A 132,798-nucleotide genomic window follows, 5' to 3' on the forward strand; every position below is an offset into this window, starting at 1 on the left:
CCTGTCTTATTCCGAAACTGGGGCTATGAGCAAAAGTGAGGTTTGGGCTCTAGACGCTTGTGCAATAAAGTTATGCTACCTACGGTACGCTAAGCAGCTCTGTAGCCATGCTGCTTTGCCAACCTGCCCTAAGCAGGCGTGCCAAAAACCCTAATAGAAATTTATGTATTATACGGGCAGGGCTTGCGCCCAGAACAAATACCTCTAATAGAAGATTTCTCATCTATTATTAGGGGATGTTGGCCAAGTCTGGTACTTGGAACGAATCTCAGTGGTAGTATGAGCCAATAAGGATCATGATATCATAACTCAATAAATGCAAAGAATATCAAAAAATATAATTAATGAAAAAGCTCAGTGCCCAAATGGCCTTAACAATATCATCTTCAAAGTCATTAACAGAGATACTCTAAATCTTATATTAACTCTTTGTCAAACTTGCTGGAAGCTCGGACATTTTTTCTAAATGAATGAAAATAGCAGACCTGGTGCTCTTTCTCAAAACCGTGCAAAGATTCATTCGACCCAGTATCTCACAGATCCGTTAATCTACACTCATGTCCATAAATTAAGGATAATGCAAAATCAGGCAAAGGAAAAGTTAGAAGCAAAACAACTTTGACTTATTTTTAAAGCTTATTTCTTAAACAAAAGGTAAAGATAAAAAAAAAAAAAGATGCTATATGTTTGATATTATTAAAAAAATTAGCAATATTTTCTCCATGGAGCAAATTACAAAAAAAAACCTATTTACAAAAAACCAATATTACATGGTTGGTATGAGTGTTAATACATTGTATGTCTCCCAGACGATGCAATACAGTCCGTAAAACTCCTAGGCACGCTGAGTATCAAATTATCGATCTGATCTTGGGGAATATTACACCACTCAAAAAGCAATGCTCTCCGAAGTTCCGGTAGACATGTAGGAGGAGGTTGACGGGCTTCAGTTCGTCGGCCAAGCATGTCCCACACGTGCTCTACTGGATTTAAGTCCGGTGAGAATGCTGTCCAGTCCATACGGGTCATATCCTCCGATTGAAGACATTCGCTTACGATGTTTGCACGATGAGGACGGGCGTTGTCATCCATAAACACAAATTGTGCGCCAATGGCGCCCCGAAACAAACGTACATGTTGTTCCAGGAAGACGTCCCGATAGATTTGGTTTGTCATGGTTCCAATTTGAACATGCAGGTCAGTTCTGGAACCCAGAATAATTCCACCCCAAACGAGCATTCCTGCACCACCGTAACGGTGTCGTTCAATGATGTTTTCTTGGTGGTAACGGGTACCTGGAGCTCTCCATATGAAAGTCCGGAGAGAATCAGACTGCATGCTAAACCTGGACTCGTCGGAAATCATCACACAAGCCCACTGTTGCAGTGTCCACAATGCATGCTCTCTACTCCAGGCTAACCGCAGGCGACAGTGAGTTCCAGTAAGTGAAACGCATCTGACAGGTCTACGAGCATACAGACCAATCTTCCCTAAGCGTCTGTACACGGTCTGCCTTGAAATTGTTGTACCAGTGGCTGAAGAGAGCTGACGAGACAGGTCTGAGGCTGTGCTCCGCCTGTTTCTTTTGGTAGTAACTGCCAAATACCGGTCCTCATTCGGCGTTGTAACTCTGGGGCGACCTGTGCTGTAACGTCTACTCACATTACCATCATCTTGGAATCGTTGCCAAAGCCTGGAGATGACACTCTGGGCAATTCCAAGTTCGTCTGATACTTCCAGTTGGGTACGCCCACATTCCAGACGGCCCATAATTCTACCACGTAAAAAATCATCCAAATGCGTCCTTTGTGTCATAACTATTCGGTTATTGCATTGAAATGCTTATAAAGCGCCTGCGAACAATTTTGCTTCTTTGCCTGTACTCCTTATATATCACTCTCTTACACTCTCGTCTCGACTTACCATCGGTGTCATCTGGTTACTTCCTGAAATTTGCATATGATTTTTGAAGATGTGTGTAGTGATTTTACAAGTGATATATTTATTTTAGAGTTCGATTTCCGCGTGACTCCGAATTATCCTCTCCGAATGAGTTTTGTGAGATCTTTTCAAAACTATCTGTGTGTGGTCATAAAATTTAAATTTCTAATAAACTGATCATACAAAATTATTCTTCGTAAAGATATTATAGTAATGTATCTTTAGTAATTAATCTTTAATATGGCATTCGTACTTTATGTGTTAGTACTTATTAAGTAAGCTTCCTTTTGGGGGACGATAGAAACTTTAATGCTAAAATTTATCTTAACTTTGATTAGCCACACCTCTTTTCTTACGAGTGTTTAGTTAACGTGCATTCGCAACAGTGTTTAAGTCATGGACCTTATAAGAAATAGACTAACCCAATTGCGTTTTCTCTTTTGTCTGGCGCGTTCCCGGCTGTCACCTTGATCACATCCGGAGGAGTAGGGACGACTTCCAGAAATTAGCAATGTTTGGCTATGGCAGCCTGTACAATTGTCACGAAAAAGCTGGTGGTAGTACCTCATTTCACAAGTAAGAATTTTTAAATATTTTTATTTTTGACACTGAGATTGCTTTTTAAATACTTAGCATGTTTTTCAAGCATAATTAACGTTCTAAATAATTATAAAGCTGTTGCATGCTTTCAGGCTTGTATATATTTTTAGCTTTTCCTATGACATAAGCGAATTTGTAACTTCTTCTTTTAGAAAATAATATTTTAAATCTGAACTAACAGAAAAATTCAACCAAGTAATTTTCTCTTACAATTACTAAAACTATAACTAATACTAAACTGTAACTAAATACTAAAATGCCTAAAAATGAATTTTTGAAAGATTTTCTTTAAAATTTATAATTTTTTGCTGCTTTTTTAAATTATAGGTAAATTTTAATTCCTAGCATTATAACTAATCAAAAATAAGAATATTTAAGAACGAAAAGTATACATCTTATATAGCTGGTTTTGTTGTTAAAAGCTTAGCTTATAAAGTAAAATGTAATATCTGTTTCTCAGCTTTAGTTTCAACAGAACCATATGATGGTTTGCCAGGTTTCAAATGTTATAAATCTGGATGTAAAGGTTTGACTTCTCCTTCCAGTGACGTCCGAATGATCTGCAAAAATGCAGAAATAATTTTTAGGCAGACTGAAAAAGAGTTTAAATTGAATAAAAAAAATATTATAAATTTCATGACTCTAAAAGTCTTAAAAAGCGTAGGAACACATATATTTCCTTCTCTTCAAGACCATATTTATGATGATGAGCCAGATAAAAACCACCTGATTAAATTAATTAAAGCAGTGATATTTCAATCTTTAAAATCAGAATGCATCATGCAGTTGCATGTTACAATGAATCTAAACAGAGAGAAAATATTCGAAGCAGATTTACTAAATTAATTTTATATAAGCATCAATAAACCATATTATCTGTTTCTCTTCCTCTCTCTCTCTAAATATATATATAGGTGTGTGTATTTACATTAATAGATAAATAGATATAATCTTGTTTTCACAAATATTTGAAATAAAAAGTGAAGTAAGCGAATTTTTCAATGCAACAAATATCCTAAATTGTTTACTTTCATACATATGTATTTATGGATGTATAGTCATTCTGCTTAAAGTATTTACAGGTATATAAAATTACAAGGTTACTTTAGGCGCATTAATAAAAATTTAAGATTGGACATGTAATATCTTGTATTTTATAGTAATTATTTTTTTATTTATTTCTAGTTCCGCATAAGATTTTTTTATTTACTGCGAATTTTTTTTTAAATTTTTCATTACACTCAGAAAAGTTTATGCTCCGAATTTTATGAGTTATTAATATTGTCATAAATGATCATCTTTTAATACCATAATAATTTTGAAAACAGAAAAAGTAAATAAAACAATCCTTGGTTTCTATAAACATTTGAAATGATAAATATTTGCTACTACTGCCTGAAAATGTTCATAAAATTTAAAAAAAAAAAAAAAAAATTACCAAATCTTGTTTAATTTTACCTTATTTGTTTCATAGCATCATGTACTATCAATCTTACTTAATTTTACTTTATTTGTAGGCAAAAGTAAATTCATAAATTTTTTGTTTAGAGTTTTTACCGTTTTATCAAAGTAATGATGTTTAGACAAGAATTACGCTTATGCTCAAAATGCAGTAAAAAAAAAAAAAAACTAAAAATGCACTAAAAAGTGGTTTCATGAGATATATAAAGCAAAAACTGTGATTTTTATTATCTCATCATTTATACAACGTATCACATTTAATAATTAAAAAGAGTTCTGTGATACAAACGCCATATGTTTCAATGTTACAATAAACTAAATCGTCCCTACTCTCTCTTCCCAACATGTGTGTGACGCACGCCCCGCCCACTGGGTTAATCTATTTCTTATAAGGTCCATGGTTTAAGTTTAGTGAGCAATATGTGAAAACCATCATTCTTTCGGACCTGCAATGCTATAAATAAAACTTCTTTTTTTGTTGCAAAAAGCATTTATATCTTGTTATTGTATATGAAACAGACGAAATCACTAGTGTTTATCTTTCTAACACAAACTCCCACATTATTTTTGACTTCACAATCTCCCACACTGAAAAGGATAATTCCGAGTTTTCTCAAGTTTTCACCATCTAGCGATAAGCAGTGATTTCGGAGTGCTATACAAGAATATAACTCTCAGTGTTAAACTATATCATGATGTGAAATATTTTACACAGATAGATATAAATACTTACATAATCTAAAAACTATTCCTTCTAATCAGGGTAGCAACGAAGTACAGAGATTTTTATACGTTCAAACCACATTTAACTATTTTCTTTGTTACTTTTTCCCCATTCTATTAATTACAAAGCAGTTCCATTATTTGAATAAGATATATGTAACAAGCCTTTTAAAATTGCACAGTTTTACTAAAATGCGTTTTGCCTTCTGGGAAATAACTTAATTTTCACTTTGTAAACCATGACTGAGATTGCTAAGCTTTTTAGTGATATCCCACATAAAGGTTTGAAGACACTACCATCCATTACTTTTAAGTTTAATGTATACTTTACTGCTTTCACCCCAAAAAATGAAATGATTTCTTGGTGTGAAGAAGAACACCAATCCAGATCTTTTCTTATACTTAACCATCGCACCGAGGTATGCAAAAGAATGCAGCTATAATTATTGTTAATTTCTTCAATAAGATTTATAATTTTCTGTGTTCAGTTCTCATGAACACTGTAAAGTCATTAAGTTATTTTGAAGCAGGAGACTTGAAAAACGTACAATGTCCTTGCCGGGATTCGAACCCTGGACCTCTCGAATATGCGCCGAGTATTTTTTTAATTACACCACGAGGGAATGCAGAAAGAAGGGAGAAAATACCTTCTAACATATAAAATTCAATATATTTATTATAGTGCGAGGTTTATTTATGTTAACTAACCAGTTATTTTATGTCCTCAGCCTGTACTGTCACTTTTCTCTTTCCGTTTTCCTGGCGGAATGCAAATTAGCTCTCACGTATTTAAATGAAGGTTTGAGATTGTTTAGACAGACCACATACGCATCTTCATAATCCGTATCCTGTTTAGACCAGCGTGTCCTGCGTGCTGAAAACCAGGTTACTAGTTCGTTATTCTAAGATAAGGTTTCTTGTCTTTGGCATTGCTTTATTCTTGCCAACAGTACATCCACGCCGGTGTAAGCTTAGGAGCCAACTTTCGAGGTTAAATTAGTCTGCGTGGGCCTTGGTTATTTGATACATAGATTCAGTTTTAATTTAAAATTCTGCTTTGAATTCTCGCCATAGTTGCCGGCTGATTTGTAAGAACCAGATGTGTCTTCTTTTCATCTTACTTATTTTTAAATAAAAGGGTCTCTTACATTCTTCTTACCTTATTTTTTCATCTTTAGACATACCGATAAGTCGCTTACAGTGTTATTGAGGATATTTTACAAGTTACATTCAGTAAAAGGCAAATTCCTTACAATAGTTTTCATAACAGTAACTACATCATACATAGAGACATCAGCTGTCAAATATTTTGGTACATGCTATAGAGAGATGGGAAAAAATTTGTTTAATTATATAACTGCTTTAATAAGGAAATAAATTCTGTTTTCAGATATTGTCAGTGACTGATATCCATCTATGCGTACACAAACTAATTTCTTTATATCAATATAATTCTCCAAAAATGTACTAATAATATTGAGATCATCTTTACTTCCAGTTTGACTCTTTACGGGAAAAAATTTAAAAAAAAATATCACAAATCAAATTTTGTTCACAGCAGTATCCAACGAAAACGAAACATATTCTAATGTTACTAAAATGTCGACGCTAGAATGAAGCATTCCTTCACAATTCCTGCTTCTATAAATCATGCTTGCTATGTATGTAATAAATTTTATATGCTTTTGTCACCGCTGTATCGTATGAAATATCCACAGACATTATATTTTGTTTTTGATGAAAAGGTGTTTTGAAAAAGGTTGTTTTTCACTTAATATTAAATATTTATGAGGTAAACTGTTAAAAATTGTGTTTTGTAATAGAATGCCAATTAATGTAATGTTTTTAATATCTTACTTTCACGACAAAGTTAAATGAGTTGTTAAACTATGTTCATTTTGCAAACAAAATTTTCTTTTTTTCATTTGTCTTGAAATAATCTATTTTCGTGAATTCCTTTGTTTGTTATAGATGTCCTTGCCATTACAAATAGTAAAATTCTACGCATTTACAGTTGAAAGTAAAATAATAAAAAAATCAAAACTACCACCCATCATCATAACTATGCAATAAACAGTTTGCTTAGGCGCAGCGCAAGATTAATTTACCTCGTGCATATATGATCGTGTATCCGTTATTGTTACTGGGTAGCGATAGGTATTTTAATAGTTGTACCAGTGATGTCAGAAAATTAAAGCTTTACAAGATATACCACACTTGAATTTTAACATGCGTTTTAGAAATTTAAAATTTTACTACAACGTAGCTGACATTGAATCTTTCTCTCCAAGAACTGTGGACAGTTTCATTTCGGACCACATGTATAAGCTAATTTTGCCACATGCGGCCAGCTGGCCGCTGGTTCAGTGTGGATGTGCTATACTTTTGTCGACTTCAGATAATATCTGTGTGAATATACTGAGACAAGGTGTTTTGAAAATGCAAATAAGTGCTCTAACTGTTTTGCACAGATTTGTAAATCGTCACAACATAAGCTGAAAATTACATAGCTTACAGTGTCTGGCGCCCGCTCGTCTGCATAAAGGTATTTTGGAAGTCTAGACGCGATACAGTATCATATCATGAATTTAACAAACCTTATCAGCTTTTTTATCCACTTCTGTGACTTGCCATTTTTTGTAGATGATATTAATAAGAGATTGGATTAGTGAATATTTTTATCACTTAGTCACCTGCATAGTACAATATTATGAATTACAAACAATCACGAAGCACCCCTCTTTGTCTCCATTTTTTTAAACTGTCTTCTTAAGCTAAAATATTTTTGTTATTAATTATTACTCTTCTGAGCAATATACTTTTATATTTATCATTTGAATTTGTTTTGGTAAGGTACTAGAAATCTCGTACCTCTGACATGAAGCCTTCTCATAATCTCTAGTTTATAAGGATGTATGCATTCTTCAAGAAATTTAATGTAGCAGACTTATAAATATTCTAGTCACATGCTTGTTAATGCAAAACAAAGTAGTCATAATAATAAGCATAGTATTTTAACGATGCACCGCTAAAATCGAATAAAAGAGTCTCATAAAAGTGACATAAAGGTAATCACATAAAAGAAATGCGTCATAGATAGTGTAGAACTAATTTTACTGAAATGAAACATTATGCTATTAAAACTCATGAAGATGTTTTAATTTGCAAGTATTCTCATTGAATTACATGTTCTGTAACGAATGAACAAATGTTACAGTGCATGAGATTTTTTTTAATTATATACTTCATTTATTCGATGATAAGTTGACGCTGATTGTAAGCTGGCTGCAGGAGGTCGAAACGAAAGTTAAAATTTAATTCTACCGTTACCGGCCGTAAGCCAAGGAACATCTTTTGAACCATGCAAAGAGTTAAAAAAATAGCCTTAGCTTATAATCAAATAATCTTCAATATCAGCAAATAATCTTAAAAATATTAAATCATCTGGATAGTCAAAATTACTTCACTTTTCGAATAGACAAAGTGAAAACAGGATTTATCTCTGTCGTTTTTAATTTTTATTAGTCGAAAGGGGCAATTCACACAGAAGAACTATTAATTTCGTTTTGGCATTTTGCGTTAGTTCCCTATAAATGTCGGTTCTTTTTCCAAATTGTTGCTACCAAATATTATCGCCCTGTATTATATTTAAAGAAATTAAATAATGAAGAATCTGCATAAATGTATGTATGTTTCTCGTATCGTGATAAAACAACTGTACCTAGAGACATCAAATTTTGAATAACGTATGTTTCTACTCGAATATGGGCATCTGGGAGCCCAAATTTGGAATTTGGAATTTGTTTTATTATATATTTTATATTTTGTAAAACCTTAACGAGTGTTTGATTAACAAACTCAACGATTTCAAAGCGAGCAATAGCAACACTGTACGGGAGAGAAAAAAATCTCCAGCGCGCGAGACTGTGTATCGGAAATTCTAAAGATATGCTCATTTTAAAATTATTTTGCCATATTGCTATTGAAATGTATTTTATGATTTAAGTGCGAAGAACATGATATTTAATAAATAAAGGTAACAAACACACGAAACGTTAAAAAATCGGCCCTTTGGGCGTAATGTAAGATCTGAGAGCTTGCAGATTTTTTTTTTATTTACTATTATCTGTAATATTACGCGGTAAGGAAGTATGCTCTCGATCATCTGTAAAGCTCTGCGTTGCCATTCCACTAAGCGTATGATATTTATATTTTAAAGTATAATAATAATAAAAAAAAAAAAAAAAAACTAGGCGATATAAAAGAAGAGTGTTGCCCACTCGCAAAACATTTTAATCGAATTTAATAAACAAACTCAGATATTTGAAACAAATGTGTTGCTACTGCTCGAATTAAAATATTTTGATCTTTCATCTGGCCATGTTTCGCCGTTCAGCAAAGCATAAGATTTTCTTTTTCAAATTTTATGTTATTAGTCAACAAATTAAGCGATTTAAAAGCAATATGCGCAGATTCATTTCAGTTACTAATGATTAGTAACTGGATCTGTGAAATTACACTAGCATGATTCATTAAAATCATTTATGTACACTGGCTTCCAAAAGTTAAACGCGCGATATTAAAATCAACAAAAATGCAAAAGTAAAACTTTGATCAATGTCTAACTGCACATGAAGGTAGCAAATGTGTTTACGGGCATTAAAAAAAAACAAGCAATATGGATAAAGATGAAAAAAAAAATGTTTATATTTCTTAAATTATATGATGACGTTACATTTGGGTCTTGTTTAAAAATTGGTGTTTAAATCAAAAGAATAAATAAATAAATGAAATAAAACTTATATTAATAAAATATCTAACCACACCAGACCTTCATACAAATCCCTTGCAGCGACTGCTCATGCTTTCAATGAGGGGATCAACCACCGCAGATGCCCATTCCTCCATTAGGGCAGTATCCAGTTGAAACTGGATGGAGGAGGTAAAAATGCAGAGATAGCACTAGCGAGAGCAACCCAAACACGTGTTCAATGGGATTAAGATCGGTAGAATATGGCGGTCATTCCATACGAGAAATGTCCTGATTCTCCAGGTACTTATTAATGTTGTTGGCGCGAAATGGGGACCTGCATTTTCTTCCATAAGAAAGAAACCTAGAAAAAATGCTGCAGCGTATTTTCTCATAATGGGAAGTAAGACTTCATCTCGATGCCACGCAACTCTCACAGAAACGTTTTTAAAGATACGACATCCCATTGAAATTCGAGCTTACAACATGATGCTGTCATCCCTGAGTGTTCGATGGTGTTTCTGAGCCTGATGTTTCGTTTCCTTCCAGACCCTTACACCTTTATACTCTGCTTCCAGGGCAAATCTAGATTGTTCCGTAAACAGGATATTTGAGACAGTCCAATTAAGGACAACCTGAGACAGTCCATTTGAGATGCTGACAACAACAATATTGCCCCATTGGATTGGGCGGTCAATGGAACACAAAAACTTGGTACTGACAGTTACAGTCCCTTCATGTGAAGACTTCGGCTTTCAGTACTGTCAGATAGTGTCTTCTAAATGACGTTGTAGCCATGGATGTAACACTTGTGGAGGCCGCTCTTCAATTTGGCTTGGCTACTACTGTAACCGACCGATCTTCGCAGTGGTAGTAACACTTGGTCGATGGCGTATAGGTCTTCGGACAACTGTTTGTTTAGTTTGGAATTGTTTCTATATTCGAGAAATAACCGAATAATTAACTCCAAAGAAAAGAGCGTCATATTTGATAGACTGTCCTATTTTAACGCGTCCAATAGCACGCTAGCAGTCTGTACTTTGAGTAAGTTTGTCTGAAAAAAGTGGTTTTTAAACTCAAGAGGAACTCTTGTGAAGAGCATAGTCATAGTTCCTACTTGGTCTGTTCTTTGGAGGCTTGGAAGAAGATCGGACGTTGCTGGTGGGAGTTGAACATTCAGGATTATTCTGCTTTGCGGTAGTCTGTTCTGGCTCTGAATTTGTCTAGCTATGGCAAGTAAGACAGTCCGGTGCGTATGCTGCGACTGAAGTTCATATTGTTACATCTATTATTGAGTTTAAAATTGATGCATCGAGGATATTTGCATTACAGTTTTTTATGCTATGGTTTCCTCCACAGAATGGTCAATATTTCCTGTCTCTGAATTCTGTAGGAGTATGATCAAAGTCTTGACAAATAAAGTAGCGTTTTCCTCTTAGAAACTCCGTAATTTTGTGGCGTCTCCATCCGTTCACCAGACATCTTTTATCCATTAGGATTTTAAAAGCACACGGCAAGCATTCGATAGTCCATTTGAGAACGTGGTTCATCTTGTCATTCACTTTAAATTATGCGGTTATTTTGGATCTATCGATATTGAAGGTTGTTACTTATCATTGAGAGCTTCTTTCTGAGACGTTTCCAAAGGAAAATTATGACTGGTGCTCTTAAGGGTACTGGAAAGGAATTTTGTATTTATTTTCGGTTAATACTATCGTACACTGATATTGTTTTGTCAAGTCTTTCAATAACATCTTTGTTGTTTGATTTTATAGAAAGTCCTTTTTTGCAACTTTGTGATATTGTTACTATTAGTCCACGACCTGGGGATTGGTGCAAATTTTTCGAGAACTTTTTGAAGCTTGTCGCTGTGTGAATTTTCTTTCTGGAGAATTTAGAGTATTGCGAGCTTTCCTTTTTTTTTTTTTTTTTTCTGAAGAAGCATTTTCACTTTCTCTGTTGTTGACTCTGTGTTGGAGATGGTAAAATCCAACCAAGAGCACTGCTGGAAGATAGCTAATGCCCTTGACATTGAGTCCTGTAATTGATGGGATTGTTTTGCTGTTTCATATACGAACGCTTTCAGCTTGAGTGGTCATGTTTGTTTTGAGAGACTTGACGGACTAGGGCTTTGTCTCGTTACAGGACGATTTAAATCTAAATTTCATCAGCAAGATGTTTCGAACAGGCATTTTGTTGTTCCTCACATCATTAAAATTTCGATTCTGAAATGTAACTCATTTATTCGAAGTTTGTCTGTGGTGTTAATATCTTGCTGAAAAACATCCTGCGTTGGGTGCATAATCTTCTTGAGGAGGAAGAACAGGCAATTCAAGGGGAGACTTTTGTGAGTTGATTGATAATACACTTAGGGATCTTCATTTGGGGGAATTTATGGTCTTGTGAATGTTCAGGGTGGAACAGAAAAAAAAACAGGTTCAACTATTTTATGAGAGTTATTGTCAAGGATGAAATAGTTAGAATGCAATTAGAATGAAGTCACGATTTTGAATTATACTCAGCACTGGTTAATGATATTACAGCGAACTTAATTAATACACACACTAATCAGTCACTAGTTAAAATGATATGGTCCAAAATTACTTAGTTCCTTGATGAGTTCTAATAACAAGGAATCATAAAAATGTTATTGTTGAGCCTACTTCTGTGTTTAATGATACTAACTTAACATTGGGATGTTGCATTCCTTGCAGAGAGACTAGCGCTGCTGGGTAATCGATATACGGGTTAAAAACATTTTGAAATATGTGAAGGGGAGCTACACAATTACATTAAGTGAAAATTAAGATGGTATCTTTCTGGAAATGAGGGCAAAGGGGGAAGTTCAGTTAATAAGTACTAATAAAATTCATTTCTGTGGACAAAAATGGCGTGTTGCATTAATTAGAAATGAACCAAGAAGTGGCCAAACTGGAAGACTACAGAGTAAAAACACAGTGATTCACTACATTAACAACATGAAATAGTAAAAGTATTCAATCAGATAAATAGGTTTTACAGTAACCAATCACTTATTAATGAAAATACTATTAGCTAGGAATAAGGTATTAATAAATTTATGCAGGCTATTAAAAATCTGTTAATACATAATAATGCAGACTTGATTCTGCAATGAATGGCTAACCAAGAAGCTTGTTTCCTTCCAGTGGCGTAGCTAAGACAGCATCGGGCAAAATAATAAACTGAAAAATACAAAGTCACAACCTAAAGAACAGAAAAAAAAAAAAAAAAAAAAGAAAATTCAAAGCGTAATAATTTTGGCAGTGTGTCCAGAAACTTTTCCTTACTTTACCTGACATGGTGGGATGGCTGTAGGAAGAATGTAATCTTAGATATGAATTATTAATAAATTTCATTGAATTTAACGTATTGAAAGTAACACAAAAATCACTAACACTAATGACGTCGATCTCGCGGTTCACGCAGACGATGTTACCATTGAGGGTGCGGTTGAAAAATGAACTAATACCTGCAACATACGATATCTGCATACTGGCCATCAGCATTCGCAGCGATTTTCAACCGCTCAAATTTAACTGCGCTTTCAAAAATTGCTAATTTACATTGCTTGCTTAACTTTTGAAAGTCAGTGTATATAAAGAAGAACGTCTGTTTGTTTGTGAACATGAAATTTATTAAAAATCAATGGTTTTATTTCGATCCTGTTTAAATTTTGCATTCTTTACCTTCAAAACAAAAGGAAAATCACTTTCTGCATCAGATTTCGAAAAAGCGTCCCATGGGGTCCTCACTCATAAAGTTTATATTAGAACATTATGCTGATATCAGCCATCTTAGGGTGACATCACCCTTATTGCGTTCCAGCTATTAATGGAAGTCAGACATGTTAAGCAAGGAATTTATGATTCCTTATTTACAAAAAATAAATAATAACTAGCGGGCTGCGATCAAAGCAAAATTTATGAGTTTTGTTACATTAAAAATTTTACTGTATCTCTGCTTTGAAAAGACTGATGGTAATTTTAAAATTCCACTTCGTATGCGCTTCAACTCAGCACGCCAAACAGCAATGAAGTTCAGCGGAAGAAACGCAACTTGCAAGGTGCGAAATTTAGCGTTTTCAGAGCTTAAATTAATATCTTGACTGGTTAAAGTTTACGAAGATCGAAATGGCTTCCACGAATTTTTGGAATCCTCAGATACCTCAACTCGACTTGTAAGGTCCCTCATTTGAAATTCTAAGTTAATGTTGGAAGTGAGGAACCTAGGAACTGATAAGCGAATAATCGCTAGAGTTCGAAGACAGGAAACAACGAGAGAGAAGGGTAAATAACCCTTTATTATTTCTATAAGATTTAACAAGACTCCCTGGGAGTGAACAAATAAAGTCCGCACTTTGGACTTGAACTTAAAAGACTAAGAATTAAACTAAAACTAAGATTAACTAACTAAGTATAGCCAAAGCTATCAAGGTACAATGAGAGTTGGCCCCTTAACCTATTTTACTAAGAAGATTAGCAAGGGCCTGAGTACGGCCGAGCGTATAACAGCTTTGAGAGAGAGAGAGCGGCCAAAAAGGCAGACGCGCGTAGTTCAGAAACTCTGTTTCTCTCTCTGTCGCGGTAAATAACTTCGTGGTTTAAATACCGCTTCTTCTCATTAAATATTCAGCAAATTCCAAAACTACGTTCTGGCCGGAAGTAGTAAGTTAAGAATTTGACAGGAAAGGAACTTTAACTTAAAATTTAACTGTTAATAAAGTTAACATAATCCTTACATACTCTCCGCCGTTTTGGAAGAGATGATATTACAAACAAACAGAAAGATGCGCTCAGATTTTCTAACATTAATATTAATATTTCCAGTTTCAATTTGAGATTACGTCATTCATCTTGGGTTCACGTTGCCGATGTTGCTTTCCCGTTTTCAATTCTTACTAAAAGCATTTAGTTGCCTCAGTGCTCGTTTACTCTTCAGAACACTGTAGAAGCTTTCAAAAAGAATCTCTATCAGTTTTTCGCGAATGTTTCGAAAACGGTGAAGAAATTGATCAAAGTGCAGGATGACTTTTCGAAAGCTCGTTTCCGAAACATGACATAACCGATAACAAAGCAAATACCAATTCTAACTGAAATTGTTACATGGCGTAGTGTTAGTTCTACACTGTTCTATAGTTTTATTCGAGTTTTGTAAAATTTTGCGCAATTAACCTTGAACCAAAATAAATATCTGTCTACCAGAGATTTTGGAAAAACTCTCACTCTGAGTAAACTCTGAGCAATGCCGGTTATTTCAGCCACCGTGGCGTATTATAATATAACTCTGAGCACTTAATGCGTACTTAATGTGTTCCTAACCGACCAGATCGGTTTTATGACTTCACCAGGGCGTACACATATGTACTATCGTATAGGGCTTTCTAGGGATGGACAGTGAGAGCGAAGAGTGATTGAGAGGGAAAAGGTGGTGGTGAGGCGCATTTGATGAGGGCAACGGGAAACGCCAGGTTGCCCCGTCACTTCCTGTGTTTAGTTTGTGTCTTTAGCGTTAAGTATAAGTCTTTGAGTCTTTAAAAAAAGGGTTCGGCATTCGTGCTGGGGTACTTCAGATAGTTATTATTATTAATATTATTTTAATGTGCATTGTGCAGTTGCATTAAAGAGACCCTGATTATCGTACAGAAGTACAGTTCGAGGACTAAAGCCCTATGTTTTAATGATCCTGAAATTTCTATGATACTCATTATTATTGAAACTTATAAATGCGTAATTGCTGATAATTGATCGATTTGTTCTATTTAAAAGTATGTGTGTTAGTTCAAAATTTCTTTTTTTTTTTTATATGTGTAAAAGTAATACCGAATATTATCAGAAGAATTTGAGATCCATTTAAGAAAAACTTGTTTTTTTTTTTTTTTATATAAATTTTATTTTATTAAAGGGTTTTCGAATTGTTCATAGTATAAGAGTAATAAGAAGGAGAGAGAAAATTGGGAAACGTTTTATTTAATATTAAAGGCAAAATTTCAAATCTAAGTTTAATTTAATAAATATTCAGAATACAGTTTTTAAAAATGCAGTTATATTTATTAAGAAGCTAGAGATGAAATACATAATTAAATTTCTAAATTTCAGAAATGTCGACATTCATTTTCGCAATATATTCGACAAACGGTTTTTTTTTATTGTTATTATTTCTTTTAGAATTAAAATTTAAATCAGAAGAAGAAGATTATTTCAAGAATTCACACAGAGATAAACAGTAAATATTGAACGTTAAATTCTCTGTTGAAAATTTTAAAAAAGTATCACTGGAGGGCTGATATTAATGATTCAGTTCCACTGCAATTTTAAAAATCACGTTTTTTTTTTTTTTTTTTTTTTTTTTTTTTAATTAAGTCTTCTATTGAAAGTCAAATAAAATTCAAGTTTTCGAATACCGAATCTTTTACAAGATTATCTCATGCCGAATACTCAAATCGTTAATTTTAAAACTAACTAAGCGTATAGATACATTTTCATCACGTAGAAACTTGGTTTGGGAATAAAAGCGTAGGGCTTTAAATTAAACATGTTGTACCTTATTTTTGAGTACATTGTTATGATTTTGAGGATTTAAAATGTAACATGATAATCGAATATGCTAAATGCTGATTTATAACGAAATTCGTCAGTGCGCAACTTCGGACTTAACTTCGAACGATTGGCTTCAAGGATACTGAAGATCAAGGACATGTATATGTAAATTGAATACTACTACGGATGTTAACAAGCAGGATGTTTCTGACCTTGAATATTAATGACGCCTGCTTAGTTGAGATGCAGATTTAGGAAAACTAGATTCATATGCCAGTGGCTACGAAACGCCTTTTTTGTTACATTTTCTTGTAGTCATTCGTAGGATGACCGGAATTTTTGGGCACTGACCTGATCACATTTGAGTAAATAACTTACAATTTTAAAATTTAGATCAAGGGCACCCTTTACACATTTGGTGCCCTGGGCAAGATATTTTTCCATGCTTCTTTAGAAATCAAAAACAACGAGATCATAACAAATATTTTTCTGCAATAATTTTGCTCGCGTAAAAAAATTTTTCTTCGCAAAAGAAGTGTTAGTCTCATAATTAAATTATAGCTATTTTTATCACTGTGTGTCGGTCTATTTTCAGAGTTTGAAACCTAGTTTGCAAATAAAGTACATTTATTTATTGAATAAAAGACTTTTCTTTTTATTTGCAATCAAAAAAATTTTGTCTATGAAAGCGATTTTAAATCAATAATTGAAAGTTATTTTTGCCAGCGTTTTGTTCCGCAAAATATCTTTCTAGGAAAAAGAGGAAAAACCAATGTTATCAACATTTCTCTCAACTCACAAACTCGTTAAGTTAGGTATTTAAGTTTTTATTGATTTAAATTTAGAGAATGCTTTCAATTCTTGCTTCGTATAGTTAGTAGTTCTATTACACTCACTCCTACTACCGTTTTTTTTTTTTTTTTTTTTTTTTTTTTTTTTTTTTTTAAGCTTTTTTTTTCTTCGCTCTTACGCCATATACAATTCAACAACAAAATTAGAAAAATTTTGAAAGCAGCATAGCAGTTTACGTTTAACATTCTCTATGCAGTGTTAAGTGCTGGCATACATTTTTCTTTTTTTTTTTTTTTTACAGTATTTTCTCAGTTAACCTTATCAATGATCAGTTTTCTTACTAAAGATGGCTTTAAAAAATTTTGTTTTTGTCTTTTCATTATTAACATTTTGTGTATGTACTATACTTATCACGTTCTTTGCGCTTACGCTACATTGCATTCTATTCAACATCAAAATCACAAAATATTTAAAAACACCATATCTGTAGAATTTCCGAAAGACAGTCTCGCACGCTGGAGACAATTTCTTTTCGTACAGTGTTGCCACTGCTCGCTTTGAAATCATTAAGTTTGTTAACCAAAAAATTCGTTGAAGTTTTATAATATATAACAAAAATAATAAAGCAAATTCGAAATTCAAAATTAGAGCTTCCAGGTACCCATGTTGGGGTGGAGGACTACGCGATTCAAAATTTGATGTCTCTGGTTACCGTTGTTTTTTCACAATGCGAGAAACATGCATACATTCATCCAGATTGCTTAATATTTAATTTCTTTAAATGATACAGGGCGGTAATAATTGGTGGCAACAATTTGAAAAGAGAACCGCGTTTATATAGGGATTAGGCAGAATATGCCGTTTTGACTAATATCCCTTTTGGACGGAAAAAAAAAAAAAAAAAAGAAGAAGATAGCAATGTCAGGAATCCCGTATTTGCACGCATATTTCTACCTCTCGTGTATTTGATCTCCAGAAATTTTTCAAGATATAATTTGGAAAATTTAATTTGTAGCAGTAAGTGAATAATATCAGTAAAAATATTAGAATTAAAAGTGATAACTGTAATAAATATAAAATTAATGCAGTGTCAATACATCTAGAGTTCGCCTTTTAATCCTACACTCAAAAATAGCATACACTGTATAATATTGCCCTTTTTACTTTGAAGAAGTAGACTTAGCGAAAACAGCTTGGGTAATTGCGAGTAAATGCGGTATTACTTTATATTCTGCTCTATAGTAAAATTAAAATTTAATTTAATCTTTTTCAACTACAAAAGGAAAAGCATATTTTAAAATGCGTGGATAAAAATAAAACAGTTTCGTAAAAAGAAGGAAGAGACACTAAAAGTATTTACGTTTCTCCTACATACAATCAGTGAAAGGAAACAAAATGATTTTAATTTAAAATTTTGTTTGAATTTATTAACATTTCAGAGAAAAATACTAACATTTTCATTATGGAAATTTCGTGTCCCGGAAAAAGAAAAACTGTTGTCATTTCGCTTATTGGAAATATTCATTGCAAGATTCTTGTTCAAGTGATCTTGTGAGAAATAACTATTAACTAAATCTTAAATAATAAATCTTTTCATTATTAAATAATCGCAAAAGCCTGCACCTGGCGTTAGCTTATGGTAAAATCAGGGCTAAAATTGCGCCGGAACCGGTCTCACGTTTTTGTTTGAGATAAACCTTAATTCCAGCCGGAGAGCACCCTCTTATTTAAGGGCTCCGGCACTTCTTTTATGTAACTGAAGCGCAATGTCAGCAGAAAATTCTTTGGATCTTGAAAATTTTATTTCAAAGATGAAGCTAATTACAGAGATACCTTCAGTTAAGCCGATTTTAACTGAATGTATCTCTGTCTTTCTCTGGGAAACAAGTACTTTGAGGGTCAAGTTAAGAGAATAGGAAATCTCCGACACACATGTCAAAGGCATTTTTCTATAAGAAGTGCAATGAATTTATGAAAGCACGTTTTTAGCTCCCGAAATGCTATAAGTGGAACTTTTGGAAGAATACAATTATATACGAAGGAAGAAAATTTTCACTTGCACAGAACCTTGCTTTTATCTCAGTTTGCAACTTCGAAGGACAATTCGCTGAAATTTTTTTATCCCTGTCATATTCTATTTTATACCTAGAATTATATCAGTAGGGGTCGTGATTATAAAGTGTCGCACTTTCTTTTCACATCTGCACATGTGCGTTAAAATTTCTCATGCTATTTCTCCACAAAATTCCTTCCCCAATCGCCGGTAACCCATTGTGGGTCCCCCATCAACCTCCATCTCATGATTCTCTCTCTCTCTCTCCACTGCATCTACACTGTTTTCTTACAACTTCTTTGTATAAAATATTCTACATAGTAATACAGTGTAAATAACAGTACTCCATATCGTATTAATATGATTACGACTGAACTCTATAAACATGTGAAATATTTTAAAATTTTATTTTATTTGATAACTACCTGCCTATATAAAGCACTTTTATGACTTTACGAAATAAATACGATTACACAATGTTTGTTTAACTCATTTATTAGCAACTAGCTGTTACCCTGCATGCGTTACAGTGTTACTTAAAGGAAGGAATATGTTTGTGTTTTAAATTAGCTAAATAAATTTGAGGGCTGTGCAATACGTGAGTAATTTATTCAGCTTTCCAACGATCAGACTTGAACGAAGACTATAATCATAATTAGCATCGTAATGGAGTGCACCAACTTTTAAATCAGCGTGCAGTATTCGTCCGGATGCAACGGTACGTACTCAAACATTTTCTAGTCTTGGTTTGCGTGCTCTTCTGTTTCAGGTGAAGGGGCTTAAGCAGTACGTACTCGAACGTCTTCCAGTCTTGCTTTCCATTGCTCGTTTGTTTCTGAAGCTCGTGATGCCTTTTTCTTTCTTGCTTGAGGTGTAGATCAAGCAAACAATTTTTGTTTTGGTAGTATTATTGATTTCACAGCGAAAGTAATCCTTTGTGACGACTATTACAAATTCACTTTCAAAAAGCAAAGAAAATGCGTGTGATGCAATAACACGCATGTTAATGCCTGAAATCTATATATCTAAAGAAGAACGTCTGTTTGTTCGCTAATAACTCAGTCACTACTATACCTATTGTCACGAAATTTCTACATTTCTTTTATGGAAAAGGTCGAGGTCCATTTTTTTCAAAAAAAAAAAAAAAAAAAAAAAAAAAAAAATAGCTAAAATCACAGACATTAATTAAAAACTCGGAAAAACGATAAATTTCGCCCTCATTTTTCCGAGTGGCAACAGTCTCGCAAGCTGGAGATGAAAATCTTTATTTCGAAAGTTCTTGCCACTGCTCGCTTTCAAATCCCAGAGTTTGCTAATGAAAAATTTCCAAATTTTATGATGAAATTAAAATAGTATTACCAAACATTAAATACATTATTTCCGATTAGTAAAGGAAAAGGACAGTTCTGAGCCAGGGAGCACAGGGAGCGGGAGTTGAGGGAGCTCCCGAGAAGGAAAGGTCAGCCGTGGAAGGGAGGCTCATCTGAAAATGGGGACAGGGAGCCTTCTCGAGCTACTACGTCACAGAAAAAAGCCATGTGCTTAGGTTTTATTAATTTGGTGATTTAGGCATTTAGTAGTTATATGATAATGTGTTAACTTTCTTATTTATAGTGAATTCTTAAAAACATATATCAAGTACGTGTTTTAAGCGACTGATACATTTAATTTCCGTAAACAGATGTATAATAAAATGTTTCCTTCACAGTATAACTTCTTTGGAAAATAATTATTTTCTTACTTGCATTTACCCGAAGATTGAATGTCTATAATACTGCTACATATAATGGGTTTCATACAAACATTCTAAACCAAATCATAAGTTTATTAAAATACAAATCATATTGAGTGCTATGTTTTAATTTGGTGATTTAGACATTGAGTAGTTATATGATAATGTGTATAATGTCTCTTACTCTTTGGTTCCTTCTGTAAATATAGATATATTGGTAATGGCATATGTTGCGTAAAGGTATGACAGTACTTCACAAGATTTAATTCATAAGAAAATATAGTGGTAAATAAATTAATGCAAACTGACATTTGCGAAAAGAACATTCTAGTCTAAGAAATTAAAAAATAGTCTATGTATGAAATTGTCTAGTGAATTAAGTTGGAACTGAACTAAGTTAAATAAATGTGTTAACATTATGCGTTAGAAATAAATGCATATCAATAAAACAAACTTTCAAGAGATGAGATTGTAAACAATGGGTAAAATCGATTGTCTTTCATCTCTTAATCAATACTGGAAATGCTTATCTTAGAAATTTCTTTTGTACATGTAACGTCAAATTTTGTCAATTTCACACGAAAGCCGTTCATGAAGGCAGAAATATCCGTACTTAGTGTGTAAGGATCTTAAGTTTTACTAACGTTTATTTTATTTTAAATCTTTACCATCACTTCTTATTTTCTACTTCCGGCCTGAATTAAAAGCTTATTTATGCAAATTTGTTGGCGAACGCCAAGTACTTAAGTTGTGGCTTTTTGCCAAGCAAAGGAGAGGAAGGAGTTAGTAGAAGCAGGCCGCTTGCCTTAGAAGTTTTTACTCGGTTGCTGGTTGCCTTCCAGGCCAGAGATTTAATCCTCTTGATAATTTTAAACGTATTGTAGTGTTAACAGTTCTCTGTACTACATACGGCTTCCTGTTAATATACGGCCAATCTCCTCGGAGGCCCTTGTTTGTTACTCCAAAGTTAAGTTAGAGTTTAGTTAATATTTTTATATTCTTACGTTCAGACCACAAGTGGTTGGTCTCTGTATTCCGAAGTCCGGAAATCATTGTAAAGAGTGAAAAATAAAGGGTTCGTATACCCTTCCTGTGTATCTTGTCTACTTCCCACATTTATTAAACATAGCTTTAGTAAGCTCCCTGTTCCGAGTCAGGTTCTTGAATGTTCCCAAAGCAAGTAAGGCGGAACATTGAACCTGATAAGTGGAGGAAAAGGCAATAAAGTGGAATTTACATAGTCGAGACGTTTAAAGTGATGTAGAATGCATTCAATTAGTACAAATTACTGAATTAAAAGGTACTGAGCGTTCAAACTAGTAAGAAAGAATTTTGTATGAGTACATGAAAGAATGAATAGGGATCTAAAATTATGAATGAAAGTTGAGATTTCATTCTAAAAATTCGTAATCTATCAAACTAGCTTAATGAGAATCGAGATTCAAAACTGAACATCTGTAGCACTGAAGTGTTCAAAAACATATATTCAGATATAAAGGGTATTAGAATTAAAAGGAAATACCAGAATATGCAGGAAATGTTAAAGTTTGAAAATGCGAATGAAGTTAATAATGAAATAAAATAGTAAAATCAGTCATGGTAAACGTACTACAGAATAATAAATTGTATAATTGGTAAATTAAAATAGTACTATAAAATATGGACTAAGTAGGGGCTATTTAACGAATGGGATATGAATAACTGTTAAAGGTTGTAAAATAAAATGCTTAATTGAAATCCATCTCTATGTTTAAGAAATTTAAGCATGTTAATTCAGCTGAAATAGTAAAATCAAAAGAGTAATTACAATCCAAAATTATAAAACAGAGTTAAACTTTAGAGTATGTTGGAAACTAAAAAACATAAAATGTAATAAACAAGTTCAAATTTAGAGTACTTTAAAAATTACGAAAGTATAAAATGTACAAAACAAGTTAAAAATAACAAAAAATTAAATAAAGCTTATATACATGGTAAGAAAATAGAGGAATTAAACTAAAATTAAAAGTATATTTGAAATTATGAAGGTTAAAATGCATGAGAGGAATTACATGAAAGTCATGTACATAGTGTGAAAATATAGCAAATTAGTTAAAAATTCAGCGTATGTTGGAAACTAAAAACGTTAAAATATAGAAAAGAAGTTAAAATTTACACCTAAAATTAAATAAAGTCGGGTATATGATGTGAAAATATAGGAATTATGGTAAAATTAGGACTATATTGGAAATTATGAAGACTAAAAGGTATGAGGGAAATCAAGTAAAAGTCATGTATATAGTGTGAAAATATAAATTGGTTAAAAATTATAGTATATTAAATAGTGTGAAGGTTAAAAATGTACAAAACAAGGTAGAAATGTTACATCTAAAATTAAATACAAGTCAAGTATATGATCAGAAAATATATGAAATAAGATAAAATGCAGAATATTCTGAAGATCATTTATGTTAAAAAGAACGAAAAAGTTAAAAATTACATGTAAAGTTAAATAATATAACACACAAAAACGCGTGTTTTAGTTAACACACAAAACGCGTGTTTATAACAAATAAGTTAAAAATATGGCTAACAAGTATGAAAAAACTCTGGGTAAAATGAATTTAATAATAAAAATGAGTAATATAATTAAGATTACGGAAAGTATATCTGATATTATGAACAGAAGATTGAAAAACTAAGTTAAAATTCTGAGTGAATAGGATCACTCAATCATTAAATTCGAAAATAATTGTCGTTAAGGGTACCTAGGAAATAACAATCATATACGTATTAAAACAGTTGGAATACGAAAAAAAACACAAAGGCTAAAAATTTATTAACGAAGGAAATCACCTCCAGTAAATCAGGAAAGGATAATTGTGATGACATGTAGCAGTTTTGCAGATATTCAGTCATAGCATAAATACAAGTAAGAAAATAATTATCTTCTAAAGAGGTATAAGGAAACATTTTATTGTATAGTAATTTCTGTTTCAAGAAAATAATTGTATCAGTCACTTAATGCATCTGCTTGATATATGTTTTTAAGAACTTAATATAAGTAAGTTCACACATTATCATATAACTACTAAACGTCTAAGTTAAAACTTAGACTCAATATGATTTGTATTTTAATAAACTTCTGATTTGGTCTAAAATGTCTGTATGAAACCCATTATAGGTAGCAGTATTATAGACATTTAACTTTCGGTTAAATACAAGTAACAAAATAATTATTTTCCAAAGACTGTGAAGTAAACATTTTATTTTATATCTGTTTCCAGAAATGAACTGTATCAGTCACTTAACACATGTACTTGATATACGTTTCTAAGAACTCAATATAAATAAGAAAATTTACATATTATCATATAACTACTCAATGTCTAAATCACCAAATTAAAACATAGCACTCAATATGATTTGTATTTTAATAAACTTATGATTTGGTTTAGAATGTCTGTATGAAACTCATTATATGTAGCAATATTATAGACATTCAATCTTCGGGTAAATGCAAGTAAGAAAATAATTATTTTCCAAAGAAGTTATACTGTGAAGGAAACATTTCATTTTATATCTGTTTAAGGAAATGAACTTAATATAAATAAGAAAGTTTACACATTATCATATAACTACGCAATGCCTAAATCACCAAATTAATAAAACCTCAGCACACGTCCTTGTTCTGTAACATAGCAGCTCGATAAGGCTGCCTGTCCCCTTTTTCAGATAGACCTCCCTTCCACGGCTAACCCTTCCTTCTCGGGAGCTCCCTCAACTCCCGATCCAGAACTGTCCTTTTCCTCTACTCCGATTCCAAAAATTCGTGGGTAGTCATTTTGACTATTCCCATCTTCATACGATTTTAATCAGCCGAAATATTAATTACAAACGCTGAAAGCGCTAATTTTCGCATTCATTTTTCCGAGTGGCAACAGTATCGCGCGTTGGAGACAAAAAGGTTTTATTTCGAAAAGTGCTACTACTGCTCGCTTTCAAACCGTAGGGTTTATTAATAAAAAATTCTGTAAGTTTTACAATTACAACACAATACAAAAATCTGTACATATAAAGAAAAATGTCTGTTTGCGTGTTTGTTTGTTTATTCGCGTTATTGATTTCTGATCAATTATGATACATTTTTTGCCACATTTAATCGACTGAAATTGAATATGGGTCAAATATTGGATAAAACTTGAGCTTTTACGACCATTTGATTAAAAAGAGCGATCCATTGCTGTTGATATAATGAGAGAGAATTAGGTTATTTTTCTATCGAAAATTTTTATGTGGGTTCGATATCGCATCAGACTGCAAAATGTATGACTATGAATCGTATTTTTTGCATCGTTATCAGAGAAGGATTACACCGGTATCGTTCTCTCTGTTGTTAGATGCATTACTCTCAATCTAACTTAACTGGCATCGGGTACTTCCGCTAGTATTAAATATTTTGCGCTTTGCTGAATGATAACATACTTTAAAATATTTGAATTTGGGCAGTGGCAACACATTTCTCTTAAATAGCCGAGTTTGTTAGTTAAATTCGAGACAAATTAATATAATTGTGTTTTCGCGAGTGACAACACAATTTTTTATATCGCCGAGTTACACTTCGCAGAATGGTAACGCAAATCTTTTAGATAAGCCGAGTTTGTTAGTTAAATTCGAGACAAATTAATATAATTGTGTTTTCGCGAGTGACAACACAATTTTTTATATCGCCGAGTTACACTTCGCAGAATGGTAACGCAAATCTTTTAGATAGCTGAGCTTTTAATCAAGTAGACAGTGACCTTCCTCTTGTTTGAGGGTCGAGTATGGCAAGTTTCACAAGGATGGGAATTAAATTGTAGATTTGTATACAAGACACACAAACAAACATTCATTTATATATATATGGATTTACGCATTGTATTCATAATGATGAATGCTTTGAAAATGTCGAAAATGAAACTTCCTTCTGAGGTTGAATTTCTCTTTCTGTTGAGTTTTCTATGAAACAATCGTTTTCCAATTCAGTTCCGGATAATTCCGGATACAAAGAAATAGTTTCAATTTTAATCAGCTTTATTGCTAAAATGTTATTCAACACGCGTCTCGCGAGTTGTGATTTGAATTTATTATATTTATTTTTAATGTTGGTTTAATAGAAAAGTATTTTTACGTCGAGCTACCAGGAACGCTGCGGTGACTTATACTAGGTAGCTCACGATCAAAGTTTTGGCGACCGTTGTTCTATATACTATTATTTAACATATCCCAAACAGAAAAGTTTTATTTTACATGTTAACTTCCTTTTGTAGTTAAATTAATCAATCATAAAATGGTTGTAAAAGACAAACATTTATTTAAAGATAAATCTTAATAACCTACAAGTAACATATTCGTAAACGTACATAACATAACAAACGTACTTACTGCATCGTACCATTAAACATTTCAAGCGTATATCATCTGAATATCTTTTTTAAATTATAAATAGAACGACATCCAGAAATTAGCTGTTGCCATTTTCTCAATAGATATTTTGTCTAATAATAATTAAATAATTTACAATCGTGCTTACATTCGACCATCCTGACTTTTCAATTGTCCTCAATTGAACCAAATCTTGTCATACATTAAAACGACAAATAAACAACAACAAAAATATAATAATAGGTAGGAAAAAAATGAAATATAATTTAAAATAAGTCCTATACAAAGTCTCTATAACGCAATGGTTTGCGCACTGTTCGCTTGGGCCTTTTAAGTTCATAATCGTCTTCGTCATTATCGTCATCGTCGCCATTGTCATCATCATCATTTGCTTCTGCATTTTTCCAAGATTTTAGTTGACTTACATGAGCAGTTGATGCATAAAAGCGACCATCGCAGGCTTCTTCTAGTTGTGATATTCTATAAGTGTCGCCCCGAAGTACTTCTGTCACAACCATTGGACCACGATACTTAGCTTGAGTTTTGGTTGGTTCTCCTGGTGTAGATTTTGAATTTCTTTTAACTACTACTATTTCTCCTTGCTCAAATGATAGAGATCCCGATTTCTTCTTGTCATAATAAGTTTTCATTTTTCCTTGTTCTCTAACAATCTTTTCTCTAGCTTCTTTTTGTAGTTTTCCGGTCCCTTCCAAACTTCCGCTTCTTCATCAGCAAGTAATCTCAAAACTCCATCTTGAAATCGTGGTACATATCCATGAAGTATTTCAAATGGTGTTTTCCCAATAGTTTTATTGATTGTGTTATTCAAGTTTCTCTCAACTTCTTTAATTTTGTCTCGATTTTTTTTTATCTTTACTTTTCATTGATGATACAATCGTTGATAAAATTGTTCTGTTTGGTCTCTCGACCATACCATTCCCTTGTGGGTGGGAGGTTGAATTTAATGTATGAAGAATTCCCTTTTCCTTGCAAAAATTTTGAAATTCCTTTGAAGTAAAACAAGAACCTCGATCTGATATTATACGATCTGGTAATCCAAATTCTTCTATGAAACTCATCAATGATTTCAGTACGTTCTTCGAAGATGTGTTTTTCACAGCATACAGTCAAACGAATCTCGTCATATTATCAATGACGACTAACAATTCCTTGTTTCTTTTAGAACTTGTGATGAAAGGTCCAAGATGATCAATGTGTATTGTTGCAAAAGGTCTGCGGCCTGGGGGTATAGGATGCAGAAGACCCTGTCTTTTTCCACCGGGAACTTTGTTGATGAGGCATTCGAAACACATTGATATATGTCGACGAATATATCTCTTCATAGAAAGAAACAAGTACAATTCTTTGATTTTTGAGACAGTCCTATCAACAGCAAAATGTCCCATAAGGTCATGAAACTTCACAGCTATGCTTTTAGGTACGACGTATAACAATTTCTTCTTTTCTCCAACCTCCACAATACGGAGCAGTCTATTCCTTTTCAAAATATAATTCTCCACATTTTGATTTTTTTCTTTGGTTCTTTCACTTGGGTCTTTCTTCAAAATTGTTATTAATTCTCTTAACTTTTCATCTGCATGCTGTATCATAAGAATTTGTTCGGCTAAATTTAAGGTCAGACAAACTTCTAAATTATCTTCTATCAAAGAATGCATGGTGTCTGATGAATTAATAAGAGGAACTCTACTGATTGCATCGATATGAGACATTTTAATTCCTGGTTTGTGGCGTATTTCAAAATTATATTCTTGAATAAGGATACTCCAACGAGCAATTTGGGGATTGCTAGATTTCTTTGCATTCATGTAAACTAATGCTTGACAATCGGTAACTGCTCTAAATTCAATTCCGAGTAAGAATTGTCGAAGTCTATCTAGAGTCCAGACAATTGCCATTAGCTCAAGTTTACTCGAGTGATAATTCTTTTCAGCTTCCGTTGTCTTTTTGCTCATGCAGTAGACAAGATGCCATTTGCCGTCACTTCCGAGTTGAAGTAACATGCCAGCAATACCCTCTGAGCATGCATCGGTATGGACTTCTGTTTGAGCTTTAGGGTTGTACAAAGCTAAAATTGGTTGATTCGTCAATTCATTTTTCAGCATTGTAAAAGAATTCCGCTGACTTTCTACCCATCTGAATGTTTGATTTTTCTTAGTTAGTTGAGTCAATCAATTAATGGCATAATTTGAATAAACCTTCTAAAAAAACTTGTTAAACCAAGAAATCATCGAACTTCATGAAGGTTTTTAGGTTCTGGGAATTTTGATATTACTTCAACTTTTCTTGATCCCGGCTTTATTCCGTTTTTATTGAATATAAAGCCTAAATATTCTATTTCTTGTTTGGCAAATTCACATTTCGGTAACTTAAGGGTTAGTTTAGCTGCACGTAGTGCTTCGAATACTTTAATTAATTTCTGAATCATTTCTTCCCAAGTCCTTGCTGGAACAAGTATATCGTCAAGGTAGCACAACACTTCTTTATTACATAATGAGGATAATGCATGATACATCAATCGTTGAAATTCCGCAGGAGCGTTAGTCAAGCCAAAAATCATTCTTTCAAATTGTCCACTTTCATCCGGGGTTACGAAAGCAGTTTTCAGTTTTGCACTTTCAGTTAATGGAATCTGTAAATATCCGTGTGCTAAATCTAGCGTTGTAAACAGACTACACTCATGCAATTGTTCTAATAAATCATCTATTTTAGGCAGGGGAAATTTATCCTTTATAGTTTGACTATTGAGACGTCTGTAATCAACAACTAATCTTTTTCTTTACCAGTATGACAGGACTAGCATATGGGGATCGCGTTTCTGTTACAATTCCATTTTCTTTCCATTCTTGAACTATTTCTTTGATCGCAGCTCTTTCAGAGGCATTTGTTCTATAAGGCTTCATACATACTGGCTTTGAACCTTCGATTTCTTTAATGTCAATTTTTATTAGATCTGTGCTCCCTAGTTCTGAAATATTTAGTGCAAAGCAATCTCTGTATTCATTCAGAAGACACAATAACTCTTGTTGGTGATCAACGTCCAGATCCGAGCCAATTTTAACTTGGCTTAAACTTATAGGAACTTTTATGTTGTTAATATTTTCCGTTTTTGCTAAGTTCGAGCTCAATTCAGAAATTTCAGAATTTAAACGTAGTTCAACTTCTTCTGCTCTCCCAACGCATTCATCTTTTTGGAGCCTAACACTTCTATCGCCAACGTTAATCACTGGTATACAAGTTTCGCCATTTTTAATTTCTAATAAACAGTTAATACCTTCGGAAGGATTTTCTATCATAATTATCTACAGAATCTGTTTGAGAACTGACAAGATTGATTGTATTTTTCTCTAATTCATTTGCCTCAAGAGTTTTAAGGCAGACTCGACTTATTTTTTCATCAATTTGGAGGTTACTAAATATTTCATCTTCTCTATACCCGAAGTGAAAACTTTTTCCTATTCTGACATAAGCGATGTGAGGGAGATCAAGCCATGTCCGTCCGATGATTAGATCAACTGGCTGTGCATTATCAGGTACAAGGTATATATTTATGCCTTGGCATTTTACATTATCAACTTCAATATTGTGGGGAAAGGCAACGACCATAGTTGATAACACACATTTATTACTATTTAGAAATATAGATTACATTAGGATTACAATTAATGAAAATGGTATACGAGCGATCGAGCGACGTCTGCTCCGCTCGCCAGCTAATCCTCGTCTTCTTCCGAAGGTGGGAAACACATGCTGACGCAATGCATACGTCATACAGTAGGGATTAGGGAATATCATGACATAACGTTTCCCACATTCGGCCATCATGACCGGACAGGCGACCTCGCCTGAAGCAACATAGTATATCATCAAATTAAAAAAAAATTATTATAATATAGTAACATAGGTATGGAAAAAATAATCTGTAGATACAAAGCTGAGGATACTTACACAAATGGAGCAAAAAAATAGTTTAAACACACCACAGCAGTTAACTAAAAATAAAAAGAACATTAGTATGACAAAATGAATTAAAAAGTTGATATGAGGAAAAAAATTATTAGAAAGTTCTCAGGTGTCATCTGTTCAAACACAGGAGGACCTATAATGCTGACAGTTTAATAAAAATTAAGTGATACGTTCAATATTGTTGGACCAGGGTTTCATGTATTCAGCACAAGTAGATGTTTTGGATGGTCCGTCGAAAAATGCACACTTTTCCACATCATATGTGTCATTTTGTTTGAGCCTGGTGACTTTATAAGGTCCGAGAAATTTCTGTTTGAGTTTTAGACCAGGGCCAAACTGAGTTCGTTTGATAGCCACGAGGTCATGAAGTTGAAATTTTTGTGCCTGTTTTCGTCGCAAATTATAAGTACGGCGATTTTCGTCTTGCACTTTAGAGATTTGCTGTTTTGCGTCCTTACGGAGATCGTCACGTTGCTGAATGAATGCAGATTTGATCTCCTCGTCGATTAGAGCAGCGATGTTTATGTCATTTTGCGATTTCATTTTAGTCCCAAAGAGAAGTTCAAAGGGAGTAGAATTGATGCTACGTTGAAAAGTTGAATTAATAATTTGTTGCACGGCGGGAACATGGCGGTACCATTGCTCAGAGTTGGTTATGGAGAGTTTAGAAAGGACAGCAATAATAATGGAGTTCAAACGCTCAACTTGACCGTTCGATCGTGGGAGGCCAGCTGTAATAAGAACGTGCTTTATTCTCTGTGTGTCACAATAGTTTGCAAATGCAGTGGATTTGAATGCAGGGCCTCGATCAGAGATAATCCGTGAAGGATTTCCGAAGACTGATCTTTGAGATTCCAGCCGACTGATAACTTCATCTGCGTCTGTAGACTTTGTCGGATAAAGCCACACGAATTTAGTAAACGAGTTTATAACTGCCAAAATATGTTTGTATTTCTTTGATGTGGTAGCAAGGGGACCTAAGTGGTCGATATGGTACGTGTGCAAGGGTGCGTCGTCTTTGTCAATGGGGTGCAGAAGTCCGTCTTGTTTGCCACGCTTTCGATTATTGAGGATGCATGGGATGCAGTTATGGATACACCGCTCAATTTTTTCTTTCAAATTTGGGATAAAATATTCGTTGTTTAAAAGTTCTTGAGTGCGGATTACGGCGAAGTGGCCTCGTTCGTGAGCTGTTTTAATGACATTTGCCTGCATATTCTCAGGCACCACAAGTAAGTCAATGCCATTGACGTTTTTGTACAGGAGATTGTTCTTAACGAGAAAGTTATCATACGAAGGCGTTCTTTGAAGGAGTGCTTTAATAGCCGTAATATGCTCGTCGGTTTCTTGTGCTTTGCGAAATTGGAGAACGACACTGTCTTGGATAGTCATGCAAGATAGACTGCGACTGAGGGCATCCACGTGAGCCATCTTTGAGCCGGTATGGTGCTCAATTTCGTAGTCAAAATCTTGGAGATATAAAACCCATCGGGCTATTCTCGAATTGAGTTCCTTTTTATTTAAAGTTTGTACAAAAGAGTTGCAGTCAGTGATAATTTTAAAATGTGAACCAAGGACGTAAATACGGAACTTTTTTAAAGCTTCAACAATTGCAAGGACTTCGAGTTCATAACTGGTGTATTTACGCTCGTTGTCCGATGTTTTCTTTGACATGTAGTAGACAGGGTGAAAGCTGTTATCGTTCATAGATTTTTGTAGTAGGACTGCCCCCAAGCCATCAATGGATGCGTCGGTATGAATTTCGATAGGACTCTTTTGATTAAAAATACTTAAAACTGGTTGTTGAGAAAGCAAATATTTTAATCTGTGAAATGCGGCTTTCTGATCAGCATGAAATTGAAAGGGGGTGTCCTTACGAAGGAGATCACTAAGGGGTTTTGCAATGCTAGAATATGAGGGGATGAATTTCCTAAAATATCCCGTGAGACCGAGAAAGCGTTGGACGTCTTTCGTACTCTTAGGTTCGGGGTAGTTAATTACAGATTTTGTTTTCGAAGGGGAAGGAAAAAGTTTACCACCTTCAACGATATGTCCAAGAAATTCGATTTTTTTGTGAAGAAATTGACATTTACGAAAATTAACTTCTAGACCATATTCACTAGCAACTTTGAGTACTTGGTTGAGACGATGAATGGCCTCATTTTCATTTTTGGCGGGAATAACTACATCGTCCATGTAGGGTAAAACATAACCTTTGACAATTAAATCACGAAAAACATAATTTATAAAGCGCTGGAATACTGAAGGGCAATTTGAAAGACCAAATGGCATTCGAAGAACCTGGAATTGTCCGTTGTGAGTTACAAAAGCTGTATATGGTTTACTTTCGTCCGCTACTGGCACATGAAAAAAGCCGTTACGTAGGTCAAGAGTACTAAAAATTTGGGCGTCTTGCAGTTTATTCAAAATGTCATCAATAAGAGGAAGAGGAAAATGATCCTTAATTAAAAGTCGATTAAGTTTCCTATAATCGATGCAAACACGGGGTGTACCATCTTTTTTACGCACCACGAGAACTTGACTGGCATATGGAGATGAACAAGGTTCAATAATTTTAAGTTTCAACCATTCATTTATTTGTTTGTCAACAATTTCCCGTTCAACAAAAGGAAGGCGTCTAGGAGGGTGAAAAATCGGTTTATCATCGGATAGAGTGATATTAAGTTTAATATCTGTTGTCTTTGTTTTATTTGGGACATACGAATTCAGCAAACGTTCTGCCGCAGCACGAGTTTCTTTGGAAACGTTTGAACCAATATCAAAAGCTGGAACATCGTCATTTATTGCAAAAATGAAAGATTCAGGAGCAGTTTCAAAGCATTGCTCGGAAGGTTTTGAAAAATATATACCGTCTGGTGTAATAGTTAATTTAGCATTTGTAATTACGTCACATCCTACAATAAGAGAAAATTGCATAGAATGATTTGGAACAACTCTAATATTAGCCGGAAAGTCCTGATTATCAATGTTGATAATGGTTTGAAAATAGCCAATAATAGGAATTTTCGAGAATCCGAAACCAGTTAACACTCCAGAATTATTTGAAAGTGGTGGGGAACCAAGTTGAATCCATGTGTTTTCGTTCAGTAATGTGACCTCACTTCCAGTGTCAATTAATCCAGAAACTGTGCTATTGAGTATAACGACAGTTTTACACATATTACCGTGAGAGGTTTGTACTGTATTTACTTCGGCAGGTGGAGTGGAAGTCTCATTTGATGTAGTGGGGCGGCAATCCATAGATTTATGTCCAAAACGACAACAAGTTAGACACTTTGGGCCAAGAGAACGATTAGGACAGGACCGTGAGAGGTGTCCGACCTCATCGCAGTTAAAACAAGTTTGTGGTTTAATTTTAGATGGACCAGTAATATAAAATTTCGTCTCGTGTTGTTGGTCTGAATTTTTTCGTCCAGTACCACGTCTGGGGCCATTATTCGTATTTTTAAAATTTGATGGATGAGAGATATTTGTATGTCTAGTCGTAACTACAGATTCATAAGTGCGTAGCTTTTCCTTGAATTCAGAATATGATTTTGCACCGTAGAGAATAATTTTATCGGATGGGGTACCTAGTATTCCTTGAATGGTATACTGAATGACAGAAGCCTCGTCGATAACACCGTCACCACGATTCGCAATTTCGCGCATTGCGATAAAATATTGCAAAGAGCTTTCATTCGACCGCATTTTTCTTCTTTCGAGTTGTTTATGAATTTCAATAGACGTAATTTTATCGGAGAACTCATTAAGTAATAATGTTTTAAACATGTCGTATGAATTGAGATTCCGTTGTGAAAACAAAAATGTTTTAGCAGTACCCACAACAAGTCGTTTCGCAAAAACTAATTTTTGCTGGTCGGTAAGATTTGGGAATAATTGGAAATTATCCTCTATATCGTTGAAAAAAGCACGGACTGAATAAGAATCATTGCCTGAAAAGTTTCTGCAAGTGTTTGAAAGATCTCTCAAAATAAACCATAAATCATGACTCATCTCACGAATCTCGGTGTTCGCCATCATATAAACACCGGAGCTACTCGAATTCAAATTTATTACTTCCGCGTCAGAAGAAACAACGCGATTTGGGCTTGGCGCCGTGGAGGGAGGGGAAGGGGGAACAGAAGAACTTAGACCTACAGGCGTCGGTGCACTGTCGGTGTTTGAAATTGAATGATCGTCATCGGATAAAAAACTAACATCTAGGGAATTGTAAAAATCCGTCAGATTAGTGAGCGCATGAAAAATTTTTTCACATAAAACATCTTTATTAGTGGAAGCTTCCAAATGTAATAAATTCGCCACTGAAATAAAATCTAATAAAGAAAAGTCTTTTAATAGAAGTTCTTTATGTTTTGCCAAATCGAAACTGTCCGGGAACGCGGCAAAATTTCGCATTCTCTTTCGCGAAGAATGATCAAAATCGGAATATCCGAGCACGGTATTAAATAATTTAATAACTCGTGTTGTGCCATATTTAAGAGAATTCGCTATCAATGGGATATCACCTAATTTTAGGGCCATAGTTCTTTAAACAGTAAAATAGGACAATATGAATATGAAATAGGGTATGTATGAATGAGAATTAAACAGTATAAACACAGCTTAAAATCGTAATACTAATAAATTATGAACGAATTATGGAAAAATGGGCCTACCTAACTTCGGGGCAGTCCTTATAATCCAATATATATTTTGGCCAATCCAATGTAATCCAAAATCGAATTTCGATTTAACGTCCAAAATCAAAAGAACGGACAAGTAGCATGTAACATCATTCACATATGTCGTCCAACTTGAAGAATATTAAATCGTCATATAGGCACGTCTTCATTCACATACGTTGTCTAGCTTGAAGAAGAATATTAAATCGTCATAAAGGCACGTCTTGCCTTTGTTAGCTTTCTGAACGTCTTTAGTGATTGCTGGTGTCTAGGGTTCGATTATAACGCATGCACAAAAGGTACGGTCGAGCCCCCAAAATGTGGGGAAAGGCAACGACCATAGTTGATAACACACATTTATTACTATTTACAAATATAGATTACATTAGGATTACAATTAATGAAAATGGTATACGAGCGATCGAGCGACGTCTGCTCCGCTCGCCAGCTAATCCTAGTCTTCTTCCGAAGGCGGGAAACACATGCTGACGCAATGCATACGTCATACAGTAGGGATTAAGGGAATATCATGACATAACGTTTCCCACAATATCGGCTTTAATCATTCCTATAGAGGTCACTGCAGGCACCCTTTGATTTCCAAAACCGTACAATTCATTCATAGCTGGTTCTGGTTTCACTTTAAGTTTCTGAGCAACTGAAGTCCTTGAGAGACAACAAGAACTCCCCGTATCATTTAAAGCCTGTACTTCTTCAAAATTATTCCGTTTTACTTTCTTCAAATATGAATTGCTCTCTTCTAAATTTTCGCCAACTTGCTCAACAGAATAATTTTTATCATTTGAATGATTATTTTCAGCTTTAGTAACACAATTTTTAGCTTTATGACCTGTTTTATTACATTTTCGGCATGTTACTACTGGTTTGGGCAGCGGACAGTCCCTTGAGATGAGTCCAAAATTATTACAGCTGAAGCATTTTGGTTCACCTTTTTCATTATGTGTGATACCGTAGAGTTTTTTCTTTTCGTTGATTGTACCAACTGGACCATCTTTAAAGGAGTTTCGTTTGTCGTAAGACCCTTCTTTACGCGGTTGTTTATTGTTGAAAGTTGACTTCAAGGTATCATAATCATCTAGTTTTTCAACTAAATCAATTGGTGAAATCAACTCAAACCATATGTGAATAAAATGATCTTCTTCTTCTGGAGACACTTTACGTTTTATCTGATCCGCTGCAATAAGGTCGCTAAGTTTCTCAAAAGTATCTACTTTAATTCCGCTTATCCATTCATTAAAAAAATTTCTTAACTCATACGCAAAATTCTTCCATGTATGTATTTCCTACACTCTTATCGTGGGTAAAAAATTTTTGGCGAAATTTTTCAGGTGTCATCTTGTACCGTTTTAATAAGATCATTTTAACTTCTTTATAATCGTTTGCAATCTCATCGGTTTCTCTGGCGATTAATTGAGCAATGTCATACGGCAATAAGCCAAACAAATGAGTAACCCATGTATTTTCTGGTATTTCAACTTGTTTAGCCAAACGTTCAAACATGATTAAATATAAACTGATATCATTCTCGACAGGTTTAAATTTTTGCATCAAACGATGAAGCTCAAACTTTATATTAATGTGCGTACCACTAGCATTTTCATTGGGGCCAGAATTTGTAGATCTACTTTCTGCTTCAATACGTAGTTTTTGCAGTTCAAATTCCATTTCATACTTTCGTTTTCGTTCCTCATATTCTTCTTTTCGCCTACGCTCTTCATCTTGACGTTTTCGTTCTTCAATTTCTTTTTCTTTTCTTTCATTTATTATAATGTTTAACCATTCCTTGGCACATTCTTCATCGTACTCTTTGTTAGCCAAAATTATCCTTTTCAAATCGCTCATTTTATGACTCTCATTTACATCTTCTCCCAATTCTTCAGCTAATATTCTTAAATCGCATTTCTTTGCCTTACCGAAAATAGACATTTTCGTACTCATTAAAATGCAAATTATATATATATATGCTATTATTATTAACTTCCAATTAGACAACAGTTATTGGTATTTTATAAGTTTGTTTGACGTTCTAAATATACTTCAAAATTTAAAGAAATGAAAAAATAAATAAATAAATAAATAAACTCTCTTTCCAAAATGATAAAAAAAATAACAAAATTAAATTCTATAATAAATATGTTACATCAATTAATGCACATAACTTGAAATTCAAATTCTTTTCAATTTATTTACGTATAGCAAATTCTTGTAGCTTTAGGCTTAGGTTTCAGAATAATCCCGCTTCTGATTTACTATGTTAACTTCCTTTTGTAGTTAAATTAATCAATCATAAAATGGTTGTAAAAGACAAACATTTATTTAAAGATAAATTTTAATAACCTACACGTAACGTATTCGTAAACGTACATAACATAACAAACGCACTTACTGCATCATACCATTAAACATTTCAAGCGTACATCATCTGAATATCTTTTTTAAATTATAAATAGAACGACATCCAGAAATTAGCTGTTGCCATTTTCTCAATAGTTATTTTGTCTTAATAACAATTAAATAATTTACAATCGTGCTTACATACATAAATCAAGGATAAAGAAATAATTTGATAATAATTGGGATTGGATTTTGGATTGGATTATTTAATTATGGCAAAGCACACGAAGGGAGGGATGCCTTCGTGGAGGACTTTCTAAAGGAAACTGTCTCGTATGCACGTTACACATGGGAAAACCACGAAAACGCCCATGCAGCCAGCCCGTTCGCGGGATTCGAACCTCGGACCGAACTACCAGTGTTCAGCGTCTTTACCGCTCGGCCGTGGTGGGCTCTAATAATTGGGAAGACGAATGCGAAACTGATTCGATATTTAATATACAATTGAATTTTATTGACGTTGCCTTATTTTTGATTGGGCTCGGTTTTGATTAATTGCAGCGCACATGAAACTTATAAGCCTAGGAGGGTTTTCTTCACAGAATTTTCTTAATTAGAAAATGACTCGCGCATGGAAAATTTCGAGTACAGAGTCTTTCGTTTAAGATGAGGTTACTTTGCATGAAAATATGTTAATTTTTAAAAAGCAAGGATTTAAAAAATATTACTGCTTTAAAGAAAAGAAATTCTTAGCGTCCTAAATCATTTTTAAGAGCTTTTAACAAAATCATAGTATTTGTTTAGCTAAAAATATTTTTTTTTTCACTTTGCGGGATTGAACTAAATTAAAAAAATGTTACATTGCACTAGTCAAATAGTTTATTCTCCCTTCTTAGTAAGTATCTAGAATAACCATTCTCGAAATGTTACTCTGCAAGTAATTGTGTTTGACATTAAAAAGAGAAAAAACGCGAATGAAAAATAAAAAGTATCTTGTTATTTATTACAAGCATTACTTTGGAAGCTTAATTTATGAAAATGATGATGTCCTTACATTTAACTGTTATAAGAAGTAGACGTTTTTGTTATTATTGTTTCTGATTTAAAATTGCCTATAATAAATAAATAAATAAATTCCTATTAAAAAGTACGTTAAAAAGATAAGCTAAGAAAAAAATTTAATAATCATGTATCAAAATTCATATAAAAGTGATTCACTAATAACTGTAGATATCAATAGAAATCAGTGATGTGAAAATTGAGGTAGAAATTAAGAGATTAAAGAGATTAAAAGGTCAAAGAGAGATAGAGTAAAACTCTCATCTCCCTCTCCCCAGATAGCGTGAGCACGCGAGCGGAAATTTCTCTAAACACTGGTAGCTGCCACAAACTACCTGGGTTCGATTCCAGGAGAATGGACTGGTTGCATGGGCATCTTGGTGGTTTTCTCTATATGTAATGTGGTTAACGAGCCAGAGCCCCTAGAATGCCCTTCACGAAGGCACCCCTCCCCTTAAATCCGCCCTAGTTTGCTTTTCCATAATGAAATAATCGATTAAATTATATTAACGTCTCCTGCAACTAAGGCGACCATAACAGACGGTGGGACCAGTCGATGTTACAGAAAAAGCATCAAAAGATAGATAATACAAATTCACTTGCTACACTGAGGAGGCCTCAGTTTCGCAAAGCAGACTTTTAAGAAGAAATCTGTCTGATTCTCCAAGGGGCGGGGGGGGGTAGTTATATTCCCTTGAAGTTGGGAAGGATTGGGTTACCAGAACCGACCATTTTGTGGGCAGGAGATCCGGGGTTCGATCTGGACCTTTTGAGAGTAGATGCAGCTGCCGGGACAGTGACGCGCACCACATAGCCTCTCCGACATAGGACACCTGGTGGCCCACCTGGTAACCAGGCTCGCCTAGGCTGATTATGTTGGATAGCATCCCTGGGGGTCGACTGGGTTCGAATTTCCGGAACCAACCATAATATGGGAGGAGACCCGGGGTTCTGTCCAGTAAACTGGCTAGACCAATGTCTAGACAGCCTCGATTTCTGGGGTAAATAATCAGTCTTCACAGGACTAGAACCGTTGTTTATTCGGTGGTAGGTTCAAGTTTCGCAGGGACCGTTCTGGTACTGTTTTGTCTTCCCCTTGGTTGTGGGGACGTTACATTGTCAGATATCGCAGGTTGTCCGAGGGGAACGGGATCCCCTTGGTCAATACTTGGGGACAAATGGTGCCTGACACTGTGCGTGCGTTGACTTTGCTTCAAAGCGTTTATTTATTAACCCAGAGAATGAGATATTTGAAGTCCCTCTGGCTTGACACACGAAGGTGAAAATAAACTTCCTACCTGGGTTGACCGAGGGGAGTGGCGCCCTCCCGGATAGTTTCTGGAGGTTAAGGCGTTTCTAACCGTGTAAGCGGCCTCGAACCTCCGATTCACTGTCTCCCAAGGTTGAACCGGGCCACCGGTTACTCATCCATCACCTCGGGTCTCGGAGACCACCAGAGAGAGAAGCAAACTATAGACACCGTGTTTCTGCCATAGCGATAGCCCACTTGGATGGCCAAGTCGCAACCTTCCGTTACAGCATGGGCTGTCCTTTCTGGCCATAGGAAACGGTCCGGTCTCAGAGCCGCTACTGTCATAGTAAAATTTTAAGCCATATACGCAATACCAGGAGGCCTAATCAAATAAATCAAACTCATCTCGCTTCCTCATCTGGCTCGTGAACAGGAGGAAAACGGTGAAACGGTATTCCTTCGCAAGTGACAAGGCGAGGGGAGGAAAATTAGGCGAAATATAATTTTGGATAAAAGGTCGAAGCAGCTGTTCTTCCTTCATTACTTTGTTACTGTCTAAAGCATTCTTTCTATTCGCATAGCGGCGCTTTAACCGTTTTACTTTTTTTCATTGCTGCGCTAGAAAATGAATGGTCCTTTTCTCTATCATCCTTACCATATACTTTATCCAGGGCTTAAATTTAATCGGAGACCAGCTAAGCTATTTCTTAGTTTTTCTTATGAAATTGCATTCCAATCGCAGGCCCAAATAAGATGAGATGGTATTTTATTTCGTTTTTAACTATTCATCATAAATTTTATAACTTATTAAACTTTTATATATTTTGTTTCATTTTATCGATTTTTAATTACTTATTATTTTAGTTATTAATTTTACTTCTTTATTTTTATTAGCTCAGATGAGCGTTAGCCCAGAAGGGCTATTAGTCTCAAAATGACATTTTGCATCGGTTCAATATAAACGGCGTATAACTTTTTAAATTGTTGCCACCAAATATTATCGCCCTGTATTATATTTAAAGAAATTAAATAATGAAGAATCTAAATGAATGGTATCGGTTTATTTGATTGCGGCAAAGCAACTGAGGGCTTTCTCTCTTGAGGGAGGAATGCCTTCGTGGAGTATTTTCTAAGGGAACTGGCTCGTATACACGTTACACAAGGAGGAGAGCCACGAAAACGCCCATGCAGCCAGCCCATTCGCCGGGATTCGAACCGCGGACCGAACTACCAGTGTTCAGTGATTTTACCACTTGGCCACTTATGGGCCCCTGAATAAATTCCTCGCATTGCGAAAAAAGCAACGGTATCTAGCGATATTAAATTTTGAACAACTTAGTCTTTCACCTCACCAGAATATGGGCTTCTGGAAGCCGTAATATGGAATTTCAAATTTGTTTTATTACCTGCTTCATATTTTGTAAAACTTTAACAAACTTTTGATTAAAAAACTCAACGATTTTAAGGCGAGTAGTGACAACACTGTACGGAACAAAATAGAGCGCACGAGACTGTTTATCGAAATTTCTAAAAATATGCTGTTTTTAAATATTTTTTGGCCAAAAGGGGGTTAGCCCAAATGCTCTCGAAATGTATGTGTCTGTAAATGAAAATAACTCTGGTTTGGGCGTAGTATAAAATCTGAAATATTTCAGATCTATTTTTTTTTCATATTTTTTTTAATTATTTAATTTATTTTTATTCATTTATTTATCGTTTTCATTGTAGGCTTTGGATGAAATATTACCGTAGCAAGCTTTCTTTGGTTACCGTTTAACCTTGTTATTTTGCTTCATTATTGTGTATGCCGCCATCAACTCGGCTTGGCAAGTGTTGCCAGTGGGCAAGATGTGTAACACATTTAATTTAACCTCCACTCGGCTTTACTCAGTGCTACAAAATAAAAAGAAATTTATAATGTATCCAACGGATAACATTTATGAAATTTAGACACATAGCTGTATTAATGAAAGGGCGTTTCTTACGTATCTAGGTATAGAGTAATTTTGAATTTTTTAAGAAGTTTAAAATTAAACTCTTCTTTGATGTATTAGAACTCTGTGTTTTTCAGATTGCAAATTTTTTAAAATTTCCATTTTGTATTATTTTATATATTTTTTGCATCATTATTTTTGATTGGCTTTTCTGACAACTTTCCTGCACGCTTTATTTAAAAAATAACGCCATGCATAAAATTTGAGAAATGAAAAATTGCTTGATAAAATAGTTACTGGATAGCGTGGATTAAAGTCATTTCCTTACAGAGGAGAGTATAGTTGTCTCTTACCAGAGCGTCTGCGTTGAACGTCCCATAGGCTTTCTCAGATAGGGGGAATTTCATTAAGAGCAATGCTTTTGGCCTTTAATTTTGTTGTTAAATACACTCGTTTGAGAAAAAAAAAAATCGAAGCACCAAGAAGGACTTTTGCGATCGTGACGAAAATTGGTATGCAAAAACAACTTGATGGAGCATGCAAATGATCAAAGTTTCAAGGCAAATGAACAGGAATTGCAATCATAGCGCGCATTTCTAGTGTCCAATTTGCAAAAGAGCAGTAACAGAGGCGGAAAATTTATCTCTTTTTTTCTGCCATTCTAATTTCGTAAAGAAGCAACTAAAGATGCCATTACGACGACATCGAAGAAATTACAGACAACTAAATGACTTCGAACGTCGTCGCATTGTAGGGTTGCGTGAAACTGGGTAATCATACCGAGCAATAGGCCGCCACCTGCAGCGTGCAAACACTGTTGTGCAAAGATGTTGGCAACAGTGGTTGCTACAAGGAAATTGCCGACGAAATGAAGGAAGGCTCTGGAAGGCCAAGGAGCGCATATGCGAGGCAAGATAGGATGATTATTCGTCAGGCCCGAACCGCCCCACGGTATCATTGTCGACTATTCAACGCACTACAGCCATGCCTATACCTCCCTTGGTACCGTCCACCATCTCACGGCGCCTGTCTCAGGAGGGGTTACGCTCACAGTTTGCCTTTGACCCCACAAAATCAACGTAGTCGTCTGGAGTGGTGTCGCAATCGATCATCATGGTTGCCATCAGACTGGCATCGTATAGTGTTCAGCGATGAATCTCTCTTCACTCTTGAAGCAGATGACCACCGTATTCGTATCTGGAGAGGGCGGGGCTAGCGGTCCCAATCAGCCTTTGTTTTACAAAGGCATACAGCCATAATCCCTGGTGTGGTGGTGTGGGGTGCAGCAGGCCATCTTTAGTCATCCTTCGTACATCTTTAACAACTCAACGATATGTTGATATCATCCTGCGGTCGGTTGCATTGCCTTTCATGGCACGTCATCTCGGGGCCATTTTCCAACAAGATAATGCCAAGCCACATACCGCTCGCAAATATCTGGACTGCCTCCGTGCGGTTGATACTCTTTCTTGGCCAGCAAGGTCCCCAGACCTTTCAACAATCAAGCATGTCTTCGACATAGTAGTCCGCCAGATTCGGGCACCACAAAATATCGCAGATCTGGAGCGACAACTGATGAATGCCTGGCAGAATGTGTCTCAGGATGACATTAGGAACCTCTCTCATTCCTTGCCTGAACGAATTCAAGCATGCATTGCCGCCAGGGGCGTTGCGACCAGCTACTAATTTGAACACTCAATGGGTGACTATGAGCCGTGAATAGGTACTATGAACTTGATTTTTTAATTATTTTATTATCTGTGTATGAGCTATATACATATTCAATTTCATCAAAAATAACTACTTCCTTCATGGTGCTTCGATTTTTTGCAAAAGAGTGTATCTAGTTTTAGTTCATGAACATAAAAAAATCACTTTTAATAAGTAATTTATTACTTTTAATAATGCTAAGTAAATGTATGTGTATGTTTCGAGTTTTAGAAAGCAGTGGGGGTGGAAAATGATCTTCTAGGCATGGTGGGATAAAATTGGTTGAGAACCGATGACATATAAAATAGAACGACATGTATTAATATTTAATATATATACAGCCCCTTAAAGAGTATTTGCAACTGCATGAATCGGTTGCGTGACGAATGAAGAGCCGGTTTGGTTATCGCCGATTCTTGCCATGTGCTGAGATGATTCGTTATCGCAATTTCATTTTGATATTATCTTATCGTAGTTCTGCGTTTACTACTTAAGTAACCCGCGAAAAGATGACTTGCGCTTTCATTCAGTTGATCCTCGTCTGTGGTATCGGTAAGTTATGTTCCATTTGTATATATTGTTTTTCTGCTGCAAATTAAATTTTACGAAAACATCTACTTAATCGTAAATGTAAACTGCATTATTGTAATTCTTATTCACATTTATAAAATAAATATATAAATTTACAATTCATAAAATAGATGTCTTAAGTACTTGTATTTTCATACGTGTAGTAAGAAACGAATACATTAAATGGAAATTCGATTTAACAGTATGAAATAATTCTAAATAGTGAATTATTACCAATATCATATCAACCTCATTTATAAGTCTTTCCCGTATTTCATATTCCAGAAATGCAAATAATTCTCTTATTATGTTACCCATATGCTTGTCCTTTATTAGGATTACCATATTTTTAGCAGAGTTAATCCAGAATACTTTATGAAAAAATAATTTATGTGTTAAGAAAGTCCCGAGGTTTTTAAGTGAATGCAACAAACGAAAAGTTGATATGAAGAAATAAAAGTAAATGCAAATGCAAAGCATTCAATGGATAGATTCTCAGAATAATGAAATGTAGATTGCATATACTTCAAATGATATGTTGTGAAGATATATGATGAGAAGGTGTATTAATGAAATTATCAACTAAGATTTCGATTTTATCCTGAAATATGTACATCCTGATAAAAATATTATCAAAATTTTGCATTTTTTCACCCCTTCTAGAAATTGATAATTTTTTCAACTTTCATAACTAATACTTTAAAAATTCTAGAATTTTTCTATCTGGGATACAGCTTCAAACACAATTAGGAATTCAGCTTTCTTCAGGCCAGTCTCGGACGTCTAATAACTGTACCTTTGGGCAATTAGATATAAATTTTGACTGTTTATTTTTTTCCTTTTATAAAATTTCTTGCGTGTTATAAAACGTTTTTGGTACTCTTCTGTTATCGGGACCGAATTCAGAAATGCATGTAAATATGGATGTATGTGTACATGCATGCATATATATATATATATATATATGTGTGTGTGTGTACATATATTATTTCCATACATACATACATTTCTAAATCCAATCTTGATAACAGAGGAGTACCTTTTTTTTTTACTATAATTCAGGATTTCTTAAACTTTCTTCAGTTGTGACCCCTTTTTATCACTGATATTTTTTCGTGACCCCCAGAACTCCATAATATTGAAAAAAAATTTGTGTGACCCCATAAGTATTGCTCAAATCCAACACACGCATGAGTGAAACTGTCAATTTTTTCTCTTGTACCGTAATATACTATTGCAGTTTTAGGTCATTAAATGGAATTTCTAATTTTAAGACATAGAACAATGTGAAAATTTTAAATAAGTAACAGACGAAATGACAGCATCACGTGCAAAGCAAAGAAAATGAACGTTTATATTATAAAAAGAATGCGTTGAAGCGTTTTCGTTTTTTTCTTTGTCTGTATTGCCATATCTTTATCTATTTTCAGATACATTGTGAAAAAATATTTGGTCACTATAAAATTATTATAATAAATTAGAGAAATATCAAAACTGCTAAAATTTTTACGACCCCCTGCTGCAAGTCACGACCCACAGTTTAAGAAACCCTGCTATAATTTATGAACAAAATCATACCTACAAGCCAGAATATTAAAATCCATAATGATAGCCAAATAAATGTTTTGCTAAATCACAAAATCGGCAATTATTCATGGGGTAGCAGGTAATCAGGAAGTACAGTAATTTATTGTAGTATACCTGTTATAGTATACATCAAGAACTCAGAAGTGCTGTCAATATTTTCATGATTAAATATGTCACATGTAGGTAATAAAGACAAGCAGGAAATGAAGTTGCTGACTGAACTGAAAGCATAATTTATTGAAATACACTATATATAATATGTGTCAAGTATTCAAAAGTGCTGTTGATATCTTCATGTCATTAAATATGTCGCATATAGGTAATAAAGTCGGTGACTGTTAGCTTATAAAATTTTTACATTTAAATATTTTTTAAGTATTTTTTAACCCTGTAATGTGAAAGGTTTTCCAAGCTATGCACAGTTGACTCTATCCATCAGCAATATAAGCAGTTTAATTATTTACTTTTGCATGATTTTTTTGAACTTTAGTTACAAAATAAAAATTACCAAGAAATCTGGGAGAAATTTGTAGCTTTTGAAGAACTGTAGTAACTCTTTCAGAAATAATTCCCAAAAGAATTTGAAAAATAAATTTGTATATTTAAAAAAAATTTTTTGACAAACATATAACCACATTATAATTTTAAAACCATTATATGTATGATAACGGAACCTTTTTTCAATACTTGCAGTTTCTGTAACAATTGGCAATTTTTTAAATGATTGATTGATGTTTATCATAAAGTAAAATGACATTAATCCAATGGTGCGATTGCATTGGTTGCTTTAATATAGGTTCTGATTATCATAAATTTGAATTACCTTAGCATATGGTCCTACTCCCTCTAGTAAGACTACGTATTAGCAATATACGTATTAGCTGACCATAGCATATGGTCCTACTCTCTCTAGTAAGACTATGTATTAGCAATGGTTCTGCATGAATTTGTTGATATCACTAAAAATCTGGGGTGTTTTTACATGGTTACTAATTTGAGGTGATCGAGCATCCGGGATTATGCTGCATTCCAATTCCGTGACCAACTTCAGGATGTCTTGGAAGATATCCCATATTCAGAAAATATTCCTGCATTAACAAAGCTTATATAAATTTTATTATTTCAAATGGGTGGGAACATGTTTCTGTGCAATAGTCAGTCATTCTTTCTAGGTATAAATTTGCACTAGATCTATAAAAAGACTGGTTATAGGAAAAAATTTTTGGATTTATAGTCGAGCAGGTGGTTGTATGTGGTTAAATCATTGGAAAAATTTTAATGGGATAACCAGTGAATGCTTACAGATTTTCCCATCAGTCTTGAAAGGTGGTAAAAATCATGACAAATGCACAACAAAATTGTCATCATCCGTGAAAGTGGGCCACATAAATTCACTTAAATGCGAATTTAAGTATAGATGAACGGTTCTGTGTTTTTTAATTAATTAATTAATTAATTAATTTTTACATGATTTTGCCAAATTCTATAGTCTAAGCATTTTCAGCACATGCACGAGTGTGTATTGTGATGCTATACATGTCCGTTATCAGCAATAAATCATATCTGGCAACAGATTTTATTTGTCAAAACTTTTTGATAGAAAATACATAAATACTGGGTCACCTATAAGGTATTCCCTCCCTCCTTTCTGTATTCCTTCACGGTGTAACGGTAGCACACTCAGTGGATATTTGAGAAGTCCAGGTTTGAGTCCCAGCAAGGGCATTGCACATTTTTACATCTCTACCACCAGGATTTGGCAACTGGGTCCCCTAATCCCCAGTAATCCTTTAAAAGGTGGACTCTATAAGGTATTTTCTCCCTTCTTTCTACATGCCTTCATGGTATAACGGTAGCACACTCGGCGTGTATTCGAGAGGTCCAAGTTTGAGTCCCAGCAAGGGCATTGCACATTTTTTTCATCTGCTTCAAAATAACCTAATGTCTGAACAACGTTATGGTGGATTATCTTTTGAAAATATTTTAGAATGCTAATGCATGAAGGGAAGTGTAACATCTGGAAGAATATGGTTTGTAATTATATGATAACAGTGTTTCAAGAAGTATTGCATTTAGAAAGGTATGGAATGCTGAAAAAATAAAACTGCTATCCGTATAAAACTGGAATTTAGAGAAATGGACTAGCTTTTTCCTATAATCAGCATAATCATATTTCTTGCTGTGTCCGCCGATAACATCGCGGCAAAAACATCGCAGACGAAAACGTCGCGGAGAAAACAACGCAAGGAGAAAACTTCGTGCTACAAAACATCGTGGGAGAAAACATCGCAAAGAGAAAACATCGCAGTTCTAAAACATCGTGGTACAAAACATCGTCGTCGAAAATAAAGCGGTTCAAAAACTTCTCAGTTTAAAAACATCGTCGTCGAAAATATCGTGGTAAAAAACTAAGTATCTACAAATCATCGCATGACGATAACATCGCAGACATTTTTTTTTTCAGGTTTTAATAATTGGAAATGGATATTCCCATAATGATTTGTGAGCGCAAGATGTAAAGAAGGATAATTTTTACTTTCACAATTTTTTAAATAACTAATAAATTTTTGCTGAAAAAGTAAGAAGGAAACTTAAGCATAGATAATTAAATGCAACTTATAGCTTATACTTTTCATGAAAAATTACCAGTAAAAGCATTACAAAAATTATTTATTAATGGCCTTTGTTAGTTAACTATGTCGGTTTAAAATTCCATTAAGTGCTATAAGTTGCATTAATTTTCTATGCTTAAGTTTCCTTCTTATTTTCTCAGCAAAAATTTATTAGTTAATAAAAAATATGAAAGTAAAAATTATCCTTCTTTCCATCTTGCGCTCACAAACATTATGGGAATATAAATTTACAGTTATTAAAGAATGTCTGCGAAAAGCATGTCTGAAAAAAGCATATCTGCGATGTTATCGTCATGCGACGATTTGTAGATACTTTATTTTTTACCACGACATTTTCGACGACGATGTTTTTAAACTGCGAAGTTTTTGAACCGCTTTATTTTCGACGACGATGTTTTGTACCACGTTGTTTTTTACTGCGATGTTTTCTCCTTGCGATGTTTTCTCCCACGATGTTTTGTAGCATGACGTTTTCTCCTTGCGTTGTTTTCTCCGCGACGTTTTCGTCCGCGATGTTTTTGCCGCGATGTTTTCGACTGTAACCATTTCTTGCAAATCTAATGTGATTGAAATTTCTTATTGGGAACAGTTGCAACAACATAGCAAATATTTTAATAATAAATGCAATCATGGCTGTTTTAACACAATCATAAGTCTCGGGCTGTTGTGGGCCTGTGAATTATCTCTAAGAACTGTTAAATTAAAACTGCAGAGTCCTTTTAGGGTTTTCATTGTTAATTGTAGCATATGTGAACAATAAAAAAAATGCCATATTAGTTTAGAGAGAAGAGAAACACACAAACAAGAGAAAAAAAAACAACAAATAAAACATGCAGTTAGGCAAAGCAACAACCTTGTATTTGATATAGATTTTAAGCAAGGTTATCATTTTGGGGAGCGAACAGGTACTACAGCTCACTAGCGGCTCAAAACAGGTATGGCTGTGAGCGGCTCCTTACGGAAGGCCTGTTATGCGCATGCTCACGGACATAGTGAAATGTATTTATTTTCAAATGATCATTGGGCTACTACATTTGACTATTATGCGCCACTTGGCGTTGTTTCTATCAATTATCGGAAAATTCGAATGTGAGAGTGGTTCCTTTTTCACTTTATCTATAAATAATATTTTTCACATATATGATAACTGTTTTAAATGCTGAAAATGAAAGATCTTCTATTTAGACAGAGTTCTTTGCGAACAATGAAAACTGAACAGTTAAATATTAAAATTCTTTCCGTGAAAACATTCACGTTCAGCTTCCGAGCCATCACTAGGCAGAAGAGACATTTTTCGAATATTATGATAGTGCTTCTGAGAACAAAATAAGAAAAATTCCTGTCATAAAAATAAATATTTTGGGTGCTAGTTTTCCTAAGAAAGGTCCTCCATGGAAGCATCCCTTCCCTTAGGCAGATAGTCCATATGAAGTTAACCTAACCTGAAAGTAATAATTTTATTATGGATTGATTTGAAGACATCTTTAACAAACTAAAAAAAAAAAAAAAAAAACCCTACAAATTTCAGAATTTTTTCTCTAATAACCATATTTATTTAGTTTTGGAATAATTATTTGAGTATTTTCCATTCATATATAACTTTAATGCTCATGTAGATTACAAAAAAATATTTTCCTAAATTTTAAAATGTTCTATGGGAATCAAAGCTATTACATTTAAAGAGGTTTGCTAGTTTAATTGAGAATGATGAAATGTGTGCTAGCTACCTAACAGAAGGAATATCTTCACTGAGAACTAACAGATTAGGATTATTTGGATTATGTAAAAGTATTTTACAGATATCTGCCTTAAGGAGGAATGCCTCATGACCAACAATAGAAACTTCCACAGAAGCCCTAGGGTTATATCAGAATCTCCTTCTAAACAAACCTTCCAACTTCATGATTGAAATTCATCGTTGCATAATATAGTAAAATTAACTTTCTTACATCAGATTTCAACCGCTTTATATACCTATTATGCAGTCATTTTATGTCTATCGTTATATTATTTATGCCCCATTTTTAGAGAATTTTAAAAATGCAAATTAAAAAAAAAATAATAATGAAATAGTGGCAATACATGTTTACTGACTTTCGTAAATGTTTCTCTTATGTAGTGTGATTAATTGAGTATGACGTACTTCTTCATTTATGCTTTCATCACCTATAAATTTAGATTTTAGAAATATTAAATGTTTAAACATTATTTGTAATAAGATGTTCTTAAACGAGTTTTGTAGTTCTTAAACAAGTTTTGTGATTTCATAAAGTAAGAAAATTGCACAAATAAAAAATAAATTTTTATTTTACTAAAAAATCATATAGTATATCATATAGTAATCATCTATAAAAATTTCATATAGTATTTTAACACTTGAAAAATAAGGAAATGTAAGAACTCAATAACAAGTTTTAAAGTACATAATAAATTACAAAAAGGGAAAAAAGAAAATTATCTTGCAGTTTCAGATACAAAAATTTTATCATAAAATGTTTTTACTTGATTTTCAGCTACACCGCATACTAATAATAGTAGCAAGTAATAAATTTCTTCAGTTTCATTTTCAAATAAACTGACTTAAATCAAACATCTGAATGTTAGACACATAATTTGAAAAGATTCTCTCTCTCTCTTTTTTTTTTTTTTTTTTTTTTTTGCATATAACCATAACTTGATTTTTAATGCTGAGAACAAGCATAAAAGATCTAAATTATATATCCTAACTTGTTATACGATTACACTTAGATAAAGCAAACTTTGTAATACTAAAGACATAGTTTTTAAGGTTTGAAATAATTTTCAAAGCAAAAACTTCAAACATCCAACTTCTAACACAAATGCGAAACACTTTATATTAGCTCTACATACAAGAGTAATAAATAATTACCTAGGTTTGAAATATTTTTTCATGAATATAAATAAACAGGTATTTAATGTTCTGATGTCATTTTCAGGAACAACATGCATGAATAGATTCACATAAACTCTACATTAAATAATAGCTACATTATTTGAAAGAGTATTAATGCTATTAGTCAATATCCAAAACACTTTCTTCAAAATTAGAAAAACTCCATATATTAGAATCAAACTTGTGATTAAATTCACATCAATTATGCATTTGGACATGGTAGATACAATCTGAAAAGGGCCTAATTGATTTAAGTGAATAACCGCAGCCTTGTGTCAAATGATATAAAAACGCTTTACATTGAAATTTTGTCAGAATCATACAACATTTTTTATAATAATTCTATTTACATCAGAGTTCCATTATTACCTACATTTGAAATTACCAACATATTTATAAATAAGGAGGATAACGGTTCATATACGCCAAATCTTGAACACACTAATTTAAAGAACCTTAATGCCATTAACTAATTTCCAAAAAATTTTCTTCAATACAGCAAAAAATCATGAAACACTCAGATCAAAGCAGAATCAAATTTGTGATTGAATTCACATAAATCATGCATTTGAACATGGCACATACAATTTGAAAAGAAACGACATTGTTTCGACTGCTATAAAGGCCCTTATATCCAGATTTTACTCGAATCATGAAACATTTTTCATAAGTTATTATTACTTGTATTAGAAATATACCTTCATGAATATAAATAAGCAAGCAATCATTTTTTTTTTTTTTTTTTTTTTTACTTCACTCTAAGAAACATCATGTAAATAAATAAATTTTTATTAACAAACATTTTAAACTATAAATATACTACTTTGAGGGATTTTTAATTCTATAAAGTTATAACAAAAACACTCTTTTTCAGTAGCGAAAAGCATTTTAAACACCACGATTTTACAATAATTATATATATGATTAAGTTGACATTAACTAATTATTTTAAATTAGACATAAACTTTTGAAAAGGGCCTTATGACTTAAGTAAATAATTGCAGTATGTATTTTTATAGATACAAAGGACTTAAATAACTAGATTTTCATTTAAAAATACGGTACAATTCCGTTATAGGGACCGCAAAAAATCACCAAAACTATTGTTGATGCCAAAATAATTATGGTAACCTTAACTCAAGAAAAGCATAATAATAAAAAATAACTATCTAAGATTATTATTTTAATTTAGATGGAAGTTTACTTTCATATAATACACTTTATTATTATAATTTAATATAAACAAACCGCTAATTGTAACTGTAAGAAAGCATTATTGTAACTATCTAAGATTATTAATTTAAGTTGATGGAAGGTTAACTTCATATATTACACTTTTTTGTTAATTTAATTTATTAAAAAAAAGGGTTAAAAATAAGTGAAATTAAACGGGAGGCATAAAATTTTTAAGATCCTGCAACATCGCAGAAAAAATTTCAGTTTTTTTTTTTTTTGTTTTTTGTGCAAATGTCTATACATAAACTCGGACAAATAAGAATTGAAATTATTATGCCATTTAGCACTGCCCGACAGTCGCTGTATTGTTTGCGTATGGTCCCCGTTTCGGGGTCCACAAAATTCTAGTTGTGGTTCACAGTAAAATGTTCAATGCTGACATATCGCAGTTCATCCAACTTACATGATTTCTAGCAGTCAGTATACATAATGCTTCCTTCTGTGACATTTTCCTTTATGATGTTCGAACATCAGTGGCCGAGCGATAAAGTCGCTGAACACTGGTAGTTCGGTCTGAGGTTTGAATCCCGCAAACGGGCTGGCTGTATAGACAATTTAATGGTTTTCTCTATGTGTAATGTGTATACAAGCCAGTTTCCCTTAGAAAGTCCTCCACGTAGGCCTCTCTTCCCTTAGGGAGATAGCCCTCGAGGCTTTGCTCTAATCACATAAACCAAACCAAACCTTTATGATGTTCCATAAGGTTTTCACCGATCGATCTGGAATAGCGATTAAAACATTCTTTTGATTCTCTGCACAATCCACCGAAAACCCATTGTGGCAGAAGAAGACGTCCAATGTTATTCTTGCTTCTACTGAAAAGGCTTTTGTCTGCTTCATAATTTTTTCCACATCCGCCGAATTTCAACTTAGGCTGAGAAATTAAAGCTATGGCACACACCTCACGCATATCTTCCAGTCTACAGTTGTATTGTGGTTCATCTTCAGTTGGAGTTCACAAAATTAGATAAAAAAAAATAGATGTCATCTCCTGATACCAAAAATAGGTGAGCCTGCCTATCAGTTATAAGGAAGGGGATTTTCGTTCCTTCGATCCAATATCTGACTTCTTAATCCTTTCTTCAGAATACAGGTTCATTCCTGCACCTCCATTTCGCTATTGAGTTACCACTAAAGCATAATTTCATCTCGTGATTTTTCGATCATAATATTCTATAATGAATGATGTCTTTTCTTTGTAAAAATTATATTGCAGACATTTTGTCATTGGGCAATTCCCAAATTGTTAGATCCATATCATTATCAAAAAAGAATAAAAAAAATAAACCAGTATTCCAATGGCGACTTACAAATATCCCCCCCCCAACGGCGGGCCTTCGGCTTGGCCACAACTAAGGCCAGGTGGTGGTCACTTTATTATGGAGGCACCTAATAAACCAATAGGGGTGTGCGGAAAAATCTATGAAGGAACCAGCAGTTATAACCATGCCTTCTCCGGAATTCGAGCCTAGGCCTTGTCGTATCGCAGTCAGCTTCCCTAATAAATATATCGTGTGGGCGATGACTTACAAATATAGAACTATTTAAATTTACGTGGTGTGAAATCAACGCTTTCGTTAGATTTTGCACATATATTTTTGCTGCAATTTGCTACGGCCCCTATAATGGAATTATACCACAAAATAGTACTTTTATTTGAATCGTGATGTTTTATACGATAAATAACACCAAGATTGAAAAATTCTTAAGCATACAAGTCTTGCACAATGAAAATATTTAAATTACCTTTGCAAACCTAACTTAACATACTATGTCACTTTATGTTTCTCTTTATATAAGTAATGTACAATTTTCATTATTTATAATATAATAAATTATGTTGATTTAGGGCCACTTTAACCCTGCAAGAAGTATAAATGTATACTTAAAACAAACAGTTTAAGAAATTGTGATTTTAAACATAGCATTAAGAAAATATCATCCAAATATAAAAAAAGTTGCTTTTTACTGATTCTTGAATTTTTTCAGTTTCGTTTCCTCATTTCTTTCAAGTGAATTTGAAGGAATGTTTTGTACATAATTGTTCAAACATATATTTAGAAATCCTAACGACACTCATGTTTATTATCTTGTACAGCAAATTACATTCACAGCATCTTTTATTAATACGTACATACTATATTACAAAAATAACTGAGATGAGCCTCAGTTATTTTTGTAAGAAGCTGATGGTGTAGATGAAATGCTTTTCGTACTTTTCAGATATAATAGTCTGGAAAAGTAAATATGCAACTGATATCAATGCCACCATATTTTCTGCTGGGTCTTTGAAACCTCCCAAATTTTACAGTATCAATATATACATAATTTGTTTCCACTAATGTTCCATTTTTTCCGCCAAGATGCAGAAATCTATGCAAGCACTTTAGTTAGTTTCAATATTACTTGCACAATAAACAGCAATTGTATGTGAAAACTTCTGCAACAGTGTCTGAAACTGCAACCAATTTCACCGACCATTGGAAATAATTTCATTGATTAATACTTTTATGAACTTCTTTTACATCTGAAACTTCTGTAATAAACTGTTTTAGAGAGATGTATCGATAGGAATTAGAATGAAGCTGAAGAATAGACTTCAATTAAATTTTTTTTCTTTTATATTCCAGGATTTGCTGTACTGAAATATAGTAACTGCCTTCAGACATCTGATGAAAATCTGTATTCAAATTTGTGAGTTTGAAATTTACACGTTAAAATTAATTTTGACCTAATTACTAAAAGTTCTTAATTCTATCGATGATAGCATATATAGTGTGAAAAAGAGCAAAAAATATTTCCTTGGGTAAACATTTGAAATGACTTTTTATATTATCGTTGTTATTAATCTGAATGATAACACCTATGCTAATTCAAATGAAACGCGAAACGCTGGCGAGAAATTACAATATGTTTACCATCATTTGTTGGCGATAAAAAGAAACGGCGCATGCGCAGTTCGTTCAAAAGATTTTCTCATAGGGAGCCGTTCACAGCCATCCCTGTTTTGAGCCGCTAGTCTACAGCTCCCTCTTTATTGGGAGCATTGAAATTCTGCTGAGAATGCAGGAGCCACAGTTGTATTTCTATGGACAGACGACATATTTATTTCTGTGGACAGATGGCGCTATGTTATCATTTGCTTTACTTTGCTTTTGGTATAAATACAACTGTGCCCTCTCCCTTCAATGGGTTTGAGTGCTGTCTTATTAATTTGTTCGTATCGTGAGGCCTTCTTGGGATTTAAATTTTTTAATAATTTTGTAACCTCCTTTGGAGTAGTAAAAGTGAAATTTGGAGATTCAAACCACTGATCATTTGTAGTGATTTGTTCTTCAAAGGTATCAGCAATTTCATTTGCCATCTGTGAGGTTATATAATTTGCATTTGTTGTGGGTGATAGAGCCTAAGGAACTTTGATTATTATTTTTAAAAATTTGGATCGAATTTGGACTCATTGATCGATATGTGAGAGATTACTGACATAATTATTGCAGTTTTCATGTTTGGAATCTCTGCTTACTTTTTATTTCATGTTTGATAAGGTTATAATTTCTTTTGTCTCTGAAATCTTGCATCAGAATAAATTTTTAATATATTTTAATAAGCTACTTTTTTTTTTCTCTAATTTTCAGTAAAATGCGTTTTGGAGATTTAAATTTTTCTCAGTGATGATGAATTTGGCATTATTAATAGCTGTCTGAATTTTAGAATTAAGGTTCTTAGTGCCATTATTAATATTTTTGGAGATAGTGAGAATAGCAGACACATTAATATAATTATTTTATATTATCTGTACAGAATTGCTAAAATTTTTATAATAATCCATGTGCTGAATTTTGTCACAAAAGTGAGCAGGTATGAATATATTCAAAGTGTGGCTTTTTGCTCTGAAAAGCCATGATCACATTATTTGTGTGTATTTATTGTAACCATGTTATGTCATTGTAAGGGTGAAGTGCAGAATCGCTCACTTATTTGGCGCTTTTTACAAGAGTTAGAAGAATTGGATTTTTGTCAATTTCCTTTGACTTTTTAATGAAAATACATCGCTGTGTATATGGACAAAGTCAAGGGAGTGTGCAATGCCGAATTTGTGCAATTCTCTGATTTTTTTTAATTGAAAATAGGTCAATGTGTACATAGATACCGAGTTTGTGCAATTCATAAAAACGTGCCAAGCAGTGGGCAATTCTGTACTTTCCCCATATTCATGTGCTGAATTTTGTCATAAAAATAGGCAGCTATATGAGAATATACTCAAAGTATAATCATTATGGCTTTTTGCTCTGAAAAGCCATAATCTCATTACAGTCAAAAGTCTTTAACCCGGACTCCTCGGGACTTCGACGATTCCGGATTAATGGTTTTTCCGGATTATAGATCATCAGTTTAAATCTGGTAAGATGGCATGCAGAAAAAAAAATTAAATTTATTTGTTTACTTTATTAAACATTTCTTTCAACGCGCGCATGCGCAAAGCACACGTTGCGCATAGTCGAAATTAGAAAATTGCAACAAGAAAACTATTTGATATGTATTCGTGATATTTATAATGATGAGGAATTTGATTTAAATCATATCAGAGTACATCGAGATGAAATACTACATTTAGTAAGGAATTATAAGCCGAATAAAATAAAAACATCTACCTCTGCCCTGAAGACAAGGATAGTGCTGACAGATCAACTTCCAGTTCATTGCGCGCCACGTCGTCCCCCCCCCGCAGTGTGAAATTGATAAACATATTTCGGAATGATTAGAGAATCAAAGGATATGCCTTTATCCATTTTTTGCAGCAATTCCACTTTTTGTTTGATGGACATCGGAACATGCTTTCGCTTTATAGATCCTTTGGTAGCTCCAGAATCGGAAATTCTTTTTGACATAATCGAAAGTTCAAGCTTACTTTTATAAAATTGCTCTAACAGTCTGCAAAAAATAATAAGCCGGATTTAATTAGAAGATTAAGGAACAATGCAATTTGCAACATTAACTGAAATAGATAATTAGATAATTTTAGCTTAGCTTATACCGTCCGTTATAACATTAAACGCGCATGCGTAAACGTATTATGCGCATGCGTAGATGCATATGCGCTTGCGTTAACGCATTAAGCATTGATGCATGCGCAGAAAGTTTGTAGCTTTGAGGTTCGGATTATATACGTCCGGATTAAAGACTTTTGACTGTATTTGTATGTATTTATTGCAACCATATTATGCCATTGTATTTATTACGCTTTCACAATAGTTGGTTGTAGACATATATTTTTCAGTTACCAAAATGCTTTAAATGACAGAAATACTTATGTTCGGACATTTTAAAATTGAAAATATTAATTTTTTAAAAATGACAAATCTTTTTATACTGTCTTTTGGTCCCTTTAGTTAGCACCGAGTAAATGTGTATATTCATTATTAAAAAATAGTTTGACTCCCATATGACAAAAATCGACTAAGCTATTTCATTTCAAAATTAGGGATTTTTGACATTCTTTTTGACTTGACTTCAAGCTCGACTTTTTCCCCTTTAAGGATTATTCAGTGATGTTTTGTAACATTCTTTAATTTATAATTTTGTATATTCACTATGCTAAAAATACATTATTAATGTTCTTGGAATTCATTCAAATAATATTATGAATGAGTTATATACCAATGAAAAACTACCCCCTTTTTTTTTTTTTTCCTAAAACATCAATTATTGAAAATCCTGGGAAGAAGTTCTCCTTTTGGAAAGAAATGTATTCTTTTCATCATTACATGCATGACATTGCTTGCACTTAATCTTTTAACACCAGAAACCTGTTTCTATACTTGAACCTTCTGACTGGCCATGCCGTATATACAGGGGTTGGACAAAAATATGGAAACACCTTTAAAAAAACATGTTTCTTTGCTTAATATGGTGTAGGAAACCCGTTGGCATCCAAAACAGCTTGCAGTCTTCTCGGAATGAATAAATACAGTTCCTGTATGTTTGCCAAGGGAATATTATACCATTCTTCCTGCAAAACGGTGGCAAGTTCAGATAACGATGTTGGCGGTGGATAACGAGAACGCACTTTCCGTTCCAATGTAGACCACAATAGTTCGATAATATTCAGGTCTGGTGGCTGTGGTGACCAGGGGAGATGGGACAACTCATCCTCGTGCTCAGAAAACCAGTCTTGGACAATGTGAGCTGTGTGAACAGGGGCTTTGTCGTCTTGGAAGACACCATCACCATGGAGGAACAAAGTTTGTACCATGGGATGAACTTGATCGGCCAAAATGTTCACATAAGTCTTGGCAATCATATGCCCTGTCACAGTTATCATGGGGCTAGCAGAGAACCACGATATGGTTGCCCAAACCATAACAGAACCCCCGCCATGTTTCACTCTTGGCAACAAACAGTCTGTATTATAGGCTTGAGATGGCGTTCTCCAGACGTAAACTCGGCCAGAAGTGGGAAACAATGTGAAAGAAGACTCGTCAGACCATATTACTCGCTTCCACTGCTTTATAGTCCAGACTTTATGACTTAAACACCACCTTTTCCTGTTACGGGCATTAGCATCACTGATGAGTGGCTTCTCAATTGCAGCACGGCCAGCAATTCCCTGTTTATGAAGCACCCTTCTAATTGTTTTGGTACTCACAGGGTTCGGTAACACAACATTCATTTTAGAAGTAACTTTTGCAGCTGTGGTCTTATTTTTCGTCACAATTGCCCTTAATGATCGTCTGTCACGATCACTCAGGACGCACTTTCGTCCGCGCTGTGATTTAGCAGATGATGTTTTTCCGCTTTTCAAATATGCGGAATAAATCTTCGATACAGTACCTCTTGAAACACTAAACACCTCGGCTACCTTGCTTACGGAAGCACCTACCATACGTGCTCCAACAATTTGCCCACGTTCGAAGTCTGTTAACTTGTTGTTGTCATAATGCAATGACAACCTCACATAACAATACTCCGACAAGAACTGAACTGTTTAGCATATTTACGAAGTTGTATACGTGGCGTCAGTAGTCAAAAACGCCAGCGCCACCTACATATTTCATTAAAATCAATCTTTCTTTTCAAACATGCATTTCACAAAGTGTTTCCATATTTTTGTCCATCCACTGTATGTATAGCTTATAATACATTTAGTGACATCTTTAGAAAAGCATGTATATGTTAGAAAAATAAAGAATATGTAAAAGATTAAATTAGCTGCGTAAATTAATTTCCTTTTTGTATTCTAAAAATAGTAACTTCTCTCTACAGTGCATCATTTCGAGAAAAATCTATGTCATATAACTCTCACATAATTCTGTTGTAAATGGAACTAAAACTCAAGCAGCCAATAGTAATTTTATAGCAATATTAACTATCCAATCAAAATGCATTGAGAACCGAAACTAACTCAGTCTCATTAAGATTTCACCCTGAACATAACGCACTTGCTTTCTACGCTTTGACCTGGCTAGACGGTTATGTGTCTGTCCCTTATTTCTTACTGCAAATTTATCTAAAATGTAAAAATTCTCGGTATAGGCAACTTGATTATAGCCGCAACATGTTTGCTGAAATAAAAAATGCTCCCTTCGCCTCAATTTTTCCTATTCATTATGGATCAACACTTCTATGCCATACAAATTTCCGCTAATCATTGCTTCCGAGTTTTAATCTATTACACATATATGTATGCGTTTTGAAATATGTCCGAGATATTAAGGCAATATATTAAAAGGACATAAATTTAGATATTATGTATCTGGGGTATTTTGGCATTAAAATTATGACAATACCTCTAGAAAGATTCCATGATGTGAATAAATTTCTCAACGGTTGCAAAAATAAAGGCCACATGAAGGCACAGGGTGTATGTGCCCAGGTAAGTCATCAAAAATAAAAAGATTATAAAATCATATAACTGAAAAATTATTACACTTACTATAATGATTCAGATGTTAAAAGATATTTGAAACCTTTGTGTAACCATAATAGGTTTGACTATTTGATGATGATTTAGTATGCAATTTACTGCATTTAGTTAATTACTTCTTTCTTAGATGATACCACTGAAACATGATTTTTAAATTCGAATGTTCAATGAAATGACAGGAAAAAGAAATGATAAAATCAACAAAGTTTTGTCCTGCCATCTGAAAAGTAAATAACTAAATGCAGTAGATTGCATACTACAACATTACTGAGTATTTGCTTCATTCGGCACTCATATTTCATTTTTGTTTTTCATATTTTACAAAGATATTGGAGCTATTTAGTTTTGTTTGAAGTCTGCTGAATAATGGAATTACACTTTGTCGTACATAATTTTCTTGACATATTTCTTAAAAATAAGCCGTCAACAAAATCTATAAAAAGTCCTTTTGAAAATTGGAATTTTGTGCCGTAGAAAGATTAAATTGATCCATCTGTCTTGATACAGGTATTGTGGAAATTTCTCACTCATGTAAAAATGAACTCAACTTTCACCAAACCTTTTGTTAAACATTGTAAAAAGCAGTCTTGATTATTACTACAGTCAAAAGTCTTTAATCCGGATTTAAATTTTGATACCCTTTAGATCATAATTGCTCTTTATTTCATAAATTTCGGTTTCATATTTTTAATTTTATAATTTCTGTATGCCATCTTACCAGATTTAAACTGATGATCTATAATCCGGAAAAACCGTTAATCCGGAATCGCCGAAGTCCCGACGAGTCCGGATTAAAGACTTTTGACTGTATAAACAAGTTGCTTGGTTATTACTAAAATTTTGCAGGTGACCCCTCTGCTTCCGTTAGCTGGAATCTAAGTGAATGGTTAGATCAGTCCATCTTTTTTAAGTGTTTTATAGAGTTGCTTCACCCAGTGTAGCTATACTTTTGAGAATTGGCTTTAAGATGTATGCAACATTAAAAGGAAGGTCTGTATTAGAATATGATTTCATGGTGATTTAAGGGCTTCTTTAATTTTAAGGCTACTTTTGTGTTGGGGCTTGATGATTATTTTAGTTTTGCTCCATTCAGTCTCCATGTTTGAATGTTCTAAGAATTATATTATGAAGGATATGTTAATTAAATTTTTCTTTTAATTGACAGAGAGTTTATAAACATCTTTTATATGCCTAGCATTTCTCATTGATAATTTTCTTGGCGTCAAACCAATCCTTATTACTTTTATTACTCTTATCACTGCATTGGTGGTTGCGAGAAGCGTAGAGCAGATTTTATCTGGTCTTCAACTTGGTGAATGTTGAATTTCATTGAATTTAAAATTTGATTGGGGAAGCTTCCTCTTTTTTGAAAACAATATTTAATATCTTTGAAAAATTTCTGAGAACTTCTGAATGTTTATAAGGAAAACTTTTGAGTGAATATAAATTGGTGGCAGAATTTAATTAACAAAAATTTAACAAACAAAACTTACAAGCAATTTCTTTGGGATAATGTTAGCGTTCCAAAATTTTTTAGGATTATCTTTTGGACCACTTAGTTTCTCGGGGTGACCAGATGGACTGGTTCTTTTCAGATTTGGCTACAGACTGATTGAGTTTATTGCAGTGGGCAGATAGTGGACAACAGATTTTTTAGTATACATTGAAAAAGTTGTCATTTCATCTTTCTACAAAAAGATGCTTTCAAAAATAATCATAATGCTCTAGTGAATTTGAATTAATTGGAATGTGATTCAAGATAATTTATAATTTTCGTATACAAAAATAGCATACAAAAGCTATGTTAGCATACAAAAATTCCTGGAAATTTCATGATGCAACACATTTGTTCATATATATTGCCTACCAGAAACTTTTATTGCAAATAAAAGAATGTGTTTATTATTATGTAATGATGTTTTGAATAGTTTATAATGTAATTTTTTTAATGTATTGCCATTTGGGGCATGTAGAGGGATAATGTCAAGAAGAGCTTTTGTTTATTGTATGAATGTTTACAGCCGTAAATTTCAATACCGTTTGGAAAATTGGAGCCATCTCGACATTTAACATAATATTGTTTGTTATTTTAAATGATGACTGTTACAATAGCTTGAATTCACACATTTCTTCTGGAGTCAAAGCTTTTCAAATTTAGGGGTGTTCTTTCTGTTAACAGGTTAAATGAGCAAGTAAAGTTTTCTGCAATTTATTTCTTTTTTATAAGATAGCTCATCTTAGAAAGTCTGTAATTGTCTTAAGGATCTTTTTTTTTTTTTTTTTTTTTTTTTTTTGTGTGTGTGTGTGTGTGTGTGTGTGTGTGTAACATTTATCACTTTGCTCACTCATCTAACCTCTGAACATTTCTTTTATGAGTGTTAAGGATGGATTCATACAGTGGATTTTAATGCCTCAGTGTCATAAGTTCTAAGCGTCATAGGAGTGTTCGAAGAGGTTTAAGCCACATTCAATGTCAGGAGGTTATCCTAAATGTACACTGCGGAAAAAAGGGGATAGTTCCATATCTCACGTTCTACTGGTCCGATTGACGAAATTCAAATTGCGTTTTTCATGTCTCGAAAGCGCAACTTAGGAAATGTATTTAATTTATATATAATATTGTTCTAATATAGGTATTTTGACACAAAAACAGACTCTTTCTGAAATGACATGCCAATTTTTTTCCATATTTCGATTCTACGACTCAAATTATGCCCAACTGCCAAGTTTTGTAAAAATCCCACGAGTAGTTTTTAAAAAATTAGCTCTAAAAATTTTAGCTCATATTTATTAATATCTATTTTTTTATTAAACTTACTTGATTCCTTCTTCCAGAATTCAAAATTTAGGCTTAATCCAAATATAATTCGCACATTTTTTATGATTTATTTTTTAATTTGTATTTTTAAATATTTTTATAAGTGTTTCGAAAAAAAATTTGTACTATAACGTATAACATTTTTAACATCATCTTAAAGTAGATGTATTTCTAGGCGCACCTGTAAAAATTAGTTTTTTATTAAAAATTTCTAAGACATTCATAATTTTACATATTGGAGTGTTTTAAAATTTATCTCTTATTTTGAACGATAATACGCACTTTGTTAAAACTGAAAAAAATGCGCCAAGATAAATTTTTGAATTTCTCCATAAATTTCGCACCAAATTAAAAAAAATTAATATTAAAGCATAATTTGAGCCGTAGAATCAAAATTAAAAAAAAACAGAGAACGTCTGACTTTTTGTCAAAATACTTATGTTAGAAAAATACTGTATAATATATATCTAATGTATATCCTAAGTCACGCTTTCGAGACGTGAAAAACGCAAATTGAATTTCCTCAATTGGCCAAGTAGAACGGGAGATATAGAACTCTCTCTCTCACTTTTTTTGTTTTGTTTTGTTTTTGTTGTTATTGTTGTTGTTCCTCGGGCGTAGTATTTAGGGAGTGTCAAATTGATATAACGAAATGTTAGGGTGAGATGTTTTCAAATTCTGGCAAATAGGAGGGGCTGCGAAATCTTCAGCTGTCCCAGGCTCTGATATGGATGGTGTATATCACATATACGTAACACCAGCAGGAAGCCATTTTTATGCATCACAGTGCTTCAAAATCCGTCTATCAGTCTTTTTTTTATTTCGTCCACTGTTATTCTTTGAAGGCAACATTTTACGGTCTTTCGTGTACGTTGTCATAACGGGTGATGTCGGGCTACTTGCTCACCCAGATTGTTTTGCTGTTTCCATAACCGAGGGTGCAGCTAAATGCGCTCCAATAATCATGCTTTACTGGAAGGTCGGACATTTTGAAAAATATATCGGAAAATGCGACAGGCGCATGCAGCAGGTATGACAATTCTTAAAAGATTGATGCCTTTCTCGCCCACTGCATGGCAGGCGGCCATGCAGTGGGCATGGCTTCTGTGGCAGGCGGCGCGATTGTACTGCAAGTGGGAAAAGCAGCATAGGCGTTTGCAGGTGTTCGTATTATTTTATACCTCATGTGTATATGTTCCCAAAAACCTAGTATCACGAGAGGCTGAATATTGTTGCGAGCTGCAACTGCATGGATATCTCTTTAAATGATCACTCAAGATGAGCAGGAAAACACTGACAATTTATTGTAGCTGATAATAAAACACAATAAAATAAATGTAAGTAATTGAAGGAGAATGCAGATGCAGTGGAACCTCGCTTAACGGGCATAATTTGTTCCCGAATTTTACTTGTAATGCAAAATATTCGTTAAAGCAAGAGTTTTTTCCCCCCCATAGGAATTTATGTAAAATAAGATAATGCGTTCCATGCTGAAATAAATACTCAAACAAATTTATAATAATGTAATTTATTATTTATAATACCTCCTTTTTCGCAAGGAAGGTGTCTAAAGTTGCTTGCTTTCGCCTACTTGTCAAAATTCGGCGTAAATGAGATACAACATTATCTTTAAATAAATTTATAGTGTGCAAAGCTACTACCTTATTAGGATGATGCTTCTCGATGTACGATTCAACAGTTTTCCTTTTTTTTTTTTTTTTTTTTTTCAGTACTTCCCTTATTGCACTGGAAGGTTGTTGCTTTGCTAAGACTGTTGTCTCCTCTTCCCTCTGGAAATCTCCTGCGTAGCTTTTTTCTGTTGTACAGTAGCTAATTTCTGTAGTACAGTAGCTAACTGTGGTACAGAATGTACCACAGTTAGCTCTTCAGTAGTCAGCTCCAGGTTGTGCTCTTCCACTAGCTGATCGATATCGCTGCTGTCCACTTCTAGCCGCATAATCTTGTCAGAGACGTGTTCTCATCGATTACAGGCTCCACAGGCACTTGCTCAAACCTCTCGGAGTAGCATTCGACCACGCTGTCCGGCCAAAGCTTCTTCCATGCAGAAATAAGGGTTTTGTTGGTGACCTGCTCCCACGCCTTGTCGATATCGTTTTGAGGTAGGCGATGGGCGACAATGTGAAAGTGGTCTTTCCAAAACTCTTTGAGAGTGAGAGCTGTTCTTTCAAATACTTCAAAACAACGTTCGAAGAGCGAATTTCAAATGACCTGCCAGTCTATTTGCTGCAGCAAATAATAGGCATAGTATTGGGTGGCAGGAACTGAATCTTGATGAATTTGTAGCCTTCAAGATCATCGTTTAGGCCTGGAGGATATGCAGGAGCGTTATCCAAGCAGGGAGGGGCAAATTCATCTCTAGCAGATATTTTTTAAATGCTGGCCAAACACTTCATTGATCCAATCTGTAAGAAGGCAACCTGTCACTCAAGTCTTGTTTGTTAGACGTCCACATGACATTTAACCTGCTCTTCTGGACTTTATACCTTTCGGAGGCTCTTGATTTTTCTCTTAGTAAACGACACCGGTTTAATTTCCGAATCGGCGTATGCATTTGGAAAAGTAACAGCGTGAGATGGCCTTTGATACACTTATGGCCCGGCAGGATCTTCTCCTCTGCTAATGTAAGTTCGCTTCAGCATCTGTTTCCAAAAAAGACCCGTCTCATCACAATTAAAAACCTGCTGCATCAGATAATCTTCAGAATACATAAACTTCTTGAATATATGCCAATGACGTTCTTGGCTTGCTGCTTCCCAGTGCGTCGCAACCCTGTGGATGCCAGTTCTTCTGTTAAACTCTTTGAACCACCCTGACGTGAATGCTTCTTCTTTTCCGGTAATGATTCTAGCGTCTTATTTTAATGAGGTCGGCAAGAACTAATTTCGCCATCTCACAAATTATGTTTTCGTTATAATGTTGCTATGTATTTCCTTCTCGTTGATCCACATGAGAAGCAATCTTTCAACATGATCGAGAATACTTGGCCGTTACGCAGAAATTCTTATGATATTCTTTGAAACTTCAATCTCCTTAATCTTATCCTTGCTTTTGAAAAGGTGAGAATCATTGCTCTAGAACAATTTTATGCGTGTGCTAGGTAGACAATGTCGTACATCATTCTCGCTTCTCAGTGATATAGCTTTTGATTTCTACAGTGTTTTTTCTTCTTTTCCGCTTGTCTTCTTGTGACATTTTGTTCAGGGACAAACATATAAGCAAGCTTAAATTTTTGCACTAAAATAAATAAATACATAATAATGTTAATTCAGAAGTCAAACAACAAAAATCAGCGTTCTATTTTCAAAATTTTCACAGGACTAGTTTCGATGGTTTTACCGAACCAAGCTGCAAAACCGCAAATGAACAAAATAGGAAATAATGATTAGATAAGCTAAGAAAGCCTGGACAAGAATAAGCAAGTGGCGCCATCTGTTGGTGAAACCAGAACTAAAACATAATTTCTTTAAAGGCCGAAGGCAAAGATGGATTGGAATTAGGATCGTTAACTAGAACAGAAAGATTTTTTGAATGTGAAATGCCTCTAGAAAATCCAGTGTTCCAATGGAAGATGTATTTTGAATAATTTTGGCAGCAGAAAAATTGAAAGTGTGATTTTCGGACCAACAAGGTTGAGCAACAGAAGACTTCTGTGTTTCCTTTTTTCTAACATATGCCTCATGTTGAGAATAGATTAGGTTGTGAAATTAAAAGGTTTAGTGTATCATTAAATTAGCATGCCCAAGCATTTATTTACATAGAAATTAAAATTGTTCCAGAACTGAGTGATTTTACATAGTGTTATCTATGTAAAATCACTCAGTTCTTATCTATACCTTATCAACAGAGCTGTTTTAGAGAATTAATTTTAAAAAGTACTTCGAATTGACTGAAGATTCTGAGGGGGAATTCACAGATAGATTTTTCGAACTTAACTGTGTGGTAAAAATGAAATTGGTTTCAGATCCATTTGAAACCGGTGTTACTGATGCTCCTCATATATTGCAAATGAAAGTAATTGAAGTTCAAAATAATAGAGATGAAATGATTTGCCAAGATTTGTAAATAAAATATCTTCTTATACTGATACCTCAAAAGACTCATTTCGATTTATTCCTTTATGTATTGGCGACACTATTTTAAAAATTGGAAATCTGAAAAACAAAATCAATGTCTCTTCTGATAGATGAACTTATGAAACTCTTCGCTTTGTTGAGCAAGTGTACGGATAGATATTAACGATTTTCGTAAATAGAAACAGTGTTGGGCTTTGCGATGGGAAGTAAATTACTATAAAATAGTAATAAATATACTATAGTAAAAGTAAACCTGTAATATATTTGTATTAGTATATAAATTTACAGTCAATTTCTAGTATTTTTACTTTTATAACGCTATTTTAATGAATCTAAGAAAAGGCCTGTTAGTTTTACTTATTACATTAGTGTTCCCCTTCCTTTGTCTTTACATCAAACAAATGGCAAAAAAATGTATTTAAAAAATATTTTGTTTCTTGAATTTGAATGAATAAAGATGTAAGAATTGAAACTTTTCACGTGTCTAAAAATATTAACGATCAGTACTTTATATTTATATTTATTTGTATTGGAAAAACTTTTATCATCTGATATACATTTTTATAAGATTAGGACTGAAAAACCCAAAATTCAAACTGCGTGCAGGTTATGTTACGCAACCGCATATAAATCGATAAAAATGTAACACCATAGGAATATCATAAAAAATTGTCATTAAATTATGTTTGAAAATAGAAATATACACCGTATATATAAAAAAATGCCATTTTCAGGTAACAGAAATGGAACACATGGGGGGATTAAAAATTGTCCTTATTTCTGCTTTTAAAATATTGCCTATTCTGAAAAAGAGAAGAATCTCATTTTTAAAATAAAATCCCAAAACTTCAACTATTTTACATTTTGTGCTGTCGAAGCAGTGTAAGACGTGACTCCCCCCCTCTTATTTTAAGAGAATACGAGACTCTTTGATCTCGTGTGTATTTTCTGTTTTAGCCAAGGAGGTTAGAATAAAATAATAATGAACAAAATAATGTTTGTATTTGCATATTTTATAGTTTTTATACATGATTTTTTCTTATGGAACTCTACATGTTAAATGAACTTTTTTTTTTTTTTTTTTTGAATAAAATAAAAATGCTTATGATTAGTTTTTTATTTTTGAACAAATCAGCACCAGTCAATCTTTAACAGTGAAATCTTAATGTAAAAGTAGGCAAAGTGCTATTAAAATTCCTAATACATATGTGAAATAAATATCATTTGACTTATATATGTATGAAATAAATGTAAAAACTAGACTGAACTTCCTAGCAAAAATTGAAAGATAAAATGAACTAATCATAGTTTACAAATTGAATTACTCTGAAATGCAGAGGAAAAATATATGTACAAAGGGACTGATTCCCTTAAAATGAGTTAAATGAGAAATGCGTTGTGTAATTACATGCTGTCATTAATGAATGCTAGCAATAAAGGTATTAAAAAGGAGGAAAATAAATAAATAAATACTCAAACCATTAATTGATTATATTTTAGTTATTCTAAATATATACAAGTATAATTCTCAATTTTCCATGTTAGAAATACTACTTACGTTTTGAAAAATATTAAATTGCATGAACAATGATAAAAAATAATATTTAAATTCTGCATTGTTATTTTTAAAACTCCCACAAATTTCACCCCAAATTAAATCATGTTATTAAATATTTACTTGAACAGAAAATAAAATTAAATACATAAAATATGACTTGTAATATAATATGATCACACCTTTAAAATAACGCGTTTTCTTTTCCACGATGAGCTGACCACTCCTCCTTCCCTTGTTTACTTACCGTTTTGCTTTTACAACTCAGTTAATTACGAGTATAATACTCAAACCATTAATTGAAGAAAAATCTGAGAATTATAGATGTTTCTTCGCGCACGTCACACCGAGAAAATACTCAAACTCTTTGCTGACGGCTTTTCAAACGCACATTTCAATTATTCTACTTATTTATGCATGTTAAAAAAACATTCTTTTATATGGAAATGAAATCCGAAATGTAGACATTATTTCAATGTAACCATTCAGTACCTTATAACCCTCTCACGTCTTCACATAAGAAATCAGAAAACACACTCAAAACTTCAAGCAAGCTGACGTTTAACCTCACTTCACATAGTAAGGGAAGCGTTTTCTTGCCCTCACGAGGCGTGGCTTGATTTGCTTCCCCCGGCTTCACTCTCCTCGTATTGCGACAGCAGAGACGCCATCTCCATGTATTCTACCTCTTTGGTTTTAGCAGACGATAAGAAAATTTCAACAGCTGGTGTATACGTTACATCCTTTACGTTGGCAAAAAATTTCGCGCAAGGTGGCGCAAAAGCCCCGCTAGTGAGGTAATTCCATTCGGGACAGTATTTTAGCATCAAAAGTATTCTACAAATTAATTTTTTTAATTAGTCCCAAAAATTAAGATCAGTAACAGAAATTAATTTTATTCTCTTTGGATAATAATGGTATTTCTTTGGATAAGATATAGAATTCTGTGTTTAAATGGTCAAAATTTCAGTTTTTTGAAGTGCTTTATAAATTAAAGATACCAAAGATTTTATTGTATACTGCTCCAAACTGATAAAATTTATTAAATCCGTTGCTAAAACCGGGAGAGTTTTTTAAATGCATGTTCCAGATTGCTGTATTTTGTAATATATTCTTATATAAATTACTGCATTTTCCAACTGCATAATTATTCTTTTGTTTTAGATTGCTACATTTCTTAAATTTATTAAGCTGAAGAGGATTTCAAAGCCATTTCGCTAAATCTCGCATCTTATTTATATATTTATTGATGTAGATTATTACATTTTGTGCTGTTTTTATACACAATGGAAGCTAGGTGATAAAATTGCAAAAGTTTTACTATATTAGGCAAGAAATATTTTAATCTTTGATACTTTGACATACTATTTAATAGTATGCTACTCATTTTCCATAAGGAAATGCCTAGAAACTATAAAATCTGTATATATCGTTCATTAATAGATAATAGTTGGGCTATAATGAAAGTTCTGACCATGAACTAAATTTTAGTTTCAATATTCAGTATGAAAACAGAGCATTGCTGAAATTTAAATAACTTATGCATTTATAGCAGAATAACATATATTATACACTTAACATAAATGCATAAGTATGTAATTAAGTGTAAATTTTTACTTATTTATTTCTTATTTTCATTTTCAGAAAGCTGAAAAAACATGGTTCCTTCTCCCAGCAGAACCAGATCCAGAGGGCCATCCTCTAGTATAGAGTTTGTACGCCCTGATCTTCCCAGTAAATGCAAATGGCATTTGGATGTGAAGGAAGGAAGTTCTGTACATCATCATGAAACTTTGTATGCTAGTTTCATTATTTTTACTTTGCTTTATTCACTTTATAATTCAATTATTGATGACCCTTAGTATGCTAACTTTATTATTATTATTAAAGTGCTTTACTAATTTTGTAATTTAATTATTGAATGTGTACTAATTTAATTAGTATTTGTTGGTTAAAAATGCATTACACTTTTGGCTTATTGATGAGTATAGATATACTAGTACATTATCTTGGGTTATTAATATCTAAAAATCAAAGTATAATTTGTTTATTTCATGATAGTTTAAAGTTGTTAAAACATGATTTTATTCAATACCTTCTGATTATCTGAACTTGTGATTTCAATGAAGATGGAACTGCTATATTTTTGTTGTGTTTAAAGTATATGTGCAGTTATACCCATGTGCATACTATACGCGTAATTGAGTACACATAGATTTACATGTTTTATAAAAACTAAAACATCAGTGGCATAACGGCCCTAATGGGCCAAGGCCTGCAGTGCCTGAAATCTGCTTTCTTGACCGTTGGCCCGAGGTGTGTAAGCATATACCCTGAATAAGTGGCCAGCTTGTTGCAGGACCCTCAGAGTTTAGTTCCCAAGCAAACTTAGTACTCATTTTATCGACCCAAGTGATGGAAATCAAGGGATGAAAGGCTGAGTGGACCTTGTCCAGCCAGAACAACGAACCCTGTACCTGCGGTACAGCTGTGTGATGCGCTAGTCACTGCACCATCCGGCCTCCTTAGATGTTTTATATTTAACCATTATTTCACTGAACAGTACCAGCTGTAAAAATGTCTCATAAAATTTCTCATTTCTTATGAAAGGCTTTATTTTATCATTTATGAATAGAACTAACTGCACCTGTGAGCCATAAAGATAGGAGAGCAGAAGGTTTCACCAATTCACAAAGTTGACAATAAGTTAGTGATATTTCAGAAAGGATGGAATTTTGGCCAAATATCTAGGACAGATAGAATAAAAATTTAGCCTTTTCTTTCCCCTGTTGAAGCAAGAGACCTTAATAATGTAGTTATTCGATAGACTGCTTTTAGCTTGTTTCTTTGATGGCATTACTGAAATATTGTTTTGAAATACAGTCAAATACCGAAAATCCACCAACCTGAAATTTGCCAACTCCTGAAATCCGTGTTGCCTCTCAAAATATATAAACATTCAGTTTATAGGTTCTGGAAACTGCAACATTGAGTATGAAATATCAAAGAAAAAATACTTATCGAATAATAATGAGTCATAACGGAAATACCAAATTATTGATATCGTGATAAAAATTTTTTCCACCTCTAATCTGCATCGAGGCAAAAAAGCAGACGATTCACTCAACTCTTCTTTCAAGTTCACGATTCACATTGCTGTATTTTCTGAGCTTTGTTATTTTACGAGATTATTTGGTGCTGCCTTCTTTTTTTATCCAGATATTTTGTGGATAAATTAAGAATATTTTAAATTTCACCACTTTTTAATACAATTACTGATAAGGAACGCACTCATGATTTTACTGCTTGCAACGTGGAAAAACGTAAACTCGTTGCATTGACGGTAATGCAAAAAGTGCAAATTCTGCAAAAGATGGAAGGGTTAATCTTTGGATTCTGGTAACTCGGCGATCTTTTGGCGAAAATTTGGCGACCAACCCTGCTACAGCAACCTGCTAGTTTACGTTTGGACGCCATTTTGTTTTCACGAAGTAAAGGCATGTTTTTTTTTTCCCCCCTTCAACATTTTTTTCCAACAATCTGCTAACCGAATTATGCTTATGCTAGAACTTTTATGGAACAAAAGTGCTTAATCACGACGAAGATTAGGTGCGAAATTGGGAGAAAGTGCAGAATCGCAAACTGCTTGCCGCGTTTTTAAGAATTGCACATACATGGTATCCATGTACACGTTGACCTATTTTCACTTAAAAAAAAATCCCAGAATTGCACAAAAATGGCATTGCGCACACTCTTGACTTTATCCATGTACACTGCTAAAGTCCTAGCTAGTAACCTTTATCGCCTTACCAAAATGTCGCCAAACTACCTGTTACCTACCATATTCCAAAGATTAGTCGATGAAAGCAGGTGCTATTCCTCGTTTTATAGCAGAATCGTATGGAATTGCGACGCAATTGTGTATGATAGACAGAAAAATAAGGAAAAGCTGTTGAAATTTTACAGCAACAGTGATTCTAACACCGGAATCCGAAACCGGAAATCTTTGAATGAGGCGAAATCGGCAAACTTCGATGCTGTGTACGTATAATAATACAATGAATAATATAATCAATCTGTATATGTAATAATAATTTAACGCATATATTAATTTATTGCAATAATGTATATAATCATTTAATTAAATGCATCTAATATGCCTTATTTATTTTGCACTTTTAGTCTGAATATTATGAATTATCTTTTCCGTCCTGAAATCCGCAAAATCCTAAAGTCCATGCAACCTCTGGTTCCAAGCTCTGCAGATTTCTGGACTTCTACTGTATTAAAATAAATATAAATAACAAGATTACACAAATGAAAATTATTCCATTAATTAATTTAATAACCCATTAAATTTTAATTTCAGCAACTTGGTAATTCAGTAATGATAGCTTCATAAAATAAAAATACAGTAATGTTCATATTTGAATGTGCAATAAAATAATGGGGAAAAGAAATTATTAAAACAGTGGTTGTTAACTTGTTTTGCTCCTTGCATCGCTTTCACCATTGCTGGATTATCTCTCCTTTCTAAAACTCGAAAAGTACATATACCTTTATTTAGATTTAAATCATTTTAAATATTTTAAATGAAACAATAAAGAATAAAGGAAATGTTGATAAGTATCAAAACTTGAGTAAAAATATTTTTTGTAGTAGTTTTCTAAATACGTAACAGCTAAATAAAAGACTGACTGCATTTCCTACCCCTAAAACTGTGAAATCCCCCCATTCCTCCCCTCTTGTTAAGAACCCCTTGATTAAAATAACAACCAATTTTAGTGGCAATTTATTTAATTAAAAAAAATATCTAAAAGCAGTAGATCACATACTGCATCATTGCTGACTTGTGTATGCTTGTCCTTGAAATCAGCTGAGTTTTAATTGAAACCTACACCAAACTTAGGCTGCCTTTTTGTCTAATATTAGTTTCTTTTGCTATTCAGGATTTTCTCAGCATTAAAGTGTAAAAAAATTACAAAAGGAAATTAACCAAAGAACATAAAATTTTAAATATCTAATTTAAATATTAATATATTTTATATCAAAAGCATGCCATGAGTAGGTCAGTAATCTGATTTGTACATTATAAAAGAAATTTAAGTCAACTTGGATGTTTTTTTTTAATTGCATTGCAATGCAGCCTGAAAACTTCCCATAAACTTCTGGTATGTGATGTTTAGATGTTGTGACAGCTATGGTCCATGTTTTTTTTTTTTTTAATTTGTAACTGAACAAAGAAACGAGAGAGGAAAAGAAAGGGAAAAAAAAACAAAAATTTCTGTCTTGAATGCTCCATTCAGATTAAGGGTATAAATGTCATGACTGGTTTAAGCCAAATTTCGTTGCTAGGTAACCAGATCTTGCTACATCACCAAAACTGGTTTAGGGACTTGGCATAAAATTCAAAGTTTCCAACTTTATGACGAGTTGGTCTAAGAGTCGACCAATCGGAGCGAATGCGTGAAACTCGAACGGAAAAACAGAGCGAGCAAACTGTAGACACATCCACGCATGCAAAAATTTAGCTTCTCTAAAGCTGTGTTCGGACGACGGCATAAAGAGCATAGAGGCATAGTCATAAGGCATAAAATACGGGAGTTCCATTCACACCTGCGAGAAGGGGGTGTAAGCTGCGGCCAATGAGAGAAGCTAAATTTGCGCATGCGTGGATGTGCCTATAATTTTCTCACCCTGTTTTCCAGCTCGATTGATTTCCCACGCTCACTCTGCTTGTTTTCATTATTTTGTGTCATGGCTTTTTCAGCTCACCATGAAGTTTTACTGGTTCAACAGAATGCTCTTTTATCTGCCCTTCTTATAAGCCAAGAGGCAATGGAAGAAGGTAAAAAAAGAAAAAGAACGAATGGTCTAGAGGTATTTTTTTGGAAAGACCAATACTTAGTTGGTCTAGAGATATTTTTTTGGAAATACCCTGAATTTTACATGAACGAAATGGCAAATATTTCTGTGCAAACAGTATGAAATATTTCTGCATTGTACTGTAGTACTTTCTATACTATAAACATGCACATGCATATTTATATGTATAAAACCTTCTTCAATTTTTAACGATACTCTAAATATGCCTAATTAAAAAAAAATCTTGAGGATAAATGACAGATAGCCTGTATATACCGTATTTGATGGCATATAAGACACACTGGTATATAAGATGCACCCTTATTTAGACGGCCACCTCACGTTTCGTAAAAGCTAAATAAACAATTATTGAATGTAATTACCTTCACGTATAAGACGCAGGTAACTTTTTTGAGACCAAATTTAAGAAAAAAAGTGCATCTTATATGCCGTCAAATACGGTAATATTTTTCCATTTTGCAGGTGTGAATGCAGTTAAGTGGCAAACAGTACTTACTATGCATTATTTTTTTTTTTTTTTGTTAAATTTTCAATCAAAAGGAACATGTTTTTGTGCTTAGCACTCCTTATTCACTGTCACTGTCGATAACTACAGTAGTTGGCTGCACTACCAGTATCAATTATCACTAGTACTAGTATCTCACAACTGGTCACCATGACCAGCAACCAAATCACAACTAGTACAGTACTATGAAACGTTCACCCAACAACAATGTATTTTATGCTCAATCATTAAATACATTTTGCTGAGTTGCCAGTTTGTTTGTATACATCTATTTCTAATAATTTGCATGTATAAGCCACACTCCTGAATTTTACATGCTTTTTCTGAAAGAAAAAGGGGGTTACACTCGAGAGACTACAGTACATAGTAAACATTAACTTCCAGGAATTTTTGTGGATAATTCTGCAAACTGGTATGTTTACATCATATAATTCAAATTAAACTCTGTTGTGAGATGTCATAGATATAAGTTTCATCCATGTCTGTTGTCAGAAGTAATTACTTTTAATGATTTTTCCTTTGTGGACAGATTAAGACAATTCTTCACTAACTGGCATACATGAATATTAAAGCACCAAAAAGAGTTTAATTTCAACATATGCTGTCATTTCTATTTACAACCAATATCTCAGAAGTACTTTCACATTGACAAATTTAGATACCCGAGTCTTCAAATGTAACAAAATTATAAACATTCATACCTTATCCAGGAATTTCTACCAGAGAAATAGCGTGAATTTAATGATCAAAATTCCATTCAAATGATAGTAATAAAAAGTGGATAATAATAACAAATACTATTCATTAAATTATAGTCCATGTTATGAATTATGTGTGCTATTCAGTTTCATTAAAAGTAAATTCTTTTCCTGAAGAATGTTAATTAAAAAAAACAACAGAACATCAACAGGAGACAAAACTGTCTAGACTGTTGTTTTAAGGATATTTCACTACATTTTTTCCTTCTTGGAATTCATAAGAGCATTTTCTCAAAAGATTAATTTTTTATTACTTAGACAAAGCTTACACCATTGAATTGACTAAGTAAGTGAAAATAATTTTTTCTTTTTTTTTTTAAAGTAATATTTTTACTATAAAAAAAAAAAACAGCAGATTCTTGATATTGATTTGAAGTTTTAGTAAAATTAATTCATGATGTTTGTTTGGAAAGAAGATCAGCATTTGAAGCAAATAGCAGTACAATATTTCCATCTTTTTCAATAAATTTATTCTTAAATACAAAAATAATTAAACAGGAAGAAAATGATAGTAATAATTTATACAAATAGTAATAATATATACTCAGAGATTGTAGTAGTGTAGTAGAGTATTTTAAAGAACAGAATATGGTGTAGCTAATTTAACAGTATGGTGAAAAGAACAGAGCAAAGCTTGTAGCATGGTTCCGTGATGCAAGGATTTTATTTCATATGTACTAGAACTTCTTATTAAGTAATGTTATCAACGTTCATTTAAATGAGATGTGTGACCTTCTGAAATTGTATCATCACTGTGCTGCAGTAGCTTTCATTATTTTTACTTTGGATACAGTATGCTATATTGCAGTGTGTTGCACAGTTAGGCTGAGAAATCTCTTATTATTAAATATCAAAGTATGTATATACCTTGCATTGTGGAAAAGCGGGAATGCCTAGAACATCCAGATTTTGAATATACGGTCCTCCACCCAAACATGTGCATCTTGTAGCCATAATTTTGGGTTTCATGTTTGTTTTATTTATTTATTTCAGATTTTGTGCAAATCTAATGAGTTCTTGATTAACAAACCTCGGAATTAAAAAGCAGTATGTTGCCACTCTGCAAATTTTAATATAATCCTGTTTCAAATTTAATTAGAAAACTTGCCAGTTTAAAAGAAATGAGTTGCCACTCAGCAGCAATATTTGTCATTCAAATTTAATAAAGGTAGCAATTTTATTAAATTTATGTTTAGTAATTTTAAAGAAATGTGTTATCCTGCTCAAAATGAAGTATTTTTATCTTCCACGTGCCATGTTTTTCAAAGTATAAGATATTTAAATCTTATTATTGATTAACAAAAACAGTAAAAGTAGTTCTTTTATCTTTCCTGTGATGAATTTCTGCAGTAGTTGGTCTTATTAAATGCATAACATATTTTTCTTATTCATAGTAACTATTTTAGATAGCTGGTTGCACAGGCAGCTAGTGTTGTAAAAAAATTTTATTAAGTATTAATAAGCCTAAATGTATTCTCCACTGAGAAATTCTGGATTAAATACTTACATTTTTCAGAGTAATACTTCATCAGTTTTGTGTTTTATTAAAAATATTAAATTGTACTTGACAGTTACATGTTATGTTTTGAAACTACTGGATCCATCAAACTAGCTGTGAAGCGTTGTTTTTATATGTATTATATTTCAAGGTAAACATGTTTTGAAAATAGCAAATTTATCAAATTACTTGCAAAGCATTATTTTCCCACATGTTTTATGCTTTTTTTAATAATGTTTTGATGTATCATTTATATTTGGCATTGTTTTCAGGTCAGAAAAACCAAAAATATATCCCAGTGTGTTGTCTGCTATTGGTAACACTCCTTTAATACGCCTTAATAAAATTCCAGCAGAATTTGATCTGAAATGTGAATTGTGTAAGTACTTTTATTTCAATATATGCTGCCATATTTTTTTATCCAAGATGATTTTCAGAGTGATTCATTGGGAAAATATTCTTGTCCAGTGACCAAGGGTTGCTGAAAGTGTGGTAGTTATGGGCTTACTTCATTGTGATCGCAAATGAATATATATATATATATACACACACACACCATATCTTAAATTAATTTTAATCTATACGTTTGACGTAACCTAAAGAATTCCCCTTTTAATTTAAACAGGAATACTTTTCATAATTTATTCTTTGCCAGTGATAAAGTTTTTGCAACTTTCTTAGTTTAAACGCTGAAAATTTGCCGTTTGACTTCCCCCCCCCCTCACTGTGACAGTTATTCATTGGATATGGCTGATGCAGTGGCACAAGTATCATTTAAATACCTCTCATGTTCACAGCTAGATGGTAAAATAATTGTGTTATACTGTATTTCTTAAATGTTATTCCATAAAATCTCTTAGTTTCTGTGAAATGAAAGTAAAAGTGAAAACTTTAAAATTATTACAGATATCTGCAGTAAAAATTTTGGCAAATAAAACTATATTTGGATTAGGTTGTTTTTACTACCCACTTGTGTGCTAAATTAAATTGCTTTTGTAAGTATTATCTGAATTTTGCCTGTTTATACCATGCATACATACCAAAACACATATGTAAATTTTGCAAAACTGCATGCAGGTGACCAGTGTTTGAACTAGACTTTTTGCTGCCTAGTGTGATCTTTGTGCTTTCTTAATTTTGAAACTCATTGCCTCCAAAATTCTAAAATTGTACCATCTCTGAATTCTGTCACCTGGTTTAGCAGCAGGGATTGCACTGGTTTTAGTCTGATTTTGTAGGTGACTGATTTATTAGAGCTTTATAAGATGAAAATACTATGAGCAATGACACATCTGCAACAGCCTTTTATGAAAAGAGGGAAATAGAAGAGGGGATACTGACTTTGGATTCACTTCCTCAATAATTGATTTGTGAACATGAAAACTTAAAACTGAGTTGTTAATAGTTTAATTAGCTAGGAAGGAGGAAGGTAAACCAAAAATTTTTATATCAAATAATGATTTTTAATATTAGTATTAAAATCTAGTAATAAAAGTTATAGCAGAAATACATTTGAAAGATTGCATTTTTAAATATAACTTAGCTTATTTTATTTATATTACCGCTCTATTTTCCAGTAATGTAAGTGGATGGTATTCTATGATATAGCCATCCACTTTTCTTATGCACATTCTGGCAAATTATCAATTCTAACAGCTGCTTTCATTGCACACCATGTAAAATTATTTATTTATCTTTAAATTTTATCAGTACTATCCATTATGTGTATATGTAATAAATGTTAATAATACACATACTTCTGTTAATCATACACATTGCTGACATTTATGTTATTAGTGGAATTCCTGAAATACCTAGTTTGTATAAGTTCACCAGCAGCCAAATGCTAAAATAGCTGCTCACTGCATTGAAATCTGGGCAAAATGAGATTACATGGGAGATTTTGTGGTTTTTCCAAATATGTAAAGTGAATACAAGCTAGTTTCCTCTAACAAGTATTCCACAAAGGCATTTTTCCCTATATGTTCATAAATAAATTGGTCCTTCTAACATGTACGTATGTTATGCATACTAATTTTTTGTGTGAGTAAATAAATTACACAATACCTATATCATAAATCCATGAAATCTTCAAAATATTTAGCATATTCCAATGGTTGTGCATTTTATTATTAAAAAAATTCAATTTCACCATTTTTATAGATCTTTTGCTTTTTTAAAAGTTTGTTTGCAAAATAGATATATTGCAATTATTAAGAAAATGTTAAAATAATTATTTGTAATTTTTTATCACTGTGTATTATTAGGAGATATTTTCTGTATACCTTAATCTGAATCTAAACTTTTGTTCACAGAAGCTAAACTTTCTATTAATCAAAACTTCAATTCAGATTCTGTGAATAAAAACTGCAGTTATACAGTGCATTAATTTTTTGAATTAAGAATGTTTCTAAAAGAAAAAGATAGATATATGTAAGCAATTCAGACATGTATTAAGTTTTTTAAAATATCCTTTTTTACATATTAGTTTTTAATAAATTGTATTTTCAAAATTGAAACTTTTTGATTTTGCTGAATCAATTTAATTTTTAGCTCTGATGAATTAAAGAGCTTTCTTATTAAAATGGAACTTAATTATTGCTGCTTGTTATAGTTCTCAAAATAATTATTAATAAGAAAAAATATGGTCAAATGCTTGCAATAATTGTATGAAAATATAACCAGATGTCACATATTAAATTAATAAAAAAGAAAGATTAATTGTAACTCAGTAATTCTTGAACATAGTGTTACTTTTTTTCCAGAGCAGCGACGAAATTGGTCTTTGGTTTCCTTTTTCAACCCTTAAAGTGTAATGAATTAGTATCACTAAAAAATAATAAAATGTTACAAACATATAAAATCATAAAATTTGAAATGCCTTTTTCTTTCTCTTAACATGGAACTTCTGAATATTTTTATTTACCTTAAAGTTCTCTTAAAATATATTATGTTAATCTGGAAACACCTTAAGGGTTGAAAGGTGCAATATCCCTTTATCTCTTCTCTGCAGGCATTCCCTTGAGATGAAGGTAATTTTTTAAGTTTTCTGAATGCAAAGACATAATTTCTTCTAACTAATTAATGTTTTGACTGTTATTTGAATGTTTAATGCATTTTTGAATGCTTAATGAAATTTAAATGTTTAGACATTTTCTATTTGATATTAAATATACTAATATTAATTGGATATTTTTAATATTTGTCACAAATTTGCTTTTTTGTATCTTAAGAAAAATTTACATTAAATAGCTGTTATTTTTGATAGTTTATTAATGCTTTTTGCATGTTTTGTACATGTACTCAAATATATGTGTATTCATTGGAAAAAATTTATATTTACTTAACCCATACATATTTTACTTATCATACCTGTTGGATAATGTAAACTCAAAATAAAGTACATTACACATAATGTAAACTCAAAATAGAATATTTAACATAGTTTTATTCAAGAATAAAATAGTCCCCCCTTTTTTTAAAGTCATTCAAGTAATTTGAGTGTGTTACTTTTGAGATTAGTACAGACTAGAACCATATTAAAAGTTGCAGCTGTTGGAGCTTTTGTATTTAGATTACTGGCAGCATGAATTTTATGATAACTGTGTATTTCATGTGAAAGCATTGTACAGATTTAAAGCTACAGTTGTTCTATTTCTATAATTGGATTAGTGAATATAATTGATTTGTACTTCAAAAATTCATGAGGCATTATTTATCAAATTGTATGTTTCCCCCCCCCATTGTTGAATATGAAAACTGAGGTATTATTAGTGTATCTTGGGATTTACTTTGATTATTTATTGAAATCACAGCAATAAAGTGCTACTATTTCAAACTAATACTAATGCAAATCTTATACCCCCACCCCAAAAAATATTTAAAGTATTCCACTAGCAAAATTTTTTAAGAGTTTCATTATTGAAATGTAAGTTTACTTACAAGCAGGTGTGAGGTATATTATTTTTGTTGCATGTCTATTTGTCTAACAAATAGATTACAAATATACTTTCTTGTTGCAGTGTAGGTTTAATATAAAGAGAAAGTGGAAGAAAATAATCAACTAGTTGCTTTCAGGAAACTCAAATTGGGTACTTTTCCGTTTTGCCAGCGCAAGCGATAAAGTCGCCAATAATGGTACAACCGATGCCAAACGGAATATTCTCGCTGGTAACCTTTTACGCCTCATTTTCAAAACAAGTCGCAGCTTTTTCTTATCAGATTGATTGTTTCTTTCAATACTGGTATATAATTACACAGAATTTTTATCAGATAGTTCAGTTTTATGTCTAAGGCCATTTTCGGTAATTAAGTCAATTAGAATACAATCACAGCGCTTACCCGAAGCCGAAAATATAGAAAAGGTAAAGTCAAGGGTTAAATTCATCCATTCTAATGAGAATGCATTAGCGAAGTAAAGCACTGCAGTTTTACATAATTTCTGAGTAAGCTATTCGTACGAATTGAAATATTTCTTGCATTTAAACTTGTGTTCCACATTAAGATTTAACTTGAAATTAATGTAGATGATTACTGAGAGCATTAGATTTTTGTAGAGTAGTTTACGTGAGATGAGATCGCTTGGGGTCATGTGATATGAACCAGCGAATCAGGATGTTGAACCATGTAACATAGTAAATTCTTAAATTAATGTCTTTTTACAAATTTATTGCCTTTATTTATTGGCCTTTTTATAAAATTTTAAGCGATATTAAAATGTTTATGCCTTCAAAAAAAGAATTCTTAGAACTGACATTTTTAAAATATTTTTTATGTGTATACTGTATGTTGTCCCAATAAAGTCTGCTTGGCGAGATTTGCGCCGGCGAAACGGAAAAGTACCTCAAATTGTTATAGAAATGCTGAACTGCTATGTTTAGGTTTTCTGTTGCAACACCTGTAAATAAAAAAAATTAAATGCCAGTTGAGGTCTTCTTTTTGCGTGTATTTGAATGGATTCACTTTTTAGTAGATTTCCACTCAAAGGAAAATACAGGGTGCATCTAACGAAACATCATCTAAGTTTAAAAATTAATCAAAAAAGGAAAAGGCATAGTAAATGACCTTAAAAATGTAGTACATAAGTATACAGTTTGTTTTCGTTGGTTTTAGGTAAATAGTCATTCAAATGGTACTGGTTTAGATAAGTGTTACTCATATGGTAGCTATCATTTGAGATACAAATTTGTAATTAATTTCTGAAGTTTCCCGTCACCCAGAGAAAGATTTTTGATTTTATTGCTGAAATTTCTTTGCTTCTTCTGACATCATATGCCTTGCCATTTTCATTTGCTTGGCTTATACTGGGTTGCCATGTAATTCCATTATATTGGATGGTCATATATTCATCTGATTCTCTTTTGTGACATTTTTAGGGAAGTTGGAAGGGTGAAGGCATTCAGAAGGTAAAGCTTGCAAGTTACTTTTGGTTACCAAGAACATTAATGAACCTAAGGTTGCTACAGTTAAAAATATTGTAGTGATAACTTTGAAAATCTATGGTATATCAAATACCAGTGTGCTCTGAAAAGAGATTACCATCTGAGCAATGTTAGCTTTAAAAATATGTAAAAACAAGCTATATTCCATGCACTTTCAGATTATGAAATTAAATTTTGAATAGCATTTCACAAGCTTTTTTTAGTTTAAGCTTGAGTGATCAGTTTTAATCTTGTATTAATAAAAAATGACCTAGCTTGTATTGCATGTACGTAATGTATTGATTTGTTGTGTCTATGCTGTATATCTTAGGATAGTTCTTAAATATGTATATTGAAAATATAATATATGCAGATTATTGAAAGCATAAGTTAAAATCGTTTTGAATTCTTTTTCAAGTGGCAAAATGTGAATTTTTTAATGCTGGAGGAAGTGTTAAAGACCGAATTGGATTACGAATGGTAGAAGAAGCAGAAAGGCAAGGTATAATCAAACCTGGCTACACTTTAATTGAGCCTACTTCTGGCAATACTGGTATGTATTATTTTGTTTTGTTTATTGTGTTTTAGTTGATTGTGAAAAGTTTAACAGTCTTGAAATACAAAGCTTGCAATTTAAGAAAATATTTTTAAATGTTTTTTCTAGGTATTGGCTTAGCCTTAGCAGCTGCAGTAAAAGGCTATAAGTGTACTATAGTAATGCCTGAAAAAATGAGCACAGAAAAGGTCAATATCCTTCGTGCACTTGGTGCAGAGATAGTACGAACTCCTACAAATGCTCGCTTTGATGCTCCAGAATCTCATATAAGCGTTGCACAGAAAGTTAATTGTCAGATACCAAATAGTGTCATTCTTGATCAGGTATATTAAATATTTTCAGTAGCTAATACTAGTTCATATCCTGCTTAGCTAAACTTTGTGTAGTCAAAAACCTGACTCAAATATAAACATGTAGCTGTACCACCAGACAGAAATCTAAAGCTGTGAACAGACGGAAAATTTTATGCTTAAGGACTGCTTCCATTAATATTTTTTTTTTTATTCTGTGCAATTTAAGCAGGAAATTCTTTATATTTCAGACATTATTGGGATTATTTTTAATTTATGCTTACATTTTTTTAATAAATGTGATTTGGAAGTATAACATAAGATTGTATATGTATTATTTAACTAGTTTAGTTTTAATTTTAATTATATTTTTTTGCTTAATAGAGTGTCATTATTTATTTCTATCTTGGGCCTTTGAAAATAGCTTCCATAGATTAAATGAAATAGCCCTCTAGTTCGTCTGTAGCATAGCTGCTTTAAAGGGAATTTGAGAATTTTTTTTCATTTCTTGGAATTAAATAACTAATTCAGCTAAGCTGCATTTTAGAGTCGTTTTTTATTTAACTATCTTTTACTGTTTCTGAATCCTATAAAATAAGTATTTGAAATCTTGTATTTTGTTTTTTTAAATTGTGATTATTTGAAATGTTAAAAAAATTATATTCATTGGAGAGAAAGGATGATCACATTGGTTTTGTGGACATTCTGCATGAATTTCATAATGAATTGATATGTAAATTGGTGAGGAGGATTGATAGTCACTAATTAACCAATTGAACTTTTTAATGTTTTAAAGGCAGCTGCTGCAAGCTACATGCTTCTGCTCTTCTTTTTAGCATTTCAGCAGTAATAGCTGTGCGAGTTTTGTGGTAATGTAGCTTTGTGGAACCATTTACACATCTTAAAACAGGAACACATCTTAAAAATAAATCCAAAGGGAGAAATCTAATAATATATGATATACTGATATAAGAGGCTAGTTGTGAAAATTGGATCAAAAGATACACAGCAATAACTTTACTTAAATGCTTAAGAAGAAATGATAATCATTTAACCATTTTTATTATATACTGAAACTGAGATCTCCTTTCTCATATAATGTATGGGCATAAAGAGGGCCGTAAACTCTGAAACAAAATTAGAAATGATGTATGGGCATGATATTGTAAATAATATATTATGCTCTTATAAAATCAGATCAGACATTTTTAGCCTAAAGGAGCATTAGCCCAGAAGAGCTATTAATCTTGAAACGGCATTTTGCATTGATTCGCTATAAATGGTGTATCACTTTTTAAATTGTAGCCACCAAATATTATCGCCCTGTATTATATTTAAAGAAATTAAATAATGAAGAATCTGTATGAATGTATGTATGTTTCTCACACTGTAAAAAAATAGTGGTACCTAGAGCCCTCAAATTTTGAATAACCTGAATTTGAATTAGTTTTATTATCTACTTCGTATTTTGTAAAACTTTAACAAATTTCTTATTAACAAACCCAATGATTTCAAAGTGAGCAATGGCAACACTCTATGGGAATAAAAACATTTTTATCTCCAGCGTGTGAGACTTTGTATCAGAAATTCTCAAGTTATGCTGTTTTTAAATATTTTTTTATATTGCTGTTGAATTGAAATTTATGCAGTTTAGTGTACAGAACATGATATTTAATAAATAAAGCTAACACACAAAATGTTTAAAAAGAAAAAAACTTTTGGCTGTAATATAAAATAAGAAATCTTTCAGATTTTTTTTTTATTTCATTTTATTTGAAATTTTAATCCTTAACCATGAGATCACGTGATCCATTAGACTGAAATAAATAGCAATTTACTGAATTTATCTTTTGAAATCTTTTCTATACTAATTATTTTAAACTGTAAATCCTTTTATTAATTATCATTGTAGAAATAATTTTAAAATTTGTAAATTTTACCTGTTGCTTGAATGTGTGTTATGTTATTACAGTATCGCAATCCTGGAAATCCTCTAGCTCATTATGATACAACTGCTGAGGAAATTCTTACTCAGTGCGACAATAAAATTGATATGATTGTTATGGGTGCAGGAACTGGTGGAACTATAACTGGTGTTGGCCGTAAGATTAAAGAAAGATGCCCGAACTGCAAGGTAAATATGGATAATGTTTTCCTTATAACAAACAGTAAGAGAAACCCTTTTTACAGTACCTCATTTTATTGCAGATTCAATGTTGAATTAAATTCTCAGATTTGTATTCCTTTCTTATAGTGTAAATCCAAAAATATTATTAAACAATGTAATTTCTCATTAATGCTGTGTAAATCATGTTTAAGGCTATGAGCATACTTAGTTCTTTCTTTAAAATATTCAGAATTTTTTTTTTTGATAGGTTGTTGGTGTTGATCCTTATGGTTCTATATTAGCAGAACCTGAAATTTTGAATAAAACTGATAAAACTTCTTATGAAGTGGAAGGAATAGGATATGATTTTGTACCAACAGTTCTTGACCGCTCAGTTAGTAATGTTTAAAATTATTATTTTGTTTCATTTCTAATTTTGCATTTTTATGAGACTTTTGTTGTATTAGTTATATTATGATGTTAAATTTTATTTCAGATGTTATGGATATGGTAATTACTATTTTTAAATTTTAATTTACTGAAATTAATTACATTAATGATGTTAAATTTTATTTCAGATGTTATAGATATGATAATTACTGTTGTTAAATTTTAATTTACTGAAATAAATTTTTATATTAAACATGAACTTTTAAGTTTTCCTTCTAATTATTCTGCAGTAAAATAATATTTTTTTAATAACCAGATTGTTGACAGATGGATAAAAACAGATGACAAAGAGTCTTTTCAAATGGCTCGGATGTTAATTAAAAAGGAAGGACTGCTATGTGGTATGTTGTTTTAAAATAATTTTGCAGGTTGCAATTCAGGCATATTATAATGTGAGATTGTGTATCTAGTGATCAAATGTTATATATCTTTCCTCTTTGTATTTGTGTCACTTATTGCCGAGTATCTTTAGAGATTCAGTATAACATCGTTAACGTCTTTGACCCAAGATCAGTTTTGTTAAGTCTAAAGTATGTTTAGTAACACATTTTTTCATATATCCTTTTTTTGGCTTCACTTTGATGTTAAAATATATTAAAAAAATTTATATTTAAAGATAGAATTCTTATTTATTAAAAATTTTTATGATGTGAATTTCCTCATAGTAAAATAGTAGTATGTTAATTTGAAAAAGAATGATTCTTAAAGATGATTCTTATGTTCTATATCCTTTTTCAATATTTTCTAAAAGATGATTCTTATATCCTTTTACAAAAGATATTCTTATTGATATTTTATTAATCTGCAGGATTTATGAGTATATTTTGTTAAAAAAATTTAGCTTTTTAAAAATATTTTTTCTGTTTTGGATTGGCTGCTTTTGCAACTATTTAATATTAGTTACCTGAGTTAGCTCTGTTGTGAAAATATGAAAGATGAAGCTAATTGAAACAGATAAGTGCATATGATTTAACAAAGTATAAATTTACTATCAAAAATTGGAAGTATATTATGTTTAGTTATCTTCCCTTCGCATCTTGTTTTTAAAGTTTATTGTAACTAGAACATTATTTTTAAACATGCTAATTTTATGAGTAGCATGCAATTTAAAACGATCATTTTTATAACTCTGCAGGAGGTAGCAGTGGAAGTGCATTAAGTGCAGCCTTAAAAGTAGCTAAAGAATTAAAAGAAGGTCAAAGATGTGTTGTTATACTTCCTGATGGTGTGCGCAATTATATGACAAAGTTCCTCACCGATAGTTGGTTATCTGAAAGAGATTTTATTGACATTCATTCTGAGATGAGTGCTAAACACTGGTAAGTTCTTTTAATTTTTGAGTAATTACAGTAAAACCTCTCGTGATGACTACCATCCTTCAAAGTTAAACACTTCTGAAAGTAATTAATATTTCAAAGAATATTATTTTAAAATAAATGAATTTAACATCACCAATAATAGAGTTTTCTGAAGAGACTAACTATGTAGAAGACTAAATATGTTTCAAACTATGAGTGGGAATAGTCTTAGAGGGGTTCTACTATATGTGAATCAAAATTAAAATTTTTAAAACTGATTTTTTTAAAATTTACTGATTTTCTGAATTTTTCTTTTTCTTTTCCTTAAGCAATGCAGGTTTATTCTTCTGTTATATATGATTCCAAGATTTTTACTGTGTTTCATTCTTTGATTATTTGCTTTCATCTGGTTTCTTTCAAACAATTAGTTTTTTTGCTGCCATTTAACATTCATAATTTTTCATGTGTTGTAACTTTGCTTGACTAGATTTATAACAGATAAAAATAAAATGGCTGGGTAAAGAGTTGGTATATGCAGTTTGCATCAATTTTATCTTTCTCATGATGACAGCAATCATGTCCCATTTATCCTTGCTCACTAGTGAATGAAAGAGCTCTATAATATCTGCATTCTAATGATAAATTACCAGTACAACATTGGACACTTACTATTTCATGCATTAAGGTACTCATGCTTATTCCATGTGCATGCACAGTTTGTTGACTCTGTAAGACGAACAATGTTGATGACTGATCAGCTGATAATCATCTTGATAAAATATAAATTAACTGGATTTAGAATTTAGAACCTATAATTTTGCCTATGATAGTCTCTTCTCTTACAATTAAAATAATCCATTTTAGATATTATTGATTTAATTAGTTGTTCAGATCCAGTTTTAAAAAAAGAGGAAAAATGAAAGACAAAGCTTTTTAATCAGCAAGCAGATTTAATGTCAGAATCGTGCGGTATAGATAAACACAAAAGGCTCCAGATTGAAAAATTAGGGTCCTGACTGCAGTTATTTTTTTTTTAATATCATATGAAACGATTTTATAAATGTGAATATGGTGTAACTTGTAGGTGAGTCTGTTTGGAGAAAATATTATTTTTCTTTTGAGGAAAAGTTAAATCATGCATTTGATAGCAATGATTTTAACTGCTTCCATTCAAGTATTTTTGAAAAAAATTCCAAAAAATCATCACTTTTTAAAATTTTATTATTAAATAAAAGGAAACGAAACGAAACAAAATATGTAAGTTTTAAGTTACCGTATTTGACGGCATTTAAGACGCATCCTTATTTAGACGGCCACACACAAGGGAAAAAAGTTTCAATAGCGTGGTTTCTTTTAGTTCTCATGTTTCGTAAAAGCCAAATAAACAATTATTGAATGCAATTACCTTCACGTATAAGACTGTGTCCTTCACGTATAAGACGCAGGTAACTTTTTTGAGACCAAATTTAGGAAAAAAAATGCGTCTTATATGCCGTTAAATACAGTAATTTTTAATTTTTTACAAGTGTAAAAGAATTTAGTTTTAATATTAGTTTACTATCCTGAGTTATCTTAGGCAAATGGAGAAAAGTTAAATATTAGTCTTTGTATGATAGTTTTTGAAACAAGGGACAACACGAAGTGATACCTGACATTCTGTACATTGGTATCTGGTCTCTTTTTCTCACTGTATTAATTACTTCTGGAATCTCTTTTACGGAAACATAGAGAACACTGTCTCATTGGATTTGATTTTTTTTTTTCAGTAGCAGGAATAACATCTGGAAAATGTGCACCTCATTCACAATCTGAAAAATCACCGCTTTCGCTATCTTGCATCATATCCATTACTTTAATTTTTTTCAACACAACTATCCTTTTTTTTTATACATTACTAATCCACAAGCTGACGGATACTATACAATAGGGAAAATACGTGACCAGTTCCGCCAAAAGAATCGCGAAACCGATGAAACTTGGCAAACTGCCAATCAAAGCTGAATATTTCCTCCAGGCAGAGTAAAACCATGATAAAACAAATCATACTGACAAATTCTGCTGCACCCGAGTTTTCTAGGGATAATAATTAACTGCAATATATACGAGCGCAAGATAACTTAGGATAATCAGGCAAGCGGTTAAACAGCACGAATTTGGCATTTTTATTTCCAGCCAAAAAAAAAAAAAAAAAAAAAAAAAAAAGCTTGAATAATGTCATGTGAACTAAATTCAGGAGTGCTTTTCTGATTGTACACCAAATAGAGTTTTCTGTAGGAGAAAAGAGAAAAAAGAATACATTTTCTGAAAATTTAATGTTTTTTTTTTTAGATATATTTTTCAGTAAAATTTTTAAAATAAGGTCTGCAACATAATTAACAAAATTTCTGATGTATATTATGTGATATAATTCATTTTTTCCGTATATATATATATATATGTGTGTGTGTGTGTGTGTGTGTGTATAATTTTCAATGAAAATATTTCATGAAGCCTTCTATTTTGTGTCGTAAAGGTATGCTTTCTTATTGTTGATAAAAGAGAAAAAAATAGTGTATTCAGTAATGTTGATGTTTGTTAAGTTAACTGAAAACTGTATTTAATCTTTTGAAGGTAAGTATAATAATTTGAAAAGATGGAATTTTAATATGCTATTGTTCCCAGAATTCCATTAGAAAATAATAAACTGAGAACATTATGTAACTGACAATTTCAATTGAGCACATGGTTTAGAACATTGTAAAGGTTGAGGGCATGATTACAGTGGTAAGGCAACACATCATTCATTGAAGGTGCTATAGGAGAGCGCAATACAAATTATTGGTTGTGGTGCTTCTACCAAGGCAGTTTTGAACTTTTTTAAGATGAACTGTTCAAGATATGTTGGCAGAATATTGAAGCAGATCCATTAATCATTATCACAGATTTTACATGATTATCAGGCTTTAGCGAGCATTCTATTCTATTGTATTAAATATGCAAATACTTCTTCTTTTATGCTGCTTTACTACCATCCTGATACTTTGTTCAATTATATCTTGTTGAGATGCTACATCAGTGTTAAAGCCAAGTGAGCTTGGATGAAAAAGAGAGAGCTACCTGCAGAAATAAGGATTTACCTGCATAGCATGCCTTTTTCAAGAGTTTTAGATAGAGTAAAATGCTTGAAGCTGTTCTCACCAGTCTATAATCACCAAATTGTATTGTTAGCAAATACTGTCTCGCCAATATTATTTTAAAACATCCTTGAAATATACAACTATCTTCCTGACCTTTCTACGAACTCTGTTTGTACGAATCCTGCTGCACAGTGCAAAACTACATTGTACTAGCTACCTTCTTAAAATTAGTCGAACAAGGCTGGAAAGTTTTACTTCATCGTGTATAGAATCTTGGTCAGATCTTGAACAAACATACCGTCACTACAAACATACATTTTCCAGTTACTAATTTATGACTTTCACACTGATTGCAGCTGGATGGAATGCTAACAGATGTCTTTGCTTTAAAGACAGTTCACTTTTGTTATTATCTTAAAATAACATGAAGTACTAACTCTCAAACAATTGCAGAACTATTGAAACATGGCCATTACAGGTAGAAGACTGCACAGCAAGTTCTCTAGTGTGGATCAGAACTTAATTAGTGGCTCTTTGCAATTTACCTAATACCTAACAGCGCAGAGTGCATATATTTCCTACTTGAATCATTTTAGCCTAAAAAATAATGGCATCTGCATTTGTGGTAATGTCGTTGCTGCTGATCACTATTTGTTCGACTGCATATATATACTAAAAACTACCATTTGAAAAGAATCCATGATCCACAGGACATGATCCATTTATTTATTTATTTTTCTCTCTATATGGAATATTACCTATGTTTTATATCTCTATATTACTTACTGATTATAATTTTAAGATTTGTGATCTTACTCAATAATGTGTGTATGCTTTTTGCTTTGCTATATTATTTATTATTTAATGCAAATAATGTAATGCACAGAATTGAATTGTCTAAACGTTTTGCCTGTTCTCCTTCCCTGCTAAACCTGTTACCATTAATTCTCTGAAAAATGTTCTTCTTTGGATGCACATGTTTGGTTTGCATCCCTGGGACAAACTGGCCCACCAGCGGCCGAGCAGTAAAGTAACTGAACACTGGTAGTTCGGTCTGAGGTTTGAATCCCGCGAATGGGCTGGCTGCATGAGCGTTTTCGGAGTTTTCCCAATGAGTAACGTGTATACAAGCCAGTTTCCCTTAGAAAATCCTCCACGAAGGCATTTCTCCTCTTAGGCAGATAGCCCTTGAGGCTTTGCCATAATCACACACACACACTTCCCAGGGACAGACCTGGCAGTATGGCACAAGTTCTTAAACATTTCTGATAACGGGGCTTTTAGTCAAAAAGTTAACTAAAACAAGTGGATGGCTGCACCATTATTGGTGGAGGAAATAGTTGAATTTTGTAGGAACAGAATTTAAAAATCTTTGTAAGACATGTCAGTAGGTCATTGGTATACAATTAGTTTGAAATAAGTAGGTATTGGGTAGTATGGAAGTCAGTAGGTATTGGGTAGATGTAAATGATGCCCATCTTTGGAAATCGCAGCTTTTTGGTTTCATACAAATTAAATATTTAGAATATGCTGCTAAGGTAGCCAAGCTTTCTCAGCAACTTAGTATTCATTGTTTGCTGTATTTCATCCCTTACCAAATGCATCATGAATATTCAACAAATTGAAATAAAATTGCTTTCCTTTTTTAAAGTTTTAATTTGAGAAATTTTTTATAGGTGGTGGGATTTAAAAGTCAGTAGTCTGAATCTATTGGCACCTCTAACAATATTACCTCACATGTCGTGTCAAGATGCAATTGATATCATGAACAGGGAAGGTTATGATCAGCTTCCTGTTGTTGATGATTCAGGGTAAGTTTAGAAATGTTAATAATAGTCTTTATTGAATTTTCTAATTTGAAATAAATTTGATAAATTACATGTTAGCCTTTTTATTGTTAGGGAAATAAAGGGTATGATTACACTTGGTAATATTATGGCAAAAATCATGGCTGGTAATTTGATGACCACTTCATTGGTGTCTGACATTTTGTATACAAAGTTTCATAAGGTGAGAAAGAAAGCTTATATTTTCCTTTTTATTGTGTGCATTAGAATTTATATGCTTATGGGAGAGAAACTTTCATACAGATTTTGGCATATGTATGTGTGTAATTTTGATTATTATATTTTTAAATTATTACAATGTTTAAAGAAGAAATTCAACTTTTTAAATTTCATGTTATAATAATATTTATATATGTTTTAATAATAGAGAGATTCCTGTAGCTGTAAAATAATTTTATAGAAACAATCTTAGTTATGCAACTCCATAAAAACAAATAAATTCTTCATAAAATAAAATATTTGTGTAACATACATAGATACAGTAATGTTTAACAAATAAATACAATCAAAAGTCGTTAATTCGGACACCCATAATCCGGACCTCAAAGCAACAAACCCTCTGTGCATGCGTCGCGTTGACGCATGCGCAGAGAGGATTGAGGTCAGGACTGTTTCCTGGCCATGACAACAATTTAATGCTCTTTCTACAAAACCACTCTTTCAATATTTTGGCCATTTGGCAAGGAGCAGAATCCTGCTGAAAAATAAACGAAGCATTATTGGGAAAGATCTCTGATGGAAGGTAGAAATTTTGGTTCTAGAATAGTGTCAATGTATTTTCTGGCATTCAGTGTCCCATCAATGACATGAAGGCAACCAATACCATCTGCTGACATGCATGATCAAATCATAATACTAACTGGGTTCTTCACAGTTGCTTGAATGCACTCAGGATGTAGCTCTTCTCCTATTCTACATCTTACATATTTTCGCCCATCACTACCGAATAATGATATCTTAGTTTCATCACTCCATATAACTTGTGACCACTGATCATCTGTCCAATTAACATGTTCCTTTGCCCACTGTAGTCTTTTTTTTTTTTTTTTCGTTGCTGAAAATTAAGATAAAGCTTTTTTCGTGGAATTCTACCTCTCAGTCCAACATCTGTTAATCATCTCCTGATTGTTCTTGAAGGCTCAGGTGCTGGGCACTTCATCAGGCTCCTAGGCTGGGACAGCCATATCCTGTGCATAATTCATTTTGGATAAGCATGTCTTTCCTGGCATAACATGTTGGAGAGGATAATAGAGGAAGAATATTCCTCAAGAGAGTTCAGTGATTGTTGAGTCATGGCATAAGTAAGTGATAAGCAATTGACGGTATTAAATTTTGAGCCTTGCGTATTCACAACTCGTAGGGTCAGAACGTCCGTCAGGAGAGATAGGCATAGCAGTCACAGCTTCGACGTCCGGCGCTCAAATGAGTGAGAAACGGGTAGCAGGGCATGTCCATGGTAGAGTGGGAGGAGCTACTGGTCATGCGATCCAATGGGAGTCCTGGAAAGAGAGTGCATTTCCTTGCTCGACAGGCATTGGTGGGGAAAATTTTTAAAGTTAAAAACTTCGTTTAAATCCTGGGTACGTTAATATGATGAAATAAAAAAGAGAGTTGTCTAGATACTATACAATAACATTAAGTAACGGGATTCTGGACTGAAATAAGTTGGCCTAATTTTAATGAGTTCTGAACTAAGTATAAAAATAGGATAAATTGGACATATCAAGTGATGGTGTGATGCATTATTGGTTCCTATTCTGTATGACAGATGGCGACACATGCGCGTGTGCTTTTGAGAATTGCATGTATGGTGAGGGAATGCAAACATAACATAGCTATTGAAATGCAAAATTTAGTAATTAAAGCAGTAGATAGATTAAATTAAGTGCCGGAGAACTGCTCCGGGTCTTTTTTTATTAGCTTCGCTATTGTAATCATAATTTAGTCTTGGGATGGAACTGTTGTTAATCTTTTCTATGTTGTTGAAGAATTTCCGTGCTATTTTTGCTATGTGTATGCTAATACTTTCAATATTTAATTCATTCTGGATCGCCTCGTTTCTGAAGAACCAGGGACTGTTGGATATAATCCTCAGCACGACATTTTGACTTTGCTGAATTTTAAGCATGTGGGTTTTGCACACATAACCCCAGACTGGGCAGGCATAGGTGATAATGGGTCGCAACATGGATCTATATACATGAAGTTTATTTTGTATAGATAAAACGGAGTTTCGGGCAATTAGGGGGTTGAGTAAGGCTTTAGTACCTCGAAACTTGTTCAAAACAAATGTTATGTGTGGGGCCCAAGTGAGTTTTTGGTCTAAAATGACTCCGAGATATTTGGCTTGCTTGGCCCAGGGAATACTGATGTCATACATTTTGAGGGTGATACTTAAGTCGAAGATCCTTTTCTTCGTGAAATAGACAGCTTCCGACTTTTCAACATTGATCTTGATTTTCCACTTAATCATCCAGGACTCTAGTGCATGGATGTGTTCTTGTAGTGCCTGTACGACTGCGGCCATAGACGCAGCTTGATATAGGATCGCGGTGTCGTCTGCATAGAGTGCTAGTGTTGTGAGAGGGTTGTGAGGGATGTCGTTCGTATAAATAGAAAATAGTGTGGGCGAAAGCAAACTTCCTTGCGGTAAGCCCGCAAGGGTTACTTTCCGTGTAGAGTGAGTGTTGTTATAACGAACGACAAAGTATCTATCATATAGATAGGAATTAATGATGTTTATGATGTAATCTGGGAAACCCAGAGTGATTAGTTTGTATGTGAGGCCCTGTAACCATACACAATCAAAGGCTTTCGAGATATCGAGAAAGAGTGCTCCAGTGATGTGTCTTTTTTGGAATCCTTCAGCAATCATTTCTGTGACTCTGTACAATTGATGAGTTGTAGAGTGTTTGCTCCGGAATCCGTACTGCTGTGGGATGAGGATTTGGTTTTCTTCAAGGAATTCTTGGATTCTATTTAAGATGACCGCTTCAGCGACTTTGCTTAAGGTCGACAGTAAACTGATTGGCCTGTAGGAGGAAGCCAGCGTTGGGTCTTTTCCGGGTTTCAGAATCGGTGCTATGATTGCAGTTTTCCAATTGGTTGGAAAGTGATGTAGGCGGAGCATAGCGTTCAATAATTTGGAGAATTTACATAACATTTTTGCTCCCATTTCCTTGATCATCTTGTTACTGATTTTGTCTATACCAGGGCTTTTTCGATTCTTTCTCTTCTCGATATATCTAATAACCTCTGAAGGCATGACTAAGGGTGTGTTGTTTGTGTGTGTTTTTGTTTGGAATTGTGTGATGAGTGTCGAAACCAAGTGTTCTGTTTGAGGGTTAGAAATGTTGTGAGTGCGAAATTGAGATGCATAGTGATCTGCAATGGACTCAGCTTTCTCAAAATCGGTGTATGCGATCCCGTGGGGGCCATTAATGGGCGGAATATTAGTGTTGTGTCTCTTAAATTTAGCAACAGCACTCCACAGTGAGTTATCATCTGTGGATAATGCTTCTAAGTGTCTGGCCCAGTCAAGTTGTGCATGTTTTTTTAGTAGAGTCCTGACTTGTTGGTTTAATTGATTAAGTAGAATTTTATCCGTAGGACATCTGAAACGCTGCCATTGCTTCCGTGTGCGGTTTCTGTTCCGGATCAGCTCCCGGATTGCACTGTTCTTGTATCTTCTGTCAGCTCTCATTGCTTTGCTGTTTTTGAGTAAGGCATCTTGAAGCTCATCAGTGAATTCTTCAGTATAAGCGTCTAACGCATCCCTGGAATGTATCGTGGTGGTAGGGTACTGAGTGTTGTTTAGAGCTTTGGCATAACCTGCCCAGTTTGTAAAAAGGGCTCTTTTGTGTGGTGTACTGTAGGAGTCGGTAGATATTTCCATCATCACCGGATTATGGTCAGAAGACAATTCTGTCAGACTTTCGACATAACTCAGGGGGTTGATGTTTTTTAATATAAAAAAATCCATAATTGATGGTCTACTTATCCCACAGTGTGTTGGTTTATCTGGTACTGCTAGGTGAATATTGGCCGCTAGGGCAATGTCGTGTATGACTCGTCCGTGTTGATTGATATCCCAGCAGTTCCACTCGCGGTGGTGTGCGTTGAAATCTCCACCTATGATGACTCGATTGTTAGTATTTAAAAGTGTTTGCAAATCTGTCCGAACAGAATTTGTAGGTGAGTGTATAGGAAAATAGGTGGAGATAATAGTGAGTGGTCGTGATGTGTTTGGCGTGAGTGTCATAGCTAGGGCTTCAACCGCTAAAAGCTGTGGAAGTGGAGTGACATGATGAGGGATGGAGCGCTTAACTAAAATTAGCAGACCTCCTCGTGCATTTCCTCTAGGTGCAAATCTACCTTCGGTAGGCCTGTTCCATCGATGCGTTATATAATTGGAAGCTCTGAAATAATTTTGGGTACCAAGCATGTGTTCTTGTAGGAGTAAAATATCGGGGGAAACTTCATGTAGAAACTCCTTAAGCTCATAGGCTTTTTGGAGCAATCCATTTGCGTTCCACATGACAAGAGTGAGAGGCATATTAGGGTTGTTCTGATACATGATTATTGATTTCACTAACAATTTCGTAGAACATAAATAGCTTATCTATAGGGTCAGACAAGGTTTTCAATTTAAGTAAATAATTTTTAAATACGTTATTCATCAATCTAATATTATTGATACCTAAAATGTTGTTAAATTCGGCGATATTTTTCATAAAATTAAGGAATTCAGAGCCTTGTGGCTTCTCCTGGCTATCCATAACATTTTCATTTCTTTTACTATTAGAGTTATCACTATTGGTCATATTTAGATTTTTCAAAGCATTGCTTAAATCACTGAGCTTAATATTATCATTTTTCATTGAGTGCAAATTTTGTGCAGCAGAAGCCGATTCTGAGGGATAAAACTTAGTATTGCCATTAAGCATATTGTTATGTCGTTTTGCCATATCTGCATAGGAGATGCCTTTTCTTAGAGCGTTGTCCTGTTTTTGCTGGGCAGGTCTGTTTCGTGGGAATTTCTCACACCCACGGTATGAAGCTACATGGTTTTTGAGGCAATTGGCGCACTTGGGCTCTTCCATCCTTCCTTTGGTGGGGCAGTCCATGGTTTTGTGTTCTAGCGAGCACTTAACGCATCGAGGAGCAAAGTGACAATTTTCGGAGGAGTGGTGCCACTTTTGGCAGTTATAGCACTGTGGCACCTGATTCTTCGAAATATATTTTTCTACTGTGACAGCAAAGAGAAGGAGGTCGGTGATTTGATAAATCTCGTCCGCTTTTTCGTTCTTGATAATTTGTACAAGGAATAAAGGCATGGGAGCTTTGGTTCTTCGTCTTGTAAGTTGCGTGACTTTACTGATTCCGAATCCCTTTTCCGATAAGGCAGTGGCTATATCCTCCGGTTTTGTGGTTATAGACAGTCCTCTGAGAACCACTTTGATTGGACGGGCGTAATTTGCGTTAATGACGTAGTGCTCTACTTTTTTTTCCAAGAATAGAGACGTCAGGATTCTGTGGTCATCTGCAGTGCGTGGTAGGACTTTCAAAAGTTCACCATTGACTTTTCCCAAAAATTTCGCTTCAGTTTGCAGAGCTAATTCCTTGAGAAAAACTTCGTGTGTCAGTTTTCCGGGATTAACCATTATGGGGGGAATAGCCTGTGATTGGCTGATGGTCGGCTGCTGCTGCACGGCCTGTCCGTCTGGGTTATTACTATCATTTACTTTTTCATCATTACTAGAATTTTCATTTAATACAGAATAACGATTAACAGTTTCTAAATTTAATGGAACTTTATCTAATTTTTGTTGCTTAGCAGTTTTTACAGGTAACTTAAATCCATCATTATCTATAATCAAATTGCCATGACTAATTTTCCTCTTAGCTTTAATTTCCTCATTTTTTCTTTTCATGCTAGAAGTAACAGGGGGAATAATGCCTGAAGAGCAAGATAAATTGCACTTACCTCTTATTTCTGCAGCTTGGGCCTGGAGTATGCGTAAATTCTTCATCATGATATCCGTAGTGGTATCCGGGTCAGAAACCGCGCGTAGCCGTTGGCATGCTTTAATAGCGGTCTTCACAGCATCAATTTCCTTTTCTAAATCCATGAGCTTTTCCGTATAATATTCCAGGTTGTCGTTAATATCCGATTGGGGTTGCTGGGGAAGTCCAACACAACTCTCAGTGGCGGCAGGTGTCTCAGGCGGGACGCTAACATCCATCCGTATAGTAGCCTCGGCAGTAGAGCCTATCTCCGTCGGAGCGCTCATGATGCGCACCTTCACGTTCAAGGATCAAGGACCGAATCGATTGTTCTTGAACTGACAAACACCAGCATCATTCAGATCACTTCTGATGGCCGCTGATGACATTTTTCTAGCTTGGAGACATAGTCTTTTTATTCTTCTGTCATTAATAGATGTGGTGCACCTTTTTCGGCCTTTTCCTTCTTATTTTATTGAATTTGTCTCCTGATATCGTAAACAAAACTTTTGGACTCCAGATGTAGTCACTGAACCACCCACCTGTCTTTCAATTTCAGCATAGGAAAGACCACTTTCTCGTAATCCAATAATATTACATCTCTTTCTAGGTGTCCAATCTACTCTTTTATTTGATGTCATTGCTTCTTGACTAAATATTAAAAATTTTTACAAAAATTCCTACATGTAATTGCAGTGTATAAGAAACAGGTCCTCCTTCTACAGAACAAAGCAAAATAATGAATTGTTTCAAGTGTAAATATGATGTCAGTTTATACTGGCAGTTACTAACATTTGATTGCTTCTCAGAACAAGAACAGTGATTGGCCAGGAAAGCTAGACATTACAAACCACTTCATAACTGTGTTTTTTATTTATATTAAAGTACATATAACTTTTTTTGTATTGCAAATAATTGAATTTTGTGTTTTGTATTGAATTCAGTAATAAATTCTCTTTAAAATGATGTATACAAGTTTACATTTTGTGAAACGTAACATTTTCTATAAGCATACAAAGTTCAAAAACATAAAAATTTCCAAAAGTGTCCACAATTTTGGCCACCACTGTATGTATTTCATCTTAAATGAAATTAAATGAATAGATTCAGACTACTGACTTTTCATTTAAGATGAAATAATTAGTCTTTTCTGGAAACAAATGATATAATATGTAATAATTAAGAAGCTGATATCACAATAGAGTGGAGAACAATGACAGAGAAATGGAACTTGTTGCATAAAAGATGTAGCAAACATAGTGGCTAATTAAATACATTTTTTTGTATTATAATGGGTGCAGTCTGTGCTCCCGTCCTGAGAAGAGAAGTGATATGTGGCAAGGTGTTCACAAGACAGCTTCTGAGAGTAGGAATGTCATATCCTGTGAAGAAAGTTGAACTCAGATTGCTATAGTTATGGTTTACAATTTTATCACTAGCTAATAAGATTTTGCTATTGACTGTTAAAAGTTTTGATTCTCAAATCTGAAATCCAAGAGTCATATAGCAGCTATTAATTTTGAAATGAAGCAATTTAGAAAATTGCTTCATTTTTTTGTTATTTTGTTCATTTTTTTGTTCATTTGTTTTAGTAAAAACAGATGCTATTATTAGGATGGAAAGTCAAAACATTCAGATTAAAATAGAGAGTTAACCCCTTTAACGTGTATGACTCATGGCAAAGATTTTGTCCCAAACATAATCATCACGAGCCAGGCTCATGAAAAGAAAGCTGGGCCAAACATAAGCATCACAAGCTGGGCTTGTGAACATTAACATCGTAATTTCGTGGTCATAATCGAACATTATTTTCTATCAGTACATGACAAGAGTTAGTCATGATTTTTATAATTGCTGTTACAAAGCAGTTTAGCTAGTAAAATTTAACACACCCCTACAAAATGCAAAATACAAAAAATGCAAGTTAAAAAAGTGATCGTAATGTGCTTGCACCAACCAGAAAGCATCTAAGGCGTATGATTATAGATAAAAGTAGTGAAAAGGAAGGTACGACGTGTCAGTCATGGAGTTGGGAAAAAGTAAAATACACACTAATAGTTAGGAATTATTATTTATTCTGAACCTCATGGGATAAAAGTGTCTGTTTTAAATAATTGAAGTGAGGATTAAAAAATATTAGACTTATTTTCTATTACATTTGATAACAAACTATGGGAAATACTTGTTATGGAAACAAATCGCTTCACATATCAGACAATGCACAATAAATATAAAAGATGGAAATTGGACGACAATTGGTATGCCTTACATGAAGTAAAGGCCTACTATGCATTGCACATTTTGATAAGCCAAGTGAAAAAACCAAATATCTAACTGTATTGGACTATGGGAGCAGTAGTAGAAACACCAGTATTTAGAAAAACAATGCCTTTTAAGAGATTTTGCCAAATTTTGAGATTTTTACATTTTTTTGATAATGAAACTTTTGATAGTAATGAATGCCTTCGAAAAGTAAGACCTCTCATCAACTTCTGGAATGAAAAATTTAAGGAAATTTACAAACCCAAAGAATATGTCAGCATAGATGAATCTTTGATGAAATATAAAGGGTATCTAGCATACAAATAATTCAGTCCATCAAAAAGAGCTCAACTTGGATTAAAAATTTACAAATTGTATGAGGTGAGTACCGGTTTCTGTCATGGATTCAAAATATATACTGGCCAGAAAAAAATTGATCCAAATGATAGTGCATCGGAGAACGTTGTGATGGATTTGTCAAAATCTATTATAAACAAGGGATATACTTTGCTTCTGGACAATTGGTACTCTTCACCTGCCCTTTTTTTTAAATTGCACCAGAAAAAGACAAATGTTAATCGGGACAGTACGCAAGAATAGGAAAAATGTTACAAAGGATATTCTAAAGGGTCCTTTGAAGAAAGGAAAGTGTTTATGGAGATGTTCCAATAATTTGAAAGCTCTAAGATGGAAGGGCAAGTGTGACTGTATATGCTGTCACACTAGAAGTGTAGAGATGGTTGAGCAATCAGACAAACAATTACAGAAAGTAGTGAAGCCTAAATGTATCTTTTAATATAACAAGGATATGGGTGCAGTTGATTATCAAGATCAGATGTTATCCTATTTCCCAATCCTGAGAAAAGTCATCAAATGGTACCGAAAAGTTTTCGTTTATATGTCAGTTATTGCTCTATTCAGTACCTATATTATGTATAAAATAATATGCCGCCAAAGAGGGAGAATTATGTTGATTACCGAATAAACATAGCCGAGGCAATTTTCCAAAATGTCCAATTACCGGCCTACAAAACGCGTGGGAAATCTACATGAATTGAAATTCTTTGACTCCAAGGACAATATTGGGCTCATTTCCCAAAAACTATTCAAAAGAAGCACCTAACAAAGATGTGCAAAGTTTGCTATAAACATAAAATACGAAGCGAAACAAAGTGGGAATGTATGAAATGTAAAGAAGCTCTATATTTGCCAGAGTGTTTTAAGAAATATCATACCATCGAGGATTTTTAGAGTTGTGTTTTCTTATTAGATATTAATGTAGGTGGAAATTTATTATAATTGAAATTTTTTTTACAATATGCTATTATTTATTTTTAGGCATGATACTATTACATTCGTTGGGACTAAACCATATTTGAAAATGCTTGGATTTTGATTGAAGTATTGTTTATTTATGAAGTATAATTTTGAAACTTTTATTTATTACAAAATATTATATGCTTATAATATCAGCAAAAGGCAGAAGGATTAAAGTTTACTTTCATGTGCCAGCAGTATTGCGCAAATCTGACTATCTGTTCTCAAGCATCAGTCTGGCTAGTTTACCAGACGTTGACTCGTAACACTTGGGTCAGGTTTCATCGAGGTAAATGGCATGGGAAGGGGTTAAAGTACTATCGCAAATTAAAGTTAGAATTGGAGTTTACATAGTTTTTATCTTACATGTGTATAAACTAAGACCTTGCGTAATGCTAATCCATTTAGCACTGTTTTGATTTAATGCGTTTTTAGTGGAATAGCAGATTCCCTGAAAATTGTATGCAGCATTGGGCCTTCCCAAAATCGAAAGAAATTTAACTGCATTACTTCTTTGTATTATTACATAACTGTATTTTTATTATTTCAAACATTTGTTGCTGTTATTGTAAATATATAATGTAATAATTGATGTGGTGATAAATATTATAATTTTTAGTCTTTAATATGGGTGATAAAAGAAATACAAAAATAAAGTGATAAAAAAAAAGCATTTCACGAATAACTAAAATGCAAGCATGTAGAAGATTAGATAGTGGTGAACGTCATTGTCAGATTGATGTTGCATTGAACTTGTCAACTTCAACAATAAGGACAACTTTTAAGAATAAAGAAAAATAGAGTCAGCAGCAACTACAACTACAAAAACCTCTGCAACTAGAATAACCTGTTTTATAAATAATACAATAGAGGAGATGGGAAAATGACTTTCTATATGGATTGATGATGAAATTGAATGCAATATGCTATTAAGCCAAGCTATTGGAGTGGAAAAAGCGAAAATTTTTAGTCACATTCAGATTGAAACAGGTGACACAACTGAAAATTTCATTGCAAGTCAAGGATGGTTTAGGAGATTTAATCATCGAAGTATAATCTTCATGACATACTGATTACAGGAGAAGCAGCAAGTGTAGATATAAAAGTGGTAGCTGAATTCCCAGCGATTATTGAGAACAATAATTGAACAAGAAAACTATCCTCCAGAATTAGTTTTTAATGCCGATGAAATGGGCCTATTTTGGAAAAGAATGCCAAAACATACATTTCCATCCCATGAAGAAAAACGTGCACCAGGCTTTAAAGCTGCAAAAGATTACTTAACACTTCTGAGTTCTAACACCAGTGGAGACTTCAAATTAAAGCCATTTCTTGTTTATCATTCCAAAAACTCAAGGTACAACAGATCTTGGTAACCAAGTTCAAGACCTAGTAGTAATTTTCTGATTTTAGTGTTTTCACTTTCAGAATAATTTTGTTTTTGTTTTTTAACATATTGTAGTTGGAGGGATAATAATAAGATTCTTAACTGAATTTAAAAGTGTAGATTCTACAGCTGTGGTTATTTGGTTCTATTGTCAGTTACGTTCAAAATACAAAATTCGGCCTCATGTTGCACAAACCAAATATTAGGATTGTTTTCCTGAAAAAGTGGGGATTTTGTTGCAGCATGGTGGTATCTGAGGAGTAGGATCTGTGTCTGGCATAATGAGCAAAACTGTTAGTAAAGCAGGAAAATAATAGGATTACAAAAATTTAATGTAAAAAACTTGAGCTTATTTTAAATAAGTTAGCTAAATGAAAAACATGTCATAATTCAAAATTGCCTGACCAATAAAATACACATATGATGTTATCACACAGTTCAGTGATAGAATTCGGCACAAAATTCATTTTCAAAAAGATTCAGCAGCACATGTGCAGGCAACTGAACTGTTTGTGTGTGTGCAAGCACTTACACAGAAACAGTAAAAAGTGTTGCAGAACAATGCCTGGCAGATAATCGGAAAGTTAGAAGTTTGCATGCAATTAACAGTTATTACACCACACTCTGCCTTCCTGAAATGTGTGTGCCATTCAAATACAGAGCTTCTTGATTATGTCTTGTTACCATACAGTTATTCCATCATTCCCATGTTGCTGTAAGTGTGTTCTCTAGCATAATAACGAACTTAACGGTGTTATAACTGTGCTTCAGATCTATACCCATCATGTAATTAAAATAGGTCCAATTATCTGTGTGTTGTATCTTGAACTGTGGGTTGTTAAAATGCAGTTCTCTTACCTTGTGAGTTCATAGAGTTGTGAAAGAGCTGCAGTTTGTCAAGGCAGGTATTCTACTGTGCATAGTTCTTCATCTGTTCCAAGGCATGTATTCTACTGTGCATAGTTCTTCATCTGTTCCAAGGCATGTATTCTACTGTGCATAGTTCTTCATCTGTTCTTCGGGAAGAAACTTGTACCAAATTTGCAAATCAGTGACGTAGCTAGGGTGGGGCAAGGGGGGACATCTGTTCCTGGGCACAGCATCCAGGCGCGTGCAATTGATGCTACGAAATTTTTTAATGAAATTTTTTCCATTCTTGGCACACAGAAAGGGGCGAAAATTCTTCAGTTGTCCCCGGGCCGGGCACTGGAATCCTAGCTACGCCACTGAAGGTGGATTGAGCTCAGAGCTAACATACTATGACATCCCAAATTTTCTCGGTAGTTTAATATCCGGTAAAATAGGAGAACAGAACATCAAATGAGAATTAATCCTGCTGGAAGAGTCCATTTTTGGCCAGAATGGCAGAAGCCATAAAATAATATACCTGATAGCAAAAATGATGCTCAAATATTCTGCACTATGTCATGGAATATTCTACAATAACATGCATCCCAGAAAAGCTCATTAGAACATCTCTTAAAGGATAATATATATATTATTCACTTATTTATATCCTGCTGTACACATGGGAATTACCTATTCACCTGGAAGATGGAGTAACCTGGCATGGCTCATCGAATTAATCTATAATATAGTATTGTGAGTCATCTGACCAGGAAATTCTTTTCCATTATTGCATAGTCTAATCATGATGTCTTCAGGCTTCTATAGCCATAAATATCAATGATGCTGAGTTAACTGAGCCGTATAAAAACGGCATGTACCACAGAGTCTCATATCCAACTGGATTTGACGAATTACGTACTTTGATGCGTTTACTTAAACCTGCATTGTGAGTTTTGAACTAAACAATGGTGCTCTTTCAGCAAGATTTAATCCAGCAACTCATGCAGAAATGAACATTTACATATGAATAACTTTGTAACATTGCATAAAAATGTTATGGTTGGCCTAACTTTTTATAAATGCAATCTTGGAGTGACTCTTTTTGTTAGCCACTAGCAGTTGCTTGTTTGTCTTTACCAAGTTTGACAATCTGAAATATCACCAATTGTTGATCAAGCATTGCATGCGTAACTTCTTGGCATCTATTATCAATTTCACGATTATTTAATTTTTCATTGGTATTTACAAAGACAGACTCATGATGATCAGTTCCATTTTGAAGACAGTCATTCCTAGCTTTTGGCCTTTGTCAAATTCACTTCAGCCTGTCCTGGTATATGCACTTTGTTGAATAAAAATGCCCATTTCCCTGGCAGCCATTTTAATCTTATTTGCCATCTATGTCACTTTAGTGAGAGCATATACATAACACATATTATTTGACCAAATTTGCATTTATTATAAAAATATAAAATGGAAGACAACGGTTTCATAATTTCTGTTATAATGATAGAAAGAAAAAGTTGAGAAAGGTTGAAATTATGTTTTTTTCTGTTTGCATGCATAATTTCTTTGAGACCATTGGCCAGAATTTCAAGAAATTTTGATGAACTGTATTATAAATAATTTATCTGTGTAAAATGGATGGCTGTTATGTTTCTCATATGAAAACATTAGAAATTATGTTTAATTTTTATGGTGGAAAATTAGTTGATATTTCATTTTTAAAATTAAAACATTTACTTTTTAATAAAATATTATTTGGTTATTTTTAAAATAGGTCCTTTTAATTATACATTAAATTTCTAATTTGAGAAAAAAATGTTAAAATATTGATTTGTTTATCCATAATGTGGTGCACAATGCATATTACAATTTTATATCGATGAACAAGACAGTATTTTACTTTTATTTATTTAAAATGTATTTGTATCTGAAGGATAAACTAAAGATGACAAGTGCAATTTTAAAAGATATCAAAATATATTATGTAAAATTTTATGATCATAGCATAGTTATAAGCTATTTGACGTGTAAGTTAAAAATTTTGATATGTTAGAAGTACTTGACTCTTAAACTTCATATCCATCTGGTCACATTACTCTTCTCCATGATGTTATCTTCATAAGTATCCTATATCCTTCTATGTATGCCTAATAGACTACATCCTTCTTTTGCCAGAAATTCTGTTATGACATGCTTGTAGTTCATATCCATTATTTACTTGCAATGTAGAAAATAGGCACTTGTGCAGAGAAAGAGTCCTCCAAGAGTAGAGTTTATGTAATCTATTTGCATTAATAAAAAGTTAGGCCAACTGTTGCATTATTTTATGCAAAGTTGTGGTACAGAGTTATTTGCATGTAAATGTTAATTTTTGCTTGAGCTGCTGAAATAAATCTTGCTGAAAGAGCATCGTTATTTGTAAATATAGTCATTATATTGTTATTTAAATTATTTATTTAAAAATCACAAATATATTTTAATTTTGTAACAGATTACCCTTGAGACTTCATTGGGACGCTTATCTAGGATTCTGGATAGAGGACACTTCGCATTAGTTGTACATAATCAAAGGCAGTGTAAGTGTGAATATTTTTTAATACATAAAACAATTTTTCATATAGTTATATCATTTTTTTCAAAAAAAATGAACATAAGTGTTTACATACTTATTTCATTAGCAATTTTTCATTTTCAAATTACATATTTGTTAATTTAATTTAAATATTTTACATATTTGTAAAATAATACATGAAGTTTGATTTACAGATATTCAATTATAACTTAACTTCTTTGCTCTAGCTGTCGTGCAAATGAAATTACTTTACGTGCCCATGACATTTGAGTTCTAAATCTCACTGTGTGCCCAAGTGCATTTTGCAGTTAAGCTCGACATGTGAAAATAATTACTATAAAACTTGCTTTTTATCTAAAGATTTGGATTCTTGCTTATGTTATTTCTTGTTACATAAATAGAAAGTCCTAATACTTAAAATAAAAATACAGAATTAGGTTAAACTTCAGATTTTAAGAATAATGATTATATTTCCATATTTAAATTATTTCTGTACAATAATGAAGTAAAAACATAATTTAAATATCAGTACTTATTATATCCTATTGCCATACTTACACTGAAAAGCCAAAACATTGTGAGCATCTAATCAATAACACATTGTGTGAACTTTAGCCATAAGTTCTAAATGGTTGGAGACAGGCTGTACCAAATGTTTCAGCAGCAATCTGAGTTAGGTGACCAGGACATTGATTAGAATTGTTCTTTATCCTCCTCAAACCACTCCAACACAAATTGAATCTTGGAACATGGGGCATTGTCCTGCTGGAAGATTCCATTTCCACTTGAGAAGACGGATACAATGTAAGGGTGCAATTGATTTGCAGTTACGTTTAGATAGTCTGCAGCATTCATGGTCCTTTTTACCACAACTAAGGCTCCCAGAGCTGCTCATGAGAAAATCCTCCAAAGCGCCAACACCAGCCTGTGTATGACCTGCTGTAGAGGAGTGAGCAACTGTTCGCCTTGGAAGACAGCATACCTGAGATGACCATCAACATGATGAATCTGAAATCATGATTCATCCGACCAGGCAACTGTTTACCACTTATCCATGGTCTGGTCTTGAAGTTCCCGTCCTCACTGTAGGCTTAGCTGAGAGTGATTCTTGGCCAAAACACGAGTGGGATATCTGATGTGCAGTCCCATATCCAACAGTGTCTGCTGAAATGTGTATTCTGAAACACTATTAGGCTGCCACTGTCTGATGCTGATTTTGCTGTATCAAGCGGGACAGTCTCCGACATCCTTTTTCTTAGATTACACATGGATGTCCAACACCTTGGCATCTACTGCTGATTTTGCTGTCATTTATCCACTTTGCATAAATATTAACAAGGCAGATCGTAAACAACCTATCATTCATCAAATTTTGGAGATGCTCATTCTGAGTCTTCGTGCCATTACAATCTACCCTCTATCAAATTCGCTTAGATCAGCAGCCTTTCCCCATCACTTGCAAAAGTAAGTGCAAGAATGGTTCCTTACCTTCTCCAGCAGCAGTTAAATACCATTCCCACTTAATCACGCACACTCCACGTCATCAAGAGGAGTTCATTGAAACATGTGAGGGCTGATCATAAAGTTTTGGCTCATTAGCATACATACAAAAATTTTAAACCACTTGCAGTCTGTGAAACATTTTAAAATTATGAACATTCATTTTTAACGTCGTGCATTTTACTATTGTTGAATAAAATAATAAATCATATGCATCACAACAATGCTAACGTTCTATTCAGTAATTTTTGCAGCATTTTTACATAATTTAGGCACATTTAAAATGTGAAGTAAAACATTCTATTTCAACATAGCAAATTCGATATGGTAGGCCTTCAGTGACATTTCGCTTCCATATCACATTTGATATGCTGACCCCATGGAAGGAAATTGAGCTGTATCATATATGACATGCTAAGAGCAAAGAGGTCAATTATGCATTTCTCTATATTTAGATAAAACGTGAACTATATTTTTAACCTGAAATGTGTATTTTAATATATATTATTAAAGATTCCAGAATCGGGATTTCTTAATCACTGAAATTAGCACATTATTTATTAAAATAATGAATGTAAATAAATTTAATGCATTATCCTAAACTATCATTTTTCATTTAAAGATTTAAAATAAAAATTGATGAAAAACTATCTCTAAACATTTTTAAAATCTTCTGTTTTGTAACAAGCTTCCTGCTCTAATACTCATTTCGGGGTTTGAATCCCAGAAAATCGACTGGCTGCATAGGCGTCTTCATGTTTTCCTTGATGTTTGACAATGTTTTGCTAGTTCATCTTTGGCCTTCAAATCTCAACACTTGGTTTGGAATCATAAATCAAACCCAGTTTCCATAAATCCCAAAACCAAAATCGACACTTATCATTTATTTTTTTTAACTGGCAAGATATACATACCAAAAAGTGTTTTCCCATTTCTCAACATCTAATTTTAAAGTACTGCCTAATTCTTTGACAACTTTTTAAGAAGTATTGTTCCACTTCTTAAGTGTATTCAACTAGCCGTTACATCACAAAAAATCAGCTTCTTCAAAGTGTTTAGCAAATTCATTTTGTGTGAAGTATTTGTCTAAATATAAGCAAGTGACAGCTTCTTTGAATTGTAAATCATTTCAGCAGTTCCTCTTCAGCATTCCTTTCTCAGTTTTTTCCCCTTGTCAGTTCTTCCTTGTCTTTCTTCCTGGCCAAATTTTTCCCATTAGCAGAAATTATTGAGTTCCGAATTTTCTATTAGTACCAACTGTAGATTTGAATAAACTGCAGCATTTCCATCAGATATCTATTTGGCTGCAGCGATTTCTAATTTTCGAATAATATTTACCTTATTCTCATTGCAGAACTATTTGTGTTACGACTCAGCATGGAGATTAATTTTGAACACATTATGATGCTTAATTTTGAACACATTATGAAAAAGCAGAGTGTTTAGTTAAAGATATACAGTCAAAAGTCGTTAATCCAGACTTGTCGGGACTTCGGCGATTCCGGATTATCAATTTTTCCGGATTATAGATCATCAGTTTAAATCTGGTAAAATGGCATGCAGAAATTATAAAATTAAAAATATGAAACCGTAATTTACGAAATAAAGAACAATTATGATCTAAAGGGTATCAAAATTTACAAAAAAAAAAAAAAAAAAAAAAAGCTTAATATTTATTTGTTTACTTTATTAAACATTTCTTTCAATGTAAGTTGTTTAAGTTGCTTTGTTTTTTATGTGATAATACATTCTCTTTAATTCTATAAACAGACATAATTTCTTGTTCAGTTACAAAGTTCTGCTGTTCAAGTCCTATAATTGCTGTGTGGAGAATACCAAGTAAGATATTATAAGCCAAATAAAATAAAAACATCTGCCCTTAAGATAAGGATAGTGCTGACAGATCAACTTCCAATTCATTGCAGGCAGCTGCTGCGTTAAAGATAAACAAAGTTTAGATAAACAAACGTTAAAGTTTAGATAAACAAAGGATATGGCTTTATCCATTTTTTCCAGCAATTCCACTTTTTGTTCTGTGACTTTCGCTTTGTATATCCTTTACATATTAGTAAATATATATCGGAAATTCTATTTGACATAATCGAAAGTTCAAGTTTACTTTTATAAAATTGCTCTAACAGTCTGCAAAAAATAATAATCCCGATCCAATTCGAAGATTAAGGAAGAACGCAATCTGCAACATTAACTGAAATAGATAATTAGATAATTTTAGCTTAGCTTATCCCGTCCGTTGTAAACGTATTTTGCGCACGCGCACACGCAAATTCGCAGCGGTAAAGGTCTTACGCTCAAAGCTACAAACTTTCTGCGCATGCGTCAGAAAGTTTGTAGCTTTGAAGTCCGGATTATAGATCATTCTGGATTATGGGTGTCCGAATTAACGACTTTTGACTATATTAAAGTTTTTCTGTTTTGGAAAAGATAATTTTCTTAGCAGTGTGTCTATACAAAGCAGATTCAATGACATTTACAAAGAATATTTAATGTCTTGCAAAAGATTTAAGAATTTAAAAACCCTTCTGGAAAAAAGAAATTTTATATTTAAACTGATAAGTGTGAAAATTTCATTTCCTAATGGACAAACGAGTTGTATAGCTCCCAAGCTCATAAGAATCTGTTAGTTATTTGTACTTAAAGTGGGTTTTGACTGTATGTTAATTTAGTTGCGACTAAAAAACTGCTGAGATCACATTGCTTAAGATGCACATAGTGGCTGTGGATGACTTTACAGCTGGTTCCATGGTAAGGAAGAAACATACGGACAAATTAAAAGGGTTCTGGTGTAGTCATTTCTTGAGCTGCATGGAGTCTTGAGAATAGTACCTTGTAAATGATGGGTGATAATCTGGTGTCCACCTTGCTTTGACTTGTATCTATTCTGCTGATTCAGCATCTGCAGTTTACACACACACAAATGAAAAAGGAAGAGGGAGAAATAAATTACTTAATCGTCACAAAATGCTTGTGATATGAGAAAGGGCTGTGAAAGTAAAATATAGCAGCTGTAATATGTGGTCTAGTAATAAGGGAAGGGTTTGAATCAATGTGTTTTTTAAACCGTTTAATTATTTTATAGTGGCTGAAATGTAGCAACAAATTTATGTATGTGATTGCTTTGTACTAGAATTAGCAATAAAATTGTAGATATGTAAAATATTATTTCAAATACATATTATAAGGATAAAATAACAGATAATAAAAAATAATAAAGTATTTGGTTTTTTTAAGCATAATTAGATGTTACAGCGATTTATTATTATTATTATTATTATTATTATTATTAAGTACAAAGGGGCAATTTGCCCAGAAGGACTATTAATTTCGTTTTGGCATTTTGCATCGATTCACGATAAGTGTTGTTTCACTTTTCAAATTGTTGCCATCAAATATTATCGCTCTGCATTGTATTTAAAGAAATTAAATAATGGAGAATCTGCATTAGTGTATGTATGTTCCTCGCATTGTGATAAAACCACGGTAACTAGAGCCATCAAATTTTGAAGAACGTAATCCTCCTTCAAATATGGGCATCTGGAAGCTGAAATTTGGAATTTGTTTTATAATCCATTTCATATTTTGTAAAACTTTTAACGAATTTTTGATTAACAAACTCAAGGATTCTAAAGCGAGCAATGGTAACATTGTACAGAATTGTACATTTTTATGTCCAGTGCTTGAGACTTGCATCGGAAATTCTAAAAATATGCTCATTTTAAAATTATTTTGTGATACTTCTTTAAGTTTATGGTTTAAGTGCGAAGAACATGATATTTAATAAATAAAGCTAACACATAAAATATTGAAAAAGTGCCTCTTTAGACTTAAATTAAAATCTGAAACATTTCAGATTTTTTCCCTTTTTTTTCTTTTGTTTGTTTTAAATTTAATCCTAAAAATGTTACTTTCAGTTGTAGATAAGGAGAAGATAGAAACAAAGCAAATAGTGATTGGAATCGTTACTAGAATGGATCTGATCAGTTTCATCACAAATGAGGAAGATAGTCGAATGAAATCTGATTCTTCATCTCCACCTCCTACACATGATGGCACTGATGAAGAGGATGCAGTGCAATAGTGATTTTTTTTTCGTTCATAACAAAAACATTTAACTTCATTTTGTATTATATTTTTCACTTCTTTATATGCATTGTGATAGTTTTAAATATGGAAATTTTATAAGTTATTAAAATTTAAAGATATTTTTGTTGCCCTTGGTAAAGTAAACACAGTTTTAATATACAAACAATTTTTTGTGTGTAAAACAGTTAATTTACTTTACATAGTTACATTTCGATGTGGGGAAAGGGTGTTTTTGTGTATAATAGTTTTATTTATCATTTGGCTTCATAAGATATTGTATAGATTGCAAGCAAACCGTTGTAATATTATTGTCTGAAATAAATGTATATTCTCATAAATGCTTTCTATTTTATTTTTTTAACTTTTTGCGTTTATTTTACAAATGACATTACAGCTATATGCTAATTACATCTCCAACCAAGTTTTATGTCAGTTGATGCTTTCAAGAAATTTTTATTGGGTAGTTTTAATGGAAATAATTTTGAGATACAAATTTATGTAGTCTTTGTTTAAAATTCTGCTTTAAACATTTTTTTTAAAGGTTTGTGGCACACATTCTTATAAAAGGTATAACAATCGCATATTTTTCTGTCTAGCCTAAATGTTACAGCACAGAAAGTGTCAATTATAGCTTTTATTTTCTGTCTATAGTAATAACTACTTTTAGCAATATGTATAACTGGGATGTGATCACTATAGTAACTGACTCTATACGCAATGGCGGTCCTATGCCTGGGGCATAAATCTTCATGGGGCCCACCTTGTTAGAATAATCACCATATAAAATGTCAACATTAAGTTTTTAACAACTTCGTTTTCAGTGGAAAAGATTGCCAAACTGTTGAGTTTTTCTTGCTTCACTGGTGAGTGAAGATAGCTTTTATTCAACTTTAACTTAGCTTCTTTTGCAAGAAGCATCTGAAACTTGGGTACAGACATTCAGAAGTCCATTTCCACTGTAAACAAATAACATTTTCAATGCAGACTGTTTTTTAGCTTCATCCTTCCTAATTTTTGCTGCATGAAGATGATGTCTTAACCATTTAATTTGTGGTAAGATTTCATTTTCTTCTATTTCATCAAATGTTTCCATGAGGCCTGCAAAATCAACTTTGCAAATTCTTCAGTTTCTGTTTCAATAAGGTGTGATGACTGAACTGCTGCACATTGTTTATATATTTTGTTTATATATTTTTTGCATCGATTCTTTGAGTTGTAAGCTTTTTACAGAAAGTATTCATAGACTGAAGCATCTTTTTAATTCTTGTTTCAGTGTATTCATGTCTTGCTTCTTTTGGCACTATCTTCTTAAACCTTTTTTGTTTTAATTTCTCAGTGGGTATGTCATTTCTTTACAAGCTGTTGTGGAAAGAAAATATTATGCTTTTCAATCAGTTCATGTCGGCCATTAAAAAAAAAATTAAAGCAACTAATTTTTGTATGGTTTTATTTAAAGTATTTTTTTCAGTATTCATGTACACTGAAGGTATGGTTCACCTTCTCAAGAATGTTACAGCACAAATAAAGGAACCAAGTAAGTTGAAATCAAAAAAATTTTTAATCAAAACTTGAGATGAACCTCTTGCATCTACACTTTCTATTGGATCACACAACTTTTCTACAGCCTGCACCAATTTGTAAAAATGTTTCATCACAGATTTCATTGCATCATATTGCTCACTTCACTTGACTACCTCTTTATAGGCTTTTATACCCCCACAATCTCTGATAATGTATCCCACTTGTGGTTTAATAAAAAGAAGTTATAAATGCTTTCTAGTATTTTAGAAAATATTACACAAGTTGGAACACTTCAAATGCATGCACCCTGCATAAGTTAAGCGAGTGATTAGCACAAAGTGCCAATGAAGCTTTCTTCTTAACTTGCTGTATCCTGGCTTATACCCCAGAGTGAAAAGCTGACATAGTGGAAACCATTATCATAGCTTTGACTTATCATAGCTTTGCTTTGACACAGATTTACATTCAGTCCTTCTCCATAAATGACATTTAAAATTTCTTCTGTGATCTCAATAGCCAACCACTTTCCAGCAAGAGGAAAAAATCCCCAAAATGATTCTCCAATTTCTGCTTTTTCCCTTTCATTGTGAACATATTTAATGTGATGAAATATTAATATGTTCACAATGAAAATTAATATTAATTTTCATTGTGAACATATTAATATTTCTCAATCTGTTGTGGTGAGATACATCAGGTGTACTGTGAAACTTATTCCATAATATTTCTCATGTCTTCATTAATTCTTTGCTTCACAGTATCTTTCAAAAGACAAAAAACTCATTCTGAATTTTGCAGCCGAGGTACGAAATCACGTTTCTTGGTCTACCCTCCTAGATTCTCGCTAAATGCTCCTTTAAGAAATAGTCATTATGTGAAATTAGCTCAACTAAGTGTAAAACGTTTCCTCTGTTTTTTAAAAAAAATTATGCTGTTTGTGGCCTCAGAAAGATAAGTTTTGTCTTCCTAAAAACATGATATCCAATAAGCAATGCAAAATATCATTCCACTTTTTACTTCCTTTTACGAAGTAAATGAAAGTGCAAAGCAAATTAAACACTGGAATAGTAACTAATAATAAATAAATAAAATTAAAGTTGAGAAAATGAAGTACTACCGTAATTTCGCGCGTATAGTCCGCGGACTATCTGTGTTTAAAATGCGAATTTTTGAAGCTGCGGACTATCCACCAGTGCGGATAATACGCTGGTTGTTCACGGTTAAAATCGTTGAAATTTAAAAAACACGCTGTCGTGAACTGCCGATGATCAAATATAAAAAAAGCGCGAGATTCCAAGAAAACATTCGTATGTATCGTATCGATAGTAAAGCATAGAGCATAGTGCAGAACGAATGAGTAGTAGCAAGTAGCTCCTAAAATCCAGGCTGGCGCATCAAGCGATGCCGGGATATGAGCCAAAGAAAGTCTTGTATGAGCACTTACTTAGCGCAACCAGAGTCTTGTATCCCAGTGTCCTTCGCACTGCTTTAGCGCAACTGCCGGGAGGGGGAAAAGTAATGCGTCAACTCGGTTTTTAGGAGCCATAGTAGCAAGTACCTGAAGTATGAAGAAAAAAGCGTGATTCGTTTACTTATAAGCGTGGTTCGGCAACACCGAGTGAGTGGGGTCGAAGGTCACATTTCATTACCACTTATTACGAGTATAGCACGTTGCACAGTATTTTGTTTTCGTATTTTGTCTTTCATCTTCGATAACGTTGATGAAACATCGCCGGAGTTTTTACTGCTAAGTTAAACTCAAGGTAGTTGAGAAAACTGAAAAAGATGAAATAGAGAAGCGGGCCGTTATTGGTTTAATCCTAGTATTCGGTGCACACGGGATTTGGCTACTTTTGGCGACTTTATGATGAGCAGTGAAAACGGGACATATACGATGAGTAATTAACGGGTCATTCAAAGAAAATATATAGTTAAACATAGTATATACTATAGTATATATACATAGACTATGTGTATACTATATATATAGGCGTTCTTTGGATCATTTTTGGTGTTGGCGAAAATTTTCAAAGTCGCGCCAAGGTTGCACCGTATACTAGGATTTTACCCCGTTATTTTGAAGTGGACGAGAAAGCGGTGAGAAATTGGCGCAAACAAAAGGATGTGTTTAAAAAGCATGGGGATATTGCTGTATTAAAAAAACGTAATTTCGAACGTATAGTCCGCGGACTATCTGACGATTTTTGAAATTTTTTTTATATAAAATCGTGTCTGCGGACTATACGTGCGAAATTACGGTAAATATAATTATGTACATAATCAGGAGTACATTTTGAATCCATAGGACGTGGGAGAAAAATTCAGAGACATGAATCAGCATGCTGAACGAGGCTCATGTTTTGAGTCAGAACTTCATAGATTTGAATTGTTAAAAATTAATTTTAGAGGTATGGATTCAGAAAAAATATAATTCACTGATAAGTGATGCAAAAGTGACCTTTATGAGCGGGAGATGAAATATAAAAAATGCCGCCATATAGGTTCGAACCATTTATGCTAATATCTACAGTAACGAACGCTATCAGCTGCACTGACCTTTACATAGCAACAAATGGGATTAAATTGAAGATATCTAAAATGAAGAAGGAAATGTTTCTACATTTAAAAATTGTGCACAAAAGATCATAATGTGAAGAAACATTAATATATGTAGATCTAACATGTTGAATAGATGTGCTACTTACATTACAGAGAAAGTAATCTTCTGGAATAATTTCATAATTTAAGATTTCAGCAAAGTCTACAGCATAATTTGTTTGGGCATTATGATAAAAATTTTCGGTTAGCGTTATTGAGATAGTCCCTAACATAATCAATCTTTACGTCTTTATGCAGATTCTTGTTTCTGTGAAACTAAAAGGTTTTGGTAACAAGATGAAGAAATTTATTTTGAAAAATTTGTAGTTTGTTAATTTTCTTCTCTCCTTTCCACTGTCTCTAGTCACCAATCTCATGCTACATCACCAATAGTGTACAGCAGACGGCAGCCAGTAAAGCCAGCGATGCTAAAGCGAGACTCAGCTCTGTCCTCTTGGAATACTGTGCTTGCTTATACGTTTCAGATATAGCTCAGTTAAGTGAAAGTTTCTCTGTTATTTTATTTTTGGTGAATATTGATCATGGAAAAAGCAGAACAATATTATATAATGAGTATTTTACACACATAAAAGCATAAAGAATGCATTTTACCATTTTCCCATTAAATGCATCAAGATGGCAAAACTAAATGTATTTTTTAAGACATCTCTACAAAAAAAAAAAAAAAAAAAAAAGGAGGGGTTAGAGTTCATTTCTGCAGCAATACACATATTCTGTTGGGGTGGTATTCTTATGATAGACAGGCATTCCTTCATTCAAACCTCACCTACAATATTTTAGATGAGTCAGTACCTCATTTTGTTCAGTCAGTAGCAATAATACCATAAAATGACGAATAGCTAATCTGATATTTCAGATTTTGGTATGCTAGAGCCCTGAAGTTTTCTCATTTGCATTATGTTGTCTTATTTTAACCGATGTCTTCGAACAAAAAATACACATATGAAAAAGCAATAAGTTTTATAAAGACATCAACTACATGAAGTAATTGTGATGAAGATAAAGAACATAATTATTTTGTTGAGAATTATGAAAATATGTACATGACTGAGATACAGAAAAAAAAGCAATTAATCACAATGCTCCAAAACAGTCTTGTCTGACGGTAACTTGACTAATGGATAGTAAAAAAGGCAGTTTCTAATTAGGTGAAAGGAAAGGACCCCCCCCCCCAAAAAAAAGGATTCCCTTATGAATTGCCCTAAAAATATTGTAAGCAAATTACTAGTAGCAAAACGAATGTCATTAATCAATCAAAAAAACACTGTCGTTATCTAATTCAGGGATTTCTAACTCTCTCTTGCATCGATCTTTTTAAAAGAATGGTTTTCTTCACTAACCCCCTTACAGTTTTCTTTATAATATACAGCACGGAGAGAAAATTAGGTGTAGCACTAGGGTGCCTGAGTCTAAGACCCTACCCCACATCGAATAATAGTGTAGTTTGCGAATGGTACAGGAAAATAACTTGTTACAAGCTTATACATAATTAATTCAAGAAATGTATATACAAACATGTTTACATAGCATACTTGATTTTTTTAAAAATAATTTTTGAAGAGAGGCTCAAGTTGTTCGATAATTAAATTAATAATCAGGTAGGTCGTGCAAAGATTTCAGGTGTTGTGAAAAAGCAGTCTCTAAAGCTACGAAATTAGCCGTCGAGCTGGTGATAACCTGCGAAATGACATACATGTATTATATAAACAACTTATTAAGCAAGTGTGAACCCAGAGGTTCGATATGAAAATTAATGAAGATAATACATATGATATAAATACCCAAAAATAGTAAATAAATAAGTGAAGATACTACAAATACAAAGTACATGTCAATTAAGGAATACAGGTACATTAATCTGTTAAGTTGCCAAGTGTGGCTATTGATCTTTTACGATACGGAGGGACGTTTACATCATAATCATATATCCTGATTATTAATTCATTTTTGATCATTAAAGAACTTGCGAGCAGTACGGCAATAGAATGACTTCAGCTGATCTATACGTAATTTATCATGTACGTAGGGCGATCAAATATGAACGAGCCTTTATTAGCTGAAAGTCGCGATGGGTACTTCTATGTGTTTTGGCAGTTGAAATAATTAGGTGGGGTTGTCTAGAGTAATGGAACTATACCAGCCGGCTTGTCCCATGCTTTATTTAGTAGCCTTATGATGAGTGAGAGAAGTGTGTCGGTATCTGTTGAGCAAAGCATAATTATACAGTTCCTAATCCGGGAAATCATCCGAAATTTACCGCAGACTGCTTGCCCAGTTTGGGAGAGCTACCCTTTGATGATCTAGACATCTAGAGTGAAGGTTTGATGCAGCGAATACAAGCAAGGCCGTGAATGTGTTGCGAATAAAGGTCATCCATCTCTCCTCGCACCAGGGTGACTATGGAAAACACTGCACGTTGGTTCGTGAGCTTCGGAAGGGATCGACGCTGCTTCTAATTTCAGAAGAACTTGGTGTCAACTATGGAAGTGTCCAATCAGTCATCAGAAAGCAGTTTGACTTCATAAAAATCTCAGCTCGTTGGGTTTCAAAGTTACCGAATGATGATCGAAAAGCTGCACCAGTTCGCATTTTTCAGTTGTTTCAAACTCGTTTTGAAGAAGAAGAGGAAGCTGTTTTGCGTAAAATTGTTACCTGTCACGAGACGTGGGTGCATCATGACAAGCCCCCATGCAAAGCCTGCAAGCATGGAGAAGAGAAGGAAAAGCGGATCGATCCTATTCCCCCCCTTTTTTTACACGGACGTCAGACCATCAATGCAGCTTACTACTGCGGTCTCTTGGATCAATTTAGGTATCGACGCAAAAGACGAGACTGTCCCATTCGCCAGGTGTTGAGCCTCCACAACAACGTCAGGCCCCATACAGTAAGTGCAACGCGGCAGAAATTGGTGAAAATGCACTGGAAATCTCTTAATCATGAACCTTATAGCCCAGACTTATCGCCATGCGATTTTCACATGTTGGACCCTTCAAAGAAGCTATTTGAGACCAACGATCAAGTGAAAACATTCGTATGCAACTGGTTAGAAACCCGTCTAACTTCATTCACCGAGAACGGAATGAAAAAATTACCAAAATCGTGAAAAATGTAGCGTAAAAGGAGGAAATTATTTAGAAAAATAATTTTTAGAAATGTAGATGTTTCCTATAAAATAAATTTTGTTTAAACGAAAGGCTCGTTTGTATTTGATTCACCCTCGGAATTGTAGACTTCTCACGTACCACGGAGAATCAATAATCTACCGCAGTACACAGTTCTGGGCAGAATAGCTTTTTCCTGGAAGATTGCATGAATACTTCCAAACCGAGCCGGCATAACAAAGTATGGGATGCAACATGGATTTATAAGTAACTTTTTGTCTATAGAAAGTACACTGTTTCGAGCAATTAAGGGAAAGAGTGAGCGTTTACCTACTTGACACTTTTTAATGAGAGATGTAATGTGTAGGTACCATGCAAAAGTTTTACTGAGGATCACCCCAAGATAAAGGACTTTCTTGGCCCAAGGTATAGATACTCCATATAGCTGCAGGTTCTTTTTGAACTTCTTTTTCTTCGTGAAGAGTATAGCATGTGTCTTATCGACGTTGACTCACTTGGTCAGCCAAGTCTCAAGTGTATGCATGTAAACTTGTAGGCGTTGTATAGCTAAACACAAATGCACTTTGAGAGAGGATCGAGCGAATGTCGTGTTGGGTGTAGTGGGAATGTCGTATATAATTGAAAAGTGTAGGTCCGAGAAGGGGCCGCTGGGGGACCCCAGCGTGGATGGACCTGCGAGTGGACAGTGTTCGTTACTTGAACGATACTGTCTACCGCTCAGGTTGGATTTAATTATGTTTGTGATGTATCCTGGGAAATCCGGGTTGTGTAATTTGTATATGAGAGCGTCCAGCTACACACGTAAGCCTTGGCAATGTCCAGGAACCCCCCCAGGCATCCAGTAACTATTTTTTGTTGTATTCCTTTACTGATCATTTAACCACTCTATGAAGTTGGTTAGTCGTAGAGTGCTGGCTTCGAAATCCAAACTGGTGAGGTATCAGGATGTTCTTTACCTCTATATGCTGGTGGATTGTCTTCAAGATAGCAGCCTCTGTGATCTTGCTCCTGGATGGTAACAGACTTATAGGGCGATTCGATTCAGGAACATTCGGTGGCTTGTTAGGTTTCAGGATTAATGTGATCTTGGCGAGTTTCCAGCTGTCTGGGAAGAGTTGTCATTTCGGTGCGAGATTAATGATCTTGGTAAAATAGAGTATGACTTTAGGAGAGAAGCGTTTAACCATCCGGTTGTAGATTACATCGTATTCAGGGCTTTTATTTTGCTTGAGATTTTTTATGTACGTGCAGACTTCCGATCGTATAATTGGGAATTATGGTTGTCTGGGTATGGACTTGTTATGTAATTTTAGTGAAAGTCATCAGTTAACTGCTCAGTGGTATGATCATATATGTCCTTTATGCGAAACTGAAATTCCAGATGCCCAGTTAAAAGTTTTGCTTTCTTACTTTCAGTGTAGTGGATCCGTTGGGGGCCATTAAGGGGCGGAATAATGTGGCATTTTTTGTACCTTTTAACTGCTTTCCACAGAGAATTATCATCTGGGGCGAGTGAGTAAAGGTAGCTATTCAAGCGGAGTTTGCCCAGTAATTAGTTTGAGAGATGACTGCTTCACACAGTCGATTGAAGATGGCCTTGTCTTGTGGGTGTCTAGTTCTTGTGGGTGTCTAGTGCCTCCTGGCAGCATTTCGTTTTTTGATGACTATGTTTAACTCCTTTGGTCTGGCTTGTTTGTGCTGTTTAACTTCCTTTTGCGCTGCTTTATGCGCATCTTGGATTTTGACTAAATTGTTGACTAAACTGTCAATACCCCGAATGTATAGTTGGTAGAGTGTGCTGAATGTTGTTTACAGCTTTGGCAAATAATTGCCAGTCAGTAGTAAAGGTTATTTTGTCTGGTGGGTATAACTACTGATATCCAGAATCATACGAACCGGGTTATGGTCCGAGGATAATTCGTCCAACACCGAGACATCCAGTAGAATGCGGCTGTTTTTTAAGGAGGAAAAAGTACACTGGTGTGCAAAACTTAAGCAACAGGTGTTCTTTTTGGCATAACTCCACGAGAAATAATCTGAGAGACATGAAATTCAGAATTAAGAGACAGCATTTTGTATTTAAATGATGAAGAAAGCATAATTGCTCTAAAAATGAATACAATGCATACAGTATGGAATCAAACAAAAACAGGCTTTATTGAACTCATAGTATCGTTACGTATGATTATCTGTACAAGAGGAAGAACAATAAGGTGTTCCTTAGTATGGGATATGCCCTCCCCTTACTGCAGTGGTTGCTTCGAACGGTCTCTCCATACTCAGCATCAGATTTTCCAACAGATCTTGAGGTAAGAGTGCCCGTTCCTCAATCAGCATCTGTTTCAGTTGCTGGGTGTTCCCCGGAGGATGTAATCGTGTTACAAGCGTCTCCCCAAAGCATTCCACACATGTTCTATGGGGCTTAAATCAAGGGAGCACGCTGACCAATCCATGCGAGTGATATCTTCACTTTTCAGTAGCTTCTGAACAGCAAGAGTCTGGTGTGGCCGTGCATTGTCATCCATAAAAAAGAAGTCTGCTCCAATGACACCTCGGAACAGACGCACATAGGGAAGGATCACCTCCTGACTATAGCGATCTCCGGTTACAGAACTACTGTCGAAAACGTGTAGCTCCGTCCGCCCGTTCAGCATAATGCCTCTCCAGACGAGATCTTCAGGACACAGTAACGGTCTCTTTCCGTAATGTTACTGAAATTAAATCGTGTCCCGACCTCTCTCCAAATCAATTTGTGTTGAGAATCGCTTGTGGCACTAAAACGATTCTCATCCGTAAGGAGGATATGACTCCATTGATGAAATGCCCAGTTTTTGCGCTCCTTGCACCACTGTAAACGGTGATGCCGATGGCCAACTTTCAAAGGGATGCAGCGTTCAGGACGGCAGGCGCATAGGCCACTTTTGTGAAGGTGTTTGGACACAGTAAACCACGACAATTGTTGCCCGTTGCTGTTCACAGTTGTTGAGCTGTGATGCTTGCTGACTGGTTTCGGACTCTTTTCGTCTGAAGGACTATATATCTGTTATTTGCTGCAGCTGTTTTCCTGGGACGGCCACCGCCAACCTTTCTAATAGCTGTACCTATGGTATGGAAGGCTCTCTAAACGCGCGAAATGCCACTTTTGTTGATTCCGAACTGTTAAGCTATACTGGTAACACTTCGCCCCTACTCCAGATTTTCGATCATTCTTCCACGTGTGAAGTCATCCAGATCATTTCTTCTAGCCACATTTTACGAAAGAACTCCTTTTTACTTGCATCGAATGTCTTTAATTGCATCCACATCCTTCCTTTTATGGTAATCTCGAGTTGAGGCGCCGACCGTACGCGTTTTGCGTACGCTCACGTAGCCTGTGACGTTTTTCATGACATTTGCATACGCATGACCTTTCTACTGAATTGCGTGTTCATTGTACTGAACGCAAGAACCCCGTTTCTACAATTTCATGGCTATCTGATTAAAATTTACATTGTTGCTTAAATTTTGCACACCAGTGTAAGCGATGCCTGTAGAACTAGTAGCATACTGCGTGGATGTTTTAGGAGCTGTTATGTAAAAAGGGGCCTTGTGAGCCAAGTTGAAGATAACATTGCCTATAGTTTTAGAATTATAGGAGTTCTGCGCGGTGTCTTGCGTTTCGGTTTCCACCTATAATAATATGTGAACGAAGTGTTCACTATTGCATATTGTTTGCTGGAATGTATATAAGGTGGAGATAAAAGTGTATGTTGTGTTAGTGTTTGTTGTGATGGAAATAGCTGTGGCCTTGATGGCTGAAAGCTGTGGAATTGTTATATGAAAGCAGGGAATTCAGCGTTTAACAAAAAGTGCTGTTCCTCCTCCTCTGGGACTATGAGCAGTCGGATCTCTGTTGGTGCGATAGATACAGTAGTTGGCTACATAAATTGGAATTGAGGGGCCAAGGTGGTGTTCTTGTAGGAAAAACATGTCAGGTTTATACTCATTTATAAAATCCGGCAGCTCATTGAGTCTACGGGACAATCCATTTGCTTTTTGTGCAATTATGTTTACACAGTTATTCACAATAGACATAAACAATTATACATTCTTAGAACTAATGATATTTTCGAACAACGCAAAAATAATGAACACTTTGTCAATAGCATGCTCAGCAGCATTCAAATCTGGCATTTTTTCAGATATTTTACGAATTATGTTGGCGATAGGTAAACCTTTAAACATGTCACTAAGTTCTTTGATGAATTTAAAAATATCAGCAAAAGCACCAAAGCCTACATCAGTAGGTCTTTTTTTGTCATTATCACTTAGAGTTTTATCAGGCATATTTACATTATTGTTAATCATTTCAGTGCTTCCTTTAGCTGCGCTAGCACAGCTAACACCTGATTTTATATTTGTACTCTTACTAACATTACGTATATTAACAGTTTCATTATCAGTAGCAGGTTTTGTGATCTTAGATTTGTTTTGTACATTATTTGATTTTCTTACAGAAGGGATCCCCCGGGGGTAGACGTAGTGAATTCTGCGAAACTACTGGTTAGGATCGGTACCTAGGCAGTCTCGGCCACGGGGGTATAAAATTTATGAACTTGGTGGTTCTGAAGACCCTGGAAAGGTTACTTATTGGCCGGCCCGGTGGTCTGACGTCCTAGAGCAGCATGGTTCTAGTAGCCCGGGGGGGCTTAGCGTCCCCGGTTCTCTGGGTAATGTCCCGCTGCGACGGGCAGCCCAGCCCCAGCGATTGGTAGGTAGCGTCTGGACTTCGGTTCAGGCGGTGCGTCTCTCTCTCCAAGGTGCGAGGGCGAAGATTGATCCTCTACGCCTGGTTCTGCGAAGCGAGGGGACCACAGTGCAATTCCATGAGACACGCGGAGTGGGAATGCCAAAATCCTGTAATTACAGAAGGGGATTTCGGACACTCATAATAGTTCGCGGTGTGTCCGGTTCGTTTACAGTTACAGCACATAAAAGTATCTAGCCTTTTGGTTGAACAATTTTCGGTTTTGTGAGGCCCCGCGCATTTAACGCAACGGGGCTTCAGTTTGCAATTTTCAGAAGAATGGTGGAAGTGCTGGCAATTGTGTCACTGCACAACACCTCTAATTGTTTGCTATGGAGTAACACTGACATAAAAACACATAAAGTAATTTAAATCGTAAATTTTGCCAATTCCAGGTAAATTTTCCAATTGCACTTGGAAATGTGGCATGAGTACTTTAAATTTAACCAGGGCTGTGGAGACAGAGTCGGAATCATGGAGTCGGAATCAGACTCGGATAGAGTTTTGGGTAAAAAGAGCCGGATTAAAGTTGCTAAAACTCGTCGACTCTGACTCCAGTTTTTGTTGGACAGTTTGAAATTGAAATGAAATTAAAGTGAATTGAAAAAAGATTTAATGGCAAACTGAGTTAATATTTTTATTTCTGGATTATATACATTAAAAAATAATTATTTTCTATTTTATTGACATAATTCATAAATAAATATAAGGGGTCAGGATGGACGTGATATTTGCCATAATTGATTAAACTGATTCATTTAGTTACTAATTTCATTGGTAAATTTAGGTAAACAGCAATTGCAGTAAGTACTCCCAAACTTGATGCCATTTTTAGGAAGCGAGCAGGAAAAGGAGCTATTATTGATCTAGCAAAGCGATGGAGAAGTACATATTTGATGATATGGTGGCTGTTGGAATTAAGAACTTTTTCAGAAGATGTAGATAATCCTAATGCTTCACCAACAGAAAGACTGAAATGATCTTGCAGAATTAGAAACTTATCTTTCTACACCGTATATAGCCACAAAAAATTTACAATCTGAAGAGTTAACAGGAGGCGAGAATGTTAGACAGACGATGTAGATAACCCTAATGTTTCACTAACAGAAAGATTGTGCAACGATCTTGCAGAATTGGAAACTCTTCTTTCTACACCGTATGTAGCCACAAAAAGCTACAATCTGAAGAATTAACAGGAGCCGAGAATGGAAGAATGTGATGTTTGTTCTTTTTGAAACGGAGGGATTACTGCAGAAGGAACCATTTTTTCAATGACGAAAAGAGAAACTAGTTTGCTAGACAATAAGATTTTGTTGGGTTCAATATATGTATATCCAAAACGCCGAATTTTGTTGGATGACGAACAAATTAAAAAAGGCAATGAAAGCCATCTGTGAACTTTCATTAAAAATGAAATTATTCTCAGAACAACTGGAGTATTCAAATCAGGACAGTCAAACTGCAAACATTGCAACTGAGTCTCTATAATCCTCTTTCACTGATGAATTAGATTTTGAGAAATATTTGGATAATATTGAAAAGGATAAGACAAAGCGAATGAAAATAAAGAACCAAGAGAGTCCAGTATATAAACTTCTTTATGAAAACTGGAGTAGCAGGAAACTAAAGAGAAGGGCTAAAGTACCCTTTATTAAATCTTTGAAAATATGCAATACATCAGCTTATATATTTCTCTGGGATGACTTTTAAATTCCAAAACTTAGCTTACATATGTGTTTTGAATAATAAGACCTGTGTTAACAAACTTCGTCTTCGCTTCGGTGGTAACTGAAAACTAAGTAACTAAAAAATTTGAAGATATTAACAAACGATAAAACTAGACTATAGGGCTCAGCGAGATCCCGTAACTTAAACCCTCTTCGAAGCTATTGGCCGCAAATAAATGCAATTAAACCACTTGAACCAGCGATAAGCAAACGTGTCTACGGTAAAGACGGCGGAGAGAGCCTAACTCTCTCTTTTTCCTGCCGAAACTCGGCTTTTAACAGCAAAGTAGAAAATGTGCATTCCGTCACGCGCGCTACAACATTTAGCTATTCTGGCACTGACAAGTAGGAAAATGAAGGCTTATAGGAAAGTCTAAACTTTAAATTGTTAGTTAAAATAAATATAAATCCCTACAAGCCTTTAGATATAAAAATGAAAAAATACAAACAAGATTTATGCATGGTTTTTGAAGAAATAGATAAATATGATTGCTCTTGCAAGACACATCTTTTAGAACCTATAAAAACCTATCCTGAAGAGTTAAAGGAAGTAGCCCTAACAGTAACAGGTCTTCCTCCTACTCAAGTCAGTGTGGAAAGACTCTTCTCAGTTCTGAAGTTTATCAAATCGAATCTATGGTCCTCTAACAAAGAAGATCTTGCCAAAGTTATACTGTTTCTTAGAAACTACTAATGCCAGTTTTTACATTTCATAATAAATGCAAATTAACATAGAAAATTTGCTATGCATAAATTTTTTTCTGTAATATCTATTACTTCTTTTATATTAAAAAATAATAAGCTGTAACCCATGTGTATATGTTTACATATTTATGAGGGAATCGGAGTCTTTAAATTTTCCAGGAGTCGGAGTCAGTCATTTTCCCTACCGACTCCACAGCCCTGGATTTAACTCTTTGCATTTAGAAAACTTTTCTCACTTTATACCCAATATTTTCAAGTTCATCATAAATCTCATCAACAGGACAGTCGATTGGGAGCCCTTTAAATACGACCTTAATCGGTCTTTGCAGTTTGTAATGATATAATAATCTATTTGCTTATCATCTTAGTACCTAGAAATCTGTCTGTGATCAGACTCACTTTTTGGAAAACTTTTAGAAACTCGCCAGTAATTTTGACGGCAAATTCAAGTTTTGGTTCTGCTTTTAACACTTTTGAGAACTTGACTGTAGGTTTAACCATGAAGGATTTTATTTTGGAGGGCACTATTTCCATAACAACATGCTCACCCCTGTATATCCATAACATTGTTATCATTATTAGCATTCAAAATTATCAGCTAAACTATCAAATTTATTATTAGTAGTGATATCAACATTACACTTAAACAATTTAGCTGGCCTAGCGGTATTGCGCGGCTGGATAAAGCCATCAGTATGTAATTCATTAGCATTTCTTCAAGCAACAAGCTCATTCTTTCTCTTCTTCGCTTGCGGAATGTATTTCGTTCTTAAATGACCTCACTTAAAAATAATCAATCTGTTTCTTGTTTTCCGTAGTAAATGATTGACTTTCCTAAAGCCTACTTCTACTTCGTATGAAGAGGGGAAAGCCAGTAATACTGTTCGGGAGCAAATTTTATTTTTGGATATTTCTCTGGGATGACTTTTAAATTCCAAAACTTAGCTTACATATGTGTTTTGAATAATAAGACCTGTGTTTGAAAATACAGAGAGGGTGGTCATAAAAAAACTTCTCTGATATATGTGCTCTTAAGCAGCCTATCTGCTCAACCAATCGAAATGAAATTCCAGATAACGGTAGGTGAAGGTAAGTGGACGAGATTGTGATGATTTAAAACAATAGAACTCTCACGATTACGGTTACAGAAAGAAATTTCGAAAGCCAACACCCAATTTTTTTCCTCCGCGAATGGGTCAACGCATTGAGAAACCATAAATGGCACTGAAACGATACACGTATGACGAAAATTGTCGGCGTAAAACATTTGCAAATAGGAGCACTATAAAGGACCAATGACAACACAACAGAGGAGAGGAGAAAAGCTTTTGATGGTCACGCCCACCTTCGGGGAGGGTAATACATTGCATGCGGGAGATTGTTGACAATAATGAAGTAGGAAACGTCGCAGAAAGAATCTGTATAGCTTCACGTTTTATGACATCTTTCAATTCTAACAAATCTCGTGGATTTGATATATTCCCCTTAGATTTCTGATAACCCCAGGACCAGAAATCCATCGCAGTGAGGTCAAGGGAACGCGGTGACTACGAAACTGTAAAGTTGCCGGAGAAGAGTCTATCTTCAAAACCCTGTTGCAATACTTGCTCAACACATGTGGCGATGTCTGGAGAAGCAGCATCTTGCATCCATGCAAAGTCAAGTCATTTCGATGTTGCATTTCTGATATTATTTAATTCTGTAACAATGTTGTATACCGAACACTTGTGATGGAGCATGGTTTCATACCTGTGAAAGTTACCTCTTTGAAGAAGTACGGACCGAGACTTGCATTGCCGCACTGCACAGTCACAGTAGCTTCGTGTAAACGAACTGGTACCACATCGTGAAGATTTTCGTCAGCCCAGTGAACGCAGTTCTTGGAGTTTGCGTTCCCAGTTAAGGAGAAATGCGCCTCATCGGTGCATAACATCTGCAGTAGCCACCTGCTATCTTCATCATACCTGATGAGGAAAACATTCGCAAAGTTGACACGCTTTCGCTCGTCTCCAGGTTGCAACATCTGCATGCGCTGGATGGTTTGGCTTGGTTTAGTTGATTATAGCAACGCACACTAGAATTATCTGCCTGAGGTATACTTTCGTGGAGGACTTTCTAAGGGAAACTTGCTCGTATACACGTTAAACATCAGGAAAACCGCGAAAACGTCCATGCAGCTAGCCCGTTTACATGGAAGCAAACTCAGATTGAAACTAGTGGAGTTCAGCTATTTTACCACTCGCCCGCTGGTGGGCCCTGGTCGCACTGGAATCGACAAGAAACTTTCCGCAGGCAGAGCTCGGAAACTTGAGGACTGTGGTTTTCGGTACATCCAAAAACAATAATTTAAAAAAAAAAAAAAAAAAAAAAAACTGCGGGCCACACTTCTTACAGGATGCAATGGTCCTGCGTTAATAGTATTATGCACTTCCGCAAAACTTCAACAAGAAAACATGGTCGTCCGGGAGTCGATATATCACATGTGCATCTAGTTTCTTCAATTTTTTTTATTAAATCACATACAGCTTTTACGGAACATTGGCCTTGTTTTAAATTAATCGATTTCGCAGATAAACTCGCGCTCGCGCTAACACGGCAGCATTTCCCCCCTTCATATACAACAGCTTTATCAGTTCACCTCATTATATCCCTATAAAAGACAACTTGTTAGCACATTGAAGCAGCTGATTGAAAACACAACATTCCCACACTGATTATTTCAAGGTTTTTTACAAGCAGTGATTTGTACAACGTGTTCTGTAACTGATGCTTCTATTGGCTATCCCTATGGAATTACGCAAAATGCGTCAGTGCACTTTCTCTCTATATTGCCCGTCATTGGTTTTTTCGAAAAGCTATTCTTTGCAAATGTTTTACGCCGGCAGGTTTCGTCGTATGTGCATCATTCCAACGGTATTAACGGTTTTTCAATACACTATTCAATTTACGCAGAAAGAAGTGGGTAATGCCATTCGAAAATATCAAAATTTTTTCACTGTAAGCATAACCACGAGAGCTCTGTTTTTCAGATGATAACAATCTCGAACACATACTTTCAGTAACAGTATCTGAAGTTTCATTTCGATTGGTTGAGCGGATACGAGCCTAACGAAGCTTTCATATATCGGGGAAGTGTTTTTAGGACCAACCCCTCTATATCGCAGTTTAGCAATTTTATGAGCTGTGCTGACACGTTCAAATTTTCAGTGTCTTAAAAGTGAACATTAAAAATCTTACATTTTGCAAGCAGCTTGGATGTAACAATAAGCTTTTTTTTAGTGTGTGTGTGTATTGTGTTGTGTTTTCTTGTCTTTCTACATTTTATTTTTTTTATATTGAACGTTTTGCATCAAAAAATAATATTGATTTTTAAAATATATTAAACAATTTTTGTATATTTTTCCCTTATATGTATTTTGTATTTCTTTCTTACTACAAGATGTACATTTGTATCAGTAAATAATTCATTACAAATTTTGCGGTATTAACAATTTCTTTTTGTAATCAATGGGATATTTATCATCGCTTATCATCGCTGTTCATATTCGGCTGTTGACACCCAATCGACCCCTTAATCATCATTGAGCCCCTTCAAATTTGCATCGACCCTTTGGGAATCACTGTTCTAACCAAATGTTATGCCAGAGATATTGGAGAAGTAAAATCTTTAATTTAGCAATATATTTGATTAAATAATAAAATTCATTTATGAATACATTTATCTGATACATATGGAGGGTTTATTTTGTGTAAAATTTATGTTGAAAGCAGTACTTTGTTGTTTTAATATAAATACATATTTTATATGTACAGAAAATAATAATATTAACCTTTTAACTGTCATCACAGCACTGGTGTTCGAAAATGTCACGCCCGAGTATTACTCGGGGTAATTTTTTTTTGATTGCATCGTATTGTTATACCCGAATATATATCGGGAGACGTTTATTTCGGCTTCATCTCTTTGTCAAACCCGACTGTATCTCGGGAAAAGTTAATGTGCGCTCAATTCAATAGATGACAGCACTTTACTGAAGATTTCAAAGGTTAGAGGTTATAAGTTCTTTAGTGCAAAGTGCACGGGATCTTTTTGTTGTAAAATGACGTCCAATTCTTTGAAACGTTATATAGATGATTTAGATTCTTCAACCGAAGATGAAGGATGTGTGTTTGATGAGCAATATTCATGATACTTCCATGGTCAGCCTCAAAAATAAAAAAATCGAGATATACTCAAGCCGAAGATTGTTTCTAATTACAGTCTAACTATGGGTGGTGTAGATCGCTGTGATCAGGAAATATCCTTTCATCCAACAATCCGAAACATCAGAAAAGATATTAGAAAAAGATACTTTTACATTTACTAGACAAGGTTGTCTGGAACTCAAATTTGCTCTATAAAAATGTAGTAGGGAAACGTATTACATTTTTAGAATTTCGAATTCAAGTTGTAGAAGAGCTTTTACATAAATATGATGACGAAGCTTCTGGACAAAAGAATGTTAGCAGAACACCTACAATAGATAACCCTGCCCGTCTTACTGAACGACATTTTATATCCCATATTCCTCCTACTCCTGCGAAACGTGCGCCTACAAGACAATGCAAAGTGTGTTGTTCGAAAAAGGATAAAAATGGGGAAAAGATAAGGAAGGAAACACGATTCTGGTGTAGTGATTGTGGAGTTGGTTTGTGCTGGGAAAAGTGTTTCCAGTTGTACCACACAAGACTGAATTACTGATCTACTAATAGGTATTCACTTATTTTTTAATTTATTTTATTATTTATTTTTTAGAAAATAATTGATTTTTTTTCATTTTTAGAAAATAATGTTCCACTAGAAGCGAAATTTACAACTGCCATGTTGAGTGGCAGCTGCCTCAAGCAACTATGCAGTGGCTACAAAACTTTAAAAATTTTACACATGTACTTCAAAATATCAGTTTTGAACTACTTAAGTATATTTTATTTTGTACTAAACATTTGATTTTTGCAATAAAAAAATTTGACAATTTGTGTACCCAAATCATCAAAATAACTTGACAGTTAAAGGGTTAATAGAAATGAATCTCGCAAATTTATAAACAAACAATGAATACACATAAAAATATCTTATGCTATAAGAAGAAACATCCATGTGTTTCCATTCTGTTATGTAAGGTATGGTCCATCATACCTTACATAACAGAAGTTGTAGTTGTCTTATGAAAAATACTATGTGGAAGTATTTGCACGACAAAACTTATGAGGTATTTGCTCTCTCCTTTCCGTGTACCTTCGCGGTGTAACTGGAAGCACATTGGACGCGAATTCGGGAGGTCAGGAGTTCCAATCCAGCGCGGGAACTGCACATTTTTCACATCTCCAGCATCAAATAAACTTAATGACTCTATAGTGACGGCCGAACTCAAAGCTGATGGAAGATCATTCGATACCACCATGATTTGACGACTGGTCCCTCATCTCCAGTTGATCTTTAAAAGGGGTAGTATAAAAGATATTTTCTCACTCCTTTGCTCATACCTTTTTGTTGTAACTGGAAGCACACTCGACGCGAATTTGGGAGGTCCAGAGTTCCAGTCCCTGCGAGGGCACTGCACATTTTTCACTTCTCCAGCATTTAAACACACACACACATACACACACACACACACACACACACACAAAAAAAAAAAAAAAAAAAAAAAAACTGAAATGTTTCAGATTTTAAATTACGTCCAAAGGGGCGTTTTTTAACATTTTGTGTGTTACCTTTCTTTATTAAATATCATGTTCCCCGCACTTAAACCATAAGATCCAGTGCAACAGCAATATCGCAAAATAGTTTTAAAACGAGCACATCTTTAGAATTTCCGATACAGAGACTCACGCGCTGGAGATAAAAATGTTTTTTCTGCACAACGTTGCCATTGCTCGCTTTGAAATCCTTGAGTTTGTTAATCAAAAATTCGTCAAAGTTTTAAAAAATAGGAAATCGATCATAAAACAAATTTCAAATTTCAAATTTGGTCTTCCGCATGCTCATATTCGTTGGAGGATTACGTTATTCAAAATTCGATGACTCTATGTACCGTTATTTTATGACAATGTGAGAAATATACATACATTTACGCAGATTTTCATTATTTAATTTCTTCAAATATAATGCAGGACTCTAACATTTTATGGCAACAGTTTGAAAAGTGAACCGACATTTATCCGTCCGACGCAAAATGCCAAAACGAAACTAATAGTCCTTCGGGATTCAAATCCCTTTGGACTA

At 33.7% G+C, this 132,798-nt stretch overlaps 1 protein-coding gene across 5 annotated transcripts; it reads left to right on the forward strand.

Annotated features, from left to right (window-relative positions):
• Positions 1–43,400: 43,400 nt before the first annotated feature.
• Positions 43,401–112,394, forward strand: Cbs (Cystathionine beta-synthase). 5 transcript variants are annotated; one of them, XM_085816997.1, is made up of 14 exons: positions 43,484–43,546; positions 54,565–54,628; positions 69,970–70,120; positions 77,245–77,351; positions 82,811–82,945; positions 83,057–83,271; positions 85,211–85,372; positions 85,614–85,739; positions 86,052–86,136; positions 86,931–87,114; positions 91,886–92,020; positions 92,111–92,219; positions 106,375–106,459; positions 111,885–112,394. In XM_085816997.1, exons 3-14 carry the CDS (start codon positions 69,984–69,986, stop codon positions 112,049–112,051), a joined length of 1,647 nt encoding a protein of 548 aa, XP_085673123.1. In that variant the 5' UTR covers positions 43,484–43,546; positions 54,565–54,628; positions 69,970–69,983; the 3' UTR covers positions 112,052–112,394. The 5 variants fall into 5 exon arrangements, with proteins under 5 accessions (XP_035225875.1, XP_085673124.1, XP_085673123.1 ...); XM_035369984.2 differs by lacking the exon at positions 54,565–54,628 and having other exon boundaries at positions 43,401–43,546; XM_085816998.1 differs by lacking the exon at positions 85,614–85,739 and having other exon boundaries at positions 43,482–43,546.
• The last annotated feature ends 20,404 nt before the right edge of the window (positions 112,395–132,798 follow it).

Source organism: Stegodyphus dumicola, chromosome 5, assembly GCF_044657685.1.
Source record: "Stegodyphus dumicola isolate Sdum_Otavi_A_Nest chromosome 5, ASM4465768v1".
NCBI lineage: Eukaryota > Metazoa > Arthropoda > Arachnida > Araneae > Eresidae > Stegodyphus > Stegodyphus dumicola.

Excerpts from the sequence above, each read along its gene's own strand:
- Cbs (XM_035369984.2), top strand. The coding sequence starts at position 69,984 with ATGGTTCCTTCTCCCAGCAGAACCAGATCCAGAGGGCCATCCTCTAGT. Across the intron at positions 92,220-106,374 it reads TGTATACAAAGTTTCATAAG|ATTACCCTTGAGACTTCATT; the intron begins GTGAGAAAGAAA and ends ATTTTGTAACAG. Across the intron at positions 106,460-111,884 it reads TGTACATAATCAAAGGCAGT|TTGTAGATAAGGAGAAGATA; the intron begins GTAAGTGTGAAT and ends TGTTACTTTCAG.